The sequence below is a fragment of the Copadichromis virginalis genome, linkage group LG13, assembly GCF_057382275.1.
Source record: "Copadichromis virginalis isolate Kocher_CV1m ecotype Utaka linkage group LG13, C_Virginalis_male_GT1.1, whole genome shotgun sequence".
Classification (NCBI taxonomy): domain Eukaryota; kingdom Metazoa; phylum Chordata; class Actinopteri; order Cichliformes; family Cichlidae; genus Copadichromis; species Copadichromis virginalis.
The window spans coordinates 15,878,624-16,021,025 of record NC_140630.1 but is presented as its reverse complement, the minus strand read 5'-3'; the positions used below and the strand labels follow the sequence as shown (position 1 = coordinate 16,021,025).

The 142,402-nt window shown below is 39.0% G+C and overlaps 10 protein-coding genes across 12 annotated transcripts; 4 read left to right on the top strand and 6 right to left on the bottom strand.

Annotated features, from left to right (window-relative positions):
* Positions 1–1,550: 1,550 nt before the first annotated feature.
* LOC146695418 (polymeric immunoglobulin receptor-like) lies at positions 1,551–6,294 on the bottom strand. Its single transcript, XM_085477551.1, has 9 exons — positions 6,212–6,294; positions 5,731–6,051; positions 5,206–5,505; positions 4,997–5,018; positions 4,609–4,861; positions 4,455–4,511; positions 4,048–4,104; positions 2,039–2,107; positions 1,551–1,864 (listed from the first exon to the last, which is right to left on the bottom strand). Exons 1-5 carry the CDS (start codon positions 6,222–6,224, stop codon positions 4,759–4,761), a joined length of 759 nt encoding a protein of 252 aa, XP_085333677.1. The 5' UTR covers positions 6,225–6,294; the 3' UTR covers positions 1,551–1,864; positions 2,039–2,107; positions 4,048–4,104; positions 4,455–4,511; positions 4,609–4,758.
* Positions 6,295–8,939: 2,645 nt separating this feature from the next.
* LOC146695417 (polymeric immunoglobulin receptor-like) lies at positions 8,940–12,692 on the top strand. The gene is made up of 8 exons (XM_085478540.1): positions 8,940–8,985; positions 9,459–9,576; positions 11,183–11,385; positions 11,514–11,864; positions 12,043–12,058; positions 12,205–12,299; positions 12,426–12,460; positions 12,585–12,692. The coding sequence occupies exons 1-8, from the start codon at positions 8,940–8,942 to the stop codon at positions 12,690–12,692; spliced, it is 972 nt and encodes a 323-aa protein (XP_085334666.1).
* A 9,118-nt stretch (positions 12,693–21,810) lies between these two features.
* Positions 21,811–39,145, bottom strand: LOC146695416 (uncharacterized). The gene is made up of 16 exons (XM_085478538.1): positions 38,510–39,145; positions 38,001–38,321; positions 37,546–37,845; positions 37,350–37,410; positions 37,129–37,223; positions 36,971–37,005; positions 36,774–36,800; positions 26,312–26,345; positions 25,818–26,135; positions 25,333–25,626; positions 25,092–25,203; positions 24,854–24,948; positions 24,694–24,728; positions 24,498–24,554; positions 23,932–24,000; positions 21,811–23,806 (listed from the first exon to the last, which is right to left on the bottom strand). The coding sequence occupies exons 1-16, from the start codon at positions 38,553–38,555 to the stop codon at positions 23,753–23,755; spliced, it is 1,953 nt and encodes a 650-aa protein (XP_085334664.1). The 5' UTR covers positions 38,556–39,145; the 3' UTR covers positions 21,811–23,752.
* A 7,608-nt stretch (positions 39,146–46,753) lies between these two features.
* LOC146695415 (polymeric immunoglobulin receptor-like) lies at positions 46,754–51,212 on the bottom strand. Of its 3 annotated transcripts, XR_014923582.1 has the most exons (11): positions 51,071–51,212; positions 50,562–50,882; positions 50,108–50,407; positions 49,879–49,939; positions 49,677–49,771; positions 49,522–49,556; positions 49,332–49,388; positions 48,998–49,054; positions 48,773–48,874; positions 48,065–48,088; positions 46,754–47,891 (listed from the first exon to the last, which is right to left on the bottom strand). XR_014923582.1 is itself a non-coding variant. In XM_085477542.1 (10 exons), the coding sequence occupies exons 1-9, from the start codon at positions 51,114–51,116 to the stop codon at positions 48,809–48,811; spliced, it is 1,038 nt and encodes a 345-aa protein (XP_085333668.1). In that variant the 5' UTR covers positions 51,117–51,212; the 3' UTR covers positions 46,754–48,088; positions 48,773–48,808. The 3 variants fall into 3 exon arrangements, 2 of the variants coding, with proteins under 2 accessions (XP_085333668.1, XP_085333669.1); XM_085477542.1 differs by having other exon boundaries at positions 46,754–48,088; XM_085477543.1 differs by lacking the exon at positions 48,065–48,088.
* Positions 51,213–53,183: 1,971 nt separating this feature from the next.
* Positions 53,184–56,663, bottom strand: LOC146695414 (polymeric immunoglobulin receptor-like). The gene is made up of 9 exons (XM_085476721.1): positions 56,424–56,663; positions 55,806–56,126; positions 55,288–55,587; positions 55,084–55,153; positions 54,868–54,962; positions 54,734–54,768; positions 54,573–54,629; positions 54,384–54,458; positions 53,184–54,280 (listed from the first exon to the last, which is right to left on the bottom strand). Exons 1-9 carry the CDS (start codon positions 56,530–56,532, stop codon positions 54,227–54,229), a joined length of 1,116 nt encoding a protein of 371 aa, XP_085332847.1. The 5' UTR covers positions 56,533–56,663; the 3' UTR covers positions 53,184–54,226.
* Positions 56,664–61,411: 4,748 nt separating this feature from the next.
* Positions 61,412–66,328, top strand: polh (polymerase (DNA directed), eta). The gene is made up of 10 exons (XM_085477540.1): positions 61,412–61,785; positions 62,908–63,042; positions 63,227–63,459; positions 63,589–63,767; positions 63,848–63,951; positions 64,045–64,164; positions 64,408–64,531; positions 64,602–64,667; positions 64,803–64,975; positions 65,096–66,328. The coding sequence occupies exons 1-10, from the start codon at positions 61,649–61,651 to the stop codon at positions 66,039–66,041; spliced, it is 2,217 nt and encodes a 738-aa protein (XP_085333666.1). The 5' UTR covers positions 61,412–61,648; the 3' UTR covers positions 66,042–66,328.
* Positions 66,329–67,747: 1,419 nt separating this feature from the next.
* On the bottom strand, positions 67,748–77,692 carry gtpbp2a (GTP binding protein 2a). Its single transcript, XM_085477541.1, has 12 exons — positions 77,273–77,692; positions 76,272–76,298; positions 75,743–75,927; positions 75,523–75,631; positions 75,235–75,432; positions 74,832–75,006; positions 71,691–71,910; positions 71,426–71,561; positions 71,117–71,175; positions 70,847–71,018; positions 70,506–70,670; positions 67,748–69,721 (listed from the first exon to the last, which is right to left on the bottom strand). The coding sequence occupies exons 1-12, from the start codon at positions 77,465–77,467 to the stop codon at positions 69,560–69,562; spliced, it is 1,803 nt and encodes a 600-aa protein (XP_085333667.1). The 5' UTR covers positions 77,468–77,692; the 3' UTR covers positions 67,748–69,559.
* Positions 77,693–80,294: 2,602 nt separating this feature from the next.
* LOC146695411 (otoraplin-like) lies at positions 80,295–81,596 on the top strand. The gene is made up of 4 exons (XM_085476720.1): positions 80,295–80,527; positions 80,650–80,789; positions 81,052–81,162; positions 81,272–81,596. Exons 1-4 carry the CDS (start codon positions 80,359–80,361, stop codon positions 81,293–81,295), a joined length of 444 nt encoding a protein of 147 aa, XP_085332846.1. The 5' UTR covers positions 80,295–80,358; the 3' UTR covers positions 81,296–81,596.
* A 16,156-nt stretch (positions 81,597–97,752) lies between these two features.
* Positions 97,753–127,029, top strand: pcsk2 (proprotein convertase subtilisin/kexin type 2). The gene is made up of 12 exons (XM_085477539.1): positions 97,753–98,391; positions 100,222–100,326; positions 104,424–104,537; positions 104,970–105,078; positions 105,773–105,810; positions 113,661–113,737; positions 114,679–114,767; positions 115,330–115,505; positions 118,565–118,780; positions 120,351–120,451; positions 121,786–122,013; positions 125,958–127,029. Exons 1-12 carry the CDS (start codon positions 98,209–98,211, stop codon positions 126,445–126,447), a joined length of 1,926 nt encoding a protein of 641 aa, XP_085333665.1. The 5' UTR covers positions 97,753–98,208; the 3' UTR covers positions 126,448–127,029.
* Positions 127,030–128,203: 1,174 nt separating this feature from the next.
* On the bottom strand, positions 128,204–139,505 carry bfsp1 (beaded filament structural protein 1). Its single transcript, XM_085476719.1, has 8 exons — positions 139,127–139,505; positions 138,179–138,239; positions 137,631–137,726; positions 135,871–135,963; positions 132,424–132,531; positions 131,003–131,223; positions 129,961–130,052; positions 128,204–129,749 (listed from the first exon to the last, which is right to left on the bottom strand). The coding sequence occupies exons 1-8, from the start codon at positions 139,489–139,491 to the stop codon at positions 128,752–128,754; spliced, it is 2,034 nt and encodes a 677-aa protein (XP_085332845.1). The 5' UTR covers positions 139,492–139,505; the 3' UTR covers positions 128,204–128,751.
* Positions 139,506–142,402: the final 2,897 nt, after the last annotated feature.

The window sequence follows — 142,402 nt, the reverse complement described above, 5'->3', positions numbered from 1 at the left end:
TGTATAGCCCTTTGCTTAGTCCCTGAGGACCCCAAAGCGCGTTTAGTCATCCACCCATTCACACACACATTCACACACTGGTGATGGCAAGCTACATTGTAGCCAGCCGCCCTGGGGCGCACTGACAGAGGCGAGGCTGCCGGACACTGGCACCACCAGGCCCTCTGACCACCACCAGTAGGCAACGGGTGAAGTATCTTGCCCAAGGGCACAACGACCGAGACTGTCGAGACTGAGATGTTGCTATGCTGGCCACTTAGTTATGGCGTTCCATGTATGCCCTGTCTGCTAGCATCTTGCACCCTGCTGTTATGTGCTGAATTGTCTGAGGGCCATCTTTACACAGCTCGCATCTGGGGTCTTGCCTGTTGTGAAAGACCTCACCCTTTATGAATCTCTTGCTCAGAGCTTGCTCCTATTCTGCCATGATTAGTGCCTCTGTGCTGTCTTTCAGTCCAGCTTTGGCTAGCCACTGGTAGGACTTCTGGATGTCACCCACTTTCTTGATCTGCCAGTGGTACATACCGTGCCGGGGCCTGTCCTTCCATGAAGCTGCCTCCTCTTTCTTGGGTTTCTGCTGCCTGAGGTATTCACTGAGCATGCAGTCAGTTGGAGCCATTTTCCTTATGTATTCATGGATGTTTGTTGTCTTATGCTGGACTGTGGTACTGACACTCACCATTCCCTGGCCTCCTTCCTTCCACTTAGCATACAGCCTCAGGGTGCTGGAATTGGGGTGACCAATGCATGGTCAGGAGCTTCCTGGTCTTAATGTCAGTGGCTTCCATCTCCTCTATTGGCCAGCTTATTATCCCAGCAGGTTACCTGATCAGGGGCAGAGCGTAGGTGTTAATAGCCTGTTCGGCTGACTCTTCGGGACTTGCCTGACCCTCTGCAGTTACTTGGTGGTTGCAGCTTTCCTAGCTGCCTCTTCATGGTTCCCATTTGCCTGCGGTATCCCCAGGCACTTGTAACTGTCCTCTATGTCTGCAATGTTGCCTTCTGGTAGTTCGATCCCCTTAGTTCTGAATACTTTGCCCTCTCTTTGTTATCATCCAGCTACACTTCTCCAGTCCGAATGACATTCTGATGTCATTGCTATACATCTGGGTGGTGGGGATCAGTGAATCGATGTCTTGTTCACTCTTGGCATACAGCTTGATGTCATCCATGTAGAGGAGGTGACTAACAACTGCTCCACTCCGTAGTCGGTATCCATAGCCAGTGATGATCTCACTGGGGGGGTTCAGGCCTATGCAGAACAGAAGTGGGGACAGAGCATCTCCTTGGTAGATCCCACACTTGATGGTGAATTGAGTTCCTGATGAAGGCTCTTAGAGTCCTATTGTTCTTGTATATTTCTAGGCATTCCAGGATCCAGATGTGGGGCATCGAGTCATAGGCCTTCTTGTAGTCAATCCAGGCAGTGCACAGGCATCTATCTATTGATCTATCTATCGATCGATAGATACAAACCACAAACAATATATTCATAAACATAATGATACATAATATATCTAACAGACAAATAGAAATGTTGATGCTGATGATTACAATCCCTTTTTATTACAAAACTAAGAATCACATCAATGATCTTGAAAAAGAACAAGCAAACTGGCCAATGCTTCTTTGAATAAATCTGCAGCTATGCAGAATAAAATTTGTTACAAAGCAGTTAAAAGGAGAAGAAAAAAGCTACTACATCACAACCTGACACATTGCAGCATTTATCTGACAATACTTCAGTAATATAGGTACAGATAAAAAAGTAAAAACTGCAAAAAGATTTTAATGTTTGCACATTTCAACGCTTGTTAGCTAATATGCTCTAATGCTCCGAAACTTCTGTATAATTTCCTTCATCCTGTTTGAGAACAGAAACAAATGGGACAATTAGGGAAAAAGCTAAGAAAAATGTGACGAAATTAAAAAAGAAATCATGAAACACTAGGACAACAAGCAAAATAATTGAACAAATTAAGAGATAAAGGGAAGTGACATCTAGTGTGTGGTTGGCTTCAGGTCTTTTAATATTTACCCATTTAATGCGCTGTTTCTTAACAACAGAACTATACGTGAGTTCCACGTCACATTCAGCAAATAAACTCTAGGGGGAAACAGAAATAGAAAGTGAGCACTTTACACTTCTGTTGAGCTTTAAGGAAAAAAGTATTCCTATATATAAATCTGCAATCGTAGTGTGTTACAATATTGAAGCACTCTAGTACTACTGCAAGGTGTCAGTGTTGTTGAAAAATATCAATATTTAAATTCATTATAAGAGTTAAAGGTTTAAATTATCAGAAGGAAAATGTAGCTTTATGAATTATGTCTTCTTCTGGTAGCTGTTGCTGTGTTTTACAAGTTATAAAATACACACAAGAACAGTTTACTATATGAGGTAACATATTAGTAATCAATCTCTAATAGACTAAACCTATCTCCAAAAGTTGCTTCTATTCATCTGCACCTAGCGTTTTCAGTGGGAGAAACATTTCGTCACTCATCTTTGACTTCTTCAGTCTAAACTGACTGCAATGTCGAAACAACAATATTGCAGAAGTAGAAGCAGAGGAACTACAGACGAAAGTTTGGGCCTCTCTCAGGAATGCAAAGCCCCCAGCAGACAACATCACTATGGAGGAGAGGAAGGCACTCACATTACTTAGTAATGACAACAACATTATCATCCTTCCGGCAGACAAGGGTAGGTGCACAGTTTTGCGAAACCAGAAAGACTATCATGAGAAAATTGTGTCATTGCTCAGTGACGAAAATACTTATGAGCCCCTGAAACGAGACCCAGGAAGTGGTTACAGGAAGAGGTTGATAGACTGTCTGAAGCAGTTAGAACAAGACAAGGCTATCGACATGACCTCATACCACAGGCTATACCCAGGGGAGTCTACACCAAGTCTGTATGGTTTACCAAAGATACATAAACAGGGTGCACCTTTAAGACCAATTGTCTGTATGATCAACTCGGTCACCTATAACATTTCTAAGTTTCTGGCTTCGAATCTCACCCCGCTGGTAGGCAGCTCTGAACACCACATCCAGAACACCTTGGCTTTTGTTGAGAAGGTGAGAGATGTCACTATGATGGCAGATGAAACCATGGTCTCGTACGATGTTACATCTCTTTTCACTTGCATCCCAGTCAGCGTTGGAGGTAGTTCGTTAGAGATTACAGGATGACCCCAACCTCAGCATCGACCGAGTGTGTTTGCTTTTGGAACTGTGTCTTCATTCCACCTACTTCACATACAAGGGTCAGTTCTGCAGTCCGAAACATGGGTGTGCCATGGGCTCCCCAGTTTCACCCATCGTGGCCAATTTGTACATGGACGAAGTGGAAAAGAGGGCTTTGTTATCCTACACCACCAAGTCATTGGTTCAGGTATGTGGATGACACCTGGGTGAAAATTAAATCTCAGTACGTACCACATTTCACGGATCACATTAACTCTGTGGACTGACACATCAAATTCACCAGAGAGGATATGAAAAGTGGCAGGTTAGCCTTCTTAGACTGTGAGATTTCCATCAGTAATGGGAGACATTTATGTGAAAAGGGAAAGACCATTTCTGAATCGAGGAGGGGGCCTAAGAGTACATCTTTCGCCATCTTACAATGCTGTGATTGCAGCCATTCCCCAACTCTATGTGAATGGTGCTCATGGCCATTGATCAGCGGTCTTTGAACGGTGGTTGTTGATCAATGGTCATGAGTATTTGTATTAGTGGTCAAGGAACTGAACTCCCAGCCCATTGTTCCTTCTAGTTTCGGTCATTATGCAAATGTACTGTTTATAAGGTTGGGGAAACCTGCAGTCAGCTGAGACTGAAGAGGTCACTTGGATGAGTGACAAAACGTTTTTCCCACTGAAAACGCTACGGCCACATGAACAGAATCGACTTTTGGAGATTTACTTACCTGGATGATTGAGCATGCATCAAGAAGTCTACACCTACTGTATATTTTCAGATGGCCAATATGTTCACTGAAAATTGTAAACATTTCTTGATAGCACTGCAGTTGGTTACCTTGGTTGAACTTTTTTTCTTAGGTTTAATTTCAGAGTATATCACTTCTTTGTCCACCTGTGTGAAATGAGCATAATACAATGCATTTAGACACACTGAGTGCCCTGTAGCAAGCGCAGGGTGCCAAAATTAATAAAATACCAATATTTAAGTGAACAAGAAGGGACAGAGGTTTGAATCTCCAGAAGCAAAATACAGCTTTGTGACTCATGCTCTCATTTCATCTGATGTTGTTTTATTTTGTGAGTTGTAACCCCCCCCCCCCCCCCCCCCCCCCCACACACACACACACACAAGAACAGTTTACCCTATGAGGATTTTCATTATCAAATAGTCTGGATCTGTAGCAAGCACTCAGATGAAATCTTTGCTGAAAATTGGAAACTTGATTTCTTGATGGCACTTACCCTGGGTGAACTATTTTCTTTGAGTCCAATTTCAGAGTATCTTACATCCTCTCCAGTCTTCATTGAAGAACATAACACAATTAAAACATCTGCCATAAATATGTTTTTAGTATCATGTACCGTGCACACAGAGAAATAAATCAGCATAACTTACCATTGCTGTCGCTGATAATTCTACTTTGCGCTTCTCTAGCAAAACAAAATTGCCGTTACTGACTCACTGTAACAATGCTCAATAACCTAACTATTAATTCAGTTCTTAATATTCATTAGAAAATTTAGTGTGGATTGAAATCAAGCTCCATTAAGACTTACTGTGACTCAGTATAAACCAGATCAACACCATAATTAAAATCAAGACCAACACACTCAGAGGGATGATGAGGATCTTTGTGTCATATGAAGCTCTGCAACATACAGGTTGAGAACATAATTTAGTTTACTTTAACAAGTAATAATAGTGTCCGTAAAAATTTGTATGCATAATCCCTTAAAATATTTTACGTCTAAATACTGCAAATAAATATAAAAAAATATCTGACCTGTGTTCTTTATTTTCTTGTACTGTAGAATTGTTCCATTTTGATAATTGTTTCACTTATGGCAACAGTATGAGTAGTAGATATAGAAGTAGAACATAGTAGAACATTATAACAAGAGTACTGTAACAGTTACAAACCTAAAGTACAAATATTTATAAAAGTATTGAATTCATTTACATGTAAAATCTTTGATAACTTGCAATACTCACTCTTAATCGGTTTCTCAGTAACATTTAAATATACTGGTATCTGAATGTCCCCTTCAGAACACCAATACCAGCCACTGTCCTCTGACCTTAGTCCAGTCATGGTCACTGTGGAAACATCTGGGTCTCTCATATGAGTGGTCACTGTTGTTCCATCTATGGATCCAGATGATCCTGTCACACAGTTCCTGCCCAGCCTGCACCACTTCATTTCTCCAGAGTTACTCGGGTGACATCTAATAGTTATGTTTTCTCCAATATATCCTGTAATCTTCTGATGATCCACGTAGAGACTGGGGGTATCTTCAAGTAAAATTCAGTTTAAAGAAAGCAAAAAACCCAAAATGCCAATACTTTTTTCAGTGCTGAATAAAAAGAATATAGGTGATTAAGATTTCATGTTGATTCTCATTAGCTTTGAATGACAAGTGCATACTCAGTCTTAAAAAATGTTATTTTTTTTTTTATTTTTTTTCCAAAAAACGACATTGTAAAGAATTTGAAATTTTAATAGAGATGTGCACTTACCACTGGTAACTGATAGTTGAAAATACTGTCCGCAGTCCGGTCCATTATTAATCTCCACCACACACCAGTAATCAGTATTTTGATTTGTCAGATTTTTTATAGTCACAGTAAAAATTTGTTCTTTTTTGTCATCAGAGATTGAATATTTTCCTGAAGGGTCTGGTTTGTTTGTTTTTACTGCATAGCTGCAGGAGCTCCATATATGTCCTTCACACAAGTACTTCACATGGTCTATATATTGTGACTCATAGAGACATGGGATGGAGATAGATTTTCCAGCTTCCACTGATACTTTACTGACTGTAGTTATGCTGTGAACTCCTGCAACAGGAACAAAGTATTTTATTGGTTACGTTTAATTAAAACATTCTTCCTTCATTTGTCTCTTGTACATGTAGACGCTTAGAGTGTTGTTAAGTACAAAACAGAATAAACTAAAAATTATTAAAAGCCATTATTTTTATCATCTACTGACACTAACCTTTGAAAAACATGAAGTATTTTAATGATTCCTGTGACCGACCTTTGAGCACACTGAAAAGAAGAAGAACGATGAGATGAGCAGCCATGCCTGTGAGAGAGTAGAATGAAAACACCTGAACCACAGTCAAGTCTGGTTCTATTTTTGAATTTAAGCAACATGCAAATGCAACACTTAAAACCTGCCTTCCTGATAGTTCGTCATACAATAAGATGTTTTTTTTCTGCTGTCTTTTGCTGTAAACTAAGTATGAAAATTACCATCCACAACATTGCTACAAGTAAACAATAATATGCATTCTCATAATATATAATAGCACTGACAGTGCAGGAAGCGAAAACAGTAAAAAAAAAATCTATTAAACAGGATGAGTTCTCACAAATCCTGAAAATAGGGTTCAGGCTTATCCTTTGGTGTCGATGCTTTTGATAATTCTTTATTTCTTTTAAACCAGAAATCATGTGATCTTAAAGAAAGGAAATGGTAACAAAGAAATTGTGCAATAAACTTTCCTGCTTTGCAAGAATAAAGCTTTGTTGTTGTAAAAGAGATGAAAAGAGTCACTAGGACAGGAAACAAAATATTGCAGCAGTAAGTCCAATAACTTAGGGACAGATAAAAAGGCTTAGTATTGAAATATTTCATTGATGATTAAATGCACTCAGATGACCTTTTTTTTCACCCTGATGGAGAACAGAAATAAATATGACAATTAGGAAGGAAAAGCAACAAAAAAGGTAATAAATTTGAATGGAAAGCTGAATATTTGCCCTTTTCATATCTTTTATGATTGAAGCATAACTGTACATGCTGTCCGCATCATTTTGATTAAATCACCTTCATGTTTTTAACTCTAATATCTGTACTTCTACTTAAGCACAGAATGTCTGTACTTTTTCCACCTCTGCTCAGAGCTAAGTTGCTAAATGTGATGATGAGGATGTGGTATAGCTCTGTGGTTATTATAGTTCAGCAAACCACACAGAGGGTACATGCTTCATCAACACTGTTTCTCACACACTGAAGTGTTTGTTCTTTGTACATATTTTCACCGCATGTGCTGGATGGCAATGTTGGTTTTTCCACTGGTCAGATCACGACTTTATATTGAAATATTCTAAAGGGTAGCAGCACATTTAACTCCAAATCTTGAATCAGTCTCAGGTGGACCCCTTGTGAAAAATCAATATAAAAATATTAGTAACCAATTATCTGTGAGTCCTGGTATTCTGTCTGTTTCAGCCTAGAAAAGAAAAATACAAAGTAAACATCATGTAAAAAAAGTATTAAAGAAAGATGTTTGTGGGCCAGAAGGGGTGGGAGCACTGGGAAAGTATGTGTATCTCTCATGAGAGATAGAGACACTCAAATGAGTCAGGATGAAGTCATTAGGAGCCCACATGGCAATCCAGGAAGTTCTTTAGAGCCAGATCTGCAGAGTTTTTATTCTGTGTTCATATTGTTTATACTGTGATTTCTTTTTAGTTACTTGAAGGAAGTTCTTGTTTTTTTGTTTTTCTCTGTTTTTACAAATTATGAAATTTTGAAAAATGAATTCTGGGTCTGTAAATCTTTAAATTTTAGCATATCTTTAGATTAAACCTAAAAGTTCTTGTTGGACAAGGTGGTGTTGACATTTTGTTGGGCCAGTCATTCAATGCAATCTTCAAAGTTTACAAAAATATAATTAACACCAGTTCATCAAAATAAGTAGCTTTTAATTGAAATGTTAATACAAATTTAAGTAAATACTGAAAGGGCATGCTTTCTCCAGGTGCAAGGCAGCCTTAAAAGTGGAGGGAAAATCCTTTACAGCTTTAACAGAAGTAAACATTTTTTTTATTAGTTTTTTTTAAGCCAAAAACACAGCAAAACAGTCATTAACAGCCTCTCAGTGTGTTCAAAATGTCCAGAAATATAACATAACCAAGAAAGAGAACGTAACTTTCATGACATCGATTTTAAATAAAGATTTTGTGTATTTAGTTGTTTGGTATTTTTTTTGACATTTTAACACAGTGTTACCTGTTTAAGGTAAATAATTATTGTACCGGTAAATTTATTACAATAATTTCGAGGCCATTTTCATGGACATTTTGATCTGTCACAGTAAAAAAAAACCCACAGGGCTGCACTCTGTTTATTGCACCGAATTATTTCCTTGTGAGCATGGTACTAAAAGAATAATAAATTACAATGTGAAATATTATACTCAATAAGTAAATATGTCTGGGATTAAATGCTGAGTGCTGCATTCTGTGTTGCAAGTGAGATCAGGCTGACACTGTTTAATCTTTCTGTAAATTATATTTTCTCAGTCAGGAAGAGGTGATAACATCACATAAATAAAATAATCTCATTATCCCCAATAAGCTGTAAGCATCAGCATCAAAGGATTATCCTAACCTCTATTTTCAGATTTTGTGACAACTCATAGCGCATTTTAAACATTTTTGTTTTTATATTACTCCCAATTCCTGCACTTTCAGTGTTATTATATTATGAAAATGCATATTCTTATTAGTAAATGAGTTCATAAAGATTTTGAATATTGTGGATGATAATTTTTATATCTTGTCTACAGCAGAAAAAAAATACAGCTTATAGTAGAGGAACTAGGAGGAAGGCAGTTTGAAGTGTTGCATTTGCACGTTTCAAAAATACGAATTCAAAAATAGATCCAGACTTGACTGTGGTTCATGTGTTTTAATTCTACTCACTCACAGGCATGGCTGCTCATCTCATCGTTCTTCTCCTCTTCAGTGTGCTCAAAGGTTGGTCACAGCAATCATTTAAATACCTCATGTTTCAATGACTAATCTCAGCAGATTATTACATTAAAGACATTTTGTGTTATTCACTTTTGTACTTAACAATACTCTAAGTAAGGACAGTCTCGGTCGTTGTGTCCTTGGGCAAGACACTTCACCCGTTGCCTACTGGTGGTGGTCAGAGGGCCCGGTGGCGCCAGTGTCCGGCAGCCTCGCCTCTGTCAGTGCGCCCCAGGGTGGCTGTGGCTACAATGTAGCTTGCCATCACCAGTGTGTGAATGTGTGTGTGTGAATGGGTGGATGACTGGATATGTAAAGCGCTTTGGGGTCCTTAGGGACTAGTAAAGCGCTATATAAATACAGGCCAGGCCAAGTGTCCAAATGTACAAGAGACAAGTGAAAGAAGAATGTTTTAAATAAACATAAACATGAAGATTATTAATTTGTTTATATTTATTTATTTGTTCTTGTTGCAGGAGTTCACAGCATAACTACAGTCAGTAAAGTATCAGTGGAAGCTGGAAAATCTATCTCCATCCCATGTCTCTATGAGTCACAATATATAGACCATGTGAAGTACTTGTGTGAAGGACATAAAGTGGGGCAAAAAAGTATTTAGTCAGCCACCGATTGTGCAAGTTCCCCCACCTAAAATGATGACAGAGGTCAGTAATTTGCACCAGAGGTACACTTCAACTGTGAGAGACAGAATGTGAAAAAAAAATCCATGAATTCACATGGTAGGATTTGTAAAGAATTTATTCGTAAATCAGGGTGGAAAATAACTATTTGGTCACCTCAAACAAGGAAAATCTCTGGCTCTCACAGACCTGTAATGTCGTCTGTAAAAAGCTTTTCTGTCCCCCACTCGTTACCTGTATGAATGGCACCTGTTTGAACTCATCATCTGTATAAAAGACACCTGTCCACAGCCTCAAACAGTCAGACTCCAAACTCCGCCATGGCCAAGACCAAAGAGCTTTCGAAGGACACCAGGAAAAGTATTGTAGCCCTGCACCAGACTGGGAAGAGTGAATCTACAATAGGCAAGCAGCTTGGTGTGAAAAAATCAACTGTGGGAGCAATCATCAGAAAATGGAAGACATACAAGACCACTGATAATCTCCCTCGATCTGGGGCTCCACGCAAGATCTCATCCCGTGGGGTCAAAATGATCATGAGAACGGTGAGCAAAGATCCCAGAACCACACGGGGGGACCTGGTGAATGACCTGCAGAGAGCTGGGACCAAAGTAACAAAGGTCACCATCAGTAACACACTACAACGGCAGGGAATCAAATCCCGCAGTGCCAGACGTGTTCCGCTGCTGAAGCCAGTGCATGTCCAGGCCCGTCTGAAGTTTGCCAGAGAGCACATGGATGATACAGCAGAGGATTGGGAGAATGTCATGTGGTCAGATGAAACCAAAGTAGAACTTTTTGCTATAAACTCAACTCGTCGTGTTTGGAGGAAGAAGAATACTGAGTTGCATCCCAAGAACACCATACCTACTGTGAAGCATGGGGGTGGAAACATCATGCTATGGGGCTGTTTTTCTGCCAAGGGGACAGGACGACTGATCCGTGTTAAGGACAGAATGAATGGGGCCATGTATCGTGAGATTTTGAGCCAAAACCTCCTTCCATCAGTGAGAACTTTGAAGATGAAACGAGGCTGGGTCTTCCAACATGACAATGATCCAAAACACACCGCCCGGGCAACAAAGGAGTGGCTCCGTAAGAAGCATTTGAAAGTCCTGGAGTGGCCTAGCCAGTCTCCAGACCTCAACCCCATAGAAAATCTGTGGCGGGAGTTGAAAGTCCGTGTTGCTCGGCGACAGCCCCAAAACATCACTGCTCTCGAGAAGATCTGCATGGAGGAATGGGCCAAAATACCAGCTACTGTGTGTGCAAACCTGGTAAAGACCTACAGTAAACGTTTGACCTCTGTTATTGCCAACAAAGGTTATGTTACAAAGTATTGAGTTGTATTTTTGTTATTGACCAAATACTTATTTTCCACCCTAATTTACGAATAAATTCTTTACAAATCCTACCATGTGGATTCATGGATTTTTTTTTCACATTCTGTCTTTCACAGTTGAAGTGTACCTCTGGTGCAAATTACTGACCTCTGTCATCATTTTAGGTGGGTGAACTTGCACAATCGGTGGCTGACTAAATACTTTTTTGCCCCACTGTACATGGAGATCCTGCAGCTATGCAGTAAAAACAAACACAGCAGACCCTTCAGGAAAATATTTAATCTCTGATGACAAAATACAGAAAATTTTCACCGTTACTATAAACGAACTGACAGATAAAAACACTGACTACTGGTGTGTGGTGGAGATTGATAATGGAAAGGATTATGGACAGTATTTTCGATTGTTAGTTATCAGTGGTAAGTGCCTATTTTCATGCACATTTCAAATAGTTTATCATTTCCTTCAGAAAAATGTAAGTTTTTCAGAAAGACTGAATGTGCTCTTATTTTTAATTAATTCATTAGATATTTGTTTTATCGGCAAGGTACCCCCAGTGTCTACGTCGATCATCAGAGGATTACAGGAATTACTGGAGAAAGCATAACCATCAGATGTCACCACAGTAACTCTGGAGCAATGAAGTGGTGCAGACTAGACAGGAACTGTGTGACAGGATCATTTGGATCCATAGATGGAACAACAGTGACCGCTTATATGAGAGATCCAAATGTTTTCACAGTGACAATGAGTGGACTACAGTCAGAGGACAGTGGCTGGTATTTGTGTGCTGGAGGGGACATTCAGATACCAGTATATTTAACTGTTACTGAGAAGCCAATTACTAGTACTACTACCTCAGGTAAAAAAAAAAATTCAGCAATTCTACATATTCTAAGTGTTAGGACTGTAAGAGGTATTAGCATAATAATCATTACAGTACTGTACTGATGATGTTCTTTCTGGAAATGTAGCCACTACCCCTACAACTGCTACTGGCAGTAGTACTATTCATACTGTTACTGGAAGTGGAACATTTACTACAATGGAACAATGGAACATTTCTACAGTAGAAGAAAATAAAGAACACAGGTCAGATAATTTTTTCTTCATTTCTTTATATTTCCATGCAGTATTTAGTGGTAAAATGTTTTGTGTAAGAAAGATTCTACAAACATTTTTACAGATGCTATTATTACTTATTCATTTAAATTCTGTTTATAAACTGCATGTTGTAGATCTTCATTTGACCCAAAGATCCTCATCATCCCTCTGAGTGTGTTGAGCTTGATTGTAATTGTGATGCTGTTCATCTGGTTTATAATTAGACACAGTAAGTCTACTAGAAATTTGATTAAAATCCATTTCAAATTTATTTGCAAATCTTTAGAAATAGTTCAACATTTAAGTTATTGTGCATTGCTACAAAGAATCAGTAACAGTCATTTTGTTTTATTAGAGCAGAACAAAGCAGAATCATCCGCCACAGCAATGGTAAGTTGTACTGATTTATTTCTATGTGGGCATCGTACATGATACTAAAAGAATAGAGAAAGTAAAACGGTTTCATAATTACAGTTTGACAGATGTTCAAACTGTGTTTTGTACTTCAATGCAGGCTGGAGATGAAGTAACATACTCTGAAGTCAGACCCAAGAAAAAACGTTCACCCAAGGTAACCAACTACAGCAGCATCAAGCAATTCAAATCTAAGAATTTTCAGTGAACATACCGGTCATCTGAGAGTACATTGGATATGTAATCTGCTGTAGATTCATTTCTGATATGTCTGAGAAAAATGAATCCTCATAGGGTAAACTGTTCTTGTATTTTTTATAACTTGCAAAATACAACAACAGCTATCAGAAGAAATTAGATCATGAATCACAAAGCTGTATTTTGCTTCTGAAGATTCAAACCTCTACCCCTTCTCTTTCATTTAAATATTGTTATTTTGTCAATAACACTGATACCTGACACACCAGATTTGTAAATGCAGAAGAAATATCACCTGAGGTTGTCCTAACATACTACAACTACACATTTACACTTTAGAATACAAGTAGAGTTTAATCTATTTTTTGTTAAAGCACAGCAGAACTGTAAATAGTCCAATTTCTATATTTCTTCTCTTCCAGAGTTCATTTGGTGAAAGTGATGTGGAAATCATTTACAGTTCAGTTGTTGTACAGAAGTGTACTGAAAGGGTAAATATTAAATGACCTGAAACCAAACACACACATTTTACTTGTTGTCCTGATATGACATGTTTCACTTTGAATTTGGTCATATTTTGCTTTTTCTCTCTAATTATCATTTGCTTCTGTTCTCCAACAGGGTGACAAAAAAGCCGCGGAAGTTACATACAGCACATTAGCTGAAATATTTTAATGTTAAAACTTTAATGTTAAAGAGTTGTATCTCTTTTTTCTGTATCTTTTATTACTAGAGTATTTGTATTTGCTGCTCTGTTATCTTCCTTCATTTACTTGTTATGTAGTAACTTTTAACCTTAACCCTTTTAACTGTTTTGTAAACAAGATAATTTCTTTTTTTTCAAGACCATTCTTCATTCTTGTAATAAAGAAGTATTACAGACTGTTAGATTGTACACTCTTAGATAGTTGTAGATATTCCACAATCAGCTGTAAGTAGTATTATTGTAATGTGGAAGCATTTTAGGAACTAAAGCGTTTCAGCTATGAAGTGGTAAACCATGTAAATCTATAGAAAAGGTTCACCGAGTTCTGAAGCATATACTGCATAAACGTTGCCATCGCTCTTCTGATCCGGTCACTGCAGAGCTCTGAACCGCTGGTATCAACCTTAGCATAAAAACTGTGCCTTCTGGAGCTTCATGACATGGTTTTCCATGGCTGTGCTGCTCCTGTAAGTGTAATTTGTTGTTGGCCCAGTAGTTTTGTCCATGTCATCTATTTTCATGATCTGAATTTATGCGTACAACATAGGTGAAAAAACCAAAACAAAAAAAATAAACACTTGTATATCTTGTAGATGCCTGACTTCACACCCAGTCTACAAGTAACTAAAATGAAGACCATATGTCAAAAAATGTAAATTTGTATTTATCTTTTATATTGGTTTTATTTGGATTTTAGTGTTTATTTGTGTGTAGTTTAATTTGCATGATTTTATTCTGTTTGTATTGCATGTTTTTAGTGTGTTATTTGACATTGTTTTAATACAATGTGGACTGGCTGGGCGCTAGCTGATAGGGATCACCTGCTGAGACACGGGTGTGTGCAGAGGTGGCCTATCAGCTGTCTAAAGACCTATTAAAAGGAAGCTAGCTGAACACTGGAGGAGAGATGCCCCAGAAATGAAATGCACACAAGAAGGCCAGGTGAAAAAGAGGGACATGCTGCCTGATCGTGGGGTTGCGGCGCTTCATCTGGAGATGGACTGGTCAGCGTGATGCAGTGACCCAGTCCCGACAGCAGGAACGGCAACAGCAGGAAAGGCAACAGTAGGAGACAGCGCGTGCGTTTCACAGCAGGGCAGAGGTATACCTCTGCCTGCATTCGTGAGTATTGTCTCTACTGTTGTTCACCGGATGCAGCTGTGTTGATAGAGGGTCACCATTACTATAAGCCAGGGCCGCTTCCAGGATGATTTTTCTGGCTCTTATCTGTGCTGACGCGAGGGGCATCCCACGATGGACTCCAGTGTAGAATGCGAGCTGGGATGTGATGGGCCCAGTGAAGGGACGAGAGGGGGACAGGAGGCTCCTCCTCGTCTGTCTGGGACGAGGCTGGCGTGGAACCCGCTCTGGAGGAGTTTCTGGCCAGCTGGTGGACCAAAAATGAACATTTATCTGGATTTGTGGGGTAGTTACATCAGAGGATTTTAGTGCACGTAGAAAATTGTATTTCTAGCAGTTTTAAAATTGGGTTTATTCCTGGGGGATATTAGTATATTGAAGACATTCTATTAAGTATGTTTTTTGAGAGTTTTATTTTATTTGTGCTCCCTGGCCTGGGAATAAAGTTTCTGATTAGACCTACATCATCCCTGTGTCTTGATTATTGACTTGCTTGCTCCCCCTTTTATCCAAAGAACCATCCTCTTAGTAAGACACTGGCAGATCAGCTTTAGTGCCTACTTTACAGTAGGAGGAACTAGATTAAAAGTGCTGCAGTTTAGTCTTAAGCAAACAAAAACCATGAAATACACTCAGCACACTAATATGATGGATGATGCAACAAAGAAAAGAAGCAAACTGAGGGCTTAAACATGCACATAAGGTAAGGGCAAAGAAGTGACACGTGGAGAACCAAGGTAAGCAAAACGGAACATAATGCCCACAGAATAAAACACTATTAAGATATAGCAGAATTCAGGAACAGAAATGCAGACTTGATAAAGACAGAAAGGGAAACTCAGAGACCAGACTGACTTACAAAGATCCTAGGTTCAACAGCGTTCAACATTGATTCAATATCAAATTCTGACGTATAAGAGTGATGTTACGCCAATATCAGATTTCAACGTTGATTCAATAGAATCAACTGATATTGACTAAACATTGTTTCAATGGATATTTGCTATCTGGATATTTGCTATTACTATCTGGTAGTAATAGCAAAGCACCACTATTATAATATAAACAGTATTCACATTTTCTCTGAAATATTGGCCTTGGACACCTTATGTAAACACTCGGTAAGAAGGATCCTAAATATGATGAAGAATGAGACATTAAAACTTTATTGAAAATGGCAAAATAAATACACTCAAAAAAAAAAATTATTTTAAGTCAGATTTGATGTCACGTGATAGACAAGCGCCGTCTCAGCCTAATTTGCATATAGAAAGTTTTAATGTTAAGATGAAGTGCAGTCTGTGAAGTAACCACAGTGTTTGGTATCGTTTTTAGTGTGTTTTCGCCGGTTAGATGTTCACATCGCCACAATTCTAACAGCATTTAAACAAGTTTTGAATTTGTCTCTAAAAAGATTTTCTATTCGTCTTGAACAAAAAAAGAACTGCGTTGGTTTGTTTTGCTATGTCTTAAAACAACTATCAACTGAGATTCAGAGGACCTCCTCCTCACTGCAGTGGGCAGTACGGTCCCCCGGTGAATACAATGGTCTCAGAAGAGCTTTTGAGAACTGCAGGAGGGAAAACCTTCATCTACGAGAGAGCACGTACCAACTGAAAAGTTGCCTAAATGGTCTTCTGGCAGAGAGGAGGAATTTATGCCATAAGGATGCGCTTGTAGCTCTTAGAGAAGAAATGGAGTCCAAATACATGCAACTGGAGAAAAGATATGAAAAGCTGGAACAAGAAAACAAAATACTAGAAGACGGGAATCAGCTAGACATGTATGACTTGAAGGAAAAGCTGGAGGCATACACAAGAATTGAAGCAGAAAATGAGTACCAGGATTTTCTAAGGCAGATACATTTGGAAGAAGTCCAAAGCTGCAGCCACTGTTGGAGGACATAATCAGAGAAATTGAGCAAGAGAAGACAAAATTAGAGGACAAAAATAAAGAATTGCAGGAAGACAAGACAAAACTAGAGGACAAGAATAAAGAATCTGAGGAAGGAAGAGAAGAAAAAAGTACAAGGCAAATATACATAGCTTGAGCAGAAGCATAAAAAAGTCCAGGACAATATATGAATAACTTGAGAGGATTCACAAAGAACAGGGTCAGACTGTCCCCAGCTCTTATTACACTGCCTTGACGACATCAAACAGTGGATGTTGTTAAATTTTCTAAAGCTAAACGAAAATAAAACTGAAGTTGTCATTTTCGGCAACTTAGTCAATAATCACATCGATAGCACTCTGGGCCCCTTTACCTCCTATTGTAAAACACATGTAAAAAACCTTGGTGTCTTGGTGCAGGTAAGTGCAGTCCTGCTTCTTTCAGTTAAGACAGCTAGCCAAGGTAAAGCCATACCTCCCGACTAATGTCTTTGAACGTGTTATTCACCTCTTCCTTACTTGCAGGTTGGACTACTGCAATTCATTGTATTTTGGTTTAGCTTCTCTACACTGGCTTCCTGTCTCCTGCAGGTTCCAATTTAAACTTTAACTTTTTTGTTTTTAAGTCACTTAACAGCCGAGCCCCTTCTTACCTGTGTGAGCTCCAGGAAAAACCATGAGGTCTAGCTCATAATTAATGCTTTCCATCCCTTGGACTAGTCTCAAATCTTGTGGTGATAGAGCCTTCTCTGTGGCAGGTCCCAGACTTTGGAATAGTCTCCCCCTAAAGATTAGATCTGCACAAACACTTAATCAATTTAAATCACTACTAAAGATACATTTTTATGCCCTGGCTTTTAACACACTGTGACCCAAGCATTTTGGTCTTATTTTAATTGTCTTAGTTATTGTTTTAATTCTTTTATTGTCCCATCATTGTTTTATATTGTCTCTTTTTAATGGCGTTTTTATATTGTTAAGCACTTTGTGCAGCATCGTCTGTCTGGAAATGTGCTATATAAATAAATTTGACCTTGACCTTCGTCTACCCCCTTCACATCTCCACTAATATCCTCCTTGCACTAGTGATGTGCGGATCGATCCTGAAATATCGATTCCTCCGATACCAATCAGCAGGCGCTGGCGTGTGCACTCACAACAATGGCTGCGCGTCATTGGAGTCATGTGTGGACGTATTTTACCTCCACAAACAGGTAAGACGTGGTTTGCGATACATGTGGCAAAATAGTGCTCCAAGAGTGAGGCGTTGTAGCCATACTTGCCAACCTTGAGACCTCAGAATTAGGGAGATATTCAAAAGGGCTGTTAGGGTGGGGGGTGATAAATAAATTTTACAGGGTTTATTTATCAGATAAAATACATTAAATGTCACCACTATTATTGGCTGGCCTGGAAACAGTGGGGGTGTCCAAATTCAGAGGCTGCTTCCACCTGAGGACCCGGCCTTCGCGGTCTAAAGAAAGCATGTCACGAGCTCCCTCGGTGGAGTGAAATGCTGCCGTCTGCTCCTCGCTATCTAAAATATAACGGGGCGCTGACGTAAACTCTCGACAGTCTCACACTTCTGTTTAATCAGTTTTCTGTTTGACGTTTATTCAGCTGTGTGAAAACCCCGGAGGAACCCACCGGATGGATTAATAAAGTTACATTTAATTTAATCTAATCTAATAACTTTAATCTCAGCCAAACCGATTTACCCACGAACAAATAAAACACTGAAAAAGCCAAACAAGAACATTTTTAAGCTATCAAAGTGACTTATATATCATGTTTAACACGAGTAGCGAAAGACCGCGGGGGTTTGAAAATGATGTGTCGGTCGGCTCAGATATTTGAAGTTTACACAGCTACATCCTCACCTGAAAATATGTTAAAAGTTTTTTTGCGACCCAGAAAAGAGAAATAAGAGTAATATTAAAACTAAGCAGCTGCCACCATTGTTGGAAACTGGAATTGGCTGGGCCGCGCTATGAATTCTGCGATATGGTTTTTCAATTTTGTTGTCCGGGTGGAAAATCGGGAGAATGGTGGCTCCGGGAGATTTTCGGGAAGGACACTGAAATTCGGGATTCTCCCGGGAAAATTGGGAGGGTTGGCATGTATGGTTGTGGCAACATCACTAACCTTGTCAAACACCTCAGAGTAAATCATATCACAGAATATGACAAGCGTATGTTGAGGCAAACTGAAGAGGATGAGAGGGACAGGTGCTGCTAGGGCGAGACAGACGTCTCTCACGGAGTCCTTTGCCTGCTGCAGGCAGGCAAGGTGTTCAAATAGCGCACAACTTCAGTTTTTTTTTTTATTTCTATATGATGAATCCTGCATTATTAAGTGATAAGAACAAGTAATCTGATGTCCTGTAATCATTATGACGCTATAATTTGAGATACAATAAATAAAATAAGTTTTTGTACAAAGTATCGTTATCAGATCAGTATCGTCGATACCACCCTGAATATTACTTGGTATCGGATCGGAAAGGAAATCAGTGGTATCGCACATCACTACCTTACCCCCTCCTTCCCTCATTCTCTCCTCTATTTGCCATCTCCATCAACAGGTCTTTCTACGTGAAGATCTGTTTTCTACGGTGGCCCCTATAGAAATAGCATTTTGTACCTATTTTGGAGTTTGCACGTGCTTCGGAGCTCGTACGTGCTTTGAAATTTGTACGTGCTTTGCAGTTTGTAAGTGTTTTGGAGTTTGTTTGTGCTTTGGAGTTTGCATGTGTTTTGGAGTTTGCACGTGCTTCGGAGCTCGTACGTGCTTTGAAATTTGTACGTGTTTTGCAGTTTGTAAGTGTTTTGGAGTTTGTACGTGCTTTGTCTCTAGGGGCCACCGTAGTTTTCTCGGTGTCATAATAAAAAATAAAGTTGAACATCACAGAACTAAATAAGCATTTGTTTTTATGAGAAAGCACAAATATACAACCCGTTTCCTTATAAACCAAAAACCAGTGGATAAACAGACTGATGAAAAGGTAAGAAAACTTGACCAACTTTAACTCCCCTTGAAACCTGATAACCTGAGTTCTCAGCTTTCAGGGGGTAGAAATTCTGCCACCTTTTGGAGAATTGAGATGTTTCTCACCCGACGGCACATACGCGGACACGGCGTCGGGGCTGAAAGCCGACAGCTCACTGATTTTGAAGCGTCAGCAGGCGCTTTGTGTTTATGTCCTTTTTGTGCTAGATTCTGAAGCTGCAGGTTTTATCTCTCTCCAAACAATATTGACTGAACCAGCAGCCAAAGACGATCCAAGCTACGCTTCACATTTCGCTTCACATAAACATCGTCACGAATTTCCTCTGACTTTTGCTGTTTTGCTTCCACCACGATAAAATCACACTTCATGTAGAACTCTCTCTCTCTCTCTCAGGAATAGTTTCCCATCTAAAAAGATTTTTGCATTATTCGCTTATTTATTACCCACCAGTCTACGGTGTCGGCTGCTGTTTGTTTGTTTTTTTATTTCCGACAAGAAAGCCTCATTTCTGCTGTTCAATACTGAAAAAAAATTTAAACTTTTTAAAATTATGAAAAATTTCAAAATGCTTAGCTGTGTCTCTAATCAAACCTCTGTAACTTTGCTCTGCTTCACTTTGTTTTTGACTGCACAATATTTTTAAGGTGTTAGGGAGTTTTTATTGTTTTATTTGCTTATGCTTCAAAAGTTATGTTATACATATTTCACCAGACACAGTTTTCTGTTAAAACAGGAAGCTGACCCTGTGACACTGACAAGAGACCAGCACAGAAATACATATCCGCAGAAGTTAACTTGCATTATATTATTCTTAGAAATTGACCTGCAACACACATACTTTGTGACACACACACACACACAGCTTACACACACAGCTTGCACACCGACAGCATCAGGACCTGCGTAACAGGAAATGTGATTATATTTGCATATTGACGATGTAACCTATAAAAATAAACGAATACTGCAGTTCGGTGTGATTTGCTCTGAGCTTTTCACCCGTGCAGCACGTTAACCTACACAAGTGTCTCATTGTTGTTTATTCACCTGACTGTTTGTTAACTGTAAATCTCTGACATAAGGTCATCTGCTATAAAATCCCAGACCAGGAAAACTGCCTTCACGTTTTTCTGTGTTTTATCCTCAGTTACTTTGACACAAAGGAATCTGCTGTGATGCTTACACCTTTGATAAAGTCTCACAAGTGTCAGTTTTCTTTTTATAGATATAAAAATATCGACATGTACTGATAAGTGATCAGAGTTATAATATTTCTGTCTGAGGCAATATTTCCCCGATTCGAATCGAATCGTGGATCGAATCGATTTGGGACCTTGTGAACCAGAATTGAATCTATTTTTTAAATCAGTGACGATACCCAGCCCTACCTACCCTACCCTACCCTACCCTACCTACCCTACTTAGAAGCTCCTATCAGCCCCTGCAATCAGTTTATATCTGGGCAAAAAGTGTCATTGACATCAAAAATGTGTTTTTTAAGAGAAATTTAGCCAAGAGGACAGCAGTAATTCTAAGAAATTTAACATCACAGTCCTGTAAACTCGCTTGAAGTGACTAAAAAGGACTGGATTGATGACCATATGGATACAAATAGGCGGAGCCATAAAGATACATTTGTTTAATTTAAACATAACCCCTTCATAAATCTCAACTGCATAGAATAATGCGCTATTTTTTTTTTTGAAATCAAATACTTTCCTGAAATGTATGGCTTGTTTGTTTTACTGCATTATAGCACATGTACCAGTGACATGTGTCTCAAAAGTACAGGTTTTTATATTGGGAATCATGGAGACATAGATTTTTATTCTGTTACTGAGACTTTGCTGACTGTAGTTATGCTGTAACCCCTGCAACAAGAACAAATAACTTTTTAATGTATGTAATTTATTTTAATGATTATGTTTACTTCAAAAATTCACCATTACATTACTGGATTTTACTGACAAATTTATTATAATCTGCTGATGTTAGCCTTTGAAACAGGATGTATTTAAACAACTCATGTGACAGACCTTCAAGTACATTAAAGAGAAAAAGAAAAACAATAAGTAGCCATGCCTGTGTGTGGAAAACTACATGAACCGCTGTCAAGTCTGGCTCTATTTTGAAATGTATGCAAAATCCAACACTTCAAACGTGCCTTGCTACTAGTTCCTTGTGGTCTTATTTTTAGTTACATCAATTTTATAAATTGTTGTAAGTTAGAACCAAGCATCTACATCATTTAGAAGCTAGATAAACAAAGTACAACAAATACAAATGTTGATGTTGATGCTTAGAGCAAAAGGACAGGTCTATGCTTCTTGTTTTAGTTTAACAGACCAAAGAGCAGACACAAAGGGACAAAGAACTTGACTTGAGTGTTAAAGTGAAAACAAGCCTTTATTACAGCTGATTACAAGAAACAAAACAAGGCAACATGAGCCGTAGCGAAAACTAGGGATGGGTATTGATAAGATTTTCACAATCCCGATTCCATTTTCGATTCTGTTTAACGATTTGATTCTTTATCGATTCTTTTTTTTAAAAAAAGGAGAACACTAAGGTCGATTAGCTTAGAACTTTGCTTTATATCTTCTCTTTGAACAAGATAGAAATTTAGGAGTAACATGGCCTTAAAAACCCAGCAGTGAGATCTTAAGAGATCCAGCCTATGGCTCTTCAATGGGGTGTCACAGGGTCCCCAGGAAAAAAAACTGTAAATGTAAAGCAATAAAATAAATATTCTTCTGTAGCAATAACAAAGGGTAACATAAATTATTCAGTAGCAATTACACAAGAATATCCAGTAATGTCCCTGCCTACAATTAAACACATTCACTTACTGAAAATCGGGGCATCTGCTGTGGCAAATGGGTGCAAGCCTTTGACCACAAACTTAGTCACTGCTCGGTGACATTCGTCTATCCTTGCCTGAAAGGAAACGCTAACGGTAGACTGCAGCGACAACTGCTAGCATCTGAGCCACCCAGACTCTGTCTCTCTCATCATGGTCACCTAAATGCACAGTAATGGCAGGTTTTGTAATAAGGCAGATCGCGCTAACATAATATGCACTGTTAGTATTATTTACCTGCTGCATTAACGGGAGAGGACGTGCAAACGTTACCGCTGCTGTTGGGTTGAGATTCACGAGTCCGGAGCGGAATTAAAAACACGACATTCATTTAAGGTTATCGTGTGTTTCGTGAGCAAATGCTTTTGCATATTCGTAGTGTTTCCTCCCTTAAATGAAGTATCTACTTTGCAAGTATTGCAAGTTGCCCTGTTGTCATCTGTTCTCGTAAAGCATAACCAAACTTTTGAGCGTTTGAGCCGCCATGTTTCCTGCCAGGTAAATGACGCTCTGCAACGTGGTGACGTCATTCAGGGCGACTGGAATCGATAAAAATGGCAAACAATTCCAAGGAACTGAAACAGTGAGAACCGGTTCTCAACAAGAACCGGGTTTCGATACCCATCCCTAGTGAAAACTAAACTAAATCCTAAACTGGGAACACTAGAACAGACTATCAACAACTATGAACATGATTTTGCACTGGGGCATGAGAGGAACTACGACATCAATAAACATGAACTAGAAACGTGAACATGCCCAGAACAAAAAAATCATGAAAAAAACTTGACAAGACGAGATGGGTGGTAACACAGACGATCTGACGAAGACTGAAAGAACACACACAGACTAAAATACACATAGGGAAGTTTAGGGGAAGTGAAAACACATGAGAAAACAGCTGACACAATAGACCATAATAACACCACAGGAGAAGTGTAAACTGAGCACACAGAACATTGAAGCAAGATTTTAAAAAATAAAAAGGAAACATGATGTGATGCAGACATGATACTAACTTGACAGCATGAACCAACGAGGGAGACTAAAACACAAGGGGCGATGACACAAAGAAGGACCTGATGAACAAAGGACTAAACACTGTGCAATTTAGGAGCTTTAAGATAACTAGATGAACTTAACATAAAGGAATGTCAACTCAAATCCTAACTAATAATACCAACAATAAGTACTAAATAAGAAGTAGAATATAAAAAAATCCACTAAACAAAATGAACACAAAATGCAGGGTCAAAGACCCAGCCTGTGACAACAACTTTGATTTTTGAACAACTCAATAGATTTTTTACAAAATCTTTGAAAAGATGAAGAAAATATTTGCTACATAACATGTTGATGGCATCAGATAACACATTACCATTATCATTTGTCTCACAAGGACTCCAGTAACATAGGTACAGAGAAAGTTAAGATTGCATAAATGTTTGAATGTCAAAGCATTTCAGTAGAGATTAGCTAATGTGCTGTATGTAACTTCTGTTTCTTTTCCTTCAGCCTGTTGGGGAATAGAAACAAATCTGACAATTAGGAATTAAAGCAAAGAAAAATGTGACCAAATTAAAAGGAAACAAAGGAAGTGAGAAACGGTGTGTGGTTGGTTTCAGGTCTTTTAATATTTACCCTTTTATTACGCTGTTTCTCAACAACAGAACTATACACGAGTTCCATGTCACTTTCAGCAAATGAACTCTGAAAAATGAAAAGTAGAAACTGAGCACTTTACACTTCTGCTGTGCTTTAAGTAAAAAAAAGAAGAAGCCTACTTGTATTCCTAAGATAAACGTGTATTTGTACCATGTTAGGATTACCTCAGGTGATTTTTCCCACATTTCCATGACTGGAGCAGACTTTTCTGCTACTGTAGCACTCTCACTTTTGTAAGTGCAGGGTGTCAGTGTTGTTGACAAAATATCAGTATTCAAAAAAATTAAAAGAGATAAAGGTTTGACTTATCAGAAGCAAAATACAGCTTTTTTACTCATGATCTAATTTCTTCTGATAGCTGCCGTTGTATTTTTCAAGTTATAAAAACACACAAGAACAGTTTACCCTATGAGGATTGATTTTTCTCAGACATATTAGAAATGAATCTGTAATAGTTTATACATCTAATGTACTGTCAGATGACCGAAATGTTTAATGAAAATTCTTAAATTTAATTGCTTGATACTGCTGTAGTTGGTTACCTTGGGTAAACGTTTTTTCTTGGTTCTAACTTCAGAGTATGTTACTTCCTCTCCAACCTGCATTGAAGAACATAACACAAGTAAAACATCAGTAAACTGTCATTATGAAAGTTTGCCCTGTGATGTACTTTTCCTATTTTTTTTTTAGTATCATGTACCAATACCCAGAAGGGGAAAAACAGTCAGTATAACTTACCATTGCTGTGGCTGATGATTCTGCTTTGCTCTGTTCTAGTAAAATAAAACTGCTGTTATTAACTCTGTGTATGATGCAGAATAACTTAAATATTCATTTCATTTTAAAGATTTCCTAGTAAATTTTCCACAGATCTAAATCAAAGTTCAGTGAGACTTACTGTGTCTGAGTATAAACCAGATGAACAGCACCACAATTACGATCACGATCAAAACACTTAGAGGGATGATGAGGATCTTTGAAGGAAATGAAGCTCTGTAACATGCAGTTCAAAAAAAGATAATTTGCTTTATTTAGTCCGTAAAAAAACAAAACAAAATAAAAAATCATTATACAGACTCCCTTAAAAAGTATAGTATTACTAAATGCTGCATATAAAAAAAATAACAAAATCTGACCTGTGTTGTCTATTTTGTACTATTGTAAAATTATTCCATTGCTCCATTGTAGTAAATTTTCCATTTCCATTAACAGTGTGAATAGTAATACCAGTAGTAGTAGGGGTGGTGGCTATAATTCAAAAAAGAACATCATCAGCAGAGTACTGTAACAATGACTGTCTTAATATCTCTTAGAGTACTAACATTTACAATGGATGTGATTCACATACATGTAGAATTTATAATTTGTAGTACTTACTAGTGTTCTCAGTAACAGTTAAATATACTGGTATCTGAATGTCGCCTTCAGCACACCAATACCAGCCACTGTCCTTCGTCCCTAGTCCACTCATGGTCACTGTGAAAACATTTGGTTCGCTAATATGAGCGGTCACTGTTGTTCCATCTATGGATCCAGATGATCCTGTCACACAGTTCCTGCCCAGCCTGCACCACTTCATTTCTCCAGAGTTACTGTGGTGACATCTGATGGTTATGTTTTCTCCAATATATCCTGTAATCCTCTGATGATCCACATAGAGACTGGGAGTACCTTAAGGTAAAATGAATACAAAAATGGAAACAATGGATTAATGATAAAATAATGGGTAATTCTGACTTCATATCGATTCTCATTAGGTTTAAATGACAAATAAAAGCACATTCAGTCACTGTTAAAAATATTCTAAGAAAAACTCAAATTTTTTAAGAAAAAAAATTTGGACTATAAAAATAGGCACTTACCATTGGTAACTAACAGCTGAAAATACACTCCATTATCTAGTGCTGTATTCTTCAGTCCACACCAGTAATCAGTGTTTTGATTTGTCAGATGGTTTATAGTCACAGTGAAAATTTGCTCTTTTTTGTCATCAGAGATTAAATATTTTCCTGAAGGGTCTGCTTCATTTGTTTTCACTGCATATTTGCAGGATCTCCAAAAATATCCTTTACACAAGTACTTCACATGGTCTCTGTATTGGTAGTGATAGAAACATGGGATGGAGATAGATTTTCCAGCTTTTACTGAAACTTTACTGACTACAGTTGTGCTGTGAACTCCTGCAAAAAGAACAAAGTGTTTTGATGGTTATGTTTACTTAATACATTCTTTGTTTACTTATCTTGCACAACTATGTTGCACATGTAGAAACATTACAGTATTGTCAAGTATAAAACTGAATAATACAAAACAAAATAAATAACAGTCATTAATTTTTTCATCTGCTGACATTAACCTTTGAAAAATGAGGTCACCAACCTGTTTTCACACTGAAGAGGAAAAGAACGATGAGATGAGCAGCCATGGCTGTGAGTGGAATTAGACATGGTCAAGTCTGCATCTATTTTTAAATTAATGCAACATGCAAATGCAACAGTCCTTCCTTCCTCCTAATCCCTCTGCTATCAGGTGTTATTTTTAATTTTTTATCTTTTGCTGTAGAGTAGGTATAGAAATTACCATCCACAACATTTAAAAGCTTTTGTCAGTACGGGGACGCACGGATTCGCCCGTGTTGCGTGCTGACTAGACGCGGCAAAGACCTGGCGATGGGTTGGAAAATGCACACAGTTTAATTTAGTAACACCAAGAGCGCAAACCGCGGATTCGGACAGAAATCGGTGTTATCAACGGAGCGGGAACATGACCGGGATGGCAGAATGCAAAGAGACACAGTACTTACGGAACCTACGGTGAAGGAAGGCTGACGATCAGAAGGTATCCGAGCTCCTGACACGAAAGTAACGACGTCTGAGCGAAGAACAGGTGGGTGGATCTTACTTTTAAAGCCAATCTCCGCGGTCTCTCGACCACTACTTGACAACTTTATGGACTGATTTACTTATTGCTACAAGAAAACATTAATATGCATTCCCATAATATTGAATAACACTGACAGTACATGAGTGAAATTTAAAAACAAAAAAAGGTAAACAAGTGCTGTGAGTTCTCATAAATCCTGAAACTAGAGGTCAGGATTATGCATTGATGTTGATGCTTTTGATGCTTCTTTATTTCATTTAAACCAGGCATCGTGTCAATGATGTTAAAGGCAGCCAAACGTAACAAAGAACTGTGCAATAAAGCTGTATGTTTTTAAGAATAAAGCACAAGGGTTTTATAATGTTGTTATATACAGGCGATTAAAATAGGCTACAAGATGATGTGAGCACACAACATGCTGCAGCAGTGAGTGACAAAGAGTCCAATAACATAGATATGGATAAAAAAGCAAATATAGGTTTAGTATTAAAAAAAAAAAGGTGTGTTGATTAGCTAAAGTGTGTTTCTGTGACCGTTTTTCACCCTGTTGTAGAACATAACAAATATGACAATTGAGAAGGAAAAGCAACAAAAAGGTGATTAAATCACAATGGAAACATGACATACTAGGACAACAAGCAAATGAAGGAAACACAGGACGGAAGAAACAGTTTGATTTGTTTTTACTTCTTTTACTATTTGCCAATTTCATATCTTTTATGATTAAAATTTAACTGCACATGCTGTCCACATCACTGACTAAATGACCTGTATGTCAGAATAGAAATTGAATGCTTTACACTTTGAGGCATTTAAAATAGTTTTATTATTCTGCACTTTGGGGGGAAAGTGTGCTGATATTTTTAAATACAAAGACATAGTTGTATTATATTGGGGATAACTGAGAATACTTTAAACCAGTTTATGTTATGTTACTTCCTCTTCCTGTCTCGAATGTGAAAATGTAAATTACAGAAAGCCTGATCTCATCACAACACATCACTAATGACTGTCCTAATATGTCAAATTTTTAATAGTCACACTGAAGATTTTTTGGTGTTTGTCATCACACATTTTTATAATCATTAGTTTTGTCATCTGCTGGCAGTAGCTTGTGAAACATGAAGTATTTAAATGATTCCTGTGATGACCTTTGAGTACACTGGACCATGTCTATTCAAACATCAAGCATGCTTTCAGAGCGACACCCCTCCCCCACCTGGCTGGATCTGACCACCTCTGCATGTCCCTCACCCCCACCTACACCCCCCTGCTGAGAAAAACAAAGCCCCAGACAAAGACAATAAAAACCTGGCCTGAAGGAGCCCTTTCTCAACTGCAGGACTGCTTCTCAACAACTGTATGGGATTTATTCTCCAGCCACAACCTCCAGGAGTACACGGACACTGTACTCTCGTACATCAGGAACTGTGTTGACAATGTCACCGTCAACAAAAGGGTCAGGGTGTTTCCAAATCAAAAACCCTGGATGAATAGCGAAGTGCAATCCCTCCTAAAAAGCCGCAACACTGCCTTCAAGTCAGGGGACAGGGCTGCGTATAGGGCGGCCAGGGCAGACCTGAGTAGAGGCATCAGGAAAGCTAAGGCTGCCTATAGGAGGAGGATTGAAGATCACTTTGCTGACAACGACCCCAGAAAAATGTGGCAGGGGATCAATCACATTACCAACTACAGAAGCAATAACCAGGCAACATCTAGGACTGATGCCTCACTGGCTGAGGATCTAAACCGTTTCTTCGCCCGCTTTGAGACGACCAGGCCCTCAGCTGCCACACCACTTCCACCCGCCCCCAGCACTGGCACACTAACACTTAGGGAGCACCAAGTGAGGTGTGTTCTAAGGTCAGTGAATCCCAGGAAGGCGGCAGGTCCTGATGGAATACATGGAAAGGTTCTCAGAGCATGTGCTGACCGGAGTCTTCACTAAAATCTTCAACCTTTCCTTGTCATCAAACACCGTCCCGCCCTGCCTCAAAACCTCCACCATCATCCCCATCGCCAAGAAGACAGCTGTGGCCAGCCCAAATGACTACAGGCCTGTTGCACTTACGCCTGTAGTGATGAAGTGCTTTGAGAGACTGGTCTGTCAGCACATCAGGGCCGGTCTGCCTCCCACTCTGGACCCCCACCAATTTGCCTACAGGACAAATCGTTCCACCGAGGACGCTATCACCATAGCGCTCCACACTGCGCTGAGTCACCTGGAGCACCGAGGAAGCTATGTGAGAATGCTCTTTCTGGACTTCAGCTCAGCATTCAATCATATCATCCCGGAGATCCTGGTCCAGAAACTGTCTCACCTGGGACTCTCCAACCCCATCTGCCTCTGGATCAAGGACTTCCTGACAAATAGACCACAGTCTGTCAGACTCGGCCCCCACCGGTCCAGCACCATCACACTCAGCACCGGGTCTCCACAAGGATGTGTTTTGAGTCCCCTCCTGTTTACGCTCTACACATCCGACTGCTCCCCTACCCATCTCTCAAACACCATCATAAAGTTCGCGGATGACACCACAGTGGTTGGACTCATCTCAAGGGGGGATGAGTCGGACTACAGAGATGAGGTCAACAGACTGACTGAGTGGTGTTCAGTTAACAACCTCCAACTGAACACCACGAAAACTAAAGAACTTATCTTGGACTTCAGGAAGGGTAGAGCAGACCCGGCCCCACTTTACATTCACGGGAGCTGTGTGGAGAGGGTACACTCCATAAGGTTTCTGGGCGTGCAGATCTCTGATGACCTCTCCTGGACTGCAAATACTACAGCGGTGGTTAAAAAGGCCCAGCAGCGTCTCCACTTTCTGAGAGTGCTCAGGAGGAACAACCTGGAGGAGAGGCTGCTGGTGACATTTTACAGAGCCACCATAGAGAGCATCCTAACGTACGGCATAACAACATGGTATGCAGGGTGCTCAGCTGCAGACAGGAAAGTACTGCAGAGGGTCATCAACACAGCCCAGAAGATCACTGGCTGCTCTCTGCCCAGCCTGGAGGTCACTGCAAACTCTCGGTACCTCAGCAGAGCTGGCAATATCATCAAGGACCACTCTCACCCCAGCAACCAACTGTTTGAACTATTACCGTCAGGCCAACGGTACAGGTCACATAAAACCAGGACAAACAGATTCAGGGATAGCTTCTTTCCCAGAGCTATCACCGTAGTAAATAAGCACAAAAACAATTGAACCTATTCCATACCGTCACTGTCATTATATTATGCTGCTATTCATACTGTCATTATATTAATGCTGCTATTCTGTATATATTGTACATACTATTGTTTGAGTACTTATGATTGTTTTTTTGTTTTTTTTATATTTTACATTTATATTTATTATTGAAACTTGCACCAAGGGAGTGGCACTCCAATTTCGTTGTACTCTGTACAATGACAATAAAGGCTATTCTATTCTATTCTAAAGATGAGCAGAAGAGTGAGGTGGGCAGGCATGTTTGTGAGTGAACAGAGAAACACTTGATTCTATTTCCTAATTTAAGTAAAGATGCAACACTTCCGCTTGAGAGCTCTGTTCTCATCTCCTTTTATAGATGTGTGTGGAGAGTAGTGATGGTAAATTTGATTCTTTTTACTGAATCGAGTTTTAATGAGTCACTCACCAAAATGAATCGGGTTTTTTGAGTCATTTGATTCACTGAGTCAGTTGACCAGAGGGTGCAAAAATTTTACATTTTCACTCAAACTTAATTTGTTTCTCTTTTCATGTAAATCCCACTGCTAAGATGAATGAGTCAAAAAAAAAAACAACAACTATTTTATAGAGCGAAAAAGAGCAAAAACATTTCTAAAATTAAGCAATTTCCTATCAAAATTGCTTAATAAACATTTATTTTGTTTATTTGTATTTTATTAGTATTTTCCTTAAGTGTGTCAAATATATATTTTCTCATCTAAATGTCCACTGAACTGTGAGCCAGGGGGCGGCAATGCGCCTTAACATTGGTTTCCAACCAAGAAGAAGAAGAAGCTGTGAGCCAGGAGGGAGGGGGTGAGTGAGTGATTCGTTCGCTCGCTCTATGATACAGCACAGGAGGGAGGGGGTGAGTGAGTGATTCGTTCGCTCGCTCTATGATACAGCACAGGAGGGAGGGGGTGAGTGAGTGAGTGAGTGATTCGCTCGCTCGCTCTATGATTCAGCACAGGAGGGAGGGGGTGAGCGAGTCCTGAGTGATTCGCTTATGCTTACGATTCAGCACAGGAGGGAGGGGGTTAGTGAGTGAGTGAGTGATTCGCTTACGCTTACGATTCAGCACAGGAGGGAGGGGGTTAGTGAGTGAGTGAGTGATTCGTTCGCTCTATGATTCAGCACAGGAAGGGAGGGGGTGAGTAGATCAAATGTGTTGTTAGCATGTTAGCAGAGCGATGCTACTCTGAACCGAGGAGCTATTTTCTTGATGTGAGCTTCTACTCAGGGTTTTTTCTTCCAGTTCAGAGTAGAAATGCTTTTGTCCCCCCCCCCCCACAATTGTAATTATAAGCTAGATATATTTCTACTAATGGAATTAGTTTGCTAACAACAACAGGGATGAGTCAGTGAGTCAGTTGGGCTTGTGAATCATGATTCACGAGTCAGTAAAGTGATTCTCGAGTATTGAACGATTCGTTCACGAATCGAACATCACTAGTGGAGAGTGTTCTATGCTCTATGCAAATGCAGGAAGAGGGCCACCTGTATCATGAAGGAGCCCACTCACCCAGCACGCTCACTCTGTGTCCCGCTCCTCTCAGGCAGGAGGCTGAGGAGCTTTAAATGCAAAACTACCAGACTGAGAAACAGCTTTATTTCAGAAGCTGTGAGACTTCTTAATGCATAATGGACAAGAACTGTTATTATAGCTCCTTAATCACTACTGACACTTACTGACATCGTCACCTTATCAATGCTGGTCATTATTCCCTTTTGCTGCTAAAGTATTTATTGCACTCTATTTATTTGTATTACTTTATTACTTGTTATTCGGTTTTATATTGTTATTGTTATTTTATTGTTATTCATTGTTTTCTGTTATTATTTTTGTTTTAATCTGGTTTTTTTAAAATTCTGTTTCTTTTCGCTCAGGAACCGTGTGTACGTAGTTTCGTTCTACCTCATGTAAACATGTGATGCGAATGACAATACAGCTTCCTTGAATCATTGAATCCTTGAACAAATATGGTTATGAAATAATTCAAGCATTTAAAGTGGATCATACAGGTGAGGTATCATCAAAATATACAGCAGACTTACAGTAAAACAGCCACTGTAGGCTTCAAAAATAATAACACAACTCAAAAATATTTCATACATAAGATAGATGGATAATAACACGTATATATAAAATGTTTCTCAGATGTATTATTATTTTTAATAAGTCACATTTGTTTTGAGTTATTGTTAACTGAATATTTTAAAATGTAGGTATTGACTTTTCAAATTTTTGTAATTCTTTTATGATAATTCTTCTTAATAAAAAGAACAAGTAGTCTGACTCACACTAAAATGGATTAATACTCGGGTTTTTCCCCTTACTGTTTCACAAAGTGTTAAAAAGGGAATGTCCACAACTTAGACTTCTTTAATGGAGGATATTTTATTAAAGCAATTTAGCCAGAGAAAAACAAGAACAGAATCAAATAATAATCACCTATTGTGACATCAGATTTACCTTACTGACAACAACCGATCCCCAGCTACACCTTATCATCTTTTCTCTATCTGACTTTTCCACATACATAGTTTAAAACAATAAAATCACTTATTTACATTTTGTTCTCTTCTATGTCATTCTTAACATAAAAAATTCTGTTCCATATGAACAATCCGTCACAGATGAATATTGTATACTTCACATTAGCTCATTCTCACATGAACATCTATTTTCACATAATCTCTCGTTAATTCAAATACAGAGGAATATCATCATTTAAATGATATCGTCTTATTCGATATATATGAAAAACTTATACCTGATGATATTCTGATCAGTATGAAGCAATTAAGCAGAATTAACTGTCAGCAAAATCACATATGAATAATGTTTCTTTGGTGAACGAGTACATCATACTTAATACCATTTCTCTTATTAGGAATCATATATAATATTGAATTGGTGACACATTTCTCTGCTACGGTCGAAGCTGGATCATGTCTATGCACAGAAAATCTAGACATTAACATAATTTTCATTAGTCAACCCTCATTTCTCATTCACCATATCAATTAAACATAACTTAATTATATTTATGATTAAGAAAAAAGATGATTTACTATCACCAAATGCACATACTCAAAAGCTCACAAAACGCTGGATGTTAAGACCTTTTACCGTCTCACAGATGTGATGACAGGTAATCCAGGGAAACATCAATGTCTCTCCATGCCACTTCTCTTGACAATGTTTGTGTTTATGATGTTCATTTATTACACTAAAGCCACTGAACAGAGTTACTGTGGTGGCATCTAATAGTTATGCTTTCTCCAAAATATCCTGTAATTGTCTGATGATCCACATAGAGACTGGTGGTACCTTTAATGAAAATAAACAAATAAATACAAATTAAATCAATTAAGAATAAATAAATACATAAATAAAATCAAAATAAATAGAGTAATAAGTGGAAAATGTATTGAAAAGTCAGTCTTCGCATTTATTCCATATTCTGAAGAAAAAGAGCATATTCAGCCTTTAAAAAATAAAAGAAAACTTTGTTTTGTGCTTTGTCATTAAAAAAAATTATAGTTATTTAAAATATTTACAAAAATGAGCACTAACCAGTGGTATTCTTGAAATTAACACTCCTGGGTTAGGGTGAAGCAACAGTCCAAGTAAGTTGAACGCTGTAACACTGAATTAGATGTCAGAGCTTGCAAGGTTTGTCAATAAGTTGAGCATGGACACACACACACATACACACCCTGCCCTTCTTTGCACTGGATAAAGCCTGCCCCCTTGTGTGTGAATCAACATTGAACATTGAATGAGTAGCCAAGCAACATATTAAAAAAAATTCTTTTTATCATTTTCTTTTTATGATATGCATAAATGTACCTATCAGCTAGTGAGTGTGATATTCAATAAAAGTATTAGATTTGTTGAAGTGGATACTGGTTAAAGAAACTGTAACTGTGGAAAAATTCGAGACAACTGTTGTTCTGAGGGTTTGGAGAGATTCTCCCTATGTGGCATAAATATTAGCTCGAGGTCTAAATATTAGTTTTACATACTTGTGTGCAAAAGTTTTGAGTCACTGCTTATTTCTTTGTATTTTGCTTCCAGACTTTTTTTTTTTAAATGATCTTGAGTACTTCAGGCCTTTTGAAGGTCGTTTTAATATTTTCTTTGGATATTGGCTGCTTTTCTTTTTTTTTTTTCAAACCAGATGTATCCATAAATCTTTAATGATAAAGAAGACAACATAAATATGAGATTATACATGTGTAAAGATGACAAAAAATCAATTATATAGCCTTCCAGTTTTGTATGCTTTAACAGGTAGTGAGAATAAATTAAGTCTAATTACACATCCATAAAAACAGATTAGCAATGAATGTCTTATCAATGAATATCATCCCATGTTAGCTTATCTGTAATTATAATACCAGAACTGGTAAATAGTAAATGCTCCATCAGTCACAAATGAAAATTTGAGTTCTTGTTTAAAAACCAAAATTTTAGAGGCGACAGAGAGAACATTCATCATTCTAAAGGAATGAAAAAAGAATGAAACAATCAACTATTTCCCTGCTCATCTATATATTCACATTTTTTCCCTTAAGCATCATCTGTTTACATTAGGTAATGATTTGTTTTCTGAAAAAGCAATGTGACCAATGTACACGAGGACATAAAGACAGTCCATATGATAAAAAAAGAAAAAAAAACTTTAACATAATAAAAGCAGTAAGTTATCAAACGCAAACATGTCAACAAGACGGGACAAAATATTGCAACTATGCACTGGTTTTTGCTGGTGTTCCAACGTTTTTTTCCCACAAAGTTTAGGAATGTGTTTATGGCACACACACAAAACAAACTGAATGGCAGAAAACAATGTCCATAAATCTAAACACACACACAATTACAAGGAAAACAGGAAGTAAATAAAATGGGACAGAGACTTAGCAAGACATGGAAACACAGGAAGGGCTTGGATGAACAGGAAGAAAGGAATTAATCAAGACTAGTTTATCTTTGATAAACTAGTCTTACAACATAATGAACTAAATTAAAGCAAAAACTCTAAACAAGGCAAACAAGACACAAAAAACATGATCCATGAGAAATAAGAAACAAAAATTATACTTAAACCCAAGAAAACTCAGAACCCTGGTCAGAAAAATAGAAACCCATGCCTTGAAGCTCCTGCAAAAGGTTTTTGGTGATGTCAGAGCAGGCTTGGAGTTTTAAGTCAACAAAACATTGATAATACCCTATATCCCTCAGCACTCAGCAATCTTCCTCTGTAACTTTACATGTACTACCAATGCATTGCTGAGATGCTGTGGTTCCAAAATCTTTCCATGTTGCAATAACATAACTTAGAGTTGATTGTGGAAGATTGAGGCGAGAAGAAATTTCACAAACTGACTTGTTGCAACAGTCAGTTACAGTCCTGTTACAATGCCATTACTGGACCAGTTCAGTGAGCTCTTTGGAGAATGCAAATCTTTCGAAAATGGAGGAAAACTGAATGGCTCGGTGATTGATCTGCTGACAGTAAAAGAAAACATTGCAGCATATGTCCTGCAAAAACACCAGTAAAAGGTAGATATAAAAATGATAGAAAGGCCAAAAGTTCTAATATTTAAAGATTTCAGTAGTGATTGGCTAATGTGCTGCATGTAACTTCTGTGTCTTTTGCCTCACCCTGAGAACAGAAACAAATATGACGATTAGAAAGAAAAAGCAAAGACCAAGGTGACCAAATTTAAAGCGAATCATGTCTTATGAGGATAATGAGCTAAATTATTTGAAAAGAGAGAAACAGTATGTGAGAAATCGTGTGTGTTTGGTTTCAGGTCTTTTAATATTTACCCTCTTGTTTCTTTATGGTAACAACTGAACAAACAAAAGGAGTGGAAACAGAACACTTTACAGTCGTGTCATTCTTTAAGAAAAAAAAAGTTAAAGTCTGCTCATACTCAAATACAAATGTATAGTTGTAGTATGTTAGGGTTACCTCAGGTGATTTTCTTCTAATCAGAATCAGAATCAGAATACTTTATTGATCCCTGGGGGAAGGCCACAGGCAGGAAAGATTTCCTGTGTCGTTCAGTGGTGCTTTTCGGTAATCTCAGTCTCTCACTGGACGTGCTCCTGTGACTGACCAGCATGTCATGGAGTGGGTGGGAGGTGTTATCCAACATTGTCTTTATTTTGGACAACATCCGCCTCTCCGACACCACCTTGAGGGAGTCCAGCTCCATCCCCACAACATCACTGGCCTTACAGATTAGTTTATTGAGTCTGTTGGCATCTGCTACCCTCAGCCTGCTCCCCCAGCATGCAACAGCATAGAGGATCGCACTGGCCACAACAGACTCGTAGAAAATCCTGAGCATTTTCTGGCAGATGTTGAAGGACCTCAGTCGCCTCAAAAAATAGAGACGACTCTGGCCCTTCCTGTAAAGTGCTGTGGTGTTTTTAGCCCAGTCCAGTTTATTGTCAATGTGAACTCCAAGGTATTTATAGTCCTCCACAATGTCAACACTGACCCCTGGATTGAAACAGGGGTCAAGTGTTTCCTGGTCTTCCTGAAGTCCACTATCAATTCCTTGGTCTTTGCCACGTTGAGTTGCAGATGATTCTGCTCACACCACGTGACAAAGGAGTCGACCACAGTCCGGTACTCTGTCTCATCATCCCTGCTGATGCATCCAACCACCGCAGAGTCATCTAATGTTTCCCACATTGGCGTATATTACTTCCTGGTCCACCTGTGTAGGATAAACAAAATGTAATTTAGTGAAAGATTGAAAGGTGTCAGCCTGGTTACTCCAAACTCTTTTCATACAGAGCCTTTATAATATGTTTATAATATGGAGATTATCCCAGAGAGTTGAATCTGGACGCTGTGTCCAGATGAACACAAATCAATATAACTTACCATTGCTGTGGCTGATGAGTCTGCTTTTCTCTGCTCTACAAAAAAACAAAGCACCTGTTACAGACTCTATGTTAACAATGCAGAATAAATCCTAATGCAGTTTCAAGATTTTGAAGTAAATATTGTTTGGATTTCAATCAAAGTTTAACAAGACTTACTGTGTCTCAGTATTAACCAGATGAACAACACCACAATTACAATAAAGATCAACACACTCAGACGGATGATGAGGATCTTGAGGTCAAATGAAGCTCTGCAACATGCAGTTTGAAAACACATAATTTAGTTTAGCATAATAATTATATTCAGCTGTAAAAGATTTTTAGACAAAAGAACAGTTCTGTCGCTAAATCTACTGCAAATATAAAACATATCTGACCTTTGTTGTTTATTTTTTAATGTGGTAACTGTTCCATCTCCAGTACAAGTATGGGCAGTAGCTATAATTCAACAAAACAACAGTCAGTACTAGAGTACTGTAACAATGATTGACCTAATATCTCTGAGAGTACTAACATTTATAAATGGCTGGAATTGATACATGTGCCAAGTTCATAATTACTTGCAGTACTCACTGGTGATTGTTTTCTCAGTAACAGTTAAATATACTGGTATCTGAATGTCCTCTTTTGCACACCAATACCAGCCACTGTCCTCTGACTGTAGTCCACTCATTGTCACTGTGAAAACATTTGGTTTGCTCATATAAGTGGTCACTGTTGTTCCATCTATGGATCCAGATGATCCTGTCACACAGTTCCTGCCCAGCCTGCACCACTTCATTTCTCCAGAGTTACTGTGGTGACATCTGATGGTTATGCTTTCTCCAATGTATCCTGTAATCATCTGATGATCCACATAGAGACTGGGGGTCCCTTCAAGGACAAACATTAAAATAAATAAAGTAATGAGTGGATAGAAGGAAAAAAATTACAGATGTGAAAAACCATTGGCAATTTAGACTTCACGTCTATTTCTATTAACTTTTAATAACAACAACTTTAAAATGTTAACAAAGATGGAACCTCACCACTGGTAACTGACAGTTGAAAATGCTTTCCATAATCCGGTCCATTATTAATCTCCACCACACACCAGTAATCAGTGTTTTCATTTGTCAGATTGTTTATAGTTACAGTAAAAAAAAATTGGTTTTTATCATCAGAGATTGAATATTTTCCTGAAGGGTCTGCTGTGTTTGTTTTTACTACATCGTTGCAGGATCTCCATTTAGATCCTTCACACAAGTACTTCACATGGTTTCTGTATTTGGACTCATAGAGACATGGGATGGAGATAGATTTCCCAGTTTTCACTGATACTTTACTGACTGTAGTTATGCTGTGAACTCCTGCAAAGAAACAAATGCACATTTTAATAGAATAGTTCTGTTGATTATCTACATGTTTTCAGAATTAAATGTTTTGCTAATAAAATAAAATCTCTTTTGGTAAGTTATTACAAATTACAAATTAATACTATTGGAAATTGAAAATCAACAGAGATGCTAAGCAATTTTTAAAAGCCCCTGCCACATACCTGTTAGTCCAGTGATGATATAAATAATCCTGAGACAGAGAGCCATATTGATAAGTGAGCAGACAAAACCGTATAAACTTCCTATTTTTCAACCCTAAGTATGTCACTGCCACTGAAGTTGCAATCACTCTTCCTCCTTGTTACGGTCGCTGACCTCTAGTGGCTCTCCCTCTGTAGAAGAGTTGTTTTTCTCCTTTTCTTGTGTTGCAGGTCTGCCTCATGAGCCGCAGCTGAGGTGTGTTCCAGCTCGTCAGCCACGGCATATAGTCTGCCATCCTAAACTGCCACACCCCCTGCCATTTTCCCCATGTTTGCCAGAGCTGTGAGCTGTAGAGTTTTGGGCAGCGGGCCTTAGTGTGTATGTGTGTGAGAACTTACCCTCTGTGAACTTTGGTTTTTCTTTCTTTTATTGTGAGCGAAGGTGTGCCCTTATTGTGATAATTAGTTTGTCATTGTGGAAGCAGGTAGGGGTTCTCTGCCATTTTTGTTTCACCTGTTTTCTCCTGGTTTGGTTAGACAGGGAGCTCAGCCATTGTATTTTGTTTTTGGTTAGTGAGTACTTGGTTTTGATTTCTAGCTAAAAGGGGGTGTTTTGTTTATTGTTTTGGCCTTGGAGACCCTGAAGAAAAGAGCTTCCCTGTGTTTTTGTACTGTAGTAGTTTTAGGCAATAAATCTTGTATACTGACATCTCTTTCTCCAGTAGTTCATGTGTTCCCTTTCACTTTGTGTTACCCCTCACTCCAGTCGACACTCCGTTCATTAAGTGGGGCGTAACACTCCTATGTAAAACACTTCACAAAAGTGAGCTGACAAAGGACCAGCCCCTCCCCTATCTTCACTGTGCGCTTATGCACGTTGTAGGAAAACTTTAGTTTGGAAGAAGTGGCGAAAAGGTGGAGCTTGAAAACTGAGAGAAAACAACAAAAAGTAAGCTAATAATAGTGTGTCAAATTTACTGACTTGTTAGCTGTGGGGCTGTTACCGCATGGTGAACAGTAGTACCAGTAACACCTCGTAACCAGGTCTCATAATGTGGTGGATTTTTGTATGACATGTATACCTATATACACTATATATCTGCATTGAACATATACTGTAACTTTGTATGTAGAGTCTTAGGCACGAGATGTTTTTCCTTGACACGCACCCACGCACAATAAACGTTTTTCATGCAGCACATTCAAAAATATGTCTCTTAGAAAATAGTAACATGGTAACAGAGATACTGAAAACAACATCATGAAATCACTGTAAAGATTATGTGATCAAGTACACACACACACGAACACACAATATATATTAACCCACACTGGAGTGTTTATCACTATATAAAGCATTTAACCCATATATTTGATGTAGTTAGGTGAAGTATTATACACATGTATATCGTAAGATTATCACAAGAAACTATGCTATTTGCTGTACTAATGTGTGACCTTTGACTATTGTTGTGGAAAATTTAACAATAACCTGCAACACAACCAGTGAGCTTGATTTGAATTGGGTTTAATAAACACATTGCAGTGTGGAGAGAACATCCCAGTGAAACACCAGGACCATCTCTGAATTGTGGCCACCGCCTGTTAGGTATTTTAGTACCATGGTAGCATTTACTGGATATTGTTTTATAGTGACATTATACAGGAAAACTCTGTCATTCAATAAGGCCCCTTTGTTTTAGTTATTTTTCTCTTTGACCCAAGAATTGATGTGTGAGAATCACAGGCTGGTACAAGGTTGAAATACCACAGAGATCACTCCCTCAGCTACATTAGTTTCTTAATCTCTTAGGAGACGCCTGTTGAAGGCCAGATGGTTTGTTTCAGAATTCACTAATGAAAGAACTCTTTATTTTGTGCCTTGAAAATATGTCGCTGAGATAATCACAATTGTAGCTGAACTGATAAACTACACAAAGGATGCTTCTTCACCCAAGGGCAGGAAGACGCTCCCTTATCTTGGTCTGTACTGGTTTAAACTGATAATCTGCTGTCTCATGAATTTTACCCTCTATATAAACTGTTGTACTTGTGAATAAAGTTGAGTCAATTTGGGAAGACAACCTGAAGCAGTCTCTGTTTTCTTGTTCTCCCAAGCTGCTCCCGAGCTCGTACTAACACGCTGAATGGCATGCTTGAATGTTGCTTGAGAATATATTTGACTGTGTTACAGACTAAGGGACATTCTCTGCTGATAGGTGAAGGTACATTCTCTGCTGATAGACGTCCACGCCTCGGAGGAAGTCGATCCACGGATTAGGCCCTGGAAACCGTTTCCTTCAATTTTGGTGTCAGAAGTGGGATCCTGACGAAGGTAGGCACGTGTCTTTTATTTTATAAGACTGTGTTATGCCTTTCTCAGTGATCCACATAGAAACGGGATACACTGACGAGGCCTTCTTCAGTGGCCCACATAGTAACAAGTGGGATACACTGAGGAGCCTTCTTTAGTGGCCCACATAGAAACACAGGAAGTTGCCTGTTGTTTTGTAAATTAAAGCAGAAAGGACACAGGAAGTTGCCTGTTGTTTTGTAAATTAAAGCAGAAAGGACACAGGAAGTTGCCTGTGGTCATAAAACGAGAAGTTGCTCGTTAAAAAGTGAGAAGTTGCTCACTAAAAAGATAAAATTGCTAGCAAAACATCAAGTAACCTCAGGTGTGCCACAGCAAAATAAAACTAACTTAAATCCTTCAAGCGTCTAAACCCCTCTGGAAATCACTGACCATGGGTCAGAATAATTCAAAGACCTTAGACGGGTCCGATAAAAAATCAAAATTAACTGTAAAACCGAAAAAAATAAAATATAAAATCACAAATAGCGGACCACCACTTGGGTGGGCCTGATTATAGATATATATTATGTCAACGAATCCCAGGTGTGACTGAATCTCAGCTTATTGAAGAAGTAGAGGAACTAGACCCTAAAAATGACCAAGCAGCCAACACCACCTCGTTTTTGTGGATAAACGATGACAAAATCACAGCCTTTTTTCAAAATCTAAAGAAATTTCTGCTCACAATGTCTAGAGATAAAATCGATTTAAATGCAGTAACCATGTGCAAGCAAAAGCCAGATGAATTTATTCTAGTGTTTATGAAACGTTTCATGCACTGCTGGACTAATGAGGCATGCATGCCTGAAGGTGGAAATGATCAGATTTTCATAACAACATTCTTAAACAATATTCATCCAGAATGTTCACAACTATTGAAGCTGACTGCCACTGATAATCTCTATGACATGAAGATAAAGAACTTTATCACACTTGTCAAAACGAAAGCCAGTGCAGATCTTTTTCCCAACAGCACGAAGGCTAAAAATGTTAGAATGATGTTAAATTTTGATGTTGAAGGCTCAGAGGAAAGTGAGAAAATGATGTATGCAGGGGCCCCGCCCCCTCAACAAGCGCAGCAGGGAGATCTCAGAAGGAGAGATAGGAGTGGAGACGTATGTTTTTACTGTGGAAAAATAGGGCACTGGAGGAGGGAATGCAAATCAGCAGCACGTGGGTCTCAACCACAAAACACAGGACCAGCTCCTGCCACTAGGCGTCAGCAGAGCTCTTCCAGACAAGTTAACTGGCAACGCAGACAGGAATCACATCAAAATAATGGCCCCTTTGCACTTCGGCAGCAACCTTATAATCCACATTTTAATCCCCACCCATATGATAACGAAAGGCTGGACCGACAATAGGGAGGCCCAGGTGAGGATGAGGGACAGTGTGAAGCACTACACACGATGCTGCATTTGCAATTGTCCCGTAACACAGAAAGCTTGCCCATGTTAGATATAGAAATAGGTGAAAAGATTTATTCTTTTTTAGTTGACAGTGGAGCCACTAAAAGTTCACTGTCTGGAAAATTCTATAGTGGGCCTGTTTCCTGTGTGTACATCAACACCATGGGAATAAACGGAACTCTAGTGCAATGCCCCAAAACACATTCTCTAAAAACACGCTGGGGCCCAAAACCAGATGAAATTACATATCATCCATTCATAATTATTCCAAACTCGCCTGTGAATCTATTAGGCAGAGATTTAATGGCAAAAATGAACTTGTGTATTTCATTTAACACAAAGGGTGAAATGTTTGCAGATACTGATAACAGCTATGTTTTCTCTGCCCTTTGCACCGACACCATGGAGAAGGAACAGCCTCTGTGTCAGCTGGACGCCTCAGCAGACAATGAACTCAACATCCTTTTGTCCGGTATTCCACGTCACACACTGTGCCAAAAACGTGTACAAATACCACTACCAGGTAATCCCACATCTGGGAGCCACACTTTTGTTTCTCTCACACTGTTTAACAACATGATAACTGCTCACACCAGTGAAGATAAAACAGTGGTTTTGTCACATAACTCAGACATAGGTTATGACATTACTGCACCATGTCGACACATAGATCTAACCTACCCCATACACTGTACTATCTCTGCTGTCACATTGCCAGCTGAATATCAGAACATGACATTATGGTCAAGAGGTGAGAATGATGTAGGATTTATTGACTGTACACCTTATCATGCTCAGCTGAAAAACAACAAGCCAGTATATGTCAAGCAATATCCCATTTCCGCTGAAAAAGCCGCAGCCTTAGACATCATCATAGGAGATTTATTGACAGCTGGAGTAATAAAGCCCACAGTATCTCCATATAACACTCCTGTCAATCCTGTGCCAAAGCCTAACAAACCTGGCGTATGGCGTTTCACACAAGACGTAAGGCAAATTAATGCAGTCATTATGCCTCTACCTCCTCTTGTCCCAGATGTCCCCAGCATACTGACAGGTATTCCAGCAACAGCCACACATTTTACTGTGGTGGATCGACTTCCTCCGAGGCGTGGACGTCTATCAGCAGAGAATGTACCTTCACCTATCAGCAGAGAATGTCCCTTAGTCTGTAACACAGTCAAATATATTCTCAAGCAACATTCAAGCATGCCATTCAGCGTGTTAGTACGAGCTCGGGAGCAGCTTGGGAGAACAAGAAAACAGAGACTGCTTCAGGTTGTCTTCCCAAATTGACTCAACTTTATTCACAAGTACAACAGTTTATATAGAGGGTAAAATTCATGAGACAGCAGATTATCAGTTTAAACCAGTACAGACCAAGATAAGGGAGCGTCTTCCTGCCCTTGGGTGAAGAAGCATCCTTTGTGTAGTTTATCAGTTCAGCTACAATTGTGATTATCTCAGCGACATATTTTCAAGGCACAAAATAAAGAGTTCTTTCATTAGTGAATTCTGAAACAAACCATCTGGCCTTCAACAGGCGTCTCCTAAGAGATTAAGAAACTAATGTAGCTGAGGGAGTGATCTCTGTGGTATTTCAACCTTGTACCAGCCTGTGATTCTCACACATCAATTCTTGGGTCAAAGAGAAAAATAACTAAAACAAAGGGGCCTTATTGAATGACAGAGTTTTCCTGTATAATGTCACTATAAAACAATATCCAGTAAATGCTACCATGGTACTAAAATACCTAACACCGCCCTTACATCTTATATACGCAGACACAGACACTCTTAAACAAAGAACATTCCACAGCAGATCAATTATTAGCAGATCCTTAACTGTTCAGTGTAAGAAAAGCTCCGACCAACCGTCACCTCATCTGCAACAGGATGTCCAGAGTCCTCAAGAGGAAAATGAGTCTGCTGTGAAGGTGCAATAAAACTTGGGCCCCACTTATGATCACATTCCACATGCAAACAAACTGGTGACAGGAGTACTCTTACTATACTAAAGTGATATAGTTGAAATATGTGATTAATACATGAGAAAAGAAATCTGCCACCACACTATGTTTTGACCTACTGTCAGAAGACAAAGCAAATGGTTAAACTTGGGCTATGTTCACACTGCAGGCGAAAGCGCATCAAATCCGATTTTTTTGACCCTATGCGACCCATATCCGATCATGGTATGACAGTGTGAACGGCACAAATCCGATATTTTCAAATCCGATCTGGGTCACTTTCGTATGTGGTACATATCCGATGTTTCAGAAAGCGACTGCTGTGTGAATGGTCATGTCGCATTAAATCCGTCTTTGACGTCACCGACACAAGACAGACGCCAATTATCAGCGACCGAGACGACATCGCGAACGCTTCCTAGCCATCCGGTGAAACTGCTGGGAAGACAACGTTGGAGAAACGTTAACATTTTATTTGTACATAATCTGCAGATTCTGACAGAAATCTGCAGCTATCCTTTGAAGCACCGCTCCTCTCTAAAACAGCAATAAGGATAATTATTAGGTTATTTACATTATTATGTAAATAACAAAATAACTTAAAGCAAAAATTGGGAAACGTAAAGTCCGAAGTCTTTATATTAAGGGCCATCAGTCAAACAATATTGTTTGCTCTGGGTCTAAACAGAGCGCGTTGTGTGTGACGTCTTCTTTTGCGCATGCGGGCCGCTCTGAGCGTTCACACTAGAGCGCGTTTGCTGTCGCATTTTATTTGTAGTGTGAACGAGCAGACAAAAAAAATCGGATTTGATCAAAAAATCGGAATTGAGCATTAAGACCTGCAGTGTGAACGTAGCCTAAGGGTGCCCCTCTGGGAAATGGCCCTGGCCCATACTTGACCCTGCACCTACTGTTTTTGGCTGCATGGGAAACTTACTCAGCAGCAGGAGGTGGGACTACTGGCACCTTTAAAAGAGGACCTGGGAAAACCCTCTGAGCTTTTTTTACTGCTATCTGTCTGGTGGGGTTGGTCCCAATCTGCATGCGCTTAAACCTGTACACCCTGGGGTTTTGCTTTGCTTGCTTTCTGCTATTTAATTCTCAGGTAAAATGTTTGTATGTATTTTTCCTCCTGTTCATATGATGCAGTGTATTAAACTGTTCCAAGAATACTACTCTTTTCCCACAGAATCATTTTCAATGCATTGATTTCAATTGGATCTAAAAAAAAAAAAAAAAAAAAAAGCTGGACCTCCAAATCGCTGGTGAAGATAAGGTTATCATGATGGCTTCAAAATTTGCGACCACAACAGTCACAGAAGGCTGCTGCTGGAGCACCAGCTGTAGAGAAGTGAGAAAGAGATGAAGGAAGATGAAATAAAAGAGTAAGAGTATAGATGGAGGAACATAAATAGGATATGAGAGATTCAAGGATTTGGGTTAAATGAATGGCTACTTTGAGCATGAGCCACTGCTAACAGCTAAAGTGTAATTTTTAATTGTCACATGCTGCAATGCAACTAAGAAATAAATAACAGCAACTGTACCAACCTGATTAAAACCTGTCAAACAAAATGAAATGGATAGATATATGTATCTTCTCCCAAAGTCAAAAACCAACAGACTTAAAAACTCCTTTGTCCCACACGCCATCAGACTGTTTAACTCCTCACTGGAGGGGAGAGGGAGGAGAAACAGGGGGACATGGGAGGGCGGGAACAACTGAGTTGTAGGTGCTTTTCTACACTGTGCAATATTTGCAATATTTGTTTTTTGTTTTGTCTTTTTTCTTATATTTGACTGTGCAATAATCACTGTGCAATATACTTACTCAAATGAGCAATCCTATATATCCATATTGTATTTTCCGTATCTATATATGTGTATATATGGTGTATTTATGCTTATATCCTTACTCTCATTCCCCTTAATGTATCTGTAACATGCAACTTCTTTCGGTGCTTTGCTACTGGATTTCCCAGAGGAACCCACCCGAGGGATTAATAAAGTTTCATCTAATCTAATCTAATCTAATATGTAGATATATGGCCCACTAGCCATATTGAATTTTTGTCCCCGTCCAGCCCTGAGTCATACGGTAACAAACTGAGGGGACTGCACTTCCAGAAGGGAACATTGCAGACATTGAGGTTAGCTAGGTGGAATCTCACAGGCAAATGGGAACCATGAAGAAGTTACTAGGAAAGCCACAACCACCAAATACCTCCAGAGGGTAAGGCAAGTCTTGAGGACTCAGCTGAATGGGAAGAACAAAATCCTGGGCTATCAACACCTGCACCCTGCCAGTCATCAAATAGCCTGCTGGGTTAATAAGCTGGCCAAAGGAGAAGTTAGATGCCACTGACTCTGTCCTATGCACGGAGGGTTTTAGTCCAAGATGTAGCACCCTGAGACTGTAGGCTAAGTGGAAGGAAGGAGGCTGAGGATTAGTGTGTGTCAGAATCGTGTCCAGGATGAAACAAAGATGCAGTACCAATTTAGTGAGGTCTTTAGAATGACTCATTACACACATATTTATGTTTAAAAAATTTTACATAAAGGCAGACTGCATGCTTAATCTTTCCAAATAGTATATAATTCCACTCTCATTCAACAAAGACAAAATGTTTGATATACACTGAGAGTTCTCACACAACCTGATGATAGAGGTCAGGATTACCCATTATTGTTGATGCTTGCAATGCTTCTTTATTACAAAAAATAACAAAAAAACAAGATTAATGTCAACGATCTTGATAAAAGAGCAAACAGATCAACACTTCTTTGACTCACTTTGCAAATATGCAGGAATATAGTTCTTAAACAGCAGTTAAAAACAAAAAATCATATAACAAGCTGATGAGAGCAGATAACACATTGCAGCACTTGTCTGACAAAGACTCCAGTAATACAGGTACACAAAATGCAAAAGGTTATAACATTTAAATATTTCAGTGGAGAGTAGCTAATGTGCTATATGTAACTTCTGTGCCTTTTCCTTCACCCTGTTGAGAAACAAAATTGACAGTTAAGCAACTATAAGAGCTTCGACTCTTCTGGGATGTTCTTTCAACAAGGTTTAAGAGTGTGTTTATAGCAGACAGAAAACTAACTGAATAGCAGGAAACAATCTCCATAAATCTAAACACACAACATACACAACACACACACACACACACACACACACACACACACACACACACACACACACACAAAGGAACAGGTTATACAAAGCAAAACAGGAAGTGACAAGACAAGACACCCTATACGCCTCAGTTCTCAGCAATCTTGCTCTGTAACTTTACATGTACTGCCAATACATTGTTGAGATTCTGTGGTTCCAAAATGTTTCCAGGTTGCAATAACATAACTTAGAGTTGATTGTGGAATAAATTTCACAAACTGACTTGTTGCAACAGTCCCATCCTATTACTATACCATTACTGGACCAGTTCAGTGAGCTCTTTGGAGAATGCAAATCTGTAGCCATACTGCATGGCTAGGTGACTGATCTGCTGACAGTAAAAAAAAAAAAACACTGTATCCTGCAAAAACACCGGTAAAAGGTAGATATAAAGAGACAGAAAGGCCAAAAGTTCTAATATTTAAAGATTTCAGTAGTGATTGGCTAATGTGCTGCATGTAACTTCTGTGTCTTTTGCCTCACCCTGAGAACAGAGAACAGAAACAAATATGACGATTAGAAAGAAAAAGCAAAGACCAAGGTGACCAAATTTAAAGCGAATCATGTCTTATGAGGATAATGAGCTAAATTATTTGAAAAGAGAGAAACAGTATGTGAGAAATCGTGTGTGTTGGTTTCAGGTCTTTTAATATTTACCCTCTTGTTTCTTTATGGTAACAACTGAACAAACAAAAGGAGTGGAAACAGAACACTTTACAGTCGTGTCATTCTTTAAGAAAAAAAAGTTAAAGTCTGCTTATACTCAAATACAAATGTATAGTTGTAGTATGTTAGGGTTAGTCAAAGGAGCTTGCAAAGAAAAGCGTCTGGACTTCTTTAAGTTACTTGAAGACGTTTCACCTCTCATCCGAGAAGCTTCTTCAGTTCTAAGGTCAAATGGTGGAGAGTTTCAGTGGGAGTAACCCCCCACAGAGGGACAAAAGAACCCCCTGATGATCCTCTAATCGCCTGAGCCAAGGTGTGAAACTGGGTGTGGGTTCCAATCAGCCAGAGTTTCGGGTGTGTTCATTGTGAAACCTGGCCCCACCTTATCATGCGAATTCCTGAGGTCAGATGGCCCAGGGTGTGAGTGGGCGTTAAGGCGTCTGGGAAGGGATCTCAAAACTGGATTATAGATGGCAGAGAGTTGGTGTCGTAAACCCCCGCCTCTGTTCACAGATGATCGCTCACAGTGGACATAGATGGACTCTCCACCATTTGACCTTAGAACTGAAGAAGCTTCTCGGATGAGAGGTGAAACGTCTTCAAGCAACTTAAAGAAGTCCAGACGCTTTTCTTTGCAAGCTCCTTTGACTACGATGACCTGGATGACTGAGAACCTTCACAGACACATGTTAGGGTTACCTCGGGTGATTTTCTTCTAATCAGAATCAGAATACTTTATTGATCCCTGGGGGTAACAACTGAACTGTACATGACTTCCCCATCACTTTCAGGAAGTGACATCTGGGGGAAAACAAAAGGAGTGGAAACAGAACACTTTACAGTCGTGTCATTCTTTAAGAAAAAAAAAGTTAAAGTCTGCTTATACTCAAATACAAATGTATAGTTGTAGTATGTTAGGGTTACCTCGGGTGATTTTCTTCTAATGTTTCCCACATTGGTGTATATTACTTCCTGGTCCACCTGTGTAGGATAAACAAAATGTAATTTAGAGAAAGACTGAAAGGTGTCAGCCTGGTTACTCCAAACTCTTTCCATACAGAGCTTTAAAGGAGAGTTGAATCTGTTCTTCTGGACGTAGAACAGATTAACTTTTTGGATTTCGTTCTATGGATGATTGAGCATGCATGAAGACAATACTGGAAGATTAATTTGATCAATTAGACATTTTACTTTCCAATGTCAGTATATTCACTGAAAATCCTAGACTTGATTTCTTGATAGGACAGCTGTTGTTTACCTTGCCTAAGTGTTTTTTCTTGGGTCTAACTTCAGCGTATGCTACCTCCACTCCGGCCTGCATTGGAAAACAGAAAATAATTAGAACATCTGCAAAACTGTACTTATAAAAGTTTTCCCTATCAATTAATTTAGCTATTCTTGTAGAATCATGTACCAAGCTCACAGAGAAATAAATCAATATAACTCACCATTGCTGTGGCTGATGAGTCTGCTTTTCTCTGCTCTAGAGAAAAAACAAAGCACCTGTTACAGACTCTGTGTTAACAATGCAAAATAGCCAACAATAATGCATAAATTCAAGTAAATACTGTTTGGATTTAAATCAAAGTTTAACAAGACTTACTGTTTCTCAGTATCAACCAGATGAACAACACCACAATTACAATAAAGATCAACACACTCAGAGGGATGATGAGGATCTTGAGGTCAAATGAAGCTCTGCAACATGCAGTTTGAGAACACATAATTAAGTTTAGCATAAAAGGTTTTTAGTCAAAATAACAGTTTTGTCGCTAAATCTACTGCAAATACAAAAGATATCTGACCTTTGTTGTCCATTTTTAAATGTGGTAATTGTTCTATCTCCAGTAAAAGTATGAGCAGTAGCTATAATTCAACAAAACAACAGTCAGTACTAGAGTACTGTAACAATGATTGTCCTAATATCTCTGAGAGTACTAAAATTTATAAATGGATGGATTTCATACACGTAACAATGATTGTGCTAATATCTCTTGTGCACATGTCAAGTTCATAATTACTTGCAGTACTCACTGGTGATTGGTTTCTCAGTAACAGTTAAATATACTGGTATCTGAATGTCCCCTTTAGCACACCAATACCAGCCACTGTCCTCTGACTGTAGTCCACTCATTGTCACTGTGAAAACATTTGGTTCGCTCATATAAGTGGTCACTGTTGTTCCATCTATGGATCCAGATGATCCTGTCACACAGTTCCTGCCCAGCCTGCACCACTTCATTTCTCCAGAGTTACTGTGGTGACATCTGATAGTTGTGCTTTCTCCAATGTATCCCGTAATCATCTGATGATCCACATAGAGACTGGGGGTCCCTTCAAGGACAAACATTAAAATAAATAAAGTAATGAGTGGATAGAAGGACAAAAATACAGATTTGAAAAACCATTGGCAATTTAGATTTCACGTCTATTTCTATTAACTTTTAATAACAACCACTTTAAAATGTTAACAAAGATGGAACCTCACCACTGGTAACTGACAGTTGAAAATGCTCTCCATAATCCGGTCCATTATTAATCTCCACCACACACCAGTAATCAGTGTTTTCATTTGTCAGATTGTTTATAGTTACAGTAAAAAAAAATTGGTTTTTATCATCAGAGATTGAATATTTTCCTGAAGGGTCTGCTGTGTTTGTTTTTACTACATCGTTGCAGGATCTCCATTTAGCTCCTTCACAAAAGTACTTCACATGGTTTCTGTATTTGGACTCATAGAGACATGGGATGGAGATAGATTTCCCAGTTTTCACTGATACTTTACTGACTGTAGTTATGCTGTGAACTCCTGCAAAGAAACAAATGCACATTTTAATAGAATAGTTCTGTTGATTATGTACATGTTTTCAGAATTAAATGTTTTGCTAATAAAATAAAATCTCTTTTGGTAAGTTATTACAAATTACAAATTAATACTATTGGAAATTGAAAATCAACAGAGATGCTAAGCAATTTTTAAAAGCCCCTGCCACATACCTGTTAGTCCAGTGATGATATAAATAATCCTGAGACAGAGAGCCATATTGATAAGTGAGCAGACAAAATCGTATGAACTGTTGCACTTGAAAACTCCAAGTGCAACACTTCCTATTTTTCAACTCCACTGCAGTTGCAATCACTCTTCCTCCTATGTAAAACACACGAAAGTGAGCTGACAAAGGACCAGCCCCTCCCCTATCTTCACTGTGCGCTTATGCACGTTGTAGGAAAACTTTAGTTTGGAAGAAGTGGTGAAAAGGTGGAGCTTGAAAACTGAGAGAAAACAACAAAAAGCAAGCTAGTAATAGTGTGTCAAATTTACCGACTTGTTAGCTGTGGGGCTTTAGTACCAGTAACAACTCGTAACCAGGCCTCACAGTCTCAGGAGGCTACTGGTGGAGCACCAGCTGTAGATAAGTGAGGAAGAGACAAAGTAAAATTATAGAGTATAGATGGAGGAACATAAATAGGATATGAGAGATTCAAGGATTTGGGTTAAATAATTGGCTACTTTAACCATGAGCCACTGCTAACAGCTAAAGTGTAGCTTTAAATTTTGACGTTCTGCAATGCAACAAAGAAATAAATAACAGCAATTGTACCAAACTGATTAAAAACTGTCAAACAAAATGAAATGCATACATATATGTATAATATATAGATATATGGCACACCGGCCATATTGACTTTTTGTCCCCGTCCAGCCCTGAGGGGACTGCACTACCAGAAGGCAACACTGCAGACCTTGAGAATAACTAAGGCTACGTTCACACTGCAGATGAAAGTGCATCATATCTGACTTTTTTGACCCTTTGTGACACATATCCGATCATGGTATGACAGTGTGAACAGTACAAATCCAATATTTTCAAATCCGACCTGGGCCACTTTCGTATGTGGTACTGAATCCGATACATATCTGATGTTTTAGACAGCGACTGCTGTTTGAATGGTCAAGTCGGATTAAATCCGTCTTTTACGTCACTGACACAAGACAGACGCCAATTATCAGCACCGAAGAAGCGCTGGAGAAGCGTCCGAGAAGACATCGTGAACGCTTCCTAGCCATCCCGTGTAGATGTTAGTGAAACTGTTGGGAAGACGCTGGAGAAACGTGAAGATTTTATTTGTACTGTATAATCTGCTGATTCTGACAGAAATCTGCAACTAGCCTTTGAAGCACCGCTCCTCTCTAAAACAGCAATAAGGATAATTATTAGGCCATATGTAAATAACAAAATAATTTTATAACTTAAAGCAAAATTGGAAAATGTAAAGTCTGAAAAAAGTCTTTATATTAAGGGCCATCAGTCAAACAATACTGTTTGCTCTGGGTCTAAACAGAGCGCGTTGTGTGTGACGTCTTCTTTTGCGCATGCGGGCCGCTTTGAGGGTTCACACTAGAGCGTGTTTGCTGTCAAATTTTATTTGTAGTGTGAACAAGCAGACAAAAAATTGAATTTGAGCATTAAGGCCTGCAGTGTGAACGTAGCCTGAGTACGGTGGAATCTCACAGGCAAATGGGAACCATGAAGATGTTACTAAGAAGGCCGCAACCACCAAATACCTCCAGAGTGTAAGTCAAGTCCTGAGGACTCAGCTGAATGGAAAGAACAAATCCTGGGTTATTAATACCTACACCATGCTAGTCATCAAATACCCTGCTGGGTTAATAAGCTGGGCAAAGGAGAAGTTAGATGCCACTAACTCTGTCCTATGCATGGAGGGTTTTAGTCCCAAATATAGCACCCTCAGACTGTAGGCTAAGTGGAAGGAAAGAGGCTGAGGATGTGTGTGTCAGAACCGTGTCCAGGATGAAACAACAAATATCCATGATTGCATCAGGAAGATGGCCACAACTGTTCTAACTTACAGCTGATTCTGAAATGTCTAGGAAATTTAACAAAGTGACTTGTTGCAGTGGTGGCGTCCTATTACAATACCACTGCAGTACCGATTTAGTGAGCTCTTTAGAATGACTCATTACACACATATTTATGTTTAAAAAATGTACGTAAAGGCAGACTGCATGCTTAATCGTTCCAAATAGTATATCATTCCACTCTCATTCAACAAAGATGATAGAAGTCAGGATTAGCCATTATTGTTGATGCTTGCAATGCTTCTTTATTACAATAAAAAACAAGAATAATGTCACTGATCTCTATAAAAGAGCAAACAGATCAACGCTTCTTTGACTCCCTTTGCAAATATGCAGGAATATACTTTAGGAATATAGTTGATTGATTGATTGATTGATTGATTGGTAATTTATTTCAACATGTGAACAATATACAAGTACATTTAGAAAAGAAATAAGAGAGAAAAAAAATACTATACAAATTACATACAAAAAAACATTCTGATTAATTTACATGTTGAAAGGGAGTGGGAAGAAGTATACACTTATTTAATCCCACCCCTGTCCCATAAATTATCAGTGAATATTTAGTCAGCTTCCTTACTGATATAATTTGTAATAAAAATAGTGAACAGATTTCTGATATACTATATACTATAATATCACATCATGAATTTTTTGTTTGTTTGTTTTTAAATAGAGACATTCACTTAATTTAAATATTTTCCTTTTCTTTATAGATCGAGAAGATCATATTTTTATAACTCTTTTTGAACAGTTTTATGTTTGGACATGGACATATGCTTTAATTCCATATTCAGTTTGTTCCATAGTTTCACTCCTTGAACAGAAACACAAAAGCCTTTTCTTGTAGTACGTATCTTCATTGTTTTGAAGTTACAAAAACCCCTTAAATTATAACTTCCTTCTTTCAAAAAAAACATACTCTGAATATTACCTGGCAGTTCTTTATTTTTTGCTTTGAATAGAATTTGTGCTGTTTGGAATTTCACTATATCGTCAATTTTCAATATTTCAGACTGCAAAAATAGTGAGTTTGTATGTTCCCTATAACCTGCATTGTGGATGATTCGAATTGCTTTCTTTTGAAGAGTAAAAAGTGAATGTAATTTGGTTTTATAGTTATTGCCCCAGACCTCTGCACAATAGCTTAAGTATGGTGAAACCAGTGAACAGTAGAGAATATGAAGTGATGTTCTGTCGAATACCTGTTTTGTTAAACAACAGTTAAACGTGACAAAAAAGTTGCCAAGTTATAATATTTAAATATTTCAGTGGAGAGTAGCTAATGTGCTGTATGTAACTTCTGTGCCTTTTTCTTCACCCTGTTGGAGAACAGAAACAAAAATGACAGTTGGGGGGGGGGGGGGTGAAGGAAACACAGGAAGTGGGAAACAGGATGCGGTTGCTATCATGTTTAATATTTACCATTTTGATACTTTGATTCTTTATGGTCACAACCGAACTGTATGTGATTTCCCCATCACCTTCTGTAAATGACCCCTGGGAATGAACAAAAATAGAAAGCCAACACTTTACAGTTCCAACATGCTTTAAAAAAAAATGTCTACTTATATTCTTAAATATAAATGTTTAGCTGTGGTATGTTAGGGCTACCTCAGCTGTTTTTCTTCCCACATTTCTTACACTGGCGTATGTCACTTCCTCATCAATCTGTGTAGAATGAGCAAAATGTAATTTACAGAAAGACTTAACGCTGTCAGACTGGTGTCACACAGAACTCTTTGCATATAGACCTGTCACACGGGATCTCTTACCTTTGCTGTGGGAGTTGATTCTGCTTTTCTCAGCTCTAGTAAAAGATAACTGCTGTTACTGACCGTGTAACAATGCACAATATTCAAAACTTTAATTGCATTTTAAATGTTTCAATGATTTCAATAACACTTACTTTGTCTCATTATAAACCAGATAAGAAAAGCTACAATTACAACCACGACCAGCAGGCTCAGAGGAATGATGAGGATCTTTAGGTCAAACGGAACTCTGCAAAATGTATAATTTAGTTTAGCTTAACAAGGATCAATGACATGCATAAAGGAATTTTTGACAGTTTCCCTTACAAGAACAGTTCATTAAATACTGCACATAAAACTGAAAAACAAACCTTTCTTGTTTGTCTTCAAATGTGTGAATTGTTCCATTTCCAGTAACGTGAGCAACAGTAGAGGCAGTGGCTATAATTAAATATACATAAATAATTACTAGAGCACTATGACAATCATTATCCTAATATCTCTTAGAGTACTAACATTTAAAAATGGATAGAATTGATATATATGTGGAGTTTATGATAGCTTGCTGTACTCACTGGTGATTGGTTTCTCAGTAACAGTTAAATATACTGGTATCTGAATGTCCCCTTCAGCACACCAATACCAGCCACTGTCCTCTGACTGTAGTCCACTCATTGTCACTGTGAAAACATTTGGTTCGCTCATATAAGTGGTCACTGTTGTTCCATCTATGGATCCAGATGATCCTGTCACACAGTTCCTGCCCAGCCGGCACCACTTCATTTCTCCAGAGTAACTGTGGTGACATCTGATAGTTGTGCTTTCTCCAATATATCCTGTAATCCTCTGATGATTCACATGGAGACTGGGGGTCCCTTAAAGTTCACAAAAAATACAATACATACAAAAACCCTTCAAAATTCATTGGTAATTCAGACTTAAGATATCTTCTCTTATTGACGTTTAACAACAAATGAGAGCACATTCAGTCTTTTTTAGTAAAATAAAAACATATTTGTGTTTTTTTTTTGTTAGAAATCGTGACAAGAAATCCTGGAAACAATGTAAAATATGTACAAAGATGTGCACTTACCACTGGTAACTGACAGTTTAAAATATTTTCGATAATCTGCTCCATTATTAATCTCCACCACACACCAGTAGTCAGTGTTTTCATAGGCCAGCTGGTTTATAGTCACAGTGAAAATTTGCTGTTTTTTGTCATCAGAGATTGAATATTTTCCTGAAGGGTCTGCTGTGTTTGTTTTTACTACATCACTGCAGGAGTTCCAATAATATCCTTCACACAAGTACTTCACATGGTATTTGTATTGGGACTCATAGAGACATGGGATGGAGATAGATTTCCCAGTTTTCACTGAGACTTTACTGACTGTAGTTATGCTGTGAACTCCTGCAGAGAACAAATAAAGTATTACATTATTTCGTTTGCTTAAAAGGTTTTTTCTTTTTGGCTTATATTTTGTACATGAACAGAACAAATAAAGCACTTTAGTGGAATAATTCCATTGATCGGCTAGACGCTTTTAAAAATCTTCATTTTTCCTTATTAGATAATGTCTTCAAAAAACTCAATAAAATAAAAACAATTACAAGGCTATTACAAATATATTTTTGTTATTGGAACTTTTATAATCAGCATAAAAATTAATAAACAAGCTAAAGGACTTTAAAAGCCTCCCCCTCATACCTGTTAGTCCAGTCAACATATAAATAATCCTGGCATAGACAGCCATATCGATAAATGAACAGAAAAAACAGTGTGAGTGCCACTTCCTTTTTTTCATCCTTATATGCATCTGTCACTGCCGTTTCTGTTATTCTTCCTCATATGTAAATCAGTAATTTTACATAAGTTGGCTCACAAAATAAAGAGTGTATGTAGTAAACAGTAATACATCCAACATCTGTCAAGCTGGTGGCTTTTCAAAACCCATCATTCTTAGCAACATATAGAAAATTGAAAAAGAAAATAGAACAGAGAAAACTAAAATATAAAAATGTAGTCAAAACAGGAAAGTGAAAGGGTTTCATTGTGCAAATTAAATACTGTTCTACATTGTGCAAGGTCATCTTCTCTGAGCGGGTGTCAGTTCTTTGGTAACGTGAGTGACATTTCTGTGGTTTCTGACAACTTTTCCTGTTACTCTGACTCAGTGTCTGCTAAAGCCACAATGTGCTTCTCAGTGTCAAAATTTAAACCAAACAGTGCAGATGTGATTAAAGTGCACATTCTGAACTTTAATTCATAATCATTAACATACATTTTAGTTCCACCATATATCAATTACAACACTTGCCACCTCATTTTAGGGCACAACAGTGCTTGGGACAAAGTAATGGTAGGTACATGAATGCAGTCATGTTTAATACTTTGTTGCATATCCCTTGCATGCAGTGCCAGCTGTCATAGATGCTCACCACCTTTTTGATGTCTATCTATCAGGTGACTAACCTTTTGGAGCTTGAGAAAGTTTTGTGTTGCCTTAGCAGTAAGTTATCTTGTTGCAGGATGAAGAGTTATTCAATGAGTTTGCAGGCATTTACTGGAACATGAGCAGATGTTTCCATCTTCCTCAGAATTCATTCTGCAACTTCCATCAGCCATCAGCAGTTACATCATCAATGAAGATAAGTTAGTTAATACCTGTAGCAGCCATATATGCCAAAGCCATAAAATACTAAACTATAATGTTACGGGCCCCAGGAATGGTGCCACAATAACAAAGATGAAATCCCTGCTTGCTTAAGCGATTAAATGCCACTGTAAGTTTACAGTGAATTTACAGCAATATTCAACTGTATTTAAGGCAAACCACACTCTTATCTGGTTGAAATTAAAGTGGATAACTGTACCTGTTCTGAATACTGAAATTGATCAAAAATAAACACACATCTTTTACAGCACACTGAACATGAAACTTACTTCTCTATACCGTGTGCAACTTCCATCTATTTCACAACTCATTAAGAGTCACATATTAAACAGCTTCATACTTTTGCAAAAACCTCAATTATACTTAAGCAATAAAACATGTTTGTATCAAAAACTTTATATAAAATAGTGTGCGGGAGTGCCAACCTTCATAATGAAAAGAAAACAAATCTATACGCATGACCTTCCTGCAAGACAATGCTCTGGGCGTAAACGACCCACAATACCAAAACATTACCGTGACGTTTCTGGTAGCGGCCTGCGCAGCCTGATCCCGCTGTCTCAGACTGACGGAGGTCCACGCGGGGCTGCTCGTACTGTTACAAATACAGTCATGCTTCTTTACAACTTAGCATGGAGATGAAACCTTGCTTTTTTTTTGTGTGTGTCCCGTTTGGATCTTTAGCCATAAGAATTGTTGTCTTAAGGCCAACAAAGAAGCCAAGCGGATTTATTTTACCAAGTGGATCATCATGGCCTTGCCATATTGGTCCATTTGATTGACCTTTATTATAATTATGAATTTATTTTATTTTCAGTTGCTACAAACGGGACAGACATGACTGGGGGATAGGACAGGGAGAAAGAATGAAAGAAAGAGAGGGAGAGAAAGAAAACCAAAGGGGAGAAAAGACGGTGAGAAGAGGGGGAAGAAAGAAAAAAAAAAAAAGAAACAAAACACCTGGGTCACCTGTATGGAGAAAAAAAACAGAAGAGAAAGCAAACAACAAAGAGCAACATAATAAAAAAAAAAACGGCACCATCACAATAAACTAGCTAGCAGTAGATATCAGTAGATACTAAATAATAAACGATATTGTGCAGCACGCAAGATAGACAGCGCACAATGTGCTTTGAGGCAGCAGCCAAGAAAGCTGTAGTCCGCGTCTGTGAATACCCGTGTGTACACCTGTGTGCATCAGTGTTGGTCAAGTTACTTGAAAAAAGTAATCAGTAACTAATTACTGATTACTCCCCCCAAAAAGTAATCCCGTTACTTTACTGATTACTTATTTTCAAAAGTAATTAATTACTTAGTTACTTAGTTACTTAGTTACTTTTTAAAAACACGATTTACAACCTGAAGAGGTGATAAAGTGATAGATCTTTCAGCCCAATTCTACTTTTTCTACATAATCCATCATACAAAATGTAATCAAACGGAAAAGTCTCTTTTTTTAACTTGTTTTATCAGTTTTAATCTTTTAACTTTATGCATCAAGCAAAACATTTAATTATATGCAACATTCTCTGACTTGAATAAATTAGTTTAACATTTAAACCTATTTTCTACACATTCCAGCACATAAAATAAAATATTTTTTGTGTTTTCACTCACTCTTTCAAACAGATGCAAGTAAAACACAGCAGAAAATAAATAAAGTCAAAGACTCACCGGTCCTTTTGCTCTATTTTCACCTGTAAAGCAGGAGTAGGGTAGGCGGAGGGTTACCCTGGTGTAGGTGTGCTGCGGTCAGTTGAAGAATCCGCGCGAGTGTCTCTGTGAGTTTCCTATCACGTTGTAGCTACTCGGTGCTTGCTCGGAAGTTTAGGGGTTTTTTTCGCTGTAAAAAGAAGTTTTCTTCCCACGCACGATGGACGCTAATGTTTTTGTCACTTTTTATGGAATCAAACTCAAAGTAAGGTCAGTACTTCCACACTTTAAACGCTGCACGCTCATACTCTCTCCCGCACTCGATATATTATCCATTGTTGATCTGCACACAGCTGCTGTCACCAACGTCGCACTTGCTTACGTCACTGTCATGAGACATTCTCGCAAAAAAAATCACGGTTTTAGTAACGCAGTAACGCAGCGTTCCTACGGGAAAGTAACGGTAATCTAATTACCGATTTTGCAATAGTAATCCCTTACTTTACTCGTTACTTGAAAAAAGTAATCAGATTACAGTAACGCGTTACTGCCCATCTCTGGTGTGCATACCTGTGTGGATCAGCATGCTTGCATTCCAAAGGTTTCTCCATGTAACGATCTGCTAGGGAGTGTGCACAGCCCCGTCCTCCAGGGTATGAAGCAGGTATGGAGGAGATCAAAACTCCAGACATCCAGAGGCCCCCAGAACACAAGAGACCAAGGAAGACCAACAGAGGGGCAGCCACGCCACTGTCCCAGTAAGAGCTGAGGAGAGTCCCAGATGAGGGCTCACTCAGCAGCCGCGGAGCAGAAGCCAGGGGGAGTTGCAGTGACTCGCCCGTGAGCTCCGCCGGCAGCCAGTTGTGCCTGAGTGACCGAGCCCCAGGCCGAGAGGCCGGGGACACCCCACCTCCGAAGTGGCCCGAGCGAGCCCCAGGCTCCAGGCCCCGATAAGCGGCCGCCAAGGAGTGAGCCGGTGTGTACCCGGACGCCCACCCCCAGACACAAAGAACCACCAACGCACCGACACCTGAGGGAGTCCGCCACTGGCAGGGGAAGTGGTGGTGGGTGGAGATAGGCCTCCAAACCTTGGAGGGCCTGAGATGTCCCCGGAGAGGTGGCGTCTGATACCCAACCTGACATATAGACACAGACATACAGGCACACACAGACACAAACATCCATTCCCACCCTCATGCTCTCATATGCACTTACTCCACACTCAACCAACGTGGAGACAGACATAAAGAGACGCTGTACACATGATCACACTCCCCAAGCGTACTCTACGAACTGGGTCTAGGTACCCTTGCCCCTGGAGGGGGGAACTGCACCCAGACCCAGGTGGTGTTACCCTTTTCCCTGCGGTGGGGAGAGGCAGACCGCCCCGACTCCGCAGCAGCAGGGAGGCCCCACACTCCAGACCGCAGTCGGACGGCCAACTTCTCCTCCTAGCCCCCCCCCCCCCCCCCCCCCCGCTCCAGCAGGCCGCAGAGAACGGGGGTGAGAGAAGACTCCAAACCTCCCTCCACCCACTCATTGTAGTGTTGATGCATGTGTGTTCTAAGGTGCATTTAAAACCCAGGAGGGCATGGAGCTACCTGCCAGAGAGCAGCAGGTAAGCGCATAGTCCCTCCTGCTAGCCCTCAATGTCTACGTGTATTCAAAATTGAGAGGTGGGCAACGACGCCAGGGGTGAGGTGTACACCCTGATGGTAATTTGGACTCCGTATATCGTGCCCACCCCCAAGATCCTATATGTATGTGTAATGAGAGTGTGAGTAATGTGAATGTCTAAGTTGTGGGAAGTAGCATTTCAAGTGGGAGAAACGTTTTTTTACTTATCCAATTGACTTTTTCAGTCTCAGGTGACCGCTAGTTTCCCCAACCTTATAAACAGTAGATTTGCATAATGACTGACGAAACGATGTGAGGTCAGTTTCATGCTGTTTTTAATATGCTACTTCAGCTGAAACTGAAGTAGTAATTCGGATGAGTGACGAAAACGTTTCTCCCACAGAACACAATTTACTTTTTGGGATTTTCATTTGGAGTAATCAGGAAATGAAGGCAGATGATCCGATGTGATGGTCACTAAAGGGAGAAGGCGAAAAAGGAAGACTTCAGCTTTTAAAATATTTCAGAATGACACTATTAATATATTGCATTTTCCATATTTTGCAAGTGTCACTAACTATCACCAAATGCCCTTCCGCCCTTAATATATTATGGATGCCCTTGTATACAGCCCCACAGTGTTTCTTGTAACTTATACATTGTGTATATAGTGTTTTTATATTGTTGTTTTGAATCTGGTCACTTTCTTGCACCTTTGTGGTCTTGGTAGCTAATTTCGATGTGCAGGCAACTGTAGAATGACATAAGTTCTGGTTTTTTTCAGTGATGACGATATTACCAAGGGACTTCTTCGTCGACTGTTGATGACGTATTTATGTAACCCTCGAAATGCAAAGCGATCGATGTGTATTTTGGCGGTCCGTTCAAGTCCACCGAACTTTCAGTTCTGATGACAGCTGTGAATTAACAGCCCCGCCAAGAAGCGGACACATATCTTAGCACCACCGACAGATTTTCATCGTTAATAATGGAGTACGGGAAGGAGAGGGTGGTGGCGTTGGTAGACATGGACTGCTTTTACGTGCAGGTGGAGCAGAGGCTGAATCCAGCTCTGAGGAATACTCCCTGTGTGGTGGCCCAGTACAAGACGTGGAAAGGAGGCAGGTGAGTTTCTGACACAGAGATACCGTTTTTGTGATCGACGCAATTGAAACACCTAGCCGTGACACAAAACCTGGGTCTGTGGGTGACTTAGGTTCCTAAAGCTAAAGTTACGAAAGTTTTCTTTTTCTGGTGTGCCTTACGTACATCCTGTTCGTATTCGTGTAAATCGAGTTAAAAGGTTGATGAAAAAGCCAAAGGTTGCTCTAGTGGACTGATATCTGGTGACTGTGGAAGTCATTCGAGTGCAGTGAACTCACTGGCATGTTCAAGGAACCAGTTTGAGATGATTTGAGGTTTGTGACGTGGTGTGTTATCCTGCTGGAAGCACCCATCAGAACATGGTTATACTGTAGTCATAAAGGGATGGACATGGTAGGCCGTGCTGTTTAAACGATGCTCAGTTTGTACTAAGGGGCACAAACTCTGCTAAAAAAACCACAACATTACACCACCACCACCAACCTGAATCACATCAGACCAGGCAACACTGTCCTATTGGTCATTTCTTGTCTAATTTTGGTGAGCCCATGTGAACTGTAGCTTTAGTTTCCTGTTTTTTAGCTGACAGAAGTGGCACCTGCTGTGGTCTTACGTGGCTGTAGCCCATCTGCTTCAAGGTTCATCGTTTTTTGTGTTTAAAAATGTTGTTTTTTTTGCATAACTTAGTTGAGTGGTTATTTGAATTTGAGTTCCTGTTGCCTTCCTATCAGCGTGAAGCCATTTTCTTTGACCTCTTAGTTGCACAAGGCACTTTCACCCAGAAAACTGCAGCTTTATTTTCTCTTTTTTCAGACCATTCTCTGTAAACCATATAGTTGGTGTTAGGGGAGAAAATGCCAGTAGAGCAGCAGATTTTGAAATAATGAAATACTCTGTAAAACAGAATGTTGACTAGATTACAGAGAATTTAAACATTCCCCTCTCTCTTTGTAACCCACTGGTGAATTCGTTCCCACGACTGCGTGTGTTCAGTTGCATTGACCATTTGAATTGATGTCTCTGTGTTGGCAACTCACCCGCCCTCATGTCCCACAAATAACCGCTTAGACATCCTTCTAAAATGTTTTCACACTTTATGATTTTTTTTTTTGTGATCTTTGACTAAATGTTATTGTTTCTTAGTATTATAGCTGTGAGCTACGAGGCCAGGGCTCATGGTGTCACCAGGAACATGTGGGTGGATGATGCAAAAAAACTGTGCCCAGACCTCCAGGTGGCACGAGTGCGTGAGTCTCATGGCAAGGCTGACTTGACAAAGTAAGTGCTGCTGCTGATGTACATCCCCAGAGACTTCCTCTTTTTAATTGGATCAACATTAAATCTTTGGATCAACACTCGATCAACATTGTCTTTAATTAAATTTACGATTATTTTTTGAATTGTCTTAAATCCTTATGGCCAAAGCTGTACTGCAAATATCTTCTTTCTGTCCCCTTTGTAGTTACAGAGAGGCGAGTGTGGAGGTGATTGAGGTCATGTCTCGCTTTGCTGTGATTGAGAGAGCTAGCATTGATGAGGCCTACATGGATTTGACTGCTGCTGTCCAGCAGCGACTGAAAAATATGACTGACAAACAAATCGAAACTTCACTCTTGAGAACTACCTACATCCAGGGGTACCCACAAAGTTCACCTGCAGCTGAAGACTCTGCAGAGGACACTGTGTTGGATAAAGGTAGGCTGTAAGCTAACTTCAGTTACCCAATGAGTTGTTTCTGCAGTTGACACAGAAAGCTGTCGAAGAATAACAGCTAAAAAACTCTGGCAGGCTTTATCCTCCTAACAACATCATGTTTGTGCTCAGAGGAACAGCGATCCAGAGGTCTCCAGCAGTGGCTGGAATCTTTAACGTTCCCGTCAGTGGGTGAGCAGAACTCTGCAGAACTGCAGCTAACTGTTGGAGCACTGATTGTTGAGGAAATGAGAGCAGCTGTGGAGAAACACACAGGTTTCAGTTGTTCTGCAGGAATATCACACAATAAGGTAGGATAAACTCCTATTTAATAGTCTCAGACCGGTAACTGTGTTTGCAGAGATAATCATTTACCGCTCACCTTTCCAAGGTATTGGCTAAACTAGCCTGTGGTCTGAACAAGCCCAACAGACAAACTGTTCTTCCTCTGGACTCTGTGACAGAACTTTTCAGCAGTCTCCCCATTGGCAAGATGTAAGTTTAGTTATGTCATCGCTTACATTGACAGAGTGGCAGCAAAAACTTAAAATTAAACCCTGTCCTCTTGTATTATTTATTTCCCTGCAGCCGTAACCTGGGGGGTAAGCTGGGAACTTCAATCACAGAAACTCTGGGAATAGAGAACATGGGCGATCTCACTCGCTTCTCTAAGGCTCAGTTGGAGCAGCACTTTGGAGAAAAAACAGGGTGAGAGAGCCAGAAATGCCTTCAAACACTATCATTTTGATAATGGTGACATAACTTGCTTAAGAAAGTAATCACATGGTGTTATTAAAATAATAACAAGTAGTTTTGCACTTTTAAACTTCCTTAAACATTTCTGAACTTCTGTACTTGAACTTCTGCTTCAGAAAAGAAACTTTGTAATTTTGGAAACCCTTCTGCACTACAGGGACGTTAAACTTTATCCTGCTTCCTTGTTTAATGTAGTCAGTGGCTGTACGACTTGTGCCGGGGGATTGATTTTGAAGCTGTGAAACCAAGACAGCTTCCAAAGTCCATTGGCTGCAGTAAAAACTTTCCTGGGAAGACATCGCTGGCTACTAAAGAGCAGGTAGAGCCAATGTTTCTGTGCTCTTTCAGTGTGTTCCACAAGCATTTTTAAAGTATTTGTATTTGTGCAGGTACAGTACTGGCTTCATCAACTGGCTCTTGAGTTAGAGGAGAGGCTGACCAAGGACAGAGAAGTGGTAAGACACAATACTTGGTTGTGTAATTTAGTTCTTTTCCCTCATTAAACCATATTTTCTTCAGTTGGGTTTCACATTAGTGCCAAATCCCGTAAATGCAACTATTTTCAGCTCAGTTCCTTTAATTTCTTATAGAACGGTCGTGTGGCTAAAATGCTGACAGTTGGTGTACGTCAGCTTGGCGACAAGAGGATGAGCAGCTTCTCTAGATGTTGTGCTTTAGTGCGCTACGAGGCGACCAAAATATCCAGCGACACCTTTGCCATTATCAAGAGTCTGAACACAGCAGGAAACCATCAGGCTGCATGGTAATTAGAACAGGATACTGCAGAGGGTTTAAAGTAATTTGCCAAAGGGATGTTCTGTGATTTTTATTTATTTATTTTTTTAAATTTTTTAATTTAAACTGTCTTCCATCATGTCCCCAGGACTCCACCCCTCAGCATGTTATACCTCTCAGCTAGTAAATTCAGCGATGTTTCATCAGCGGGGGGGATCGCTGGCTTTCTTTCCAGTGATAGCACTTCAACGCAGCCACCCTGTGAACCAAAAAATGTCTCCCCGTGTAAACAAACCGGCTCCATCCAGTCCTTTTTTCAAAAGGCAGTTGAGAAACAAAAACAGAAGGTTAGAAAGGAGGATGATGATGATGATGATGAAGAGGATTCTGGTACACACAGCAATGAAGGTCTCCCAGCTTCCTCGCTTCACAATACTTCTGTTTCTGTTAGTCAGTTGAAGTCAGACGCTGTCTGTCCTGCTTCCTCTTTTACACCTGTTTCTCAGTCCAAAATTGGTTCATCCAGCCCCCACCCAGGCATTTCCTCTTTCTTTCACAAGAAGACCATTGAAAAAAGCCTCCAGGTTTCAGGGTCAGCACTGAACAAGCCTGAAAACGGACAAATGCCAGGTCCCGTTGATGAGGAAGACACCAAAGACATTGTTGTTGTGGCATCAGGCTTGGAGTCAAAACTTAGCTCAGAGAATGCATCTCATGAGTCGGCAAGTGAGGAGTTAAGGAATGAACTGGACATTAATGTGGAGTCAAATCACCCTCCTCCCACTGTGGCCAGTGAAGATCTGATGAGCTGTGAACGCTGTGGTCAGGAGGTGTTAGCGTGGGAAATGCCAGAACACAATGACTATCATTTTGCTCTGGACCTCCAGCAGTCCTTCTCTTCAGGCACATCAACCATCACTTCCTCTTCTTCTTCCGGTACCGCTATGAATCCTCTCAGAGCAGCAGCAGCAGACACAGCCCACTCCTCTCGGGGCAAGACTAAAACAAGAGGCCAGTCGGGACCAGCACCAAAAAGACCCCGCTCCCAAAGTGCAAGCACGGGCACTCTGGATTCATTCTTCAAGAAAAACTGAAGATCTAATGCAGAACCGCAGTTTTAAATTAAACTCAAACGTAGTTCTGATTATGTACATTTTAAAAAATGTTTGTTTACAAAGCCATATCCTAAACAGTACATTAAGACTTTTCTGCTTTCAATGTTGAAGTTGGGTGATGATAACAATGTGTATAAAAAAAAATCAAAAAATCATATTTATTTGATTTATTTAATTTACTTTTTAATGATAAATAAAAAGACAATATTATTAAGAGACATTTTTTTTAAAGCAGAGTGTATTAAAGATTCTTTTTACTCATCCTAGTAACATGCAGTATGCTGTAGTACTTTGACTTACCAGCAGATGACACTAGTTAGTTGAATGTAGAGCAGAAATCCTCACTCGATCAACAGTATGAAGTGTTCTAGTAAGAAAGAGAGAGGGGCACATGATTGTGATTTGTAAGACAAGAAGGTAGTATTTGAAATACTCTTGGTGTCAATGAGTTTTCCAAACACAACTAAGTACATTTACATAGAAGACTCAGATTCACATAGGAAACCACACACCCTTGTGAGCAAGCCTTTTAGGTTTCTATAAGAACAAATGTGACAAAAGTAGCCCTGAACTTGTCATCCTTTATCACAAGGATATTGCTAACTTCACAAATGTAAATTTATATTGCCATAGCCGAGCTCACAGCCTACATCATGGACTGGTACAAGATGAGCTGATAACTCATAAAATAATGTAGCGGAGGGCAGATTGAAATGTTATAAAAGATCAATCAGGTCAATAATGTAGCAGCTCCTCTGGCTCAAAATCCATAACAATTCACAGGTTATTGCCTGTGAAATGACACATCTGACCCGGAGCAGAATTTGGTTGAAGATCTATTAGATGATTATTGTGTCTGAGTTATTGTAAAATCTGAACAATAGCCTCAGAGGAAGGATTATTGTTCAGTATGGACAGATGCCTGACTGTGACATAAGCTCATTGGCCCTTCAGCTGGATGAGCTAATAAGTATCAGCTGGATTAATTGAATTAAAGCAAAGGGTGTGTGTGATTTTGGTGTCACTGTAAAAAACAAAACAAAAAACCCCCAATAAACAAATATTTCCATAATAACTTTTAATGATATTATAATTCAAGCAATGTTTAAGGCTTTGGCTCACAATGGAGGCCATTTCCACTCGTTAAGTCTAATCAACCCAAATCAGGTGAGTAATATAAAGTGTTATAAAAAAAAAAGTAAAAACATAAATACACTAAGTATGTGGTAGTTCATGGTTCTGTGTGTCTGTGGTTGTCCAGGTAGGGAGCTGACGTATAACGTCAGAGGGCCTGTCAGTTGCCAAATTACAGTTTTTGTATTATTGTATTAGAATTTTTTTTCCTGTTGCAGCTTTAATGGCATAAATTACAGACAACCCAATGGCTTGTTCAACCTTTGACATGATTGCCACTCCAAAGAGTGCAATTGCAGCATAAATAGATGAGTCATCCTCTTCATGTTTTCTGCAGTGGTGAACTTATTGTCCTGTAGAGCAATTGACAGACCTGAATGGCTAAATTATGCTTGCACTTTCTTGCATCAGCTGGAGAGCAGGATAGGAGGAGCCAAACCAGGGAAAAAAAAACTATTGTGAAGGAAGTCATGATCTATTCACATAGGATATATCGTTTAAAACACTGCAATGTCACATTTTACTTTGAAAAAACACTGTTAAACAGCTGCTAAAGTGACAATAAAACTTTTATTCATGTACATCATAATACACGAATTGGATCTGTACATAAATATTGCATTTCACCCAGAAAATGATCAAAATACACGTTGAATTAAAAGGAAAACTGACTTCAAAGGATTTCAAAAGAGTGAAAATAAGCTGGTGTTAAGAAGAAGACTGAAAAATCTTTGAATGAATTGTAAAATCCAGAACTACTACAAATCTATAAAAATCTTCCGAGATGCGGTAAAACAAATTTTAACACCTGAACTCTTTATAAATGCTATAAAATATTTTGGTTGAAATGCATTCTTAGCTTACCTGTCTTTGCTTGCACACACACACACACACACACACTGTGCATCAATGATGTCGGTGCAAAAAAACAATACAAACTTTGAATGCGCGTATAAGTCACGTCAACATGCAATAGAAAGACAGATGGTGAGGCCAACAGCAGGCGTGAACAGAGCAGTAATTAACGTTCACTTATTACATTTTTTTCCTCTAAATATCAAAAGTTTTCCAATAGCACCAACTTCATTTTTTTTACTAAGTTATAAAACAATGGGCTGTAATGGAAGGCTTCTTGAATAGGAGTTCCATTAGGCACTATGCTAAACCCCTTCGAGTTTGTGACATCAGTAACTTAAGTGAAGAGTACATCAAGTACCTTTAACATAATTGCTCTTAAATAAAGCTGCATCAGTAGGCAGTTCCACATACTAATGTGTAATCACACGCATCGCTTTGGGAGAATCTGGAGTATCTGTTTTTCATCAGTTCTCCTTTCGACCCAAATTAGCAACAACGTCCCACTGGAGTCGTTCTGTGAAAGTGGAATGCTGTCTAATACAATATCTACACTGACCTGAGTAACTAAAGCACTTGAAAGACAGGCAGCAAGATCATTATCATCTTACCGCCCTATTGTGAGGCAGTACTTGTGAATTAAAGAAAAAATAGTTCTCACTGATAAATGTGACAGTTAAAAAGTGATTGCCAATGTGAGTTATCCTGGCAGACTGACATACAAACTGGGCCATGTTCTAGCTTTTCATACCACACAATGCTCTCCGTTATCTTCATAAAAGTGATGAAACAACAAAGCTCAACGCAAGATAATGAAGCTTCTGACCTGCTCACACAGCAGTTACTATGACAAGGAGATGATTTAAGAGCATATAAAAGTTTGTAATTGTCAGTCAGGCACTTTGCACAGACACTGCGCTGTGAGGCGGTGACACTTGCGCCTTGTGTTACACTGGTGTGAAATCATTCCATACCTGCAACTGTTGAGTTTATAAAAACAGTTACCTGGCACGGGTATATCATCGCTGGCGTTTATACCTCAGTGCAAATATGCATGTGAGCATATTGTTGAAGTATGTATTAACAGTGCATTTAGGTGTAAACTGTGTGAGCAGCACCTCGTTGTAAAGGCCAGAATGCAGTTTTCAAAGTTTCCAAAGCGAACTTTGGTAGATGATGCTTGGTCATTGTGTTGTAGATATGGATGAAAGGTTTCTCATCAGTACCAAGAAAAGCAACACTTTTTAAGCCTCAACAACACAAAGCAGATGGAAAATATCAGCAGGTACTGAAAAGGCTCTAAGGAACAAAATGTAAGAAGGTGACAAAGCTTTGGAACATGGTGAGACAACAGAATCGCGCAAAAAGGCTTTTACTGTGAAGGGAACTTGGCAGCGTGGCCTTTGGAGAAAGCAGGAGGTGGTTTTTAAAGCACTCTGTTTTGAGGTGGGACGGTGTTTGGTTCTGTGGTTGCCTGAAGAATGTTAGGGCTCATCCTCATCTCGTCTTTAGGATGGCTGGTACTCGACGATGGGAAGCAGCTTGGTGACGTGCCCGATACCTTTGGTTACCCCCTCTCTGAAGAGAATCTTTGCTCCCACCTTCAGATATTCTGGATGCTTGATGAACTTGAAGAGAACCACCGCTTTCTCTCCCGTCCTCAGCTCCTCCTGTTGTACAGTGGTGTAGCACGAGAACAGGAATCAAACAAAGGCAGGATTATTAATGAGATAGGTGATCTGGGCCAAATACAGCAGCAGAGGCTTTAGTGGCACTAAATTAGAAATTAACCTGTGGGCTGTTCTTTTAAATGAAAGATGAGTGGTTCTGTGTATATATAATTGCACTTTTAAACTTGCAGATTTAATTTTAAAATCAATCAGTGGAATAGTGACACCAAGATTAAGATTAAAGGGCACACACTCAACAAACAAATAAAATAGCTCTGTAGTGCCAATAGAGTCCTTAAAAAAATCCCAGAAAGGATTTGTTATAATTCTGGATTGTATCAAAATTCTTGGTTTCTCTTGTTTTGAATCACTGCTGTATCATTTCAGAGCAGACACTAAACAGAATAGTTTTTTGGATTCCTGGTTTGAAAGACTGATAATGTGAGAAAACCAAGATACACCTACCCAGAGCCTTTCACATCTTTAAGTACTCTTGTAGCTGGCAATAGATTGCTTGTAGCTAGCAGAAGGAAGTACTTCTGTTGTAAAAGAGAGGAGCAACTGTGCTCACCATGAAAGAAATGGATTATGTTCTACACGACAAATCTGAACACCCATCTGAGGATTTAACTCCATTGGTCACCAGCCATTACACACTGTTAATAAACCACGTAGCCTGTGACAAACATGGATTTATTGATGAGTGTGTCTCCTGCCTTGAAAACACCATTTTTTCACTTTCTCTGTGTTAATGAGAGCATTTTAGCTCAGCGGATGGACCAACCTTGCCATACACTGCTTCCACTGTTGCAGTTTGTCTCACATTGCCAATGTGCACAGTAACCTGGAAGCCCTTGTGGAAGGTCTTGGCATGGAAAAGCAGGACAATCTCAGCCTCAAACATCCAGCAGATGGTAGGATCCATCTCTGGGCTCACCATCACCATGCCCTGTAAGTGGAAAACATATGGATGGTGTACATACATAGTTCAGATTTGTATGAAAATAATGATTTCAAATTCCAAGTTTCTTTTACTGCAATTTACATTAACCAATAGATAGATATATTATACTTTTAATGTGATTAACTAATAAAACACTAATTTAGACAAGCTCTGAGTCTGACCTTGCGCAATAATGAGCGGTCAAAGTTGCCCAGAGCAAGTGTAGCAGCCTGGCCCGCCCTGAGCACCCTGCATGCCGAGCGGTTCCTTTGGATGCTGCCTACGGTCAACTGGTGGAACTGACCCGAGTCTGTGGGCCCTACTACAAGATGATCCCCTTCACGGCAAATACCACTGTAAGACCAGAGAGAATAGCGAGTCAGAGGGATTTCTGGGTTAAAAACAAAGAACCCACTTAACCTGTAATGAAACAATAATTTCAACATACTGACCTGTATAGAGTACCTCCAACCACTGTCCCCACCTCTGGAACTGTGTAGATCTCATCCACCTGCAATGATGCACATGGCTGTCATTCAGATCAAAATAATCTGTGTATTTACACTGTGCATTTGGAAGACAGTAGCTCACAGCCAGAAGATCATTTTGCACGGACAGACAAACTTTATTTCATTTTAATGTTGTGGAGTCTGTAACTTACAATATAAAGCGCCTTAAGGCGACAGTTGCTGGAAACTAACGCTCTATAAATAAAATCGAATTGAATTGAACTGAATTGAATTGAATTATTTCAGACTGACCTGAAACTCTGTTAGCTGCTGCATTAGTTCCTCCTGCTCCTTGCTGTTGCTCAGAGGAGGGATGATGTTAAAGAAAACTTTAAGCAAATCTAGACTCTCTCCAGAAACACTGGACAAGGTGAAGATTGGCGTGATGCTGAGAGAGAGTTTCAGGAAAAAATAAAAATGATTACTTTCCAGTTTTTGTTTACAGTATTTATTATAGAAGGAGTGCAAACTTTACTGCATGTTATTAAATGGAAAACTGCACTTGTGTGTTTCATACCTTGGTGACTGTGCAAACTGCTGTGCTGCTGTGACAGCATCATCTGTACTGCTTACAACCATGGGCACCTTGTTGCAGCCTGGTTGCTTCAAGACACGCTCCAACTGCCGCACTGTGCGCTCAACAGTGGCCCGTGTGCAGAGGTCCACTTTACTGATAACAATGAAGATGGGAACCTTCAGTGCCATGGCAAGGCCAAGATGCTCCCGTGTGGTACCAGCTGGAAAAGAATGAGAAGGAGAGGAAGAAAGAAAGAGGATTTACCTGGGATTTTGCATTGCTTATATCTTGCCTACTACTTGTTCACCAAAAATAGCTTTCACAAGCAAGCAGACAAAGGCAATGTTTATTTAATGTCATGTTTTCAGAAGGGATGAAGTCTTCCTAAACACACGTAAATACTATTGCCTAAGCTAAATCCAACCTATAAACCTCCAACTGTTGACTCGGTAATCCAAATAAGACTTTGCAAGAAATTTAAAAAGATACGCCAATTCAAACAGGGGATTTATTCTTTGTACAAACACAACAGCTGCCCTCTGAGTCTCAAACACCTATTGCTTAGCATAAGAGTGCTTATCTACAAACCCAGACTTAATGCAAATCAAAGACTATATACACGAAGGGTTATATAGCACATACCACAATAAAAGACTTTTATGTCATTAGAGAAACAGTTTGAGGATAGGACTGATTCAAAGTATTCAAACATATACTGTAACTATGTCTCTGATGTTTCCACGAGTGCCAAATAGTAGCTCTTCTAAACAAAGTGACTTCTCATGTTCTCTTAATTTTGGTCTCAAGAAGATTCACATTTCAGAAAAACACAAACTGAGTTTTGAAAAAAAAATTGAGGTGAGGTAAATGTGTCACAGTGCAGTAAAAAGTAAAGCATAACTAAATGATGCAAAAAGATTACTCGCCCTTTGGCTTCTTAGCTTAAAAGTTACAACCCAAGAGAAGCCCTATGCATTACACGGATCCATTACGCTGTTTCATAATTAAAGCTGTAGTTCTTGGGTTGCAGACGGCATGTCCCTTCCTATCTACATTCTTGACCCCATTTTCCCTGCACGTCCTATTTTAGAACAGACACCCACATAAACACAGTAACGCCTACGCTGCATTAATAAAGGTTATTTAAGTATAAACAAATATACACTTAGGAACTTAATTTATCCATGCCCTTTTTATGAAAAAAATGCATTGTACTTTAATGTGTTTTTAATTATTTTGCTAAAAATCAGAAATAAATGTATTATCCTGTTGTTACAAATTATTTAAATTACCTTTATTTTTACTGAGTGTAGTTATTCGTTTGATGCTGACAGTGTTATTAGTTATTTACTCAAAGATAGACAAACCATTGCAGAACAGTGTAAATAAACAAGGAGTACAGATAGGACTTTCTGAAGCATTTAATTATACTCTGACTGTGCCCAATAAACCCTTTAGTATTTTTTAATATTTAATAATCAGTTATGTTTTTGCGTTAGCACTAAAACTAACTGCTTATGAAATTGCAGTATTTCAATTTAATACTGTTTAGAAATAAACAGCCTCGGAAAATAACACAGACTTATTTTGGCATGGAATCAGTCAACTCATATAATCAAAATAAGCTTAAATAGCAGTTCAACCCTGGAAGAAAACACAAATCCCATCAGGGTTGTGTCAGGAAAGGAATCCAACATAAAAACACTGCCAAATCAAACAGGCAGAGCTAACTGCTGTGGCAACCCCTTGTGAATAATAAGAGCAGCTAAAAATATATATTTTTTTAATTGGCTCTGTAATGTCATGGTTTTCATATCGGCCTAAAAGTGAAAGATCTCTTGTTCGCTCCCAGGAAGTGACACAAAGCCCTTTGGGGCTGTGTCGGGAAATCTGGGATAAAATCTACCAAATGAAAAACGCGAAACAACCCCTTGTGAGTAAGGGAGAAGCCAAAAGTACAGCCATGCATTAACAGCAGATGCATATAGCTCATCCAATAACTCCAACCGGATGTGAGCTACAGCACTTAATGACTAACATCTCAAAGGCTCAGGTTTCCTATACAGGCTTTAGTGCCACTTGCGAAACGTAAACAAAACTACAGCTTTCTTAATAATAATATATTACTTTGGTGTATTGCATAGAGGACTGTTTCCAGATGGTCTCTTGCCTTGAGCAAAGGGTTCTTATCTGTGTTCACTGATACACACTGAAATGCTGTGTGTCACAATGGGTGAATGGTCTAAGGGTGTGCCACCTGGTATTGTTGGTGTAAATCCCAAACGGCTTTGTAGTGCAACACTTATTCATATTTATATTTTCAGCTCTAACAGCAAACATAATCAAACAGTATGTTTTCAAATGTAAAACAGAAAGCTGTTTAGGCTGACCAACGAGTCTCGGAGGCTCAGGTTTCCAAGTAGGTCCTTCCTGGATACAAGCTTCCTGCACTCAATGTCAGCTAATGCTATCATGAAAATGTTGGGGTTGAGCACATTATACAATAACACATTACCTATAAATAGAACAAGATGTGAAACATAATACTGAAGTAAGGTTTAGTGATTTCATTTTTACAGAAGAATAAAAATACAGGAAGAACTTGGGTAAAGCTGGACTGTGAAGATCCGATTTGCATCACAACAATATGCAAATCAGCATGTTTCTTTTGCCTCTGGAAGAGTGTAGCACCTGATCAACTTATCTGAATTCTCTTCTTATCTTTGGTTATATGGTAAAAACACATGTCAAGCCTTAACCCCACTGAAAAGGCCAAATGCTTGCAAGATTTGAGAAAACCTCTTGTGACTGTCAAGTGCAATGCTGAAATACACACTAGCTTTGCAAGAGCGCAGCACTATCCCCAGTGGGTCAAAGTACTCTGCCCTGAAATTATGATATCTGAGATATTTTGGGACTTACACTGCCAAGCAAAGATGAAGGTTGGTTTATTGCATAACCTCAGCTATCACATGTCAGCAAAGTGCCAAGCCATAACTGTGCACTACAGTGTGGGGGTATGGTGTACACAAACATGGGCTATCTCTCAACCAGAACAGCAAACTGCATTACTATCTTGCACAACAACAGTTACATTTGAATAGAACTTGGAGAAAATTTAATCGTTCACTTAATACTCACCAATTCCAGTATTCGCACTGACCACAAGCATTGCAAAATCTGGACAATAACTGGTGAGGCCAAAGATGGTGGTTTTCAAGTACTTGTGGTGACCCGCCAGATCAATGAATGTGATCATTTTAGAGGCACTCTCACAAATCTCCTCTGCTGTCCGAGACTCGCTGTAATTCACAACCTAAAAAAAGAAAACAAACAAACAAACAAAATTAGCTATCAGTTACTAACATTTCATGCAGATGGAGTAGTTTAATATATATCAGAATAGGAATCTGTAGTAAAACATCCAAAATTGTAAAAATTATGATATAATGGATGTATTTACTTTTTGCTACTTATCACAACTGATGTAAAAGTACATAAATAAGGTGTAATATATATTATTTTATAGAGGACGTTTTCTCACCTCTCCTTTGCTGTTAAAGCCAAGAATCTCAAAGCTAATGCTCGAAGTACGTCCAGTCTGAATCTCATGTAGATGTCTGAAAAGGTTGAGCCTCGCTCTTCCCCGTCCATTGTCCAGCTCACCTTGTGTCAAAACACCCAAAAGAGTGGACTTGCCCGAGTCCACATTGCCCAGTACGGCTACTCGTAGGTCTAAGAACTAAGGAGAAAAACACAACACCAAAATGACTTAAAAATGCCCAAGAATTTAAACATCCAGAGATATCCATGTGCAGGTAGCCACACTAACCTGCTGGTCATCTGGCACTTTGCGAATGAGAACTTCAGCAATCTTACGAGACACATCAGAGTCACAGTCCACCTCTCGCTCTCTTAAAATTGTGATGTCCGCTCCAACTCTGTCACGAAAAACAAACGTAAGTACAGTTCTTTGTGTTTTGGTAGATGAGGTAAACTACAACAGCAGAATAACTATCAGTCAGTAAACGGAATAAAAATACTGGACTTACTTCTCTGCAAGCCGATGGAGCGTTTTTAGTGAAGCCCTCATTTCCTCCTCTGATAGTCCCACCAGCATGCCATTGTCCTCGACACCTATTTGATAGACAGCTTCACCTCGGCCCTCCTGCAGTCGCCATTTCATTTGTGTTGCTAAGTGCTCAAAGCGGTATTGTGTGGGGTTCACTAGCTTGAGCTATTCAAGAAAAGAAATTACTAATTAGTACTCAACACTATTTTGGACATAAACAAATGATTACTGTAGGACCAAGGCAATAAAAAAGCTCTATATTGACAAGAAGCGGCTGTCCTGATACTACAAATGCTCTAGTAACTAGAGATTAACTTAATCCACAGTGGTGTTATATTTCAATGGAAAGACTGCCCCTATATATTCACACATACTGCATACTGATAAATTTCCAATAACATCCACATCACAAGAATTGATCCATATATAAATCAGTTTTATGGTGTTATGTAAAGCATTTTAGCTCTATGAACAAAACAAAGACTTTGCGTCACAGCTAATTTGCTTACCTTGTACTCTATATTTCCCTCTTCAGCCTAAGAGACAGGGAGTAAAACAAAGAGAGACAGAAAAGAAACAACAGCTGTAAAACTGTAAGGAAGACAACAGACTATTGATTTGTTTAAAGAGAAAAAGAAAAGCAGTTTGACTGAATGTGCAGTCAGTGTTCTCTATGAATAGGCAGTCACTGAGAGCTATACAAACAGGCTAACCGCTTGCTTAGCCTTACACAGCGACTTAATATGTTATTACACATTACATACACATGCTTAAAAGTCAAAATCAATACATTTAAGGTAAACCAAGTCGCGAAAATATCTGTCATGTAATCACTTATGACAGGGGACCTAGTTATATTCAGTGATCAGCTGACAGCAATTTTATACTGGGCAGCTTATGATCAGTAAAGGTTAAAGAACAGTTTAGGATTAAGTGTCACGTTTAAAAAACGCAGCTGGTGGGTAATGACAACACACGGAGGTCACTGTACAATAAATAAATAAATAAATACATGTAAAAAAAAAAAAGTTTTGTGTAGTAACACAGTCCTTGGCTGAGTGAATGTCAGACACTCACAGTATCACTATCTAGAGGTCGGCTGGCTGAGCTATGCACCCGCCCCCTATTTACAAACACAGCTGATCTTCTTTTGCTAGCTAGCAAAATACTTGCATTTTTTTAATCAAAAAACTTTCAATTAACATACGTTAGGCCTATTTCTGCAAAACTACTGTAAATAGAAAGTCGTAAGCCAACAGCAAACGCAAAACTTCTACGCTTGAAATGGTACCATTCATTTTCTTTGTACCGACTAGCTACGTGTCACTGCAGGTTCAAAGACAAGTCAATAGTGGGGAAGCTAACCCTCAAAACAGGAAATACAATGACAAACCTACGAGTAGCGTTACAACAGACAAAAATCCATTTGCTTACTCTTAGTGACAGGCTTTCCACTGCCCGGGAAATATTAACTCGAAATAGCTAATTGTGCGCGTATTTTTAGCCTTACCTCTGGAGGTAGATACGGGGTGTTATTGCTTGGTTTGAAGTTGCGGGATAATCGAGCTTTTGCTTTCTTGTTCTTTGCAGAGGATTTTTTGGGGGCTACCCCATAGCCATTCGCAGGCTTGCCGCTGGACACACCACCAGATCCAGAGCTGTGTCCGTTTCCTGAGCCAAATAACTCCGATACCCGCGCATCCATCGGCTACTTTGGGACCTAACTTGTTAGCTTACAACTACTTAGACAGATTCTGACGCTATATAAATAATATATACCTCGGGCCAGGCATTGGGGTGGTTGTAATTACCCCGATAATGGCAGTGTGCAGCCCCCAAAATAAAAAATAAAGCAATACCCTCCCCCCAAACTCCGCGAACTGAACAATAACAGCACCGGCCGAGACTACGGCTTTGAGTTTACAGTATGCCTACGTCACAGCCAAATGCCAATGGTGCGTTTGTTTTAAATAACTGCGTAGCGCGAGGGAGAGGTTCATTTTGTTTTCCTATTTACTCATATTGCATGTCAGTTTAAACCCCACCCGCCTACATCTAGATGTAAACATACTCGGTTTTCAGTGGTTTGCATCAGATGAAGGAAATAAGTGCGTAATGTCCAGCTTGTTTACAAAGTTGATGACATCTAAAATATGTCACCAGTTTAATTATAAGGAATGTGACCTGCATGCCAACGCCCTTGAGGCTTTATTACCTCAGGTTTTGTATCTGTATGGTATTTCTGGGAAGATTCAACTTCATTATTTCAGCTGCTAAGAAAGACTTATAATTACTAACAATTATCATCTAGCCAGGTAAACTGAAAGTGGTTTGTTGAATTGATATCCAGCAAGCAGCGAAAAGAAACTGAGGGAATTGTAAAATGGTGTGATTTCTTGACCATAAGTTAGACAAGATGTGTTGAAAATACAGCTCTTATATATAAAACCTTCGGGATCCCGAGAACACAGTGGGTGAAAGGACAACATTGAACTTTTCAAATAGATTACTATTTGAAAAATTAAACTTGATTGGGCATTGTTATATTTGCAATCGAACTATATTTCAACCAGAACCTCATGACCGTCAAGCACATTTACCTTCAACGTTGTAAGGTATTTACATTTAGGTATTTATTTATGTATTTACATATTAAATTAGTGATTTTGTCATCTTGTACTGCTAAGATTAAGGGATTTATTTCTTTACACGTCACGTCATATACGCAAGGTTTTTCAATTCAAGTCTGGATATAAGCTGTTTCACAGACAGTTAAAATCAATGTAAAATCGGGTACCCAATTTTACACAATATTTAGTAATTTTGTTTGACCTATATTTTTTGCAGCCGCTTTAGCGACACCCAAAGGAAGTGATGTGTAAGCTAAACATTTTACAAACTCGATATGAATCACAATGCTGTGCAAAAGTCTTGTCACCCTTTGTTTCTTTATATTTTGCTAGTAAAGTGGGAACTAGGTGCAGGCTTTTATTGAAATGTGTGCAAACATAAATGCAAACAGAGTTTGCAAGGTAAAAAAACAAACTTTATAAGTCTAACCAGCTTGAAAGTCAATATTTGTATGGCCGCTTTATTCTTCAGCATGATGATGAGCTCTGTCTTAGGAAGGTTTCTTGCAGTTTCTTTAAGTAGTCTTCTGGAATAGTTCCCCAGGACATTATAAGCTCTTCTTTTGGTTGTTGGCTGCCTTTCATTCTCTTCGCTATCAAAATGATCCCACACTGCTTCAGTAGGTCAATCCATGACTGATGTGTTTGTATCCAGGCAATTGCAAATCCCACACTACAGAAATGGCATTGCATGGTGGATCTGATAGTACTTTTCTACAATCATACTTGCAACAATTTTAAGAAGACACTAACACAACTGCTGCTGTGTTTCACAGAGGGCTGTAGGCACTCACTGTTGTACGTCTAACCTGACCTCCCTTTTACATATTGATGATGATCTTGTGTAATATGGCATACTTCAGCGTTTTCTAACTGTTTCCCTTTCTTAAGCATGCAAGCATGCTTCCCTTTTAAGCAGCCACACTTCCACTGAGATAATTGATGATTAAGCTTCAGTGAACAGTAGATGGATCAACTGAAGGCCCAGATATACATCTAAGCTCCCGTGTCAAGTCTCTGGTGGATCTTTTTCTGTTTATTAAGAGCATGATTTTCATTTGCTATAGACAGGTTTGTAGGCTGCTTCTTGTTTTGTCCCCCACTTGTCCAATTTCAAATGTTTTAATGGACACACTGCACACTTTGCCGAGATACAGCAAGATTTTAGCTAATAGCGCCTTTGGAATTGCCTTATTGGTGCAAAAATACTATTTTATACCTGTCAAACTGTGTTATCTTGTGCATTATTCTGGAATTCAGTTAAAGACATGGGAACAATAGATGTGTTTTGGCAACAGGCAGCTAAAAGGATACAATTTAAAATAGATTATTTGCGAAGTTGTCTGTTATGTGTAGACTCAACACTGGTTGATTCTATGAGTTAAGTAAACATGTTTTGCTTCAGTGATTCATAGGTCGGTCAGTGAAAGTAGTCAGGTGCAAAGAGTGGACAGAAAATGAGTCAGCAGCCAGTGTTCAAAGAAAACCTTTGAAAGGCCTACAAAGAAAACTAAAGAACTAGTCCTCAAGACAACTTAAAAAATTACAACAAAGTCTGGCTTCTTGGAGGCAAAAGGGATGAGTGGTAGCATAAGACTTTTGAACAGTACTTTATTTGCATATTTATTGAAGATGGTTTATGGTCAAATCGATTTGATAAATCTTAAAGCTGGTTGACTGTAAAGAAATAGCATTTAAAGGCCTTTACTGCTTACGAATGTGTTTTTTTATAGAGTGTAACACTTACAGTTTACAGCAAACTTTCTTTCTGCAAAGAGGCTAAGAATTGAGAAAAGTCAGCCAACTCTCCTGATGGAAATGAATACTTACAGAGTGTGGAATTTCTGAGACTCGACACTGATTGGCTAGTCGATGTGTGATGAAGGGGCTCAGCCCATTCTGTCCTGGCTGAGAGAAGTGTTTGTGATTTTTATAGTCTTAAGTTCCATCAAACATCTGCATTCACATGCAGACGTACACACACTCACAACAGTCGCTTGTTCTTGGTCTTTTGGCGAGGATGGGTTATCCACTGGTGATTCTGTTGTGTGTGGGACTGCTCCACCAGACCACGAGGGCTGTCCATATGGATAAACTAGCAGACCAGAAGATTTGCGGAGATGCAGAGTGCTCATGTAAGTCTGAGCATTAAAAACAGAAGCATAGCAGAGCATGCAGGATGCAGCACGTTTCAAAATCAACAGTAGATGCTTATGTTTCGCATTCTTCTTTTGTATTTTTTCCTGTGCTGTATTAGATGTTCTCTCCATGGCCACAGTCTTGGATTACTTCATATCTCCTGACTGCCGATTTCTCAACCTCAGAAAGGGTCAGGTGGTTTATGTGTACTCCAAACTCATTGCAGCAGAGGGCGCTGGAGTCTTCTGGTCTGGAAGCGTATGTGCAGATTTTGTACATTGTTTAATGGCACTGTACACTTGAGTTGTGAAAGACAGAAGATGTGCAACAGCTGTGGTAAACAAACACAAACCTTCTGGCTTTTCTGACAAGAAAAGACATTTGGTTGCATATCAGAGTCCACCGTATCTGAAACGAGCAGGCTTTTCATTATGTCAAGTTTTGTAAGAAAGGTTATGCATAATACATATAGAGTGTGGTGCATGCTAATTTGCTGGAGTTATATTATTTTTGCTGGCAGATTTACAGTGAGCGGTACGTGGACCAGATGGGCATCATTGGATACTTCCCTGCAACTGTGGTGAAGGAGACACAGAGGTTTACAGAAAACACAGTTAAGATCCAAACAACTGTTAGTACATTGAATTCTTTTATGCAACATTTTTTTTTTAAATGAATGAATACTTTTTTTTCCCATTCCATGTTAGGAAGTAGAACCTGATGTTTTGCTTGTCTTTCAGGACATGGACTTCTACTGCGATTAAGGGGCTGAAACCTCTTCCTTGTCAACTCTTTCTGTTAGTAACTCTGGCATTTATAAAGGACAAAGTATGCAGACATTAACTCAATGAGTCTTTTTGTCTATATTATTCCAACATTTTGATTATATAAATATATAAAAGTTAAAGAAATGAATTTTCCAGACACCTTTTTTATGATTTTTCTTGACTAGTAATTGCAATTATATTGTACTTGTCTTTGTTACACATCTAGAAACTGGCTTGGAGCTGCTTATGCTGAGAAATAGCTGCTGTGAAAATGATTAAATTCGTTTTCTAAAGCTTACAGTCTTTTTTTTATTGGAGTCAAGGTTTCTTGGTAGTGTTATCAGAGACATCTTATAAAATCCTGACTTTTCATTCATTCTACTATGTTCTACTCCACTATGTTCTCAAAAGAAATGTCATCTAATAGAATTAATTTTTAAAAAAGTAATTTAAAAAAAAGTATCATGACTGGTGTGAAGAGCTCAGGACAGAAGGCCTAAATTCAGATTCTATTTTACATTTTTATTCATCCTATAGAGAAAAAATGTAAGTATCCAAAGATGTTATATGTGACAAAAATACATAAAACACTATTTAAAGTATTTTTGTTGTTGTTGTTTTTATCAGGGTATTCTTATTTTACCAGCATTTGAGACAACATGACAGCATGTTTTGATGGAGCAGCAGAAACACAGTGGTAATTTTCAAATAAATGAATGCATTTTCTAAAAATGCACCTGCTTTACTAAAAGCTCTGTTAGATGTTTCATGGTGATTTGGAAAAATACCCAGGTCAGACATCCTTAAAAGCTCACAAAGGCTGCTTATTGCCCTTTCACATTTTATGACTGTTATCGCTTTTCCAAAAAAAAAAAAAAAAGAATAGTGCCACGTTTTTTTATACAAAATAAAAATGCTAAAATGCCCAAATGTTACGATGTATGAAATGAGTGCACGTTGTCTTCCAGTCTGTCTCTCTGCCTGCACTCACCCACCCTCCCACACGCCCACGCAGTTTCTAAAGATCTGTCATGATTAAACATGGCCTGGCATATTGTCGCTGTTAAGACTCTTTCCAAAGGATGATTTAAATCTCCTTTTGATTGGTTTTGAATCATCAGTCTTTTTTTTTTATTTCTGCGTCACAGTACCCACCCAGATAAAGTGCTGAATATAACATCTCAATCAAATCTTTCTTTGACGTTTCCAACTGTGGATTATCAAAGTTAGACATTTCATTTTGATAAAGGAAGACTCTATGATTTAGTTCATGCATTTCAGAGCTGCCATTTAGTGTCTCTGCCATCTCAAGAAGTCTCTCACATCACTACTGAATGCACAGATTTTTTTGATACTACTGCAAAATTGTGCATTTTCATCTTGTTTATTTCTGTTTGACTGGAGGCATTCTTTAGTAAGCTTTACAAGTTTAGGAAATAGGGCTGTCACATACATAATCGATTTAACCCATCACCTGCTCAGCCCAGATCAATATTAACCTGCTTTATATGTGCCACCAGTGAATGTCACTCAGAAAAAAACATGCCTGGGGCAAGGGTCTGATAGAGCAAGAGAAGAGAAGAGAAGAGAAGAGAAGAGAAGAGAAGAGAAGAGAAGAGAAGAGAAGAGAAGACAAGAGAAGAGAAGAGAAGAGAAGAGAAGAGTGAAACATTTCCTGAAGGAAAACAACATCTGTTTTAATACGTGTTCATATTTGAATGAAATTCTAATCATTGCACAGCATCCACAGAGGAAGTGGATGATGAATGTGAATGTGATTGTTATTAACAATTGACCTAAAGAGGAGAAAAACTCTGCCTTTTTTCAGCTGATTGCCAATTGAAGTTGCGAGAGTATTTGTGTAAGCCTATGCAAAACCACAAAATTCACAAATCACGGCAAGTTCAGTCAGTCTTCTGTCAGACAGCTGTAGCTTTAGGGTGTCACCATGGTGACAGGCAGTGAAACTGTGACACAAGAGATTGATGTATGTGCATGTTTGTGTGTTTCTTCTGTGTGAGCTAAAGGAGCAGCTGGCAAACGCAAGAAACACTTTTTTCCTCCTTCCACCTTGTATCCCACCCACACCTCTGCGGTCAGCGGCATAGTGCCCCGTGGAGTTTGGAAATCAACAACCTCGGGGCTGGCTGCCAGCGAAGTGTGACATTTAAGACGTGATATGCATCTTCCTTTAGAATTTTCCAAAGTTGCCATGGCCAAAAAATGCTTTGCTTGCCTATGTGATCCAATTGGTGGCGATACATTTAAAAAACAAAAACAAAGAAATAATAAGAAAGAAAGAAAAAGATAAAAATAGTATATACCGTTCCACGCCTTTGAAACAGGAGTCGTGAGTTCGACTCCCAACCAGGGCGTTTGTATCCAGTAAGGGTCCCCGAGCTAGACCCCCCATGCTAACCAAGCCTACCTCGGATATGAGCTAAGTGGAAGGAAGGATGCTGGGGGGCTAGTGAGTATCAGTACCACGGACCAGGAGGAGACAATGAACATCCACAAGTACATCAAGAAGATGGCCGCAACCAAGTACAAGCTCCATAGAGGCAGGGGTGTACCACACCAGGCAAGATCCCAGGTGCATGCTGTGTAAAGATGCCGCTGAGACAATTCAGCACATTGCAGCACATAAGTGCATGATGCTCGCAGGCAGGGCATAGATGGAACGTCATAACCAAATTGCCAGCAGAATATCTGTGCCAAGTATGGCCTGGAAGTCCCGAGGTCAAAATGGGAGACATCCGATGGTCGAGAATGACCGAGCTAAGATCCTGGGACTTCCAGATACAGACGGCTAACCAACCGGAAATAGTAGTAGTGGAAAAGCAAAGGAAAACGGCTGTAGATGTAGTGATACCTAATGACTGCAACATCAGGAAGAAGGAACAGGAGAAGCTAGAGAAGTACCAAGGGCTCAGAAAAGAGCTCGAGTGGTCCCACTGGTAATCAGAGCACTCGGTGCAGTAACCCCCCAAGCTAGGCGAGTGGCTCCAGCAGATCCCAGGAATAGCAGCCAAGATCTCTGTTCAGAAGAGCGCAGTTCTAGGAACAGCAAAGATACCGCACAGGACCCTCAAGCTCCTAGACCTCTGGTAGAGGACCCAAGCTTGAAGGACAACAGGGACAAGAGGGGATTTTTTTTTAAATAAATGTATATCTAAAATATAAATATATATATTTTAGATTATATTTTTAGATTATATAAATATAATCTAAAAAAACTGCATAATTGACATCAAATGAAAACTAATGAAAAGTAAGAGGAGAGGAGAAGAACAGCTGAAGCAAATACCTGCTGTGCAGTCCTCGTACACAGGATGACCCATCCTCACTTTTTCTAATGGAAACAGCTCAATTTGCTTCAACTGTTGCTTTTATATATTTTTTCCAGTGGAAAAAGGGTTATTTCTTGGTCAGGAAAAGGATAGAGAGAACACCAATTTCCCGAACACTAAAGCCATGGTACTCAGTGTGCCCAGTAGTAACATTATATACAGCCCTCAAGTATGTATGACATTTAATAATGTCATACAGAAGTACAGAAAGAGACCAATCAGCATCTATCTTTAGTTTAAACTTTTTTACCCATAATAGCATGCCAAACCATTCTAACAATGACAAACACAGCCAGTGTTAGGGAGCAACCTCTGTAATGGTTACACACACACACACACACACACACACACACACACACACACACACACACACACACACATACACACACACACACACACACACCATCCCCTGAACAGACACTTGACAAAAACTACCCAAAAGTGCTTGACGTGTGCATTTTCCTTGTGCAGTCATTGAGAAAATCTCACTCTGTCATCAAAACTTTGATAACTTGTGCATTTGTGTGATGGAAGATTCTCTCCGGTTATGTGTGCATACACGACTAGGGGCAGCATTTGACTTAATCAGTAGTGTCTTCAAGGTGCTTGAAAAATAGGCTTTGTCTGCACTAATTTTCTTCAAGGATGTCAGAAAATGCCAGCTCACTGCTTGTTTCAACCAGTCAATCAATCAGTCGGCACGAATCAATCACTGCTTTAGCCTGAGGATGTATGGTGGCCTTCTTGCTTTAATTTACTCTAGATTTCAAAGTGCATTTGTCATCCATGTTTTGTGTCAAAAAAATGCGTGCACATCAGCAGGCCATGCCAAGTGTATTGCTGCTGTATTTCAAGGATAAGTCATAATAGAAGTGAGAAGAAAGTGCAGCTTCAATAATATTATTTTTCTCTTATTGTATTTATCTATCTTACATTCTTGCTCTCTTAGAGTGTGTGTGTCTGTGTTATGTCTGACTCATATAATTACACCAGCTAGTGTAATTCCCCCCAATTCTCTGTCAAGCAATGACACGAAGAACCCAGTGATTTCATTTCTTGTTCAACCCTCCAAATAGCTCAGGAGTCAGTTGTATCTACTGTTTGATATTTACTGTTATATTCTGGTAGGCATTTGAAAACCTGTATTCATGGATAAAAGGGGGGCAGCTGAGATATAGAGTGAAATAAGTTGCGCTTTTCCAGTGAAATTAATACCTGTACCCCCTCAGTGAACTTGGTTAATATCTCATAGGAAGTGTGAGTTTGGTAAAGAGAAGGTGAGCTGCCAAAAAGAGTTTCTGTTATTTCAGTTTCCTTACCTTGGCCGCCTACATTTATGTCACACCTGAACAAACCCAACTCCACAGGTCAGCCTTCTCCAACCGAGAGGGCTAACTTCCTTCCATTACTTCCCACCTCTATTTTGCCTGTCACTGTGGTTACCAGAAAGGTTACCACAGTGACAGAGAAAGGTTACTGTGTGTTTGTGCATGACAGCGGGTGTTTGGAAGCTTAGCAGTGTACAGCAGGACCTTCATGATTCAAGAAATTAGTTATATACAGCAGTTAACCTTAACTGTTCGGCCAGTGAAGTTCTTGTAGGTCAAAAGGTCAAGACAGGAAATGAACGTGAACATGAGGAAATTGGCAGCATTAACCTGTAATATTTTGTTTTACAAATTAGAGAGGTATTATTCTGAAACAGCTCTAACAAATTAGTAGTAGATGTGCTAGAAGATACATACATAATTGAAGACCAGCAATTGTAGTGTTCCAAAAGGTGGAAATACATCATCCAAACATCAGCTCCTATAATTAGTATTTTGCAGCGTTTAATTGTCGACAATGATAAAAAAAATCTAAATTCTTGCGAATAGCGCTAACAGATAATCACCATGACTGAATGAAGCATGCAGAAATCTGTTGTAAGCCAGTCCACTTAAGCATAATGTATATATCTCATTAGCAGCTTACATTAATAGTGCTTTCTTTTCTGAACAGACCTTGGTGAACGCTGGCTTTGCATGTTTTTCTGCAACAGCTCAAAGACTGAATATTTTAAGATCTGACCTCTTTTCGTCATGTTTGCACACAAAGAATCATCTGATGAAATCTACCTAGGTTGTGAGTATGATCATGTTACATGCAAACATGGGTTTTAGTAAGCTTTAAATGTGCAAGCTAAAAGAATTTAAGCTGTCAGACCAAATTTCCTGTTTCATTTTGTTAAATAATTGCAGTGTTCGCAGATACCTCATACATAAATAATACATTTTCTTGCACCACCACAAAGAATAAACTAAACCCAGTTCAGCATGTTTGCATGATATTAGCAAGACTCTGTAATTTCCTTTATTACTAGACATTAGAGTAGAGGAAAGCTTCCATCAGTGATCTTGTACATGCTGACTTCAAATATATTTGGTAAGGGGTTTTTTTTGTTGCTCAGGCTTCTGAGCTATGAATAGACTGTCATGACAACCAATTACCCATTACAAAAGCAGCAAGGCTAAGTAAGGCAATTAAGTGGTGAAAAAAATTGTTTGTTGCATGTGTTTCTGCTTGCAAAAGTGTCTGAAGGCAGCAAAATACTCTTGTGTGGAGTTTTACAGAGGAAAGAAAATCGAAATATTTTCTTATGCAATACTTTTTTGTAAAAATTGTACTTTCACAGTAACAATCCCACAACAATATTGTTTTATTAAACAACAGGAAACATTAATGTAATTATACAGTAATATTTTACAGGGAATGTGATTTGTTATGCAGAAGAAGAAGTAGTATGCTGTTAATAGTGATTGTTAACTAAACATTAATGGAAAACCTAAAATGATTAAAATAAACGAATGCTCTAATGAACTGAATTTAACAGCAATAAACAGATATACAGTGAGGCATATGTCATTCTTTCAAGCTAAAAGCTGTGCTATCAGTTCAGAGTAAATATATAGAGTTGGACTTTTAATAGCAGCTCTCATTTCCAGCGCTGAATCTTGATGTGTCATTGTGTCTGCATGCTGCATTAGGCTGTGGTTCATCTATTAGGCTTCATCCTGTTTCTTTCAAGTTCCATATCTCAGTGTTACAGCCACCCAGAGGTTGTTGCCACAGAATGACATGACTGACAGAGATTACAAAAAAATAGCTGTAATATAACTTTGCATAATGGGGAAACGGTTATGCACTGCTCCATTTCACGATGTCAAATCATACCAAGCAGTGATGGTGGTGGTGCGGGGGGGGGGGGGGGGGGGGGCTTGAGCGCGTGCAAGGGCATACATTTGTGGTGTTATGTGAGGGGTTATCTACGTCACCACATGACACCTGAAAGGTTCTTGGTATTAAGTGACAAGCAAATGTCAGGATACACTGTGTCAGAGGCAAATTTCGTTCTGCTTTATATAAACCACCTGCCTTTAAGCCTTTACAGGTAGGCAGGCTGTCCTAGAGAGCCTGCAGGCAGTTTATAGACAAACCAGGTTTGTTAAGCTTAATGGTCCTTGTATTGATTTGCTGGGCTATCCTCACAAATTGCAGGGGTGGAATGAACAATGAGATTCTCATTGAGGATCTCTAAATGCATTTCTCTTTGTAGTTTTATTGACCCTCCTGGAGCAGCAAGTGCAGTGTTTATTTACACACTTTGCTCACAGCCTGTTTTTAGAATGACATGATGGATATGTGAAGAAGGTGTTCAAGGAAGCAATACACATCATCCACAGTCGACTGGCTACAAACAGCTTTTGATAATAAAAAGAATATTAAGTGGCTATGGTTATTTAAGTTGGGAAGTGAAAGTGTGAAAATACCATTCGAATGAATTACCTTTACCCGATTAAATAAATTAGTCTAGACTGAATAAATTAATCAGCCCAGAGGAGGATGATAATTAGCTGCCTTGACTTCAGAGCCAGTACACAGAATGGCAGCCTTATCGGTTAGCTCCTGGAAACTCAGTGGAGTTACTGGACTACAAAGGAGTCTGTGGCCATTGCTAATCCCAGGCTGGATCAAACAATGCAGCTTCTCACAATTGTGCTAAGAGTCTGCCAAAAGGTGTCAAACCCCATGTTTCCATGAGCGTGGCTATAGCTAACGTGTACTCTGTTTACACATAAAGCACATAATCGTAATGAGCCTTTGCAGCTTGGCGACGTGGAAAAAAAAAATTGTATTCACATGCACAATGCTCAGCAACACATTTTTTTTTCCACACATAAACTTTGCCCTCAGTACCTAATGCGTAAAAGGGATGTTGCCTGCAAGTTTACAGGCAGATTCCTGGAAATGTTTACTCTTACACCCTTTTGTGTTATTAAAGAATAATTTCAAGATTTTGAGAACTGGTAAAAAGCTAAAGCACATGATTAGCCTTTAATTGCTTGTGGTTGTAGCTATGTTTACTCTGTGCCCTGTGTGGACTATGAAAAATATCCACATTGTTTGCTTTCTTAATGGACTATGCTCTTTGGCTGTGCGTGTAGGACAGTACTGGAAAGGGGCTTGGAAACCTCTGAGATACCATTACCATTAGCCCTAATGTCCTTTTAAAATGGAAAGAGCATCAGAGCCCACACACAGAGACTGCTGTGTATGTTGTTTGAGTGATACAAACTCTTTGTCATGATATCCTGCCAAGGTCACCAGGCCTGTCCCCTTCCTGTAGTCACAGACACATTAGAAATTAGCCACTGAGGCAACTGGCATACTGCAGGAGCTGATTAGGAAATGTTGAGCATTTTACATTCATTTCCAATATTTGCTGGGTTTGTTTAGCTATTTTTAGCTTCATTCAGGTATATTATAGTGTCCGTAACCGAAGGTTGACCTCTCTTGGTATTTTTACCACTTTCTAGAGACTCATTGTTTTTTGGAGACATATGTATACTCAGGGAATGAGTGTTTTTGGTGGTTCAAAGGTCAAAGTGTTTCTGCAGGCTTTTTAAAAAGGCATGCAATGTCACTGTCAAATACCACAGCTCGACTAAAGCTAATAATTGCTGACACCTTCAATTGGAGGTGGCTGATTTCTGTGATGACTTAATGAGCGCATGAAAGGAAATGGGAAAGTTGGCAGTGCTATGAGTAGGTGAGGACTAGGTCCAGCTCAGAAGGCTTGATTAGTAAAAATTAACTTTGAGGTAATATTTTCCACAGTGTTCAATCAAAATCATCAGCAGCAAATGGTGTTTGAATCTGGCATGTTGGGGGCACGCAGCATGATACACTACTAATGGCAATTAAACTGCTGTAGTCATAACATCAACATAATTTCTGAATGCATGCTGAGCATGAATGCTTGTCACAGTGATGAGAATGACTTATCCTCAAACTTACTGTAAACTATAAAGCACCCACTGGTATCATTTAGCTGATTGCTGTTGTGCTTTTGACAAATCATCTCATTATGTGTCACTGAACAGTTTCTCGCAAATGAGACTGGCATGAAATACAATGCCAGCAATGTAGTATACTTTTCTACCTAAAACTGCTGATCTGACATCACTGCAGTGGCAACAGCCAAAATGACTGCAGTTTAAAGGCATCACTTTGTTTTCAAATAGCAGCAAAGCAGGGAACCAGACCTTTGGAGGGAGTGTGTGAGCAGACAGGAAAATTATTGCTTGAATCAAATTCAGATATCCCAGTAACAAATGTGTCACAGTAGTTTAAGAAGAAGAAGAAAATCAACCCAAATGATTGATGTAATGTGGACACAACTTGGTAATTTAAAGTAAGAAAACACTGTTGTCTTAATATTTTCAGGCAAATTGTAAAAGATGCCATTTCCTTCAGAGTAAAAGTGAGTTTGTTAATTAATCAAATCAGATTTAATGTTTTTTTTCAGCCCTCAGCCCTCTCTCCAAGTGATTCATCCCTAACGCTAATTTGCATGTCCTTTATTCCCTCCTAGGTGGCGCCTTCATTAGGAAGCACACCTCAAAATAAGTAATACACAGAGGGAAATAATTATTGTGATTATGCATAATCTTTGCTCGCACAGTTGTTTTTCTTTTCCAATTAAACTAAATTTATATTCAGAACACACTCTGAATATCATAGCAGGTGGCTGCTCTTGCCTCACCTTCACTGGTGTTTGTGAAGAAAGCTGCGTGAGAACCGCATTGCTACAGGCTACAATGGTGTATTGTTTTTGCCAGTTTCTGAGAAAGCAATACATCTTTGATAATATAGGGCATTTTCCCCCTTTTGATACTAAGCCTTTGTACAAGCCCAGTGAGTTCATGTTATTTCTGGGTTTACAGAAAAGTCTGGCTAAAGAGAAGAAATTATAGAGGCAAGGTATGTCGTATGACTAACACAGATAAACAGACAATGGCACAGCCACTAAAAAAATATAATAATGGGGATAAATCAGATTAAATTAATGAATGTAACTTAAGGGCAATCAATTACTATTATATTTACACACTCGTAATCATAGTCAGAGTTAAGCCAGAGTTTTAGCTTTATGGTATGCTTGTTAATGGACTGTTAATTATAATGCATTGTATCTTGAGACGGCACTTTTTTGATTGGATAATAAATTTACCTATAGTGAAAAACACAAAGAGTGCTCAGATGTCAGGCATCGATTTAGATTCAATCTACAATGATGCTAGAGACCAAAACCAAATTGTGTGATGTTTAATAAAGCATCAGTCATTTCAAGTAAAGACATTCAGCTCAAATGTATGCTTATAAATGACTTGCAATACATTCAAAATAATTTGCTTTGTACATTTGTACATTATTTATAACAATAATAACCTCCAACTTTGTTTTTGTAAGTTTGTCACAAAAGAGAGTGAAGAGGAACACAATACAACACAGTCAGCACAGCACTGCTCCCTTACTGAGAAGAGGATGCTACAGCAGGTAGCTGTGATTTGGCTGATCTGCTACACCCGGGGGATTTGTGTCTCCAAGTCATATAACAATGTAGATTTTTTTTTTTTTGTGTGTGTGTGTACGGAATATGATCAGCTGGCCTGTTCTGCTATTTATTCACTGCTCTTTGTGGATTTAACCAACGCAATTCAACAAGATCTAAGCAGATGTTATGCAAGCTGTACTGACACTGTGAATATAAAGCTTGTATAAAAGGTAGAAGTCAGTGAGTGAATTTATTCTGCGTCATCTTAAATAAAAAATAATGTCTGCTGCCTTTGATGTAACCTAGTAACAATACCCGAGGTGTAACCAGTCCAAAGTTCATCACTGTAAAGGCTATATTAAACTGCTTGATATGTTTGTGCAATCTTTGAATTGCTTCAGTAATTACTTGAGTTAGTTTTACAAGATGTTTCACAAAAACCAAAACATAATGTAGAGATTCAATATCTGATTTTAAAACTCTAAAATTATTTAGCACATCACATGTAAGATTTACATTTTCAGACTATTAAATTCCATGTGCTGAATAGTCATTACTGACTGTTAAGCAACTTTGCATCTGCACCATGAACACATTACAGAAATGAGAAGAAAAATCTGTGCGATGAGACTATAAGCAGTCTGTGGGACGTCATTATTTTGTTATTAGTGAGCTAGTATCTCTCTGCTGTCACTGGAAGCGATGACAGGCTGTAGCTCAGGAAAAATGAACTCATTCACTAGTAATATGCAGTAACCTGCCTATGAGATTTAATTACTCATTAACCAAAAGTGCCCTAATCATTCTGTTTAGCCCCTGATCTTAGGGCACTTTGCTACTAGCAGCCTGTCACAAAAACGCACAAGGTGTTCCATTAATTTAGTTGAAACCATGAAAAATGCTAATGATAACATAGTTTGACAGGCATAAAATAAATGTTGTGCACCAAGAAGGTGACTTCCAAAGAGCTATTAGCGAAAAACTTGGCATATTTCAGCATGGTCTGCAGAGTCTTGTTAAAACATTCAAGAAAACTGGACAAGTGGAGCGCAAAAGTAAAAGTGGCAGGCTTAGAAATCTATCTACAACAGATGAACAGTATCTAAAAGCTATGTCCTAAAGAAATATGAAAAAGTATCCAGCAAAGACTTGACACAGAACACGAGACATGACAACAGGTCTTAAAGCGTGATGAATCCAGATTTAACATTTTTGGGGTGAAATTGTCATTAATATGTACAACAGTGAATGTATCTCAGCTGTACCTCAGTGAAACATGGTGGAATCTCTGTCATGGTTTGGGGCTACATTTCAGCCATTTTATTGTTGGAGATTTTTTTAATCACTCAGATTTTGATTCACCATTCAACAACATATAAAAGTGTTGTGCTCTAAAAGTAGTTATAAAACTTACATTTTCTGAATCGTTGGGAAAATCTCTAAATACTATTCTTATTTAATTGTGTTTTATTTTTGGACACATTTCTAGTTCATTTTTGTAGTTCACTAGCTCCAGGAGGTCAGAGTTCAGATGAGTGATGTCATCAGTAAGCGCAGAAAAAAAAGGGAAAAAAAACAGTGTCTGAGACGTGAAAGCAATGTTTTGCTGATGATGCGCTATGCTGCCTGTAAACTCCAAACCTGAACTGAGGAGAATAAAGTTGCAAAAAGTTAGAATGGAGTCATGTCTCTCTGAGGGTGCAACAAAAGCTACCATCTAGTTGGCATTTTTCAGCATGGTAATGATCCTAAATACACTCCTGATGCAGCAAAAGAGTGCCTGGACAGACAAAACACACAATAGCCTCCCCAAAGCTATTACGACTTAAAGAAATAATAAGAAAGCTTAAACGTGGTCATACCAAATATTGACTTTCAAGTTCATTAAACTTTACAAACTCTGTTTTTGCCGTATACACTGTATTTCCATGTATATTTAACGTTTGTAAAGGAATAGTTGAAAGTTCTCCTTTTCCCTGTATTCCTGGTATTTAATTGACTACATTTTCAGGAGATACTTGGAAAAATTGTGCACTAAGTGTAATGGGGAGAATAAAAAACAGACTTATTCTTTTCATCTGCTTGAGAAATAAATCGATTTGCTCGCAAAATCACAATCGGCAGCTGGCCAATACATCAATCGAAAAAGTGCCGATATTTTAGCAGTGGAAAACATGTGCACAACATAGTATATTTTCAATACAACCAAAACGGATATAGTGAGTTTTTACTCCAGTCAGTTTACATCATATTGCTGCATATTAAACACAAGTAGAATGTGGCTCACCTACACTTATATTGATAGATGTATTACAGTATTTCATGGTTTATATTATTAGCTCAAGGCTAAACAGAAGCACAGGCAGGAATATCAATAGCACTATATTAGCTAGCGCCCTACAGAGAGAAAAATCAAAACATCACAGCAGTGTAGCTTTGGACTTTTCATATGAAAGCTGTGGTAACTTGAATTACCTGTTTCCCCAAGGATAGAACGGGCTTTCCTGAGACTCCCTCAGACCTACTGAGGGGATGTAAACAGCACTTACAATGAAACATGACAAGTTCAGTAACTTTGATGTGGGGGAGGAAATGTTAAATGATACAGTGTTTTGCAGGAAGAATAAAGAGAGTGATGACTTCAGTTTAATCTTCCTCGGTGCTGAGCTGAGTGGTCCATGACAAATCAGGCTGGTGTTTGCACCTGAGCTGGCCATGTGCTGTCTGCCTCATAGCACATTAAGACTAACATATAATCCCTCTTCTTGCAGCTCCCTGTTAACCTCTTCTCCAGCTGCTCCGATGGAATATAATAGATCTGGTCAATACAGTTTTACATCCTTGTATTCATGTCTCGAGTCTGTAAAATGAACTATTCTCAATTTTTAGAGCAATGAGATCTGCCAAAAATCCCATTTTACATATGTCAACTTATGCATCATTTAAATTTGGTTTGCACGATGCCTGAACCGCAGTCAAAGCCAAACTGAATGATCTAAAGGAAGAGACAGTAAAGTAATGATCACTTGCAACCTCCGTGAAATCATGAAAGACCAGTGTTGTCTGAATTTTGATGTCTGCCTACCCAGGTCTACCCATAAAGGCCGTCATCTTATGTCACAGGGGCAGATCGACATGCAGTAGCTGCTTATATCTTAAGTAGAGTGGAACAGAGAAACATACAGAAGGAGACAGAAGAGAAAGCGAACAAAACCATCAAATATGAGGCTGCTGAAACTATCTGCAATCATTGTGAGTATAGCAACCATAACCCACAACACGCTCAGAGACATCCCATCCCACAACACTAGCCAGCACTGCCGAAGCTTTAGAGGATTGCCTCTGAAATGACAGCTTAACTACTGAGGGAGATAAGACAAGCTTCTGTCATTTCTATCATTGCCTCGCTCTCCATGTGGCTCCTAACATATGTGGCACTAACAAAGAGAACTGCAATATATTAATGTTTTGCTTTGCAGGTTTCCCAAAAAAAAAATAGACACACTTGCTCTCTCACTGAATGTTTAATTTCTAGAGTGTGGGCTCAACATTTAAATAAGTCACAGGGAATGCATTTTCTCTATAGTCTTAAAATATTTATGATTTCTGCGCACAAAATATATTAAGAAACTGGAATCAGATGTAAATGTCTTGGTTGTTTCAGTGTTTATTTGATTTTATCTTTGGAAACACAATATAAAGTTCAGCGTGAAATATCAATAGTGTTTTTTTTTCTTGTCTGGTTGAAAGGTTGGTAAAGGCTGCAGAGGCTTTGTTGTGGTTTAGCAATCAGTGGGTTTCATTGTGTGTGTGTGTGTGAGTGCCCGTGTGTGTGTATGTGTGTGTTTGATTATCTGCCGTTTATCACCTTGTAGCTGTCAGTCTAATCTCTCTACCTCTTGCCCAAACTCTGACAGGCACCCTGCTTTCTCTACAGCCTTGGGCAAATATGAAAAATTAAAGAGCCATGATTCTCAGCACCTCCTCCAACACTACTGCAGATACACATCAATGCCTTTTAACAACTCCATTTATGTAATGCCATCTCTGCAAAGCCAGTTTTTTAATAGATGGTTGTCCAGTTGTAAATTAAATTCCACTGTAACTTATCCTGTATCCAAAGGTTGCCAGAGGTTGAGCTCTATAATTAACTTATGACAGTACATGCTTGTGGAAACAAAACTTTCCAGTGCTGAACATCAGCAATATTTCAACTTTAAAATGCTATTGTTATAATATGTTTCATAGAACAACCACTGCAGTGAGATGTGGAGAATTGGATCAATTAAAATTGAATGGATAACAAATTTCTACTTCATGAGTTAACAAGCAAACTTGAGTTAAGAGGATGCCTTCCTTAATATGAGCTAAAACATGTTTCTTCAAATGATTCATTAATTTATTTCACATTTTCTCAGGATTTCATGCACTTACTCGAAACCTCTAAAAATCTGACTTTATTCATCCACCCACAAGCTACAAACAGATCTCTTATATACACACTGTTATAAAACTCAAGGGAAATTCAAAAGAATCATTTGGGAGATGCAGAGCTGCACAGCAAGCAGTTCCAGCAATCTCAGATAAAGAGCATGATGTGAATGCATTGTATTTATGTATTATTATAAAAGTATCCTTATATATATTATTAATTTTAACATTAAATTAAAATTAAAACCCTCATTTATTGTGTAACTTTATATTGATTGTGAGAGGTGAGCAGTTTGTACTACTTGCATTTCAAAGAATTTTTTTTCTTTCTGTAATAACTGCAGATAGAGGTGTAATGTCAGCATCACTTCAGACAGTGAGAAGATTTTCAACATCCTGCTGATGTCCACGTCTCTCACAAAACTGTTACTGAGCTGCCAAAAACAATCAAGGTTGCTCTTTAAAAGCAGAAGATGCTACAGCACGTCAGGCACATAGGGAGGCAGGCGGGCCAGGATACAGTCCATGTGAGTCAGCAGTCAAAACATACATGTGGATCACTCATGTGGCCCCAGCAGGGAAGAAATTTTTACTGATGCTGAAGAGAAGGGCTTGCCCAAGCTAAATAAATAATCACTGGGCTACAGAATAGCAGGAGTGTGGGAGGATGTCCGCATGGTGCATGGAAACAGTGATTAGTAAAGCAGATCCACTTATAGAAAATCCACCTTCATTATTTTCTAGACATCTAACTGATCCCCGTGCTATCATTCTCCCTCGTCACGCCTTTCAGATTAATTTAATGTGAACATTATACCAGACAGTATGCCATTATATAAGTACATTAGTATATTTCAAACAAGTACATACAGAGTTAACAGAGAGGAACATTTTAAATACAAAATGAGGTTTTGCATATTTTGTATGGCTGTTCTAATTATGTTCCACAAATATTTGATTTAATGATGCTGCCTCTTGACATTTACTGACATTTGGTGGGGGAGGAAATGATTTGCACAAGAGTATTTTTGTAATTATGATATTTTGCTTATTACTGGACACTGAGGAATGCAAAAATGGTACCGCTCTCAATCCGTTGCTCATGTTCAAAAATGCATGAAAAGTTGCATTAAAGGAAAATTTGCTGAATTTGAAACTGGCTCATGAATGAAGGGGGCTCTGGGGGCATTTTTATTCAGCAATTGCAATGAGTGCTTCTCACTATTGAGTCCTTGTGGCTGAACTGAAAAGACTATAGCATTAACAACAGATAACTGCGCAGCAATAAGCACTCATGATGCTCTTTGGTGAATGTTGTCTGTGTAAAGGAAATTAGTAGCATCACAGCAAGCAACCATTTCCCCATCTTGCTGTACTTTCTCATTCATGCAGACCACCCTCATATCACCTCCCAGCAGCCCTGTATGCCCACCTTCTAGTTTACAGCAGCAAGAAAGCAGGAGGACAGGGAGTCCTTTAATGAGCTACCTTTGTACCAGCACTCCTTTCGCTGCTACATGCTGCTCACCTCCAAATGACCAATTATAGTCCAGTGGGACTATGCTTTCATTCCACTCCACAGAAACGGTCAGGTTGATCATTGCACATATATAGGGTAAAACAAGAGAACTTCAGCCTTAGAAATATATTGAAGAATCATGTCATAAAAATCTTTCTGTAGGACTTCTATAGAAAGCTGTATTTAAAGGTCGCTATATGTCACATGAGTTTTCAGCGGTTCCCCCCCCCCCAGTTGGATGGCCAGCCCCAGACAGCCTACCCATCAATAGAATTTCCATCAACTCTGAGGACGATAGGAGGAATTCTCCAAGGTGCTGAAAAGTGCCCTCGAGCGCATCCGGGGGAGGAAACGACGGGACACACCCGCCGAGGCCATTGGTACAACGTCACGCGCAGAAACTACCCGAGCTAGGAAGGTAGATGAATAACAGATGAGAGGAGGAAGAGATGGAGGAGGAGAGCTAGAAAGCTGAGGATGCAGGTTTGGTCCACAACCGCCCCAACTCGAAGCACACGGTAAGAGCGGGTACACCTCGGTGAAATCCAACTTCCAGTGCCACCATCAGCTGACGACGAGGAGATGCGTTCGCAAAAGCGTTGATTCGACACCTTTACATCCCGCTGTTCTTCCTCCTGTTCCTCCTCTTCGCTTCTCTGACGTGGAGCATCCCATACACTGATTTTACTCTGACGGGCAAGCAGACAAGGCATACTGACACAAGCCAGACACGATGCTTGGATCGCCCCGATATGGGACAGCCTTGGGATTTACAGTGCTGCTGAACGCGCTGCTGCTTGCGACGCAGGCTGCAGAAGGAGTCTTAACGGACCATTTTCTGGTTCAGTTGCATGAGGACGCACAGGATGAAGCGCACCAAGTTGCAACACAACATGGGTTCCAGAGTGCCCGAAAGGTAGGGATGCTCTGATTAAAAAAGCATCACGCAATCCTGGCAGCAACTGTTTTTCTTTTTCTTTTCTTTCTTTCTTAAGTAAACCGACCAATTGATAAACGAATAAATATTATTAAATGAAAATGTCAGCGCGAAATATTTCTGGTTGTTTAGTAACGTTTGTGGTCATTCTCGCTCTTTTAAAACAATCATACATATTGCACGTAGTGAAACTATCCAGTAGAGGAGACATTGAGAAGCTTCTTCTGGTTTTCTTCTGGTTTGACTTCACTGCACTTTTTCTTGACTTGATGACGTCATTCTCACTGAACCGCAGGCCTTGTTTATTAGGTTTGCCACCGGCCCGTGGGCTAAATTCTATTTCAAAAACGCATCAAATTTCAGTGTCCTGCAAAAGGAAGATGCACCTGGAGCCATCTGTGAAAGATGCTGTCGAAGAAGAGACAAAACATTTCATGAACAAAACATCACACGAAGTTCTGGTTTGATATAATCCTCACAGTTTTGGACACCCCCTCCCCTTTTTTTAATGCTTCACATCAAAAAACAGCAAATTTACTTGGATACCTTGTTGGATGCCCTCTTTGTCAGAGACTGACATAGAAAAACACATTTTCCAATAAAATATAAAACACCTCTTTATTATTTGTCTTTTGCAGAGCACATAGTGTATTCACATTCATGGCCCTCCTTTGTCTCACCTGAGACAAATCAGATAGCTCGACAAATTTCAGATGCCTTTCAACATGTCAGAAGACTTAACAAGGCGTTTATGGCAGACTGATAGAAATAATTCCCCAGCAGTGTGTGTTCCTTGTCACATGTCAAAATAAATGTGTGGGTGAAATTGGCTGGAGCCTTAGTCAGTGAGGCGTAGCAGTGAACGGAGGGGTGTCTGCACAGCTCTGAATGAGGATGTGTGTTTTTTCTCCTCTCACCTCCACAGTAATAATAATAATAAAGAAAAGTGTTTGATTTGTATCTCATCATCATAATCTGATAACATCCTTGTGGTAGTTGTGCAGCATTGCTATTTCTGCTATGGCTTGCTCGCTTTCTTGTAGGCAATAGATCATCCCCTCCGTCTACTGCCTCCCAGGTTATGTAATCTGCAGCTATATTTGTCTTAATGGGATATGCGCCATTAAACAATGTCTGTGTTGTTTGAATTCTCTTCTTTTGTAGCTTAATTAACTAGACTGGGATACAGACAGGGGACACACATACAAATGTAAGCCTAAAGAGTGGCAAAAGAAAGACAGCAAAACAGATCTGTGATCAGCCAATGTAAAGCAATGATAATGATACTGCTACTGCTACTACTCTTAATCATCGCCACCATAATAATAACACATATTGTAATACTATGAGAACATTTCAATCTGACAAAAATGTTCAAATAAAAGAGCATTGGCAGATAAGGAGAATCTTTTGAGAAGTGTTACATTTTCACATTAGATCTGACAGCCGCATCTGAAACCATTTATTTTGAGGATTGACCTGTGCCCTGACTGTTACTAAAGCACAAGGGGGTCTTTAATCTGTGCACAGTGCTGGAGGGAACGCTCTGGATGATGCATCTCATTTCCCTCCCCATGTGACTTATTATGGTTGATCCCAATGCTGTTCTCCAGGCTTAACCGTCTGTGAAAGCCAGGGAGTCAGTGCCCTTGTTTCCATCTGGAAGATAACCTGCTATCCTCTTTCCTTTATGAACTATTGTATTTTGATTTGTCATTCACACTTTATGATTGCTGCCTCAACCCTCCCATCTGTATTTCTGCCCCTGATCCATTTCCCTGTCTTGTACTTCTTTTCTTTTCTTTCCAGCTTCCCTTCGGAGAAGGGCTCTTTCACCTCTACCCTCAGGATACTTCGAAGAGGCGGAGCAAACGCAGTGCCCGTAGGAGACAGCAGCTCCAAAAAGACAAAAGGGTAAGAATGCATATGACAATGAAACAATATACTGTGTATACATGTGTCTTTTTTCTATATGTAAAAAGTCCTGAATAAGAGATTTAACTTAAGCAGTGCTTGTTACAAAAAAGCAAGGTGCAGGTTCCAAGAAACATTCTAAATAAAGACAATACATAGATATAAACTCTCACAAGGACGGGATTTCACAAACCACTTGGCAAACAGCAGGCTAAAGAAATTCTAAGAAATGAAATAAACTACTACACAATCACCCTCATTTCATCAAACTGAAACTTCCAATGAGCTACTGAAGCAAAATCCTTTGGCTCCACATCTAGTTTAGTGCTTTATTGTGTATATAGTCATAGCAGTTTTACCACCAGTTCTCAATGAGAAATTGCAGTCCTTACGCAACTACAGGGTAATTATGCAGTAACACTATGATAAGCTGTGGCTCAGCCTAAGATTAACTGGTCGTCGTCCTGACTTTTTTTCTGTTTATTTTTCAGAAAAACAAAAAAAAATAAAACTTGTTTTTCCCATCAGAGCCAAATAGAATGCAAGCAATTCCAAACCCAGCACTAAATAACATGCTAAAACGTAATACACTTGTTTTTGGACGTTATTTTAGATTTTATTTTTCATAATGTTGCAGTGAATCTAATTCCTTGTTTTATTTCATTTTTGTATTTTATGATTAGCATTTTCCTCAGAAACATTTTGATTGCACACAATAATAAACAGGGCCATTTCTTGGATTAGTCGGCGCTTCAGTGGTTCTGCATTTGCAGTAGTAAAAACTGAGCTATATTAATGAGAAAAAGTGGCTTTTTTTTTCTTCTGACATCTGCTTTTCTAATGAAAATATACTTTCTTACAAAGTCTGGTGATGTTTATGTTGCACTTGGTTAAGTATGTAATCATTAATTTGGGATCTTAAATGTTTGGATTGGGTAATAAGTCGTGCAATGATCGATTTCCACATACAGTTTGTTACCTCTTGACAAACAATAGCTGTAAGTAAACATTATTCTCATTTTCAAGTAATCTTCTTATTGTTTGGGTTAATATTTAATAAGTCTACCCATTTACCACAATTTTTCTGCTCATAAGGCCTTACACACGTAAAGCAATGCCTTTTTTGGGGATTGCTTTGTAGCTAATGGCCTATGACAACCTCAAAGTAGAGATTAGTTTTGACCTGACTCGCCCACTTTGGGTTGCCAGTGGTTATTTCCCCTGTCACTGCTACAAGTCGCCCACTTCCACTGATGTTTTAATCTCAATTAACTGCTACTTGTCCTGTAAGACAAAGTCTCACAATAATATTTATTTTTTGTCTGACCAACTGTCCAATACCCCAAAATATAATCAGTTTACAGTAATGAAGAAAAGTATCAACTCTTACATTTATGGCAGTAAATATTTGCCCTTTTTGCTTGAAAAATAATTCAATCAATTATGAAGCAAGTGTAAATTATGGTAATCTCATGACAGTCATGACACTGGACTCAGTCACAAATTGTTTCAGCTGTTTTTTCTTATATAAAAACCACGTATGCGCCGCATCTTGAAGCTCAGTACTGTTGTGTGCTGAGCTGTGTGTGTTCAGCTCTGTCCACTGTTGGATGCAGTGAAAGTGGAGGTCCTGCTGCAGACAATCAACTAACCTCTCTAATTGCGTTTGTGAGAGGTGCTAATGAAAATAAATGCGAGCCACTCTGACGAGCTAATTCTGCAAATGGAAGTGAGACAGCACGAACATGGGCAGGTCTACATTCCAGGTTTTAATCAGCTGCTTGACATGCTCACGTGTGACACCAAGGCTTTTGCTTTCTTTGGATTTCCAGAACCTATGAGGTCAACAAGTCTGATTTTATATTCTGTGTTTATAATTTTGACGTATCTTTCTGTCATTTCCCAACCTACAGCAATATCTCTCAGCTCTGTGAACATAAAAGAAAGATCTAATTGGTGGAAATTGTATTCCACAGCCCTAAATAAAGAAGCATTGTATTTAGTAGATATTATATTCTGTTAAACCTCTTTTTACCTGTAACTGAGTCATTAAACACTCATTTAACATGCAGTCTAATTGAGTAGCAGTATTGATGGAACTGGGTGGTGTCCCAAGAACCCTGTTATTCCTCAGATTCTATTAGTGGAGCGTGTTGACCCACTTCCGACCCAAATAATCTACTTGTATCTCTCCTTTGCATTTCTCTCTGTGCATACCTGTCTATACTTCCCTGCTTTTTCCCAGTTTATCCACTGATCCGTCCATCCATAATTCCTGAAATACACTTTTTTTAATGAGACATAGATAATATAATATAGCCTTTTAATAGAGATTAAAAGGCTATATTAAAAAGTGGGAATGGAACAAAGGTGGAATGTAGAACATTAAAAAAAATGTTGTGAGTGAGCAGCATCCCCTGACCCCGAAAGATGCACGCATGGAAAAGCCAGGAGGGAAATGAGGGCAGTGAGAAAGGAGACAGCCAGCACTGCTCTTTGATTTGGAGTGAACTGAAGCATTGTGAGCAGGCAGTGGCAAAGGCGGAGAGTGATGGCAGTGCATGGGCACTGTTTGATGTTGTGAGTGGGCAGTATGACATGCTGTCTCAAGGGAAATACCAACTCTCCTGCCAAGTAAAGGAATAAACTGCTGATGGATGGAAAGAAGACGAGGAAATGCCAGGATAATATAGATATTGCCGCTAGCCGCTCTGAATATGAATGCAATTTTGTGAAAACAAAAGTAATATAAGGCTAAAACAGCGATCTTACTTTAAGCAAGAGATCTTACTTTACAGAGTTAGTTTCTGTTTAGCTGATTTGTGTGCTTATTTACAGTTTCTTTGCCTCATGATTGTGTAGGGTATACCATAACAGGAGAGCCAGCTGAATAGGCTTTGGCCATTTTAGAAGGACACATTTAAGTGCTGCTCCGCTCTCTTATCTTTGCGGGTAAACACGCCAGACAATGCCTGTTTCTTTGTGACACACTAGAGGGAATTTGTGAAGGGTAAACATAAGAGGAACATTTAGCTGGAGACCTCTTTTGAAAATGAAGCTTTGAAATTGTGAAAAACACATTTAGTTTCTCACGTACAACCGCACAGAGAAATAGAGAGAATCAGAAACTGACCCAAAACCTTCAAATGAAATCATTGTCCATATGACCTTCAAGACAAGCAGAGTGTTGGCAATAAATTTCAAATTGAGAGCTTCTCTTCAGGCTTGGTTTAGCCAGTGCCAGACTCTAAAAGATTAAGTGGCTTGTTGTTCCTTTGCCTCTACTTCACATATTCAGCTTTTCCAAATGACTGAATATGGGTACAGTATTTTAGAGAGAGAGAGAGAGAGAGAAAAGTTAAACTGTCACAGGAGATGGGGTGCAGTTCCCAATTAGAATGACTAAATTGATAGGTTATTATTACTCCTGTCCTCAGTTGCTGACAGAGATGATGGCAGCGGAATAATGGGAGTGTTTTCTTAGCTCTATGATTTGAAGTGTGAGCAGAAATTAAATACAACATCGCTATCAAAGACAACCAGTCATTTTCATGCCAACCACCAGCTAATCAAGCAACTACATTTCATCCCAATCATTTATTTGTTCTGTCCTATGTTATCTTTCTGAGCTCGATAATGGTTATTGTGGCAGCATTCAGTAAGCATTTGTAATCCAAATCAGAGCTGTTCATCTGCTGAGATTTCTTTGATGATTCAGAGAAACACAAGCGTGTTTGCGAGTGTAATTGCTGTGGCTTTTGAGCATACTGACAAGGTGAGTTTGGGAGCCCCCGGCTCCAGCTGCAGCCACTCTTATTAGGAGAAAAAAAATAGCCTCTTTCATTTAGGTGATGTTCTGCCTTCACGGTACAGTAGAGCACAGCTGGGTTTTGTGATTTCCTGTGCACAGAGCAATCCCAGGCAACATCTCAAGCGTCATATCAAGCAGAATCTTATTGCTTCTGTGCTCCAGCATAAACACACCTGGGTTTCATTTGGCTCTTTGTATGATTCTTTTCAAAATGTGCGTGAGATCATTGTTGATTTTAAACTGACATTGACCTGACTTTTTTTTCTTTTTTCCCTTTCCCCCGCAGGTGAAGAATGTCATGGAACAGGAGGGATTCAGTCGTCAGAAGCGAGGCTACAGAAATATCAACGATATTGAAGTTAACATGAGTGACCCTCTATTCACCAAGCAGTGGTATCTGGTGAGTAATAAGCCAGCTAGCTGTCTGCGTGAAGCCTGACCTTTAGCACCAGCCCACATTTTTTCCACCTTAATTACTCAGAGACCGACCATATTCCCTACCGCCTTCTGTATGAACATTGTTATTCTTTGTTAAATTAGCCTGGCAAATATCATGCCATCTCATCTCTGCATTCATGTTGCCTAGTTTCCCCTCGTTTACATTAACCGGTGAGCATGAATTTGATGCTGTAACAAGCTCGCTTTCATTCATCTGGCATGTCAGATGAATCTGCTGACATTTACTTCCCCTTCCTTTCAAAATCACCCTCAAGCAGTCCTTATCCATAACATCCTGCACATACACACATTCTGCATGTTGACTAATTTCCTAATGGTGGCTCACCTGGGTGCCATGAGTCATGGACGTTCTCCATATTGTCTGAGTGATTAGATAAACACAGGCCAGGCAGACGGGACCCCTGGGCTGGATCTTAATGTGGCTGAAGCTTGGCAACTGGGCTACACAGGCAAAGGAGTTACCATCGCAATCATGGATGACGGTGAGTATAAAATCCTTAATTTATAACCAGGAGCACTGTCTGGAAGCACTTAATCACACCTCCAAATATCCATCGAGCCGATTTATTTGTATATGTTGAACTTAATAAAGAATGTATCTTGGTTCTGATTAATTTGTCTCCCTGTTTGAGGGGACTCACAGCATGAAATCAGGATTTACTGACCAGGTTTTCAAACAGCCGCATGTCATTGTGCAATAAAAAAAACCAGAAACCTCTTTCTCCTTTAGTATGCATGCTGTTTTTTTTTATACACACAAAGAAGCATTTAATCATTTTTGTATATATTGAATATTACCATTACAACTGTTGAATCCAAGCTGACAGGCTCAATTTTCTAGTTTAAAGTCCAAAGATACAACTGCATTTGATTTCATTATATTTGAGACGCTGGGCCCTGTGATTGTGGAATATTAATTTTAGAGATTGTTAACATGTAATTTTTTTCTTTTCCCAGTTCGTTAATCATCTAAATTGAATTGCGCAATTTGAGTCATTTGCAAATTTGTGAAAAGTTGTGTCAGAATAATATCATTCATCATTATCCTCATTATCAAGCATTCAGAATATAATAAAGCAAAAAGGAAACCATGATATAAAAATGGCAAGATATTTTGCTATCCTCTGTGATGCATGCTATATGACTCAATATTAATTAAAAAAAGTCCCATTTCAGGTATTGACTATCTACATCCAGACCTGGCATCAAATTATGTGAGTACATACATTTTCTTTTAATGTCATACTTTCCTTCATTTGCGTAAAGTGCTGTTAATAAACAAAGCAGGAGTTTAGGTCGAGGATTTCATGGGCTTCGTGTGGTTTGTCATTGCCAGTGACAGGTGCTTTCCAAGTTGCCTTCATGGCTGCTGAGTCTCCTTGTGTTCCCGGAGGACGCAGAGGCAGGCAGACGGCCAGCCAAGCTGTTTAATGTTAATGCACACTGCACTGTAGCAGGCACAATGGCAGGCCGATCTGTCACAAGCAGAGATAATGCCAGGGTAGTTGGTGCTGCATAATGTGATGCTCTATCTCCAGAATACTGATAAAACCTTAAAGGACAAGAGGGATTGCTAAATGGAACACGGCCTTGAAGGTTCAGTCTGATTACACTATAACTTGTGCAGTTTCATCAGTGTGTCTGCATTGTGGTGTCTTCTTCAATCTAGGGATGAACAAATGCAAACCTTCTAAAGAAACTCTAATGCTTTGTTGAGTTCAAAATCCTCCTACTTGAAAACTGATGTTTATGGTATTTTAGGCTTTTATCTAAAAATGCCAAGAGTTTTGGCTCTTTTTTCAGCTGTTTGCTTATGTTTTGTTTCCAGGAGATTATCCTGATGCAAAGGGCTTTCTGTTTGTACTTGTCTGCTGTAGCTATTGCTCATTAAATGTGGCTTGTTTTTTCCCCCTGTCATGCATGTATCCATTTTTGCCTGCCTTTGCATGTCTTGCCTGTGAACAGAGATGAGCTGTGGCCCAAAAATAACACAGCCTCAGCTGTGTTGATGCGGGAGCATCCTCCGCTGGATTGATGGATCATGCTGTGCATAGATCCAAAGTGTGTGTCTGTGTGCGTGGCACTGTGTATGTAATCCTGTGGTGCTATTGTTGTTGTGCTTTTTTATAGACCTAGACATACCTAGAAAACCCCCCCGAAACAAAACAAAGAAAACATTAAAAACCATTTTGAGTTGATCTCGAGTCGTTACTTTGAATTGATTATGTGGTAGAGCTGCTTTGAGGAGACAAATGTCAGCTCTTGCAAGGGTTTTAGGCTGCTTGTTTTTCAAGATCATAATGCTACAGTTTACGAGATACATTTTGATATGACAAATAAAAAGCGAGGCTGTGTTTTATTTGCAAGGGCAAGAGTAATAGTGCTTCACAAGATTCACAAAAACACACATCTCACAATTCAAGTCTTTCACTATATTCTAACAAGTTCTATATATTGTTTTTACTACCATCAAAAAAATTAAAGAACTGAATATAAAATAATAGTAGTAAAAATCACAGGCAAAATAACAGACATTGAATCTGATTTAATTCCTACAGATGAGAATGGAGTTGATCTTTCTTTGTATCTCAGCACGCAGACAATCTGCATGGGCCTTGTAGTTATAATAAAATGTTGAAAACAGGACCCAATGGTGTTGGTGACCCTTGCAAGCCTGGAATGAAAAATTCATTTTATTTCGCTTTTTTCAATTTCTAAATAACAATGACATAATTGCCTGAATAAACTGACTGTGTGATTTGAGCTTGATTGCCTAAAATACCAACTCTCACCCCTTACAAATGAAACAAAATGGTTTGGTCCACCTCATACCAGGACTGCCCTTTGCAGCACTGATAATATTTTATTTATTCTACCTTGGGGACCGTGAGCCACTGTATCCACACAGAAAAGAAAGCAAGAAGAGGGAGAGAAAGCAAACAAAAGGACATCGCCTGTTAACAAAGGTTAGCATAGCTCACGTAGAAGGTTAAGTATTGTTCAGTTATCAGCAGTTGTTAAAAACAGTGAATTATAGTCGAAATTAACCAGCACAACAGCCAGAAAGAGTGAAGTAGTAACAGGTCCCTCTCCAAAAGGATGCACAAGATGTGACAAAAGGTGAAGTCCCATAGCTGCAATGAAGAGCTGTTTCAGCTGAAAGCTTAGCACTAAGCTTTACTGTATGTTGGACCAGCTGTTCTGAGCTGCCAGGTATTTTGAGGAAGCCTTTGTATTCCAGGCTGATGAAACAGTATGCTAAAATACCACAGTGACACTTCACTATATTTAGCATGGTTCTAATGAAACAGCATGAGGCAGCAGATAACTGAAACAATTTTTCAAAAGTGGATACATACATGAGAGTTTTTTCGCTTCTTCCTCTGCAGCCATTAGTTTGAAAAGTCCCATGAGCCGGGTGAAATTTAGGAATGTTGCAGTTGGGCAGTCATTCCCTTCCTAGGAAACAACTGCTTCACTACAAAGATTCAACCACTGGATAAATTTCAGCATTTAACTTTTGATTTATCTGCATTCTACCATAGGAAAACCAAGTTAATTCAAACATGGCCCATTTATCCCCCTGAAGTTCAGTGAAATTCGTGTATTTAATGCATGAAGACTTCTTTACCCATGGCTCAGCTCTTCTATGTCTTGTCATCAATTTATTATTGTTATTATCATTGTTATTAACAGGGTAACACTAACACCGATAGACAGATAACTACATCACACCAGCAGCCACTTTAGAACCACCAGTTAACCTGGTAAGCCCGTCTTTGGACAGACTCAAACACAGAACCTTCTTACTGTGAGGTGACCGGTAGCTCTGTGCTGATACACTGATATAACTAATCTAACTACATTACGTATAGTATTTAATGCTGTCAGTTAGTGTTCTCTTTGTTCTATCCTCTCCTGGTGTATATAATGCCCTTCTACTCTCACGTAACACTCAAATCCTTTTTTACACTGCAAACTGGATCCACAGACACAATTTCAACACTCACAGACACGTGAGCCCACATGGATGTCTCAGGAGATATGTGGGGTTCAAAGGTCTAAATAACTAATGACTCTGACTTCTAAATTCAACTTCTATATTGTTGAATGTCTGTGGTTGTAAAAGCATTTTAGAATCTTTTAGATTCTTTATACTGAAAATGACAATCATCTTGGTTTTCAAATGACTAATGAGCTTTCTCAAGAAAGTAATCATAAGAGTATAAATACTGATTTTGGCACTTGTATCCGCCTGTAAATGATTTCTCTATAACGTTAAGTAATCGGCTGCACTGCGTGTTGAATGAGTGGCGTGCCATGAAACAACCAAGGCATTTTGAAGAAGCCAGTGTGTTTCAGGCTGATGAGATGGCATTTTAAAATACCACAGTGATGCCGCTTGTTAATTTAGTTTGTTACTTATATGGGCATGGATGCGTTTCTTTAGCTTTTGCTACTTCAAATCAAACGGCACACAAACACTCTTGTGCGTACACTCTTGCAAATGTTTTCATGTATCGCTAAATTATCAGATATGCAAAGATATGCCATGTATGAGATCTCTAACTTTTGTGTTTGATAACATTTAAGGATAATTTAATTATTTACAATTATTATGGTGTTTCTAGGGGTGTGACCTTAGCACCAAAAAGGTTGAAATCTGCATAAGACTGTAAACAGATTAAGACACTAATAGTATTTTGAGACATAAGGGTTGAAATGTGAGCGGATTTCAAACTGTGCTGATTCATGGACATATTCTAGATTTTTATTAAATGAAAATGTAATTACTGGCTGATTTCAGTGACCACTACAGATTGCTGTGTATGGTTGTCAGAGCAATTTTCTTTCTTTTTTTTTTAGTCAAAAGTTGCATGAGCGATATGGCACAAGAAAGAGACTGCTTATTTATAGGGGCCATAGTTCTGAGACAAGTGCATGCAACTTGATCAATGGTGTTATTTGTTATTCGCTTTAGAGGATATAACATTTGTCTTTTCTCTTTTAAATTGAACTTTGTGAAAGGTTGTAATATTGAGTTTTAGGTCCTTTCTGAGGAATGTCATGTTGTTTTCTGTAATGGAGAGATGTCTTCACAAAGACTTTTTAAAAGATTTTAAAGGGAATTATGTGGCCTAAGATTATGTCCACTAAAACTGAGAATAGGCAGTGTAAACTCCCTGAAATTGGTTGGGACCTTGTACTATAGTTAAAGTGTTTTGCCAAGGGCTTCCAAGAAATCGTGCATTAACTTTCCTACATTATAAATTTGCTTATCAGCACTAGTGGCCTGTTGAAATCTGTCCTGATAACATGATAAATGGTTCTGGGAGAGATACATAAGAAAGTTTTGTCTGAGTTTCCCCCTTCATCACCAACATACCTCAGGAAATAAAACAAATTTTAACTACTTAGAGCAATTTCTCAGGGGTCCCACTAATATGTCGTATTACACTGACTTGGTCCAGTCATTCCCATGTTGGGCCGGACAAAACAACATGATTTGTAAAATAAGGAGAGGGTTAGATTAACATCTTTAAGCTCTTCTTAAATGTTTTCAGTATTTTCAGTACTTTTACCACTTCAGGTTAAAAAGTTAAAAGTAGTGTTTAAATAAAGCCATAGTAAAATTTAAAGGTGAAATATCTCTTTGACAGGATATCTTAAAAAGGCTTAGTGTAAATGTGGCAAGAGCCCTGTCCGGATACATCTTCTCCTTTTGGCCCGATAAGCCAAAAAGCTGACAGAAATATGGAGTAAACGAAGTTGTACAGTTGTACAGTTGCACAACCTTACTTTGCAGCTGTCAATTGAGTGAATGAGCTGTTAACTCGTGTGATCTAATTCTTACTATAGCTGACTCTAGAAAAAAAAAATACTTGCCTCACTACCACATGAGCATGGATGGATGACAAGTTTGCTTCATTGTTCACTTAAGTACCATAATCTCATGTGACAGTGAACAGCTAGTGGTTGCTGGGGAAAGCTGACGAGGCTGAGGCTCGGCAGAATCCATTATTCCGACTGTTGCTGTGCACAGGACAGCAGAGAAAGCGTAGAGCCTGATTGATAGCAGAAGAAGAGCTTGAGAAGCACAGAAAGTCATTCATCGACAGGCTTGGTGTCATTTATTACTAGGGCTCAGGACTTTTCACTTCATTTAATAAAAGACAACAAGGACACACTTCTGCGTCTGACGTGGACTCAAAATCTATTAGGGAACGGCATGTTCTAGTTTCAAATGTTTCTGCTCTGAGTATTAACATTTAAAGACAAAACTTTAGATTTCTAACTTTGCTTTTGTTGAGCCATATGTTATATGTAATTTTTGTGTGGCATCATACCTACTTAGAGCACGAAAAGAGGAAACCAAATGTCACAAATACTTTAGGTAACTTTCACCTTTCTGTTTATTACCCCTTCTCTTTAAACAATTACATAGTTATGAAGTGATCTCCATCACGTAACCCTAGTGGCTCTAAGTATTTGTACTGTCCTCTAGTTGTCTGCTCCACATTGTGATAATTACAGTGTTTCTCCATTGGGTCACTAAGCTATTGTCGTTTTTCTTCTTCCATTGTTGCTGACTGAGTCATCTCCTCCAAATGCCAGCCTACACAGCTCACAATCTGCAGCATGGAAACAGCCTCCAAGAATGATCTGATGTATTTGGGTCTGTAGCTAATGAACAGTGCTGTGTTTTCTCCGTGACCACACAAAGCGGCATGTTATAGGGACTAAATACACAGCTCAAAACAGGATGCACTCCAAGTGACAAGAGTGACAAGTAAAGGAGAGACTTCACCTGCTGCAATAAGTCAATAGGTCATTTTGTATTAAAGTAAGAACAAGTGTAGTGTTTACCCAAGGATGTCTTACTGTGTGTGAATATCTTCCAGACATGGTTATTCTGATAATTCTGTTGACTGGGTTACTATCTGTCAGCGGATGTGTGTCTGTCTCCTGCATTTTCTTTCTCTTGCTTTTCCGTTGCTGTTTGCTCTGATCATATTACTTTTGGCCATGTGGAATTAAATGTTGGCAGTGATTTGGCCATTACTTTCTCAGTTTGAAATCCCCACTGTGACCACACATTACTTTAGTATTGCCGCAGATTAAATATTGGTAGTTAAGTGTTGCATGAAGGTGTTCAAATGAGTTTTAATGTATAAACCATACTGTAAGTTTATTAGGATAAGCTAGCTAAATCTAATACAGTCGAATACAATTCTGCACTACAATAAATCATGTCTTTATGAAGGTTAGACAATAATGTTCAATGCTGATGTAAGCTTTTCTATGCTGCTCTAAGGTATTGTGCAAAAGTCTCGAGCCGCCACTCATTTCTTTATATTTTGCTTCCAAAGAACCAGGCCAGACTTTTTAAAGTGATCTAGGCCAACAATTCTCCAGGCTTTCTAAAGGTCTTTCAGTGTTTTTCTTTGGACATTGACTGCTTCTTTACTGAGTCTTATCTTTTTAATTTCAGAGGAATTGTTTTTTTTTGTTTATTTGTTTTAGCCACTTAGCACTGACCTATCAATCTTTCAAACATAAAAAGGCATATATCTTAAAGGATGAATCAGTATTGTCTAGATAACATTTGTTCTATGGTGACAACTTGGCAAAGAACCAATTTGTTCCAATTTTCTTAGCTGAATCTGTGAAAAATGTCAAAGATAACACAGTTTGACTTGCATGAAATATATTTTTTTCAGTAAGGTGAAAAAAAATAGCTATTAAATGAAAACCTAGGCAAGTCTTGGCATAGTGTGCAGTGTGTCCTTAAGAAGAATTGAAGAAACTGGACAAGCGGAGGACAAAAGAGGAAGTACTAGGCTTAAAAAACTACTACAGTTGAACAGTATTTGAAAGTCATGTACTCAAAAATAGGAAAACAAACAAAAGACCTGCCAGAAGACCTGAGAGATGCATCTGTCATTTCAGTTGATTCATCGACTTTTTTCTGAAGTCTTAACAGAAATGATCTCAATAAAAGTGTGGCTGTCAAGGACTGAGTCATTCTTCAGGTAGGGAAACAGGTTGAGGTATGCCAAATTACACAAGAACTGGCAGGTATGAACTGAATGATAAATCCATCTTTGATTCAAATATCAGTATGTATGAAAGAGGTCAGGTAAAACAGTGAGAGTTGAAGTCATCTGTGAAACATAGTGGTGGGTCTGGTATAGTTTAAGGTGGCATTTCAGGCACTGGTGTTGGAAATCTTTTCACAATTGTGGAAATTATGATCACGGAAAAGTATTTTGGTCCAACACACCATGCTGTAGCATGTCTGGAAATACTCTAATTGGCAATGACTGCATTGTTCAGCATGGCAATGAGGTCAAATATAAAAGCATGAAAAACACATAATGGACACTATCATTCATGGACTGGCCTCCCCAGAGCCTGGACCTCAGCATTGTAGCAGTGTGATCATCTTGACACGCAATGGAGGAAAACTCAACCAACACAAAAAGAAAAGCTTTGAATGCCCTTCAAGAAACTCAGAGAGTTATTTCTGAAGACAACTTTAAAGAATTCCCAGAAAACCTAAGAGAGTTCAAGCTGTGTAAATAAAGGTGGTCAGACCAAATAATGACTATTGTCTTATATATTCTGTTTTCATGTATGATTGCAAATGCTCCAAAAGACTACTTCACCTATTTTCTATTTTCCATGCAACATATAAAGGAATGTGCAAAGAAATTGTTTTTTTTGTTTTGTTTTGTTTTTTAACAAAAACAATATCAGACTAGATGTAGCCTGCCTTCACTGCTGCTTCATGCTGTAGTTTTGGCAAAAAAAAGTGAATGAAAACATTTCTAAAAATGCCTAAATCTTCCCTGAGCTGCAGGTTGGGTGGCTAGATTTACCTGATTAGCTTCCGCACTAGCAAGCTTAGAATTCAAAATCACCCCTGACCGGTGCATAAGGATGACAGAACAGACTGTGATAAGGTCAGCACTTGACTGTGAAATGCTCTGCCCTGTCGTCTCTCCTGCTGTTTTTCTGTCTCTATGTTGTTTTCGTAAATGCATCCATTCGGTCCTTTCAGAATGCCGATGCCAGCTATGACTTCAGCAGCAATGACCCGTTCCCATTTCCGCGCTACACAGATGACTGGTTTAACAGGTAAAGCTCGCCCAGACATTGCCTATTTCTATATACACATACTCAGTGTGTTTTTGTGTGCACGTGTGTGCTCTCCCTAGAGTCTGGCAGCTCTCTTCTATTGATTTTCTCTCCACATAGTTCCATTAAGACATAATGGTGTGGTATAAACAGAGCTGTTGTCCAACACAAGAGAATAGAAAACACAATGGCTATTTTTAGCTTCTCACTTGGAGGAGATAAGGTGGATAAAGGCGGACAACCACAAGTCTAGTCTCCTCTCAGGGACAAGTGTTCATGGTGGTGACCTTCTGTCTGATAACGTCTTATCTGCCTCCCAATCACACCAGGGGATCCACTACCACTACAACACATATGGAGCAAAGGAGCAAAGAGAACTATATTCTTTCTCTATCTCTCCTTCTGTACCTCCATCTGCTCAGCTATATCTACATATGTGCAAGTGTCTGTTACATAGAGAAGCGGGTATTTGGGTCTGGTACTGAAGCAGTTGCTGACTGCCGGGCAATACTTGCTGGTTAATCGGCTGGTTGTTATAAATAGCTGCCTGTCTGTAGCAAAGCATGCTGGGAAAGAAGGATTGACTGCAGTGTCCCTGTGGGGAGTAACGGGATGGAGACATAGACACGCATCACATGACGAACACAAAACGCTGATATGTGCAGTCGTACTCAGACTCATATAAATGCTCTGAAAATGGATGGAAATGTTGCTTTTCCTCAGGCAGATCCATTCTGTTAATTATAATAGATTTATGGCTAAATCTACCCATGCTGTTATCAATATCCTCATTCTAGACACACACAAAGGCAACAATGACAAGGGGTACAATGAATGTGTGAATGCTTAGCTCAGACCTAAACCACAATATATCATTTTCAAATGTATGTAAATGAATGCAAATCATTTTAAGCGCTTTCTTTGCTTTCCGCTGTCACAAGTCACGGCACAAGATGTGCTGGAGAGGTTTCTGCGGCAGCCAACAACAACATCTGTGGTGTGGGAGTCGCCTATAACTCCAAGGTGGCAGGTGTGTGTTATAATAAGCTTGCAGTTTCAACAGAGGAATAACAATGAGGGGACAGCAATGTTAAACACGATGCTGGTGATGTGGTGAAAGCTGGGAGGGTGATTCAGCAAGGGAGATACTAAATGCTTCACCTATAAAATATACTGTAGGGCATTATGGAAGAGTAGAGTTACATTGCTGAAACATGTTAAAATGGTATTTCTCTACTCACAGAAGTAGGAAGATTTAGATTCAACTGAAAAACAGGACAAGAGTCCAGTTTTTGTTTCATTTTGATTTTGATTTTGATTTTTTCGCTTTTTGAGTAACAAATTAGAAATAAGAAAATCAGTACTGACAGCTTGATTTATGTTCTGCTACAAAGCTAACATAAAGATTTGCTTTAAACATTGTTTAGGGTTTACATGCATGAATGCATCATACTTTTTGCACACTATGGATATGCAAAACCTATGCTTTCTTTAATTAGCAAGTAAATTAGTAACTTATACTTACTTTTTGGTATCAACTTGACGGCATCTGTTTGTACCACAAAACTGGAGTCAGACTTTTACTCTTTCAGGTATCAGAATGCTGGACCAGCCATTTATGACTGACATCATTGAGGCATCATCCATCAGTCACATGCCCCAGATTATTGACATCTACAGTGCTAGCTGGGGACCAACTGATGATGGCAAGACAGTGGATGGACCCAGAGAGCTCACATTGCAGGCTATGGCAGACGGCGTGAACAAGGTAAAGGCGCACCTTCACCTTGTGCTGTGAGCTTTAACCTGTGATGGAAATTTATCTTTAAATCTCTTGAATGAAATCTTCATTTTTTTAGTGCCGCCCCCTGTGAAGGTTTTACTCACCCTTGAAGTGGCACTAACAAGTACACAGGGTCTTTTATTACACCAGCTGTAGGGTTTTGAGAAATTGAGTAAAGTCACCTGTTCAAAACTGTAAATGGGTTGTGGTTACCATAAGATTTTCTTTTCATTTTGTTTTTAATTTAATGTTTCAATTAGTTTCTAGAGTATGATTTCATATTCTTTTTATTGTGTTTAGTTTTATTACATTTTCTTTTTTATTACTATTCTTCTAGAATGAGGTGATTTGTCAGGTGCTTATGTTTTACATGTTCATAAGAGACATTAGAATACAAATATATTTAATTACCTTTAATTGACTCACTATCATGTAGGTAGTCTAAAGACTCAATACACACCTTGTTCAACAAAATGCTGTATGATTTGTTTTTGTTTTATCTCAGATTTGTGAGTGCACTTATTTCTGTTTTTAAGTTTAATATTTATTTTATTTCCATTAATTAAAATGTTTAGCGTTTAGTTTTTAATCTAGTTTTAGTCAAAGTCAAAGCATTTGCATGTACGTAACAATTCCAATTACTCTCAAATATACTTTGTGTTTTGTGCCAGTTATCAAATGTAGGCAAATGTAGTTAAACAAGTGCAACTGTGGACAATCTATCGCTCAACTTTAATATGACAGCATTGTACTTATGAGCATTTTAGCAAAGCTTAAAGCATGTAGATTACAATGCAGACTCATAGAGGCCTCACACTCTTTGTCATGTTTTGCTTGAGTGATGCTCATGAGCCAAATTACTCTTTGCGGATGGTGAGGCACAAGTAACTACTATACTAACGCAAAGATGAAAAGGTGATACCTTCAGGGTACCATGCGCTCTACAGTACACTGATGCTGAACTACAGCCAGTGTAGATCAGTGTAGATTTTTTCACTCATCCAAGTGACTTCTTCAGTCTCAGCTGACTGCAGATTTCTCCAACCCTTATGAACAGCACATTTGCATAGTGACTGAAACTAAGACCACTGACTAACAATGGGCCGTGTGGTCAGTTTCCTGATTATTAATATACAAACTGTCAACGACCATTGATCAGTGGCCATGAGTACCATTCACACAAAGTTGGGGAATGGCTGCAATCAAAGCATTGGAAGATGGTGAAAGATGAACCCTTCGGCCCCCTAAAGGGATGGTCTTCCCTCCTTGACTCAAACCAGCATTCCTCCCTGTCCAGGATGCCTTTCTCCAGTTAAACATAATCACCTTTCTGGGATTTCCTTACTGGATGACTGAGCATGCATGAACACACTCCATATTCACTTCCTAGAGACTTACTCTAACCTAACATCTACTACTAACCATTACTCTGACCTTGAAAATAAATAATTTTTCAATTTAGGGCCAGACAACATCAGCAGTGTCTGGACCAAACACACACACAAACACTCACACAGCTGTCATGCTAGTAGTGCCACTGCCAGTTGCTTGCCTGATTAATCATCATGTAGCCAGGTGTGGGTTGGTCTGAAATGACCCTGTCGTAGGCAGGGTAGGTGAGCGGGAGCAAAGCTCACTGTAATGTCTGATCATGTAAACACAACTAATCAAGCAGCCACTCTGCGATCTGCCACTTAGATTCTAATGATCACTTATGTAAGCTATTGTGTAGGCCGAACATGATGTGCATTGTGCACAAAGGGAAACATTTAAAATTAAGAAGCACATTATTTCATATTAACAGCTGAATAAGGCAGCATGGCTTTAATGGAATTAAATACACTGGGTGCTGTTCCAAATTAAAGCACTTTGTTTGGATAGTGCAGGAGACAGATTGCAGAAGGCCTAAAGCACATAGGTGTGCTCAACAACACTCAAACCTCTTTTTGCATTTCAAATAAAAAGAGATAAATAAGCATCATGAAAGGTAGGACATGGCACTCCTCCTCCACTTGATCCTTTGTTCTGTGGGGAAATGGTCGGCCTTTTGTAGAACAGGTGCAGCATTTGGTGAGGAGGATGCTCTCTGCGTGGAGCCACAGTCAGTTGTTTCATGTTTCAAGGCACTCTATCGGTAACAAAGATGTCATTTTACTGTGTTTAAATTTGCAGAATGAGGTGTAGAAAAAAAGACAAAAAAAATGCTGTCATTTTACCTTCCTCGACTGTAGCAATGCCAATTTACATGCTGTAATGGAAAAATAAGAGACAGGACAAAACAGGCTTGTGTGCCTGTGTGAGTTGCCAGTTCTGGTACACAATAGAAATTTCACTGAATTCTTTTGAGTGCTTTCTTTTTTCTTGTTGCTATCATTTGTGCAATCACAAAGTTTTTCATCAATAGCATTGTGTCTTTTTTAATATTACGACCTTCTGATGAGATCTGCCTGCTTTGCATGCTTACAGGCACAGAATATCACAATAAAATTTATTTAGCTCTAGAAATCAATTTATTTTAATACCAGTGGGCTGGACAGCGTGGGCCAGTGGAGTTTATGTGTTTTGCTTAAATGCTATCCTCTGTGTCGATCCTTTAATAATGTAAGATTGTTCATTGACTCCCTGCCAGTTTTCCCCAGATCCTTCTTTCTACTTCACGAAATAATAAAGAAGACAAATAATTAAACAAATTAAAAAAAAAACACCTGCCAAAAGACAGCAGAGTTTTGCCAGCTTTCAGTGGGCAGTGGGTGATTAAGCAGTTTCTTCTAAAGAGCATGCCCGAAGTGACTAAAAGAAATGATTCCAAATAGGAAACCACCACCTGTGACAAGGGAGGTCTGACTGGCCTGTTGTCAGTGAGTAATTGAGAAATATACACAGGAGTCCTGTTATTCAATCATTTAAAGTTCTAAGCGCATTGATATGCATCATAAACTCTCAGATTTCCAATTTTCATTTCACCCAAATGAATTCCAGCGAAAAAGACAAGAACTGTGACACACTTTCATTTCACTGGGATCATGATGATAATGTTGTTTTAGGGGCGCGGAGGGAAAGGCAGCATCTATGTCTGGGCCTCAGGAGATGGTGGTAGCTATGATGACTGTAACTGCGATGGTTATGCCTCAAGTATGTGGACAATCTCCATCAACTCTGCCATCAACGATGGGCGCACTGCTCTGTATGACGAGAGCTGCTCATCCACCCTGGCATCTACATTCAGTAATGGACGGAAGAGGAACCCAGAGGCTGGAGTGGTGAGTGTGCTTGTGTTTTATTTGATCTCAGTGTGCAACACAGTTCTGAAAGAAGAAACAACCTCAAATGTTTGCCGTAATGTCTATCAAATGTTTTGATAGTTCAGGGTCCCTGATCTTTTTCCATTCAAAGATGACTCAAGGCTTGTTTGTGATGTTAAATGCCTTTAAACGATGGCTCTTCTGATTCATAGATGGAACTGTAAATAGCTTTTCAATTCGCCCTGCAGTCAGAAGATACTATGAATGTAACTTATGAAGCTGTCAGTTTCTGATGGAAGAATTGCTCCTCATTGTGACGTACAGCCCAGCATTTAATTGCATAATGGATGTCTGTGTGTTTGTGTGAGTGTGTGTAAGTACAGCTGGCTCAAGCCTATCTGCACATTTACGTGAAGAACAAATACATGACATCTTGGGTTGTTTTAGGATAATCCCAGGATAATAATATATAATAATAATTGCTCTTCTGTCTTCGTATGCACATAAATTGATCAACATCCTATATAACATGCTTGTGAATGAAGCATGCAAAGGCAGCATAAGCGATTATGCAAATCACCTTTGGCTGTTGACAAAGTCATGGATCTTCCCAAGGGTTTCCCCTCTAATTAATGTCAGTCTGTTATCATTTCTAATTAAGCACAAATTAAAATTGAAATCACTGTTTATCCAGAGACATAAACATTTTCTCAATGTGTGTGCACAGCTATTCAGCCAAAGCACCCTGGTCATGCACATCTCTCTATGTCTTTTCATATTTGTGCAGAAACATAATAAAAAGGTTGTTTTGTATCTTGTGCACTCTCACTAACATAATTATAATATATGCAAAGACAATGAAAACACGTTAAATAAAGGATTTCATTGAAAATAGTATAAATACAACATGTCAAGTGCAAAAAATTGAATGCATGAATGTATATATTCTTTTAAAACTTTGTGCTTGTTTTTAATTTGATGCGAGCAATATGGTTCCAAATAGGACAACAGCATGTTTGCCCATGGCTTGCATCACGTGTCACTCTGTAAGTGGGAACCGAGGAGACCAGCCGTTGTAATTTTTCCCATTTTTGGCTTGACGTTTGCTTTTTAAATTTCGTAATGGCTCAGTAACAGGTCTGGAGTTGTGGCTTTCAGACGTCTTGCTAAGCACATGCACAACTGTGTCTATTTCAGACAAAATCACTGTTATTTCATACAATTTTTTTGTCCTTGTTCCCCGTGTCCACAACATTTATTTGTATTTCACAAAGTCCTTTAAAGAAATTCTGTACCGTATATGAAGAAATATTGGATTTTCTTTATGCATATTGAGTTATCTGATTTAATACAACAATTGTTATAACATATTACTGACTTACTATAATGAAATTTTGATTATAACGTTACATCTTTTTGCATATTTGCAACAATGGCAAAATCAACTACACAAAATAAAGATTAAAATTACTTTGATATATATAATTTTTTCACTTGTACTTGAAGAGTGCCTTCTAAAAACAAATTTAAACAATAAAAAATGTTGATTGATTCTACGTATAAAGTTGCCTTTTTGTGATTATTTTAGGCTACTACAGATCTGTACGGGAACTGCACACTGCGTCACTCGGGAACCTCAGCAGCAGCGCCAGAGGCAGCTGGTGTCTTTGCTCTGGCTCTTGAGGCTAAGTATGTACTCTACTGGTCCTTTCAAAGTGCTATAATAATTGCGATTATTGATTTAGACAGACTGTCTGTATAAAAACATAATTAGGTTTCCTTATTCAACTTCACTCTGCTGGAGAAAGTGATAATCACAAGGTATAATTTTAACCATTAGATCTGGACAATCTTCAGTTTGTTTTTAAGTACAACCTCGAGCTTTTGTGTATTTCTGAAGTAATGGCTTTAACGTCCTCTGTCTGTGTGCATCTAAACTCCTTGAGAGCACAAATAATCTCTCCACTTTTCACAGAGTTGCTTATTTATCACAACTGTGAAAAGGAAAAACTGCACTCACTCTAACGCCCACAGAGCACAGACTCAATGTATGTTTGTACCAACGGCACAAATAACCCTGGATCAATGCTCTTTATACCTTAGTGCAAGGCTAAAAGAAATTCAGTTCATTTTCTTTGAAGAGGTCTCAGTACTTTCCCATATATGTCAGATGATACCAAAAAAAAACCAAACAAATAAAACAACACTTATTATCTTAGCTTGCTGAAAATATTTCTGTCTGGAGGCTAATCTTTGCAATCTATGGATTCCATTCTTGATGTGTCATACTAAATCTGTCAATCATGCCATTTACACTCCATTACAAGATAGAATTCACTTTATGAGTTTCATTAGTTCTAAAGAAAAGGATCCTTGTGGATCAGAAAGTAATTGAAAACATTTACACTTAAGCAAACCCACCCACACATTATTATGAAACCTGGAGAATTACAGCTTCTATAATCCTCGAGGGGAGACGTTTCCTTTTCTCAGATGCTTCATTTCTCACGTTAAAGGGTGACAAGATTCTCTTGCCTTTAACTAACACCAGATAGTGAAGTTGAGTAAAGAAATGGTGTTTGCTTTGCACACACAATAATGATGTTGCTGTTGGGAGGAGCGGATGCTCACCCTGTCCGGCAGCAAATAACCCACGAGCCTTTTTACTGCCCAAACACACTTGAATCGTGCAGCAGCAGGAGTCAGTGAGTCAGCCAGAACAAAGCTGTCACTACACACAGCCAATATAATGGAGGGAGACACAGACAAAAGCAACCTTCTGCCTCCAAGCATAGACTCTATGATGTTTTAGATAATTGAATTAATTTTAGCAAACCCACGAATCAGAAATGTTTACAAATGTAACATTTGTTTTCTTTTGCTTTTACTACTTGTAACTAAGCTTTCCGTGTTTTTCTAGTTAGCCCTACCACAGCTAACCTACAATGCTGTCTCTTCTCTGTCACTCTTTTTTTCCCCCCCTTGCCTTTGTCATATGTGCACTCATGACTGTCAATCCACAGCCCTAACCTGACATGGAGAGACATGCAGCACCTGTCAGTCCTAACTTCTAAGAGAAACCAGCTCCATGACGAAGTTCACCAGTGGCGAAGGAATGGCGTGGGACTCGAGTTCAATCACCTTTTCGGCTATGGCGTGCTGGATGCTGGTGGCATGGTGAAAATGGCAAAGGAATGGAAAACTGTGCCTGAGCGTTTTCATTGTGTAGCTGGATCCATTCAGGAAGTCCAGTGAGTCACATTTCTACTTATTCTGCATTTTCTTGTGCCCCAAATGCTGCATATTACATATGTACGCTGTATAGTCCACGATCTCAAACTGCTTTTTTACCCAAAAGTTTAAAAGTGAAACCCTGCTGAGTGCAAAAGACACACTCAAATAATTACTGGGTAATCCCAGTATGGCCCAATTCAATAAAACATTGCAAAGGGAGTGTCTACTTCATGATGCTGTAATGTTTGGATTGGGTCATCAGTCTCTGCTGGTCTTGAACCTCTAAAAGATCAACATTGAATACCCTGGTAGAGGAGGAATTACATTTCTAAATTTCATCTTAAATTAAACATCTAAAGTGGTCATATAGATTTGAGCATTTTGTTTTGATTGATAGTGACAGTTTTGCTAATTTTACTTCCCTGGGATGTTTGACCTTCATCGCGAAGAATAACGTATGTGCTCAGTTTACCAGATGACTAATTTATCTGTTAAAGGGAAGTGACTGAGTGCACATCATGAAGTCTGCACTTACCAGAAGGATTTTGTGTCAATACAACTACAGATAGGGGACAAAATAAAGGAAAAGCCTGCAATCGCCTACGGAGAAAGGTGATATGGTGGTTCTCTAAAGCCGTGAGGGTGAGGGGTAGGGGAACTGCTGGCATGGTTTGGGTCCAGATGTGTCATATGTGCGAAGCTTTCCTACAAATCAATACAAAGTTGCTATGGATGATAATTATATTTATCCTATGATGGAACACCTCTGTTCTGCTGGGAGTGGTCTCTTCCAGGATGTCAATACTCCAAACCATAGGATACAAGCAGTCACTGAATGTTTGAGTATGGCAATAATATGAAGTACACAGTGAACTATATCACAACCTAAGCGAGATTTTAACCTGATGTCTAAGGTAACGTTCTACTCCACCACCATTAAAACAACTGCTTTGGTCCTTGTCTCCAGGAGATTCCACGAGACCTTTAAAATTTTGTTGGTTTTCCTTTAATTTGCTAATGTTACCATTACTATTGTTGTTTCCCAGTGTGCACTCACAAGAAATCTATGTCTACAAAATGTCTGGGGAGCATCTTTAGCAACAGAATTACTAAAGCACAGAAGGGAATATGTAACATGCTTAAAACTGCATGCCTGTTACAAGTAACCTTTATGAGTCATATGTCTGAGTGCGTAATCAAGTTGTGGCTACATCAGGAGTTGGCGGGAAGGAGGCAATATAGTTTTTTGGATGGGATTCCTTTAAAATGACTATATCATTCTAAGCATGATGCATTTCTCACATGAAATAATGTTAACTACATCAGTTCGAGCTCTGGCAGCTTCAGTCTCTGCCCTCATATTTCACAGATGCAGCTGTAGTTAATGCGTCCTCCCTCTCGTCTTATCCTCACTACATTAGTACATTACCTTTCCCTGTATTTTGTCCATCTACAGCCTTGCTTTCACTTCACTGTGCTTCCAATCTCCATCTCTGTCTTAATTCCTTCCTCTGATTCCCCTGTCCCCACCACTGCACCAGTCACAAGGGTTCTGGTATCCATTCATCTGTCATATCGTAAGGCTTTGAGCTTAAGTGTGCGATGCCTGGTGGTTTCCTCCATCCCTCTTATTTGCTCTAATTAGAGCAACACAAGTAGGCTTGGAGTTCCCTGGAAATGCCATCAATCCTGGCGGAGGTGTACATTTGTGTAGATGTGTGTGACCTAAAGTAATGCTTTAACATGTATTGTGAAAGTGTCAGTGTGTGGGTGAAGATAAAAAGCTGAGTGAATGCAGTCCGTCTTTGTATTTTCTTCCACCATCAACACCCACAGTACCTTATTTCGGTCTCTAATCAGAGCTTCACAGACGATTCAGTCACGACAACATGGTGTGAAAATGTTCCTTTGTGTGCTTGTGTGTGTCTGTGTGTCCCTCCCCTGAGTTCAGTGACAGATAAAAAAAAAGAGCATGGTACAGCTTTTATTGCATCCCTGGAGAGACCACATGCAAATGGTGGAAAGAACCTGCTCTCTTATACAGAGTGCTGGTGACTTTACACTGCCATTATTATCTGGATATTTAAGCTTCTAGTGCAAAAAACAAAACAAAACCCCCAAACAAAAAATAACCTATTTTTTACACAGAGATGAAAAAGGTTTTCATATCTCAGGGAAAAATGAGTAGCGGGTGATGTTCATAGGTAAGAAGCTCCAAAAGAAACCTCTCTCTTCTTTTGAGTGGCGTATTGAAAGCTATACTGGCTGTGCCATATTTTTCATCAGTTCACTGTTTCCAAAGCAGCACTGCAGGGTTTTTGCTGCCTCTATTGTGGTAGAGCTATAATTACAACAAGCCCACCTCTGATGATATTGTATCAGCGGAGAAAAGCAGTAAACACTAACATCGCCATTCTAGCAAACACACTCTCAGCACTGATCTGATAGCTGCTCGGGCTCGCTGCAGCTTACTTTGCTGGAGGAGAACTTCTCATTATCAGTGGAGCTGGCACACAGTGCCACGCTGTGTGGCAGGTTTGTTTTTAATCTCCACTGGTCCTGCCCTTCAGAGGCATCTCTGTCCCTGCTCCACGGCCGACTGCTGTAATTATTCTTGCATGTTAACTGATAGGCACAATGCAGCTGCTGCATACAAGATCCCCTTTTTAGGTTCATATGCACACGCTGTAATAAAAAAATAAATCACGAGTTAACTCCCCAAGAATAATGCTTTTAAAAATGAAGATGCCAAGAAAAGCTGTTGTAGTACATCCAGACATTAACTACATGTTTTTAAAGAAGTGTTTCTTCTTTACAGTATGGGCTTTTTACATATAACACTTCTAATGTTGATGGAGAAAAAACAAAGCTCTTATATTTGGCTATGTCAAATTTCTTATCACAGGGTGTAACTTGTTGTGCAGTACTGCGCTACGAGCTGTTCTGTTTTTCTGGGAATAGCAATTTACTTAATCAGCTCACCACTGCACTCACCTCGCTGTGCTCTGCATAGCGCCCTATTAATCATTTTTCAAACTGAATGCTGTTCCATGCGTCTCTCTCTCTCAGTTTCTGTGTTTCTTCTCTGCTTCCCTCTCTTCACCCCCTAAACCAGGCCCATTTCCCACTGCTGTGATGTGGCCTTAGCCTCTAATAATGTTATTAAGCCTCTTCACAGCCTTTGGCCACCACCCCTACCCTGCTGTGTTCCCACTCTTTCTTCCCATCACCCAGGGAATTATAAAAGTATGTCTTACCAACCAAAAAGCGACAACACTTGAGAAACCAGCTATCATAGCAAACAGCAAATCTCATGATGAGCTTAGAAATCAGTAGAAATTTTGATCATATGCAATAATAGACGTCTATTAGAATAAAAGCACTGTGTGAGACTTGTAGTAAAAAGGTGCTATGCAACTACCAGTCAATTTAGCAAATAGGGAACACCTGTGAAATTACTGAGTAAGAAGAAATTATGACATCTGTGCTCTAAATTTTGGAAAACAAGCTTTAGACTCATTTCAAACTGGTTACTTCTAGAATATCATGTATGTGGTCTTTTAGTGTTGACCAAAGAGCATATTATTCTCACTGCAACAAAAAAAGTACAGAGTAAATTAATCAGACATGACAGTCATGAATGCTTTTGTGCAATGAGGGAACAAGAAAAAAAGGCGCTTCCTTTTTTTGCCAGGGTTGGCTGGTTCTATTGAAAAAATAGGTCAGGTGCTGTATTTACTGGAACATTAAAATAAGAGCAGGTAAAAGGTAGCGGTTCTTTCACCTGTTCTCTCACGATTACATTCAGGGATTCCCAGTGCCATTGTCCAGGGCCATATAATACTTACTACACATACTACATGGTCTTGTTTCATCATTCTCTTTCATAGCTGTTATGTTACTTTGCTATGTTTCTCTAACATGTAGTTTTCATTTCTCCAATCTGATTCTTCTTCCCCAGTAAAATCCAGTCTGGTAACAAGCTGGTGCTGGCCATAACCACTGAAGCCTGTCAGGGAAAGGACAACTTTGTCCGCTACCTGGAGCATGTTCAGACTGTAGTCACTGTCAATGCCAGCCGCCGTGGTGACCTCAACATCAACATGACCTCACCAATGGGCACAAAATCCATACTGTTGAGCCGAAGGCCCCGTGATGATGACTCCAAGGTGGGCTTTGACAAGTGGCCCTTCATGACCACGCATACCTGGGGAGAGGACCCCCGTGGGACCTGGGTCCTTGAGGTGGGCTTTCAGGGTGACGAGCCACAGCGAGGGGTCCTGAAGGAGTGGACTCTCATGCTGCACGGAACACAAAGTGCCCCTTATATAGACCAGATAGTACGTGATTATCAGTCCAAACTGGCCATGTCCAAAAAGGAGGAGCTGGAGGAGGAGCTGGATGAGGCTGTAGAGAGAAGTCTGAAGAGTTTGCTCAGTAAAAACAACTAGAATCCCATCTGCATGTTGCCAGCTCACCTATCACCTATCTTCCTTCTGCAGTCTCGCTCTGTCCTTCTCTAAAATTTCACTGCATCTCTTAAGTTCTCCTAAGTCCCTTGTTATCCTCCCTTTGGTCTACCTCCGTTCCTCTCCTGTCTCTGATTTTTGTTATCAGATGTTAAAATTAGCCCCTTCGATGAATGTTTCTTGTAATCGAGTCATGATAAAAGTGTAACCTTCAATAATCTATTCTATAGAGAGAAAACAAACTATATCACTTGGGTTTTTACACTCTACAGAACTGTACATAAAGCAAACACAAGCCACTCTTTCATGCTCTTGCTTTAACTGCCCTACACCTCTCTTCTGCCAAATGTTGTACAGTTTGTGACTGTAAATGATTTTCTGTGCCATTCTACTTAAAGTTTAATATCTTGCAAACAGAGCAGTGCTATTTCTTTCTGTTTATATTTTTGTGACATGCACTGTTTATATAAACATGGAAAGAATGTGTAATTCATTTTGCAGCCTGTAGTCATCAGTTCATATTTCATAATCTTTGATGGACTATAATAAATCTATTCAGCTGTTTATTAAAGCACTTGAGTGATTTGAAATACAGTGAATGCATGTAGAAAACCAGCCATTCTCGGTTACATGATCCTGCCTGTGCTCCACTAAAACTGGAGCACAGGCAGGATCACCGTGGGATAGCAGTCACCCTACTGTAAAACACATCAACAAGTGAAATCGTCTAATCTTTCCCAGGCTTCTTTCATTCTGTATTGTGCTGTTCAATAAACAGAATAACCCCCCTAAAAGGCTCCTTGCCTAGGTACTATAGACACTTCCTTTATTTATAGAAGCAAAATGTAGCACCAATAAATCACTGTCATATAAATTATTTACAGCCTATTGACTGTAAATATTTAAAACAAAGAGGCTTCACTCAGTAAATAAAGTGTTTTCTGGACATATGTTTTAGGATGTAAATAAGGATCGTCTAAAGAGAGCTAAAACACTTACTTTCCTACAAAACAAACTCTTTCAGGATGAAAAACGAGCAGCAGCAAAGAGCAGAAAGTTAGCAATTGTCTGAACTAGCTACCCAGATGCAACCCGAACTAAAAGCAATGTGAATATCAGATATGCATTCATCAGGCTGCCTCATAATCCAAAATGAATGCTAATGCCTGTGCTAATTTCAGTGTGCAGTTCGGTATGTAAGTAAGCAACTGTTGCTCTTAAAATCTAATGTCAGTAAATTGCTTTTACAGCTTACTTCCACTTCCTCTGTTGGGCAGAAATTTAAATCAGTGTTCATGTATGAGGAGAGAATGTGGAAAAAGACCATTACTAGCATGGAGACTTAATTATCTCAGCCATTATTCAATCTTACTCAAATAAGTTAACACAATTAATAGCAGTAATCCAAGTAATATATACATTTTTATAAAGTGAGATTTCAGACTAATCTGTTCAAATACGTCTTAGAAATCTTCTCTGAAGTGTTTTACATACTCTGTATCATATTTGTCTCCTACAATTGTCTTACATTATGAACAAGGTAAGGTCACATTAAAAAAAATCCTATTATTCTTTTTTCTGCAGCCTTTGCAGTAAGACCTTCTAAGCCATTTGTAAATGTTCAAAGGCACCTACAATGTCCAGTAAAAAAGACTTTTATCATATATTAATAGAACGTATAAGGTGCTTGCTACATGTTGGTTATGTGAAGGCAAACACAACAATGTATCAATTGATGTTTGGGTCTTTTTTATTATTAAATATATCAAAGCAAATTAATACACAGCAAAATTGTGCTGAGGGCAGGCAGTGGCATCCAATTGAACAATTGAGCTAAAAAGGGGAAGGTCAGAGTTCTAAGACATAGTTCAAAAAGGGTGGCCCAGCTTTTTGTTTTCAGTTTTTTGTGTTTTTTCTCTCTTTTTATAGGTGGCGCTTTGTTTTTTTCATTGTTCCAAGTTTTCAGACAGTAAAGGACTCAGCATGAGTATGGGTGAATATCTCGAACAACAACAGCAGTACTTATGGAACCAGCAAAACATATTCTGGACGCAAGACCAGAGACTGCAAGCAAATGGAAGAGCAATGTTTATCAAAGCAGGAATGTCTAGTTGCTCTTTATGTGTGGATGGTCTCCCTAAGAGACAAGAACATTAGAGTTAAAACAGTAGTTTTAGAAACAGTGGTGGTTATGAAGTCCGAGTGTATCAATATTATCTTCCAGCTAGAGAACCTGTCTCATGTAGGGTCCTGGTTTTCTGACCCTTTATGTCAGGTGACATGGTTTCAGTGTTTCTTCTTGCTGGACTTCTCAATCATGGTCTCCACCACCACGGAAGTTTCCTCATAACCTTTCATCTTGCGGCCATTGGAGAACTTTTCCACAGACTCCACAACCTCCACCTTCTCGTAAGTCATGGCATCTGGAGTAAAGCTAGTCGAGCTGGTGCTGGTGCTAGTGCTGGAACTTGAACTGGAGCTGGTGCTGGCACCACGAGGTGCAGGCTTTGGAGTGGGCCCGCTTGGGCCGTTGTCATCCCTAGTTTTCTTGGGATGTTTAGCACCTGGGGTGGGATCTTTGGGGCCAGAGCTTGGGCCAGAGGGTGGAGATACTGGTCTTGGCTCCTTTGAGTGAGGTTGAGGCTCTCTATTGTTGTTTTTACCTTTTTCTCCATTATCCTTTTGTATTCCACCCTTTTTATCCTCCTTTCCTTCTCCTCCAGAGGTGGGCACGGTTGGACTGAGAGGCCTAGGATCTATCATGGGTTGAGGAGGTGGAGGGGATGGTGTGTCACGCCCATAAGGTTCATAGGGAGCCATCATTCCATCTCTGATAGTAACAAAGATGTGGCCAGCTGATGGTGTGGAGGTGTAGAAGCAGGGATCTAGGTAGCTTCCGTCACCGGTGACAAGCACATAACGACCCTTGGTGTAGAAATCAGCGATTGGTTCAGGCTTCTTGTATTTCCTCATTCTTTCTCTGACAATGTTACAGAGAGTGTCAAAGGCTTTGCTAATCTGAGCTCCATCTGGAACATCCTGTGGAGACACTCCACCGAAAGCAGGTCTCTGCTCTTCTCTCTTCACCCCCTCCTCTTGCACCTCCTCAGACTTGACCCCCTTCGTTTCTTCATTTGGACCCTCTCCACTGTCTCTGTTTTCTTCCTCCTGGCCACTATCCATCACATCTTTTGGGGTCAGATCCTTCTTCTTCAGGCCCTTCTTAACCATTATCTTCTGTCGTGGCTTGATACTGGTGATCTCCTGAATAGCCTGTGTGATATCTAGACACAAATGAGGTTTAGGTCAACTAGATATAAATAAATAAAATTTAAAAATGTATACACCAGCACTATTAAATCTTTGTACATTCTAAATATTATAAGGACATTGCTTTTGTTAGACATAATCTTTAAGGACACATGTTGGTGTCTCAACTATAACGACTGCGACTGAAACTAGCTGTTTTATGTTTTATGTTCTTGGTGATCTTACCTCTCCCTCTGCTTGATGCAGTAGATCTGGGAGTGTAGCGGTAATTAGGGGTAAGCAGGGTAATGGGAGTGCCAATTATTGCTGAATTCAACCTACAGTAAAGGGAGCAGTAAATTGTTACACGGTGATGTTCTGAACAGTTTTCCTGTGCAGGGGAACCTGATCATTCATATGATTCAAAGTATGAAATAACACATAACACATAAAATGACCTAAATATAGGCAATCTTACATGAAAACAAAAAGCCTTGAGCTGGTAAGGAAGGACACATTTGTTGTCACACGGTGCCATCTGTTGGTGGATTGTGCAGAGAAAATAAATCTACTGAGTGTCACAAGGAGCAAATCTAACCTCCATTGACGCCTTAGGCCAAGTGACCAAAGGTCTTTCAAGAAAGTGACCCTGGAAGTTATGCTGGCAGTTTTGGCTTTAAGTGTCAAAAAAGCCACAAAGGTGATACATAAAAATACTTGTCCAATTACAAATTACCCATGACAGTATTAATGTTTTACATTTTGAAGTTTTTACACACAATTAAAAGGATGTTTTGCAAGAGGTACATCAAATTTGTCTTGTTTTGAACGTGTTCTATTTTTTCTTTTCTTTTTCCCATCACTTCTCAGCCTGTTAATAAAAACAGCTCCATTGCCAAAGGCTTTCTCATAGGCTCTCTGATTGTTTCTCTCTATTATTGTAGGGTCCTAAGAGAGATCATATTTACAGAAGTGTGCATTGCCTGAATCTATGCTGATCTCAGAAAATTAATTTATTTTTTAAAATGTATTATTATTATTTTTAAATTACATTTATTTTAGCAGCTGCAAGACTATGCTCACGCTGACTGTGTGATTAAACCTTTTTAGCCATGTGATAATTTGTTCATTTAAATGAATTTATTGCTCTGTATCAGATTTACTGGGCACCAGCAGTATGTGACATTCTTGTTAGTGATCACTCAGTGAAGTGAGCAACTAATGTTCTCATTCAGGTGTGTGCGAGTGTGTCTTTAGGTGTAATAGAAGAAAAGTGGTGTTAGCTTACCTGTTATCTTCATTCTCAATGATCCTCTTGTACCTCTCCAGCTCATTCTCAAGGGATGTCTGATACATTGCCAGGTGGCGACATTCGTTGGTGTACTTCTCCAAGGACCTCTCAGTTTCCTCAATCTCTTTCCGCAGAGATTCGATTTTCTCATTGTACATTTGGATCTCATCGTCATAGCTCTCCTGGGTGTTTTTGATGGCTTGCTCCAACATTGTACTCTGATAGAATAGAAAGAGGCAGAGAAGAATAGACAAGGGTGATTTCAAGGAGAAATTCACGTTATTAGCGGTAATGCAATGTGTCTAAGAAATATTGAGAATGAACTAAATGCCACTGTATGCATCTTTATTATACCTGCAGGATCAAATAGACAGGTATGTAAAGTGCATAACGAAAGCTGACTGAAGATTGTTATTTGTGCATATAGCAGAGGTTTTATATCAAAAGCAACGCAGCCAGATGAAAGAACGTGCTTTGAAATCAGTGCAGACAATATATTTATTTTTGAGTTATCTGTGCTATTGAAATAAAGCACTGCTGTGTTTCTCTTTCATGAAAGGACACACTACTTTGACAAAACTCTACCTTTTAGCTTATTAATCTTCCATAGCAGGGCCGTTGCTGACACCTACTGGCACATTTGCGGCATCTTTTGCTGTGACATAATGACGCTGTTAGGTGAAAACCTATTTAAAGGGAACCTGTAACCTCCATTTCAAGCTTCGTGTTTCAACTTTTGAATTTTACTAGAATAGCTTTAAAGGATCCTTATTTCTCAGTCCAGGATTTTGCACTTAGAGCGAGAGTTGTATGTATATCTAAGGATGTCCACTGATATGGATATCTTACAGATCCAAGTGTAGAAAAAAAAAGACTGAAACACAATTTATAGAACAGTGGATTGATATATATATACTGAAAAATGCAAACTATTGTAAATAAATTGTATAACAGCCCACTCTATGCATTAGAATGGAAAGGATTGATTAATTAGACAAGGAAATACATACGCAGCACAAAAGCACACAAAATGCAGCTTTTCAAATGTGCAAAGATATCAGAATAAATTCTGATTTTGGAATTTTGGTCTGAGAAAAATCAAATAATGAGCAGTGTGATATTGTAGTCTTTCAGATGTGTATTTTGCAACTGAATAATGTTTGCAGAATTAGACCAAATGAATCATCAGTTAACTCTAAAAGTGAGCTTAGTTACAGCAGCCACTGGGAGTTTGGACTGGTCTTTGTGGAATATAGTTTTCCTCTAATAAAAACACTCTTGGCTCCTTTGAGAAATCCTTTTGTGTGCTTCTATAAATATCAGCTTGGCAATAAAAAAAAAAGAGCAAAGGAAATAAAAGAAAAAAGAAAAAACATGATGTAATTAAGGCGAAACCTCCTGTTGTCATGGTGACCCACCTCAGTCTGTAGTCGCTGTTTCTGGGCCTGCAGCTGGCAGAGGGCACTCTTGTATTCCTCCAGCTGACTCTGTAGCACTGGTACTTTTTTTTGGGCCAACAGCTTCTCCTGCTCCTTCACACATGGAGCACAAATCAGTGAAGACATGCAGACAAATGCAGTGTGTCTCTACAAAATGAAGGTAATACCACACATACTTAGCCAGCAGTAAGGTCTCTCTTCCCGAAGTAAGGAATTTTCAATGAATTTTGTGGCTTTTTATGTTAATTTGAAATGCATTCCTTTTAGATCTAACAGTTTGTAATTTTCAATACTTACTGGCTTTTCTGCTGTTGTCGTTGAAAGTGACATTATTAACATTTGTACATTTTTTTCCAATCCATACTTGAAACGTATCATCAGCTACTGCAGTAAAAGTCTGTACTACTCTGACAATCTCTAATACGTACGGCTGTTCTGCTGTCAATAAAAGGTTAAGCTAAGAGGACGTTTCTGAAATTTACACTTTTTAGGTCATCTTAAACTAAAGGCTGCAAGTAGAAATAAAGATAAATTGGGATCTGATAAATGTTCATAGTTACTCACATTACATTCATGGCAAGGCATTCAAACAGCTGGCAGGTCAGTTAGTCAAATACAGTATACAGAGATCAGCTTGGCTCACAATGTGCCCAGAATGGGTTTTTTTTTTAAATCTTGCCTGAAAGATAGAGACAGTCACATCTGCATCACTGAAGTCACAAGCTGGTGTGCTTCTCTGTCCTTTAAAAGGCATCCATTTATAAGACTGAAATAGCTTAATTGTTATTATATAGCTTAAAGGTTTAGAGAAATACGTTTATTTCATTTTTTCCATTCAAAACAACTAAAAAGAAACCAAGAAACATACAAAACACTTCACATGTACTTTAAACTAATTACTGCTACCAATAAATATTATTAATTTTACTTTTCCTTTATTTTTTCACGAGCAGCACTTGTCTCCTTGTGTACGACCGACAAACCTTACTAGACATAAAAGACGGTCTTTCTTATAACTTTCCGGAGTTCAAGTTTTGCAACACGGACGCTCCGTTTGCAGACCCCCCATTCATCTCACCTGAGACGCCTTTGTTCTCTGGCCCTGGAGGCCGCAAACGCCGACGCAGAGGGAGAAGATCTGGCGTTCTGGTTCGACTGAGACGGCGCACTAACAGACCACCGTTACCCAGTTTATTACTGGCTAATGTGCAGTCTCTGGAGAACAAGCTGTGCGAGCTTCGGGCACGGATCTCATTCCAGCGAGAGATGCGGGACTGCTGCGTGATCTGCCTCACAGAAACCTGGCTATCGGACAAGGTACCGGACTCCGCAATACAACTACTGGGGTTCTCAGGGAGGAGGTCAGCGCCCTGACCCACTGGTGTCAAGACAACCATCTCACCCTCAACGTCGCAAAGACAAAGGAGTTGATAGTGGACTTCCGGAGGTGCAGAGAAGTACACACCCCCATCACCATCAACGGCGCTGCTGTGGAGAGAGTGAGCAGCTTCCGGTTCCTTGGAGTACATCTGGCTGAGGATCTTACGTGGTCAGTACACACAAACAAAACAGTGAAGAAGGCGCAGCAGCGCCTCTTCTTTCTCAGGAGACTGAAAAGATTCGGCATGAGCCCCCGCATCCTCAGGACCTTCTATCACTGCGCCATTGAGAGCATCCTCACTGGATGCATCACCACCTGGTATGGCAACAGCACCGCCTACAACTGCAAAGCTCTCCAGCGAGTAGTGCGGTGCTCTGAACGGATAATTGGAGGTGAGCTTCCCTCCCTTCAAGACATCTACAGGAAGCGCTGCCTGAGGAAAGCGGGGAGGATCATCAAGGACTCCAGTCACCCCAGCCATAAACTGTTCAGACTGCTTCCATCAGGAAGGAGGTTCTGCAGCATCGGGTCCCGTACCAGCAGACTGAGAGACAGCTTTTTCCATCAGGCCATCAGACTGCTGAACACGTCATAGACACCTCAGCTTCACTACTGGAACTTCAACATTATGCACTCCATACTGTATATAAATGCCACTTGTTTTGCACATATTCAACTCTGTATATTTTATATATTTTATTATTACTATTATTATTATTATTATTATTATTTTTATTTTTTTACTATTTAATTTGTAAAAATGTGTATACACACACACACACACACACACACACACACACACACACACACAGGAAAATATTTAGTATACACATCCAGAAATGCATACACTATTATATATTGTACATATATTTATTAGTTTCAGGTTGGCCATTCTTGTATTTTGCTCGTTTGTGTTGTTGTGTTTGCACATCTCTGTTGCTTGTGGGGCTCGCACACAAGAATTTCACTCGCATGTGCTGTGCCAGTGTGCCTGCACATGTGATGTGACAATAAAAGTGATTTGATTTGATTTCATTTAAAGTTTTGTTGAGGAGAAGTGATGTCTCACAATTTTCTCAAAAAATGGCCATGCAAATATTTCTCTGAAAAGACATGCTTTGAGTTCTAGAGCTCAAGATGACATGAAAGACAACATAAATACAATGTGACATATTAAAGTCTTACTGGGCAAACTGGTAGTTTCAGTAATCTGCAGTATATATGTATTTGATGTTCTTGAAACCTCCCTGTAGGGTGACTATACCCCAAAGAATACCCTCATTTATCTTTTTCAGAAGAAAGAATACCCCCATTTCAACCCAGTTAAATATAATAGACTAGACTAGAGTGTAGAATAAAATAAAACACCCCTTTATTGTCATTGTACATGTGCAACAAAATTATATCTAGCAATTCAAAGTGTTCTGTCAATTCCAAAGGCCACACAGTTTCCATTTTCATCAGCAATCAGTGTCCTCCTTTGTCTTTTGTGGAAACATCTGGAACTGCCACACATGCACAAGTCATGCCCACTTGCTTACACTTTATTTTCCACTGGATGTCAGCTCAGCACAGCAGAGCCAAGAGTTGTGGCTCTTTGTTAGTACCCGCAGAGACTTAATCCAACCAATTAAACAATTTCTGCATTTAGAGTCAACATGCCTCTGAGAAATGTTTATATAAATAAATCTCCAATTTGCCACACAAACGCTTGTCACTGTGGCGCCGCTACTAGAAAATTAGCATGCACAGCCGTTCTTCACAGCATTTGCTTCATTATGTGCCCTGACACTCTCATACTGCAGGCCTGTCAATGTGTCTGGATGGCACTGTGACTGTCTCTCTCCTGTGCTTTCTGCACATGCACTCACACACGTATACAAAAACAGATGCAGTCACAGGCAACCAATTGGACAGAGAAGCCAGTAACCTCATCAACCCCAGACATGTAACCGGGGCTGGCACACATGCAAACACCATCTTCTCCCCCAGGGAGGGCCATGCACACTCACACACACACACAATGACAGCATTAGTGACCTCACCTCGGAGATGCCAACTGACACATTGGGAACAAGGGGGAGCGTCTGGTTGATTTGCTTTAAAATGTTTACATAGGTTTGGATCTCTGCGAGGTTCTATGGAGAGAAAGACAATATAAAAGGAAAGTTTTAGTAAGAAAACTCTGCAAAAGTAGAATGAAAATAAAAATAATAAATCTGTAACTCTTCCACTTTGTAGACTAAAATCTTCAGCTAACAAACCTTTCTCTTTTCTTTATCACAATCTATTGAAAATCAGCTGAAAATGAAATATTTGATAAACGGCTTTCATTTAGCTGAAATGTATTTATAAATGGCACAACATTTACTTCGAGCATGGCCGAGACTTTCTGTCCAAATCCTTTTGTAATAGGCTGAGCTCAGAGTCTTTCCACAAGGATACTTCAAAGCTCGAGACCACAAGCCCAATATTCATGTGAGAGGACTCTATTATTTCTGACATAATACACTGACAGTAGTGCCCATTGATCTGCTCATGATCTCAGTATTGCAGAGTCATGTATTAATTCATTACCAAACACGCCGCTGGGTGAAAGTAAAAAGGAGAGGAAATGCTTAGGCATGAAATTCTGTGCAAAGTATGCTGTTTTGTTTTGTTTCAGTGTTTTTGCACCCATTGTTTTGGACCTTCTAGCTATTGCTACATCACAAAAGAGGGTCTATTTTTATTTTTTCTATGTGCTTTGCAGTCATATGATGAGCATTTTCTGAGCAATACTTTCCGCGCTCACATCACCGACAGTAAATTCACAAATCCCCAGGAACATCATAATATATCCACTGGCAATAATTTCAAGGATTTGAGTCACAACAAAGAGTTGCAGCCTGAGGTGGGCTGCCTGGTCAAAAGGAACAGGACTGAGTGGGGAATAGGCAATAAATCGAGACCAAAAAAACTCTCTTGAGTTTATTTATGTTGTCAAAAAACAATTTCAAGATGCCAGAGCGTAATTAAACACTGAAAGGGGGTTATTATATGAGCGCTCTTTGTTTGTAGTTGATAAAAAAAATTGTGTTTTATAGAGTTTTAACCATTTTAATCGATGTTTTAAAGACACATGGCATAAACAAGCAGAGCATTTTTAGAGAAACCTCTAATCCACGTCATTACAGCATTTGCTTATTTTCCCTTTAAATTTGCATAATTTGTTACTGCAAATTAGTTTTGAAGGAAACTTAATGCACAAAGCACAACAATGACTTTGCCTTTTTTCTACGTTTTCTTTTTTTCAGCAGTATAATATCTGCTGATAGCAACTAAAGTATTGGCATTGCTAATTATGAACCCTAAACACGAGTTAGGCAATGATAATCTCGTGTAAATATGCAGAAAAAAGTCCATGTTATTCTAGTAATGTTTAATAAAGTAGTGCTTTTGCAGACTACATTTAGCCTCAGGAGAATCTGGTGCGCTGTAAATCTTTCAAGTAGCAATCATAGTATTCAATCAAGAAAAGATATTGCCATGTATATAAAAAAGGAGATAAATATGAAATAGAATATAGTAATCTCGGTGACTTAGGCAAACATGCTTCGTTGCTATGTCGCTATGATGGCCGTTAATACTATTCACTGCCAGGATAGAAGTCAGATCTCAGTGAGCTCTTACTGCCTTCTTGCTGAGAATACTTCATGTATGATTAAATAAGATCTTAAGAGGATTAGTAGTTAGCAAAGCTCAATAAGTAATTTCCTTTTTTTGGTTTAGGTTAACTTTGATCATTTCCCATTAGAGTACTGACCTTCTTGTGTCTGTCTCTGGTGGAACTGATGTCATCCTGCAGAAACTGAGACTGGATCTGGTACTCCAGGTTTCTCAGCAGAGCGCTGTCAGCCTCCTGCAGGTAAAGAGACCCAAGAGAGGAAAAAATAATTGAGTGCCACAATGTTATTTTTTTTTCTTTAACAAAAACATCAGTGGCAGACTGCATTCAAATAACAATGAAGAAAATTCTCTACTGTCCCACAAAGTGTCATAGTGGTAGCGCTCTGGTATTTTCAATCTAAATGAATTATATCTGATCCTTTATACTGATATTTTTTTTTTCAGATGAAATATCTTTTCATTGTGGTTCTGCTTTTCGTCAATTTTTAAAATACAGAAGAATGCATTGGAAAAAAGGCAAACTTTCATTTTTCCAAAATATCATCAGCGAAGGTTTTTATATTTTTACTTACACATGCTCCACACTTAAATGTTAGAGAGTAACAGTGCACATTTACTGAAACGCAGTCATAAATGTCCTTTTGTAGGGGTGCTTAAACAAACAGCTTTAACTATAGATATTACCTTGTTTAACTGTTCCAGTGTGCCTCGAAGCTGCTCCTGATAATCACATTCATTTCTGTATCTGAATGACAAAAGAACTCATTTATGTGTTCATATAAAGCCAGAGTGCAGTGATTACACTATATACCACCACATTATTTATATATAATGCCCTGCTGACATGGTAAGCTCACAGTGAGAAGGGATAGCTGAACAAACTCTGTTGTATTTGTAATGTGTCATAGTAAAAAAATCCCGATTATACATGCTGAAATCCACCTGCCTTTATCTGCTAATTCAACCAAAGCTGGTTAATGTTATTCTTAACTGATCAATAATGCAGCAAGACTGCCTGCAGATAAATGATTACAAGGCCTTTCTAGACAGTTCCAATTAATCAACTGATTCACCTTATTTACAAAAGAAATATCTCGCTCTCTCCCTCCCCCTTGTTTTCCTAATAGTATACTGGAGCCATGGATATACTTCGGGCTTTACTTCACAAACATTTGAGACTTTTCCTTATGACCCTGGAGTGGATAAGCATTAGAAAATGGGTGGATGGATATTTGCTTGTGTTGCTTTTTTGTTATGGGTAAAAGAAAAAAAGTATATAAAAGTATATAATCTGATTCCTTTATACAGTTCGCGGCATTATCACAATTTAATGTCTAACATTGTGTTTTATAATTACTAGTGACACAGTATAGCACATATGATTTAAACCATTTATAACAAATTTTCCTGACTGCCGTATTCCAATTCTTGCTTATAGAATAGGATCATTTGAAGGCTTTTTTTAAAAATGCCACGCTTCTTGCAACAATTGTCATCATCATCTTAGTATTGGGTTCATTAGCATTTTAATGACATTTCTATAGTAACGACATTTTTCTCATTACTCCATATCTGAGGAAGAAGTTTGACTCCTTACGCACATAAAACACCAGCCACTACCCACTCTCTTACTTGTTGGTATATTCATCCAGCATGCGGCAAGCATCCTTCAGCTCCCGCTGCAGCTTGGCATGGTCGGAGAACAGCTCTCGAATGCGCTGCCTGTTGACTTCAATCTGCTCTGTGAAGGCTTCCTCCAAGCCGCTGGCCTCTTCCATTCGCTGCAGTGTCTCCAGCTGCTTGCGGAACACGGCATTGCGCTGCTCTAAGACTCTTGCCCTGTTGATGTACCGGGCAAAACGGCTGTTGAGCTCCTGGAGGCTCTCCCAGCCCTGGATGGCTGAGATACCTGCAGATTCTTCAGCATCATCCTCAAAGATATCCGAGCGCTCATACTTTTCCTTGTGCACCTCATGCCGGTAGCTTGTCTTAAACATGATGGCACGCTTCTCTCCCGTGGGCTGGTGGTATTCCCGGAGTGCTTGGTCCACCTTAGCACCTTTAATGTGTGAAAACTTGGTTGCTCACCCTTGGCTGTCTCATGCTAGACTGAGCGCTGCACAGTAGTGGCTGATGGCGAAATAGCCCCCCAAACCACCCTCTGGCTGTTGCCATGCATGCTTTGATCCTGGGGGCTTCCAGAGATTATTGTTGCCTTTGTGGCAGAAAGTAGAAAAGCAATACTGTTGATGACAAAGCAAAACCACAAAGAAAACACAAATGGCCAGCCCACGAAAGCACTGGGATGTCACATACCATTGTTTTGGTTCTTAGTCAGCTGCTTTCTAGATCCCTGGCAGCGTGGATATTGGCACACCACAGGACACAGGGGAAATTTCATGTAGTGCAGTTTGTGGGAGGTGTGGAGAACAATTCCTGCCGAAAGTGGCTACTTGTTGATACTCATTCTGCTTATGTTTATATTTACAAGTTGGTATTGATTCTGTTTTTGTTTATAACCTCAAAGGTATTGCACAACAAATGTATTAACATTCACGCAATTACAGCAGCCATATGAGTAGATACAGAGATATCCAGTATAGTCAATTGTTCAAAGTCAAAGTCAAATTTATTTATATAGCACATTTAAAACAACAAATGTTGACCAAGGTGCTGTACAATTAAGATAATCAAAAGAAATAAAAACATACACAGACATGATAAAAGTTAAGAAAAAGAATCATAAAATTAAAAGATTTGAGTAAGAAGTAAGATAAATAAAAGTAATACAAACTTATTCTGATTTAAAAGTCATGGAGTAAAAGTGGGTTTTCAGACAGGTTTTAAAAGTGTCCAATGTTGGTGAGGTCCTGATGTGAAGGGGAAGTTTGTTCCGCAATTTAGGAGCAGCAAAGGCCCGATCTCCTCTGTGCTTAAATCTGGACCTCGGGACAGGCAGGAGCAATTGATCCGCAGACCTCAGTGATCTTGCAGGAGTAATTGGCCTTTCACGCACACATTCACACATTGGTGATGGCAAGCTACATTGGAGTGTACCAATTTAAAAGATCAGAAAGGTATGAGGGTGCTAACCCGTGCAACGCCTTAAAAATAAATAATAAAATCTTAAAATTAATTCTAAAACTAACTGGCAGCCAGTGTAATGATGCCAGTATGGGGGATATGTGGCCTCGCTTGCATGTGCCAGTTAGTAATCATGATGCAGATGGCTAATTGATGACAGACTAACTTCAGAGTGAAGACTATTACAGTAGTCGAGGCGAGATGAAATGAAGCCATGGATAGCTCTTTCAAAGTCTCTAAAATAGAGAAATGGCTTCACTTTAGCAAGTAGCCAAAGGTTAAGGAAACTGGTCTTGATTACAGCATTAATCTGTTTGTCAAACGTTAGATTAGAGTCAAAAATCACTCCTAGGTTCCTCGCAAAAGGTTGTTAATAATGGGTTTTTATTAATTTCCAATAGAAGCAATAAATACAAGAACCATGACATAACTGAAATAAGTCCTGACCTAACCACATACAACTTTTCTTTTAATGTTGTACTTGCACATTGTGTTATTTGTTTTAACTTCAAATCAAATTGCAGAGCTCAGTCAAGTGAAAAGCAAAGTAGAATCTCTGTGTTTTGCTGAAAAGATGGCTCTGAAGCAGAAACATGACAATTTGCTATTAATGAAATGAAAGCCCCTGTCCGCTTTAAAATTAGATTCTTTCTCATGCACTTATTGTGATATTTAGCAGAGCTTTTTATGTCCAACTTGTAAGTTGTAAGTTGTACTTCGCCAGTGAACCACAATTGTAAAATTACAGCAGTGCAAACTGTGCATTTCATTGTCACTGAAACATGCATGTGTTAATTTGGTAATGTGGAAAATGTTGGTTGTTTTTATATTTGATTCTAATCTGCTGCTAAGTTTGTTTTAATTAAAGTGCCGCAATTGCAAACACACCCCAAGAATTCTTATTCGTTCAGTATAATTTCACTATGATCTGCTGACAAACTAAAGTGATTTCCATGTCTCTGTTAGGCTATGAGACGGTAACATTTAATGTTTAAATGCGTGCAGTTTAAACTTTCAGAGCTCTAATGTGCATCCATTGTGGCAGAAATAAACAGCAGCACTGAGAATGCACTCAGCAATAAAATAACTCAAATTAAAATGTTTATTTTGCCTCTCTGTGCGCTAAATCCCCAAATTAATAATTTTTCGACAGTATTATTTCCTGTCTTATTTGCAACAGTGTTGCAAATGGTCTTTATAGACTTTTATCGCCATTTTACCATTGTGATGTGATAATGTCTCTAGTGGAGTAGGCGGCGCTCAAAAGCATCACATTGTGCACAAGATGAGTCATATGAGGCATGAATCCCCCCCTTCATCTGAATACACACACAGAGATACACACAGAAAGCCTGGCTTAACAGAGAACGCTGAAAACTATGATACCTGATATATAGAGTCTCTCCAGGAAAATTCTTCCAAGGTTTTAGTAATACAAATTAAAGTCTCTTTATTACTCTTTCCTGTATCTTCACTCTTCTATTCACACATATTGTCACACAGTATGTGTGACAATATATGTCACACAGAGAATTTAGATTTGGGTACATGGAAATTGCTTGTGGAGTCCCCTAAGGGTCAGTAGTGGGCCCCCAGTAGTGTGCCCCAGTCTATTTTATATATATATGTATATATGTACATATATATATATATATATATATATATATATATATATATATATATATATATATATATATATATATATATATATATATATTTTGTATACTTGTATACATATGATCCAAATAAATGATCAACCAATCAATCACTCAATCTCTTATAATAATTAATATTAATTACATAAATTATTATTATAAATTCTTT

What these genes read in the sequence shown, in the direction of transcription:
- LOC146695416 (XM_085478538.1), bottom strand. Translation starts at nt 38,555, where the DNA reads ATGGCTCTCTGTCTCAGGATTATTTATATCATCACTGGACTAACAG. An exon ending in TATCATCACTGGACTAACAG is followed by an intron (nt 38,322 to 38,509) that starts GTATGTGGCAGG and finishes GTTTCTTTGCAG; the next exon opens with GAGTTCACAGCATAACTACA. An exon ending in TACTGAGAAAACAATCACCA is followed by an intron (nt 37,411 to 37,545) that starts GTGAGTACTGCA and finishes GTTGAATTATAG; the next exon opens with CTACTGCCCATACTTGTACT.
- pcsk2 (XM_085477539.1), top strand. Translation starts at nt 98,209, where the DNA reads ATGCTTGGATCGCCCCGATATGGGACAGCCTTGGGATTTACAGTGCTG. An exon ending in GGTTCCAGAGTGCCCGAAAG is followed by an intron (nt 98,392 to 100,221) that starts GTAGGGATGCTC and finishes TTTTCTTTCCAG; the next exon opens with CTTCCCTTCGGAGAAGGGCT. An exon ending in AGCTCCAAAAAGACAAAAGG is followed by an intron (nt 100,327 to 104,423) that starts GTAAGAATGCAT and finishes TTTCCCCCGCAG; the next exon opens with GTGAAGAATGTCATGGAACA.
- LOC146695415 (XM_085477542.1), bottom strand. Translation starts at nt 51,116, where the DNA reads ATGGCTCTCTGTCTCAGGATTATTTATATCATCACTGGACTAACAG. An exon ending in AGAAAAAACACTTAGGCAAG is followed by an intron (nt 49,055 to 49,331) that starts GTAAACAACAGC and finishes TATCCTACACAG; the next exon opens with GTGGACCAGGAAGTAATATA. An exon ending in TTAGAAGAAAATCACCCGAG is followed by an intron (nt 48,875 to 48,997) that starts GTAACCCTAACA and finishes GTTTTCCCCCAG; the next exon opens with ATGTCACTTCCTGAAAGTGA.
- LOC146695417 (XM_085478540.1), top strand. Translation starts at nt 8,940, where the DNA reads ATGGCTGCTCATCTCATCGTTCTTCTCCTCTTCAGTGTGCTCAAAG. An exon ending in TCGATTGTTAGTTATCAGTG is followed by an intron (nt 11,386 to 11,513) that starts GTAAGTGCCTAT and finishes TTTATCGGCAAG; the next exon opens with GTACCCCCAGTGTCTACGTC. An exon ending in CTGGTTTATAATTAGACACA is followed by an intron (nt 12,300 to 12,425) that starts GTAAGTCTACTA and finishes TTGTTTTATTAG; the next exon opens with AGCAGAACAAAGCAGAATCA.
- LOC146695414 (XM_085476721.1), bottom strand. Translation starts at nt 56,532, where the DNA reads ATGCATATAAGGATGAAAAAAAGGAAGTGGCACTCACACTGTTTTTTC. An exon ending in CTGGTTTATAATGAGACAAA is followed by an intron (nt 54,769 to 54,867) that starts GTAAGTGTTATT and finishes ATCTTTTACTAG; the next exon opens with AGCTGAGAAAAGCAGAATCA. An exon ending in TGGGAAGAAAAACAGCTGAG is followed by an intron (nt 54,459 to 54,572) that starts GTAGCCCTAACA and finishes GTTCATTCCCAG; the next exon opens with GGGTCATTTACAGAAGGTGA.
- polh (XM_085477540.1), top strand. Translation starts at nt 61,649, where the DNA reads ATGGAGTACGGGAAGGAGAGGGTGGTGGCGTTGGTAGACATGGACTGC. An exon ending in CACTTTGGAGAAAAAACAGG is followed by an intron (nt 64,165 to 64,407) that starts GTGAGAGAGCCA and finishes TGTTTAATGTAG; the next exon opens with TCAGTGGCTGTACGACTTGT. An exon ending in CGCTGGCTACTAAAGAGCAG is followed by an intron (nt 64,532 to 64,601) that starts GTAGAGCCAATG and finishes GTATTTGTGCAG; the next exon opens with GTACAGTACTGGCTTCATCA.
- gtpbp2a (XM_085477541.1), bottom strand. Translation starts at nt 77,467, where the DNA reads ATGGATGCGCGGGTATCGGAGTTATTTGGCTCAGGAAACGGACACAGC. An exon ending in CAGTTTGCACAGTCACCAAG is followed by an intron (nt 71,562 to 71,690) that starts GTATGAAACACA and finishes ACTCTCTCTCAG; the next exon opens with CATCACGCCAATCTTCACCT. An exon ending in TGGAAGCAGTGTATGGCAAG is followed by an intron (nt 69,722 to 70,505) that starts GTTGGTCCATCC and finishes ACTGTACAACAG; the next exon opens with GAGGAGCTGAGGACGGGAGA.
- LOC146695411 (XM_085476720.1), top strand. Translation starts at nt 80,359, where the DNA reads ATGCAGACGTACACACACTCACAACAGTCGCTTGTTCTTGGTCTTTTG. An exon ending in GAGTCTTCTGGTCTGGAAGC is followed by an intron (nt 80,790 to 81,051) that starts GTATGTGCAGAT and finishes TTTTGCTGGCAG; the next exon opens with ATTTACAGTGAGCGGTACGT. An exon ending in CAGTTAAGATCCAAACAACT is followed by an intron (nt 81,163 to 81,271) that starts GTTAGTACATTG and finishes CTTGTCTTTCAG; the next exon opens with GACATGGACTTCTACTGCGA.
- LOC146695418 (XM_085477551.1), bottom strand. An exon ending in TCAACTATCAGTTACCAGTG is followed by an intron (nt 5,506 to 5,730) that starts GTAAGTGCACAT and finishes TTTTACTTGAAG; the next exon opens with ATACCCCCAGTCTCTACGTG. An exon ending in CAAGAAAATAAAGAACACAG is followed by an intron (nt 4,862 to 4,996) that starts GTCAGATATTTT and finishes TGTATGTTGCAG; the next exon opens with AGCTTCATATGACACAAAGA.
- bfsp1 (XM_085476719.1), bottom strand. Translation starts at nt 139,491, where the DNA reads ATGTTTAAGACAAGCTACCGGCATGAGGTGCACAAGGAAAAGTATGAG. An exon ending in TGTCAGTTGGCATCTCCGAG is followed by an intron (nt 132,532 to 135,870) that starts GTGAGGTCACTA and finishes GTGAAGGAGCAG; the next exon opens with GAGAAGCTGTTGGCCCAAAA. An exon ending in ATTGAGAATGAAGATAACAG is followed by an intron (nt 130,053 to 131,002) that starts GTAAGCTAACAC and finishes CCTTTACTGTAG; the next exon opens with GTTGAATTCAGCAATAATTG.